The sequence below is a fragment of the Haemaphysalis longicornis genome, unplaced genomic scaffold, assembly GCF_048455015.1.
Source record: "Haemaphysalis longicornis isolate Haplotype H1 unplaced genomic scaffold, Haemaphysalis longicornis Haplotype H1 scaffold_9, whole genome shotgun sequence".
Lineage (NCBI taxonomy): Eukaryota > Metazoa > Arthropoda > Arachnida > Ixodida > Ixodidae > Haemaphysalis > Haemaphysalis longicornis.
In genome coordinates this window covers 83,822,846-83,967,024 of record NW_027526460.1, presented here as the reverse complement: position 1 = coordinate 83,967,024, position 144,179 = coordinate 83,822,846, and the positions used below count along the sequence as shown (strand labels likewise).

The window sequence follows — 144,179 nt, the reverse complement described above, 5'->3', positions numbered from 1 at the left end:
AGTGAGGGTATTCGTTTCAGGTGTCCCCAGGGCCGTTCCTGATAGTTGGTGAGCTCTGAATGAGTGGGGGCCAGGGGCGGGGGATAATGGCGGCGGGAGAGACGGTAGTGCATGACGATGTCGTGGTATGTGATTCGTCGGTCCCTCGCGGATCGGATACAATGGTAGGGGTTAGCCCCGGCCCGTATAGTAAACCCTCGCGCCACATTATGGGCCGCCTCGTTCCCTCCCAGACCAGTATGTGCCGGGGTCCAATTGGGTTCGACCGGTGAGGTCGGGGGCATTTTGAAGAGGATTTTGGATGCCACCAGGGAAACCGACTGACCGGCGGAGTTTTGAATGGCTGTTTTACATGGCCGCTTCCATGATTTAAATGGGAACTTAATTTTTAAATTTCTGAATACCATTTCGGTAGTGTTTTAACAGGTGTAAAAAAGGCAAATGGAGCAACTGGTTCTGGTAAATAGCACTTATAAAAGTTGCGTCACCTTTGTCGCAATTCTAATCTAACGAAACTACTTAGCTTAAATCTGTATTAACGGGAATCTGTAAGCTCATATGCCGGATTGTTTCGGTTTTCGTCGATTGTGCCACGTGGTGGTGTGGAACCTAGCCGCCAACGCGTGGTGGTGTGGAACCTAGCCATCAGGATGGCTAGTTTCCACTGTCTCACCTTTCGAGACATGAACCTTTCCGTTTTCTTTCTTCGGACTCACGGCCGGGCTACAGCAGCGGCGTCCGCCGCTCGAGCCCGGCCGTGGCGGACGCTGCTGCATTCGGGACGGCGTCCTTGCGAATCCTATGTAACGGCTGGCAGTATCTCCCGTTCACTATTTCCAGAACCACGTGTGTGAATTCAAGTGACGTCGCATATTAAATTATTGTGGGGGTGGTTCAAAGCTTTGCTTTCCAACCATCTTTACAGCGTGAATTGGAGCCAATTTTTCAACGTGTCTGGTTAAGTACACAGTTTTCGCCAATGTCTAAGGTTCGCAGGTTCAGGATAGATACTAAAAATCAAGAAATACACATACCTGAACTTTTAACAATTCATTTTTATTTTCACACGCTGATTTTGTAACAACCGGTGGTAAAAGCAGGGATGCTAGTTTTATCTGTGGGATCGGTAACGTCCTATGAAGGCAGCTGGTTCGCACTTATCAAAGGTTAATAAGAAAGGTGAGCGTCCCCCTAAGGGCTTATTTGGGCTCTCTCCCTGCCAGAGCACGTGATAAAAATTTGTTGAGTCGCTTCGGCTGTTGTGGTAATAAGCTCAAAGTGTGCATTCCAATGTAAAACTACATATTCCCACGCATTCTAAACACATGCACAGACATTTAGGTTGTCTTTTCTGAAAGACACATGCGTTAGCTCATGAGCAAATTTGTGAACGGTGCGAGATATGTATTCCCTCACGCCGTTGAACACGTGTCGTTGGCAAGCTTGTTTCCAGTGCTCACTTCTTCTCGCTTCACGCTATATCGCTTCGCTCTCTGTGTTTCTCGTGCTATTGTTGAAAGGGCACTTTTATGCTGAGAGTCGTCAATCAAAACCAGCGGGTTTCCATCACCGACTGAAGCCTCGTATAGGCTCCGTGCGCCGGCGTTTCGAGCGCGACCGCAGCGCCGTCGAACAGCGGCGCCGTCGAAAATCGGATGTTGGTCACCCCGAAAGAGCGGCTTACCGGGCGGAGATTGCGCAGTCGTTGTGAAAAAGTCGAGCTAGTACTGCGTATTTCTGTACGTATTGCTGGGTCTACGGCTCCGCAACATTTTAAAAAGGTCGCGAGGAGGCTGACAAAAAAATAGTTTATCTCGGTTCCCTTGAAATGAAGCGGAAAGGCGACAGCGATGAACCCGCGCAGTGCGACGGGCAATGTAAACAAGGCCGATCGACTTCTGACCATAAGCGTTGCTTTTGCTGTTTTGTGTGAATGTGGTTTATACTCCATGATCTTGTTTCTGTGCACACCCGCTATCAACTTCGCAGGGGACTTGCGACAGCCGGCGCACGGCGAAACTTGCATAGGCAACGCGAACTGCATCGGGAACAAGAACAGCGCGCCAGCATGCACCCCACCAATCTTATCTGGGTGCTATGTAATATGACGCACAGTAACGGTCGACACGAAACTGCAGTTATGCCACAGGCAACCACCGCAGCTAAACGAATGGGCCATTAATATGCGCGTCAATCATCTTGAAGCAGTGACGGTGTCGGTCGTTTTCTTTTTTTTTTTGTCGCTGAGCTTATGCTTCCCCGGCATTTTAACTTTACGTGTTGCTTATGCTTTACCAATCTGTATCGGTTACTCCTCTTCTGTATTATGGTGCTCATCGCTGCTTACCCCCTCCTAGGTGTATGCGCGGAGGTTCTGCTCGTGCGGCCTCGGCGGCTGCTTTGACGCAGACATGGCGGCCAACTCCATACGACTAACATTTCGTTGATTCGGACAGAGCTGGAACACCGGCGTTGATACCGGCACTAAAATTTGGCAATAGCTGGCCGGTGGTCACATTTATGAGTTGACGAACATAGAAACTGCATCGCAATGTTTACGCGAGCCGTGGCACCCGGCCTTGCGCGTGCAGCTTCCCCCGCCTACCTCGCTTAGACTCACTGAACTCATAATAAAGTGCAGAGATGCGCGAGCCGCGTGTTTACAACAGAACTCACAACCATTCACTGTACCCGCCTCAAACTAAAAGTCGGAGCCCAGGGTCACGTCTGTCATGTGCCCAACGCCATTGCTGGATACATCGGACGGCAAAGTTGTGTTCGCTAGCTCCTCCCGGATGCAGTAAACATCTTTTGTGGCGTGTAGCTTGCGACCACGTTTTGAGGTTTTCTTACATGAAAAAGAAAACGAGCCAATATATCCCATCTCTCTAAAACCGTTAAAACGAGCGCGCTGGATTGAGCAGTCATCGCAGCGTAGCACGGGCGGTACGGGGAAGGGCGCAAGCGATGACAACAACATCCAATGAATGCCTCCAGCGGCCGTAGATGGCGCTACTTGTTCAGGCACTGGTGTCGCCACCATACCAGCGCACGGAGCCAATACTATGGTTGTGTCTTTTAGACCAAGCTCGAATACGTCCAAACGTGTATGTTTTGTATTGAAATATTTGTACTTCTGTGTGTGTGCTTGTAATGCGCATAAGTACAACATATTTGTAGCCGCATCTTGTAGCCACATATGTACATTGTATTGGAGCCACATGTTGTAACCACATATTGTAACCACATATTGTTGCCACATATTAGTAGCCACAAAAGTACCACATATTAATAGTAACTTTGTTAACACGTGCTTAAAATTTGGTCTGTCCCAACTTGATTCCTTTCCAACACGATTTACAGAGCGCTCCGCAAACATCATTTAGCTGGTCCTGACGTCCCATCCCGCAAACCTTACATCTTTAATTCTCCTCCCCAAGATCAGCGATCACGCTGTGCTGCATGCCACATTTTCAAACCAACTACAATGGCCAAAGCTATCCAAGAAGCCAATTACGCTTTGAAATAAGGGAAACTACTCTGTTATTAACAATGAACTATCCATATTCAGTGATTGGTATCTAACTAGTCTTTTTGAACGTCCCCCTCAAACTAACTATTCCTTGTTCAACAGTAAAATGCATGGGCTAAATAATAAGTACATTCCCACTACCACAATTACGGAACGGCCATTATCACCTTGGTTCAATACATCCCTCAAACGACTTAACAAAAAAAAAGCGTTTGTACCGTTCCGCAAAACAGTCCAACAGTGCTTGCGCTTGGAATAAATAGTGCTCCACGGCAAAATTATCCAGTTCACTGGCAATGAGTGCTAAGAGTTCCTTTTTTTCAACTTTGCCTAACATGATACGTAGTGATCCGAACCTTTTTTGGGAAGCCATTAATCCTAACCCACCATGCTGCTTATCCTTACTTAACGAAAATGGTACCCCTATTCCCAAACATGCTGCCACCAATGTACTAAATTCCGCCTTTGGCTCTGTCTTTACTTAGGTTTCAAATGATACGCTTCCAGACTGCCCTCCTTTTGATTATCCAGTTATGCCGGACATTCCATTTGTTCCTATCGGTATCATAAAATTAATAGATGCGTAGAAGCTTACTTCCTCAACCGGTACCAATGGTATCAACTTTAAAATTCTAAAAAACACTAAGTTTGTAACCAGCGTTACTCTTTCACACATATTTCAGCAGTCACTTTCATGTGGTGTGGTGCCGGTAGACTGGAAGCTCGGCAAGATCATTCCTGCTCCAAAGAAAGGTCCAGCATCTTCTCCGGGTAATTATCGTTCCATTTCAATCATTAGTGTATGCTCTAAATTAATGGAGCATATCGTATACTCTCATGCCGTACAATTTCTACATTCGGTTAATTTCTTTCACCCTAATCAACAAGGTTTTCAAGAAGGTTTACCTTGTGACACTCAAGTTGCTCTCTTCATTATGGACCTTAGTTCAAAGATCGGCGTTAGTATACTCGTAGATGCCATTTTCCTTGATTTGGAGAATGCTTTTGATAAAGTATCCCATCAAAGGCTATTTCTCAAGCTCCCTTGCCCTAACCTTAATACCCTAGTATTTAATTGGATATATCAGTTCTTAACTAACCGCCAACAGTTAGTTTATGCTAATAACCATTGTTCCTCTATTTCCGCTGTATCGTCAGGCGTACCTCAAGGTACTTTTCTTGGCGCTCTGCTTTTCCTAATCTAAATTAATTACCTCAATAATAACATATCTTCTAACATCCGCATTTTCGCCGACGACTGTGTAATTCACCATCCTATCCGCACTAACGAATTTGTCGCCGTACAAACTGATCTTTCTCTGGTTCAATCATGGTACGAAAAATGGCTAATATCTCTTAATATCCAGAAAACATTGTCCTATTCATTAGCGTCGACCGGCTTACTCACCCGCTAAATACTTATACTCCAGTTTTCATGTTGAAATTACACCAATTATTTCATGTAAATAGCTTGGCATTACCATAACTTCAGATCTCACCTGGTCATACCATGTTACTAATATTAGCAATGACGCTAACCGGGTACATGGCTATCTTCGAAGAAACTTGCGCCTTTCTCCGCGTTTCGTTAAACTTCTTACTAATCGAACACTTGTCCGCCCAATGCTAGAATACGCATGTGCCGTTTGGGGTCCCCATCAAATCACTCTTACTAACACGCTTGAATCGATCGAGAACCATGCTGCCATATTTATTAATTCAGATTACTCCTACCTAACAAGCGTAACAAAACTCAAATGTAGAGCAAACCTTGTTGACCTGGTGTCGCGGCGCGAAATTCGCAGACTATGCCTTTTTCATCGTTTTTATCATTCCATCAGCTAAACCAGTTTTTCATTCCTGCTCACCGCCATTCGTGTCGACTAAGCCATTCCAAAGTGGTTTATCCTGGTCGGAATATATACTTTCTACGCCATTCTTCATTTTTTCCAAGAAAACATCTAGGCACTGGAAAGATCTGCCTTCTGAAGCCGAGCACCACTCCTGCATAACCGGTTTCAAAGAAGCCATATCACCAATCATCCTTCAGTGACATGCTTACCACCTCATTTAACGCCCTTAGCGGGGCCTTTAGGGTATAATAAAAATAAATAAATTAAAAAATATTTCAAATCTGCTTTTTGCGCGCTGATGTGTGTGTGTTGCACTTAAAATAAGTTTCAACTAAGATTTTGCAGTATTTAAGAAAGAATACATGCAAAGAACAGAGCCATACCCATGGCTGTAGATATATGAGGAAGGAACTCTTATATACACCAAATGTTTGCTGAAATATTTCTTTTAAACTACCCGCCGTATATACAAAAAGTAAATTTCGAAAACACGGAGCCTTGTATGTATGATTTGATTGATTGATTGATTGATTGATTGTAGGGTTTAACGCGCCGACGCAACGCAGGCGATGAGGCGCGCCGTAGTGGAAGGCTCCGGATTAATTTTGACCACCTGGGGATCTTTATCGTGCGCCGAAATCTCGTACACACGGGCGTTTTTGCTTTTCGCCTCCATCAGAAAAGCGACCGCCGCGGCCGGGAATCGAACCAGCGACCTCGTGCTCAGCAGCGCAACGCCTTAGCCACTGAGCCACCGCGGCGGGTGCCTTGTATGTATGCCGTCACCGGCCATACGCATTGTTAGTATAGCCATCAATTTACAGATTCGGGTAGCCTACTATACGGTGATTGAAAGTGCTGGGGCAGCACCCGAGCCCTCCATGGTTCGGCGCCATATTTCCATCTCGTAGCTGGCATCACAACTGACTACTTATAAAAGGTAGTTGTACTTGTTCACTTCATGACGTGCAAACTTACGTAGAGTAAAAGAATTCACCCGCATTTCCCCGAAGGGGAGCATGGGGAAGTGCGAATGCACGGGTGATGCGAAGGAACTCTTCTTGGCCAATCGCCCTAAGTGGGTATGTGGTGGGGTCGCTTTCGCACTTAAAAACTCTTCTTGGCCAATCGCCCTAAGTGGGTATGTGGTGCGGACGGACGGACGGATGGCGGTGGACGCGTGATTCAGGGTCGCTGAAGATAATACTGATTGTGTAATTAAAAGCTATTTAATTCCACACTAGCCTGGTCAAAGTTTCAATGACTTGTGGGCTTGGCGCCTCGTGATCCCGATGTATGCTATAGGATTCAACCAGGGCTTCAATCCCATCTCGGTGAGGTATATTTGTGTACGGAGAAGTTACATCTATAGTTACAAGGAAGGCGCCATCAGGGATTTTTATGTTGTTAATTTCCCCGTAGGAAGTGGTTAGTATCACGAAGATATGCCGAATGGGTAGCGAAGGAACTCTTCTTGGCCAATCGCCCTTGTGGTTATGTGGTGGGGTCGCTTTCGCACTTAAAAACTCTTCTTGGCCAATCGCCCTAAGTGGGTATGTGGTGCGGATGAACGGACGGCGGTGGACGCGTGATTCAGGGTCGCTTAAGAAGTGCATTCGCACTTAAAATGTAATTGCTGCACGTTTCTTTACAATTATTCACCTTAATTATTAGCCTTACGACTAACGTTTCTTAGTGCACGTGCTATTGGATTTTTTCACCTGTTATTCAGACTACCTTACAGAGACTAGGGCCATATTTTGAGTCTGCCTTTCGCGCCTTTATGTCTCCTTGACTCGGCTGTGTGGAGGATACCGCAGTACATTTATAAATGCCAAAATCGCTTCCAAGGATCTTTTTGACTGGAGGCTGGAGTATTGGCAGGACTCAGAATACCATAGTATGTCGTCCACATTTCTCAAGTGTCTTCCATATGCCCCCACTTATGCTTAATCTTGACTTCTTAGTCAACCTTCACGAATACCTTTTGCGGCAGGCTGTAAACTGTTTTGGAGAGATTGACTCCTTTCGTATTCGTTTTCTAATCCGAAATATTTCCTTCCGGTTGTAGAGGGTTAACCTTTCCGTCGATTCCTAGTTTGTGTCATAAAATGGTTGTGTGTGAATCCTAGTGGTGGTTTTTAAAGAATCCAGAACGTTTTTTTATTTTAAGAATGTCATGTAAAAACTTGTGTACAAGTTTACAAATGTTGTTACATGATTGATGCTATGTATGTAGTCATGTTGATTTGCCTTACTGCATCCAACCTCTTCCCTCGGTTTCTAGAAATTTAAGCCGTCGGTTATGCAGTTATCTTTGCAAGGACTTTGCATTAAACCAGGAGTAGGGTGACAGGTGGCATTGTAGTTAACCCTAAAGCCCCGTACCATACTACTGGTGTGACATGTCGCTAAGCGTGTATGATTCGACGGTTCCGACGCTAGAATTAACTGTCGTCTTGGGCTGTTGAGTTTTTCAATATAAGGAGTTTGTCTCTGCTATTAAGACCTATTCGTGCGAGTCAGTGGCGTCTCCTGACCACTCCACAATGATCGACTACGTGCGTTAGCAATACGTTGATAATATTGTGTGTGTTCAGCTCTTCCCGTAAATGGGAAACAAACTTGGAGTGAGTTGTGGCCAATTTACCCTGGATGATATTCTTCACTCTGGTTGTGCGGCACTATTTTCCAATACACATCTGTGGGTAAGTACCATATTGTGAGTTCTTGATGTGGCACAGAAGCTACAGATCCTTATCCGCGAGAGTAAGGCGAGGCGTTAGGTTTACCAACTAGAAAACGTAACTAGGGTCACTGCACATACCCGGAGATGTGTGTTGGTCCACAGTTAATGTGTGTGTTAATAGACTTGTGGCTGGAGTTGCCCGTCGCACAATACTACAGATTCCGGGTTAGCATTGGCAAATGAATGCAAGTGCACCTCGTAAACATGCCACACAACTATTTACATCCACTATATAATCAGGGCAGGAAAACGTATTTTCTACTTAAAAGACGTTAAAAATGTGACGTAAAATGTTTTTGAAATGCGAAAACTTAACGTTGTACGCGCTATTGTTCCCTTTATTATCACAAAGCTTTAGAATCCACGTAACTCTACAGGTGTATTTTAGGAAAATAATGATGTTGCAAAGTTATTGCAGATCAAAACACGCGAAACAACCTGACAACCTCACTACAGGCCTATCTAACCGCAACAACCGTGAGAAGGTGTTTATATCAATATAGAAAAGCGGTGTAGAATTTCTTTCAATGTAAAATTGCACTAAGTGTTACTCAATGTGGCTTCAAAAAACGCCAGTCTACAGAGCTTGCGTAGCTGAAGAAATAAAATTATTTTTCAAATCTTTAAAACCATGTTTGCATACGCTCCGTAGACTTATAGGTAACACGTATGGTTTGGATAGGGTGAGTCACCAATTGGAGAAATTATGCCACACGGCGGTATTTCTGGTGTCTCCAAAGACCATATTGAATCACATTTATGTCCCAGATGTCAACTAGACATCTAAAGGGTTGTTCTAAACTCAAGCGGTTCAGTGTTTGCGTCCCCAGTGTACGTTCTTGGGCCCTCTTCATTCGTGATATATGTACACTACAAATAAAGCAATCATTTACGGACCGTAGTGCGCACATTTATTTTAAACGTAAAGAAATCGAGTTATTTTTAATTGTACCATACATAAAAAAAATATTTCAAGCTATAGCAGCCTTACAGGAAAACATTGGGACGTCGCGCACCCAATAGTGCCATACAAATTGTATCTTACAACCTTTAAAAATCGTTAAGGCAATATTCGGTCATTGAAACTGAAACTGATGTAGCATCATGTTGAGATGATAGCCTAATAAAGTACCTAACCTCCAAATAAAACAAGCGTTAGCACTTAGGTGCCATGTGATTGTGCTTACGTATGTAAACAAAGAAAGAAAAGCTCGACATTTCTTGCCAATCTTTGAAGTGAGGATGCCAAATAACGAAAGGAACACAAGCAACGACTAGTTCTTGTTTGACAAAGAGCGCATGCGGAGATAGCGTAGTGTATAAAACATTATAATGCTACTTGGCACACCCGGGTTCAAATACCTTCCGATCACGTGTTTTCTATGTGTATTCTTTTTACAGTGCAGGTCATTTTGTTGTTAGGACAACAACAACGGCGATGTTTTGCGGAATAGGACATTTCAGGCTCTTGACTCCGAATGAATGTGCTCTGGACATTGCCCTCAGGAGGAGAGTGAACATTGTCGTTCTTGTTGTGTGTCCCCTGCAAGAACGTGTAGCGAATGGCTAAAAATATTACAAAAGAAGTAAAGTTAGTGGACAAAAACATTGCCATTGTTATTTACTATCTGCCACATTGCGTGAAAAACATAACTATGCAGTTTGTGCCTGCTTCCGCGGTATCCTGCTCTCGAAATGTCTAATAATTGTTGCAATATTAGAGCGATCCGAATATTCTCGTTGGAAAGTTTCGACAGACATTTTGCCAGGCAAGCAGACAGAAACATTAATCGGAAAACCTATTAGAGCGAGTGTCCAACGACTAGAAGTGGCATTGTAATCTACGTGAAATATTTTGTCAAACGAAGGTCGACGAAATGTACAGTGATCTTTTCAAAAGTTGGACCGAGTAGATTAGAAAGAAACCTTGCATTATTTATAGTGTGGTAGTTCTGTTTCCAGACGCCAACTGCTGGGGGTATTCGCTGCATGATGCTTGTAGGCCAAGTGGAGAGTCTTGTTTCACAGTATCCCTGTCTCGTTTCACGGAAACCGTTTCACAGCTCGCAAAAAGTCTTACGGTTTTAGTATTGCCAGTATAGAAAAAATGCAACTGAGGTTTTATTTTTTACAGAAGGTGTTTTCATACTTCACTTAAAAGCAAAGCACACAATCCGCCCCTAGAAGCTTGTTAGTCCTGCAATGCTCTGGATGGAACACTTGCTCTCCATGTACGGCGGAAACGAATTTTTGCCAGCGATGGCAATTACCCCTTTTCAAGCTGTGCGAGGGATAGGCAAGCCTATTTGGGGATATTTTCGCGTAGTAAATAGGACCAGCAAAACTCAACAAACAGCATGGGCGATAATATTTCTGGTGCTAAGCACAACGTATGGACAATGAACTCCATTCGTACAGACGCTTCATGCATCTGGTTTATTTCATGCGCTGCCCTTTGACTTGATGCAAGGATTAGGAGTCATATCCGAGTTTCGGCATCCCTTCTATTTGGGATACCTGTGGCGCTGCCGAAGTTTGTCTCATCAACTGAATAGGATAATATTTAAGTAAGGCATCTTCCAACATTGTATTGCGAAAAAATAACGATCACAGAGATTTATAATCCTCAGTTTGAAAAATGTTGATATTCGTGCCTGTATTTGTTGGATTCCGTATTCGTATTAAACCCTATTTGTGTATTTGAAATGGGTGATGTTGTTATATTCGTTGTTGTAGATTAATCAGGTAATCTTGGCCTTCTCTTCATATATAGCATTTTCAGAACCGGGTGATATCAATAGATTGTCGACCTTAGTGCGAAAAAGTTGATGTTTTGCGCACCAGTTTATAGGTCAGCTTTCAGCGGTGTAATAAAAGGACATTGAGCTGACAAGAAAACGAAGGCGAATATCTATGAATAGAAACCGCCGGTGTACAACGATGCTAGGAAAGTACTAAGAGTTTGCAAAAATGTGAAAAAGCGTTAAATCTTCTCTTGGCTTGCCCTTAAGAGTGAGCAAAAATTTTACTTTGACTCGATTCTGAGAACCCTCTGAAAGGTCAAAAGAAGTTCGAATGTCAGCTCCGTATCAACTCCTTTTTTTTCTGGGCGGTGTGCATTTCGCATTTAGAGTTAGCTCACGCGTATAGGATTGGGTCACACAAGAAACGCGGTGTCACCCAAACAGCATGGAAGGCTAGCGAAAGTTTCGTCCCCAGTATTGTGTATTCAAAGAGATATCCATAATGATCGAAACTAGGTCATTTGCTGTTTTTTAAATATGTCCTCGATATAAGTATACCAGGATCACCTGAATTTGTCTTGTACGCAGATAATACAAACATTTCTTTCTTTCGTTTATATAGCTGAACATGAATAGGGTGTCAATAAATAGTGAGAGCTTTTGTCCAAACAGTTTTTGCAAGAAAGCTGGAGTTGAACGTAAAAAGACACCTAATATATTGAGACCACGTAACAAGAGCATACAAACGACACTCCTCTTTGATTTTAATGTATGACAGCAGAGCAAACGCAGAAACAAATATTTATGGGCGTATGGCTGGAAGAACACCTAACGTGAACTAAACACACCACCCAGTTAAATAACCAATTATGTCTAGATGTGTCCGTGTAGTATTTACATTAGCAGACTTAGTACTGTTTTAGCTGAACAAAAAGTTGTATAAAACACTTTCATACACATAAAACTGCTATGAAGCACTGGTGCGGGTCACAAGTATGAAAACTAACTACGCCAAACTAACTGTTCTACAAAAACGAATACTTCTCATATATTGCAGTTACCGTGGTCGCTGTGTCGATCTGTGAATGGCTCCCTTATTGGAACGCTTTTCATTGCTTCGAGTTATTAGCGCATATTCAAAGTTGCTGTGCGCAATACCTAAAGGTTACATGCAAAATACAATGCCCAGAAATATTTCCAACTGTTCTCTTAGCCATAACAACCAACACCAGCTAAATACAAGGAAGAGTTAGTGAAAGCAAAGTTTTTAATTTTAGCGGACAGAAATAATAAACAAAATTTGGGAAAGTGTACGTTTCAGCGTTCTGTGTGTATTTTCCCCATAGTATAGAACTCAGCGGGCGGCAAGGGAAGGCAAGTAGCCAAATTTTGTTGCAAGCACAATGGTGATAAGGCCTCGCTTAATGCAGTGGTACCAGAGGGGCCAGTGGACGGCCGTACGCCACTGGTCGTTCTTGCGCACTAGGGGACGGAACTGCGGTTGCAAAGACAGCAAAGGCTGAGGGCAACACGGCTCTTGAGAGTGGAAAGAAACTTTTTGCTGGCGCTAAAGTCAGGCGAGCGCGGCAGCGAGTATGGAAGAGTCGGTGGTTCCGGTCGAGTTGTGGTGGTGGGAGCCTGGGAGGTATGAGCCATGGCCAATGGGCTGCATCGCTAGCACGGAAAAGACAAGGCGGATTCTCTCCCACACCATGTAAACAACGGACGCCTGCGCAGGTTCAGACGTGGTAATACCGCCCTTGACGAGTACGTCTCTCAAAACAGCGCGGAGGGAGATCACGGAGGCGGTTGTCTTGTTCCGTTACCGAGCAACCGTAAGTGCTGGACGATGTCGGGGCGGCCGTGCAGCCGTATTTGTCGGGAACGCTGTTGTAAAGCCCTCTCGATTGCGAAGGCTACTTGCATAAATTCGTGGACCGTGCACGTGGGTTGCGGACGATTCCGGTGAAGAGCTGCTTCTTAACGCCTTGGATGAGATGTCATTTTATGCTCTCTGGTACTTCAGGATTAGCTCACCTAAAGAGACGGGCCATGACCTCTGTACCGATGCTTTCAATGGGTTTCTTGTTGCGCACACCCAGCAGACGGTGCATTTGGCCGCGGCGGACAATATTTTCGAAGGCCTCTCGCACCTGCGGGTAAAAGTCCTCCCATGGGCGCAGGCTGACCTCGGAGTTCTCAAACCAGGTTCTTGCACCTGGCTCGAGCGAAAAATAGACACTCTAGAGCTTTTCAGCGGCACACTACTGGTTAAATGTGGCGACACGCTGGAACTTCTCGAACCCATTTGCATTATCCTCGTAATGCTCGCCGCAAAAGCTGGATTCAGAAGCTTTATTGCACCTTTAGCAGCACAATTGGTAACTTTTCAGTAAAGAATCCGTAACGCTTCGGAAACTCTGCCTACTTCAGCAGGATACTGACGCGATACCAGTGTAGATATTGCCTTCGCCATTACCTCCGGTTAAGTCTTGAAGACATGGTGCAGACTCACAGACAGCCTTATGTTCCGGAGGGGGACCAAAATTGCGATGGCTGGACCGATTGACGAGGGTGCGGATGAGCCGAGGTCTTTCCGGGCTTACGTCCGGGGCGTTTTGGGCATCGGAAGCACCCTCCACAAGTGCAGCGCCTTGCCAAACAGAGATGCAGGTCGGCGTCATGCCGGAACCGGGCTACGTATTAAGTGATGTGCCTAACTGGAGACGATAGGTAGGGCTACGCACGATAACCGTGACTGGAAAAATGGTGTACAACCCAAAGCACAGCCCACAATCCAAGGTGCTTCGTCGTTGCCTACTGCGCCGTATATGGCACGTACCCACCGGGTGGTAGCATGCCCCATATTTTTTGCAAACGTTTGGCCTCGAGGTTCAGCTATACACGTGACAATACGTATATAACACTTAGCCGCTAAGAGCACTAACATTGCGCGAAATGCGAAAGAAACGGAAACGGAAGAAACAGAACCTTCGTAAAGGCAACCCAAAGCTCCGCTCATCTAACAGATTTCTCGCTGGATATAACTGGATTACTTTTAAGTGCGAATGCACTTTATAAGCGACCCCAAACCATCCACCGCCGCCGGCGGCGGCGGCGGCGTCCGCAGTGCTCCTCTATATTTAAAAAAATTCTCCCGCATTTCCCCGAGGGGGAGAATGTGAAAGTGCGAATGCACGGTTGTCGGCCCGCTTGCCGCGCTTGCGCTCGGCCCCCGCAGCCCACCGCCTCGCCGCCTTCTCTTCCATCTCTTCCATCGGGTTTTTAGTATCACGTGTACACCACGCAGTTATCAAGCCGCTATAACGCCGCTGAGTCGCCAACGCACGCCGCTGACGACGTAGTTTGAATGCGTTAAAGATATAAGGCGCGTCACTAACACTGATATCAGCGTCGTGTCCGTGGCTTAGTCGGTAGAGCGTCGCGCTGCGGCCGCAAAGTCCTCGGATCGAAACCTGGCGCCGGATGCTGTTTCTTTTTTAAATATAGAGGAGCACTGCGGACGCCGCCGCCGCCGATGCCGGCGGTGGATGGTGTGGGGTCGCTTATAAGCGACCCCAAACCATCCACCGCCGGCATCCACCGCCGGTCGCTTATAAGCGACCCCAAACCATCCACCGCCGGCATCGGCGGCGGCGGCGTCCGCAGTGCTCCTCTATATTTAAAAAAGAAACAGCATCCGGCGCCAGGTTTCGATCCGAGGACTTTGCGGCCGCAGCGCGACGCTCTACCGAATAAGCCACGGACGCGACGCTGATATCGGTGTCAGTAACGCGCCTTATATCTTTAACGCATTCAAACTACGTCGTCAGCGGCGTGCGTTGGCGACTCAGTGGCGTTATAGCGGCTTGATAACTGCGTGGTGTACACGTGATACTACAAACCCGATGGAAGAGATGGAAGAGAAGGCGGCGAGGCGGTGGGCTGCGGGGGCCGAGCGCAAGCGCCGCAAGCGGGCCGACAACCGTGCATTCGCACTTTCACATTCTCCCCATCGGGGAAATGCGGGGGAATTTTTTTAGGTATTTTCCCGTTTTCAATGAGCGCAACCGTGCTTGTATGTCCGTTATAGTTTCATCTCGGGCAGCAGCGTAGGCCTAGGTTCGTTCATCTTTGGAAGCACTAACGAGTAGCGATCTGGCGATAGGGTTGGGCGAAACTCGCGTTCCTGCGCGTCCAAGAGTATTGGGCGGCGAGAGTAATAGCATCACAAAGCATACAAGGATGGTTCCGGCACCTGTCGATACATATACGAAGGTGGACACCTTTGCAGCCTTGTACTGGATGGGCTGGTTTCGAGGCTTTCAGGAGAGCGGACAAGTTGAGGACAAGGAGCTTCTCGATGCTTCCATTTGTCGCTGCGTCACTTTGGTTGCGTGACCAAGGAAACGGCTGCAGACTTGGGTAGGAACGAGAAACGCAGCCAGTACAAATGCCAGCTACAGTCGTTAGCCACGTGCAAGACGTTGGCATCTCGCTGCACGGCAGGGCTCGCCATGTCCGCGACTTTAGCCCTTGGTAGAGAGGCTTATCAAGGAAACCTGGTGTTGGCTTTTGAAGAGGCTAGCATTTGGCGCTGTTCAAGCCTCTTGCTCCAGGAAATTATCTAGTTGGGGAATTAGAGCTTTGACACAAGTTAAGCACAGTTTGGCTAAGTTGTGTGGCGGGTTTAATAGTACATTTCGTAGTTAACAAGCCTTTGATAGCTTCGTTGGTAGCACCATGAAAATCTACGGAGCCCACGTGAATTCGCAGTTGGCCGCATGTCTCTGCGTGTCGTTTCTTAAAATGTTTTTCTTTAATTCACTGGCATCATCCTTTCGCCGCTACATGACTTAGAAAGAATTCAGTTGGCAGAATAATGCCATAGTTTATTCACATAAAACTCGGATGCAGCAGTATCTCAGGAGACAATATTGAGGGTGTCGAAATGTCGGCCGCGGACATTACTTTGGGCATTACTTTGTTTTGAAGAGATAAAAAAACATCTTTCGTAAGCAATCATATTTACAGTAAATTTTTGTGAAATCTATACAACTCTTACGAGTCTTGAAAAATTGTGAGGTGTTTTGCGTGTCCACGGGGGCGCTCATTCTGTGGTTGTAGGGTCAATTTGCCGGGTTGTGTAAAACTTTATGCCTTACAGTTCGGGTTCATCTCATACAGCGGTGGACTGGATCCCAATGGGATTAAGTGGGTCCAGGAATTACACGTAAGAGGCCGTCAAGGATTAGAAAGGGATTTATTTGCTTCGCGCAAGCACACGTGTGCAAAGTTCTACAGTAAAGTGCACGTCGCCATCAAGTCTGCAAAAACACAAGACATGCTTGGTCTGAAAGCGTGAGATAAAAATCACAGCTAATAAATATTTGGAATATCGTTAAGCTTCGCCTTTAGGCTAGTACGGTGGGATAGGGCTATGGGGACCCCTGCGCATCGCATCGTTTTCTACGACGCTGTACACCCTAGCGTGGACGTCATTGCACCTCCCGCGGACCCGGTAGATTGAGGGAAACGTAGTGATCCTTTAAAGGCCCCTTCCCTGGGCGTAGCGACCATACCGGGGACATTGTTCCGGTGAAGTTCCCAGGCCACCGTTTGGGGCAGCATTGTATGATTTCGGTGGTTTAAGTGGTACCGCAGGTTTAGAATTCCTAGTTTTCTGCTGACGCGGATTTTTTGCTAACAGTGAACCCCGCTGACGGCACTGGATTTTCTACGACACTGGGCCTTTACCGATTCACGATACAAATAATTGGACGCGATTTTGAATGTGTCGGGCCCCAGACAGGGTGATAATATCGCCGATCATTTTTTCAATGCCCAACAGCGCTTTCCGCCCACGTTACCCGAGTATTTCTTGCCGCACAAAAAGCATAATGTTCTCTTTTACTTCCGTAAGGTGGATGACCAGCGAATTTTAGGTGACAGAGAATTTTGAACATAGGCACAAACTCGTTTAAAAGAAAACGATCTTTCATGAAGCTGGCGTTGCAAGCCAAACTGCGTTGTCTGGTTTTTTACTCCAGATGGATACAACGATCATTATATTGATGATAATGTGGAAATAATTCTTCTTTTAGCTATTTGCAGGGTGTCGTCAAGACTTGAGCGCATTAGGTGCACAAATAAGGCTTTTTTTAGCGTGACATGAATGGAACAACTCCAAGACCCTAATACGTCACTCAGTTCTGGTCCTGCGCAGAGCGGCCAGGCCAGAGACACTGCGAGCGACAGTTTTTGAAACGTGTTCATCAATGGCCATCGTGAAGAATGTTCGCAATAACTTTGTCGGGCAGGCCTTGTATGTCTCCTAAAAGGCGAAAAGTAACCCTCGTCAGAGTTTTCATAACTGAGACCACATGCCACAGGGCCTCAGTCGCATGAATTCCAGAGTGGAGGAGCACGGTTGTCACATTCTCAGGTCGGCTGTTAGATTCCTGCGTGTAATCAGTGTTACGCGAGTCTGCCGAATTGTCTGGTTTTATGCATATTCGCATGAACCACCGGCTTTGCTTCGACCAGCAAGACATAACTGGACACGCGCGACGTTCGACCTTCCTGTCACTCGGCGACAACAAGACGAATGCGACATACCCATCACCGCAGGTGAGAGGAAGCAAAACAAGTAGGCACACAAGGGTTGCAAATTCCAACGGGAGGGTGGAGGGAGTGTCTACATACCCAACGCCAGCCGCACAGTTGAAAAAATTTCAGAAACGTAATTAGCTAAAGCAAATGCAGACCCCTGAAAAAGCGACCAAGCAAGCAAGCCAACGTCCGCACACAAACACCACGCGTTAGGTAATGCCTAATTCTTTAGGGACACGTGAAGCCTAGGGAGTTTTGGCTTATGCACAAAAAAATTCACTCGAACCTGGCCATAAACAGCTTCGCTGTAAACCGGCTTTGTCGAAATTGTCTAACGCGTCGATGCCTCGCGGTTAAGTCTACTTGCTCTCTAAGTTGTCCAATATTTTGCGGCTCTTCAATACGCGAAAACCGCCGATTGCTCCCACCTGGATTAATTACACCCAGGCAGGATCATTTCAGAAAAGGCAAAGAAATGGCCGAGTGAACCTTGTCCCAACATTGCCGGCCTCCTGTCGCACGAAGACGCCAATCAATAAAATACCTAAAAAACGACAATGTAGGTGTATTTGTTGAGCAAACTATAAAAGGCATTTACGCCACCCTGCATTTATTGTACGCTTCATACCATGTCCCCGTATCCAAAAATTCTCTTTATTGTTTAAAGCAGGGGAATGACAATGTCAGTCTATTTGGTTACACGTTGATCTTGTATTTTGGCTTGTGCATTTTGAGCAACTTACCTATGCCAATGGAGTCCTTCAGCCTGTAACCTCAGTTTTGCAATACGAGACACTCAAAAGTGGTATAAAGGATTCTTGTGGAAGGAAATTACCCTAAAGACATTTTTATAGTCTAATTCTGGAACTTTACAAAATCACTGTGCCTAGTAGTGCTTATTTGGGAAATCATACACATATATATACAAGAAGATAGTAAAGTCACAAAAAGAGATCCTTAGCTTCGTACCAGGGTATACTTTCTGACCGGGTTCCATACCATGCTAGTTCCCTCCCCTAATGAATTCGGTGACACAGGCAGCACTGTTGTCGACAAGGTCTATTTTCAGGAAATTCACTGTTTTCTTCTGTGGTTTCTTTGCCTACCCGTCAGTTCAGTAACGTGTTTTTGGGCGAACAAATGTGTGCTTTATTTAGAATTATAACATTTCGTGTCGGTAAACAGCGGTGTTTTTAAACTCTGCCAGTTGTTTTTCTGCCTATTTTGTGACATTTCTGCCTAGGGTTTAAAAAGAGTAAAATTTGCTGCAGGCGATACCGACGAACATTTATTTGATTTTCCGCAAAATTACTTTCTGTTTATAGCCTAAAGGCAGCTCTGTTTTTGTGAGCCGCTGTGTAGGACGACATGGCTTAAAACTTGGGAGACAAAAATAACTCTACAGACAGGAATATTTTTCTGGTGAAGGTCACGTCATTTTCCTTTTGAATCTCACTGTCAGGCACAGCGAATTTCCGCGTGAATATGAGACTGCCGATGTTCACTATAAGCTGTAATTCAAAGTGTTTACACACAAAATTAATAACTTGACAACCTTTAAAGCTATATAATTGCAAGAGACAAGCAAAATTTTTTGTTTAGAAATCTATAGCTATAAAAAGAAGTGCCCGACTGGCTGACTGACTGACACATCTACGGCGAGCCAAAACTTTAGTTCTAGAGACTTGAAATTTCGCGAATACATTTGCGTCATAGGGTAGGGACTCACTAAGGCGGGATTTTCGAAAATTACAACTCTAACCGAGAAAAAGTCAAAATTCTCTTTTCGCAAATTCGTGTTTATCTCGCTCACCTGTTCACATATCGAAGTGCTTTGTGCTGATAAGTGTGCCCTTTAGGAATATCTAAACAGTAGTTTTGTGGTTTCGCGCTAACCAACACCATAGAGGTGATTGCGCATTCCTGAAGAAAAAAGGTGTTCCTAAAGAATCTGCAATAAATATTTCACTGATTTCTTTATCCAATATATTTGTGCTAAAATATGTTACTCATAAAAATGCAGAAAGCCGTTTTTAAGGATTTCGCCCGGCGACACAAGTAAAAGGGCGAAATCATTGCTTTACAAATGACACGCCTGACGAGCCAAAAAGGCGTAACACGTCATGTCCACGCCTAGCCAAAGTGCTGGTTCAAAGGGTGTGAAATTTAATGAGCACATTCTGATTACGGTGTTGAAGCTGAATATCACTGAAAGTTTTAAAAATTATACAAGGGAGTGAGTTAAAAGCAGCGAAACAGTTTTTCAGATATTTTTTGTGGCACGCATTTTGAGATATTCAACTGGTTTTTGTTGAGATAGGTGACTTACTCTCCTATCTAAACACTGTTCTACCACATTTTCCTATGACAGCAACCTAATAGAGGCAAGCAGGGTTTTGGGAAAACGGTCTGTTTTTACACATTCCTCAATGCTCACAGAGCCTGTTCATGTATCCAATTCTTCTTTGTTTGGAAATGGTGTCAATACACTCGCCCAAAAATAGAATTGATAATTTTGTCCTACGTACGCATAGAAAGGACAGCGAGATTTTTAAATTTACATCCCGTTCGGCATAAAATACGCTTGAACTTTCGCGCGTTCGCATAGCGCTCGCTATCTGATGGCACTCTCTGCAACCACGCACCTCCGTAGTAGTCTGCGACATATATCATAAAATTGTGACTGATGAGCATCGTCCATACCTCGGTTGATAGCACTTCCCATGGGTAAAATACTTTCCCTCAACCAGTCCGTCTTCATTTTTTGTTTCTAACTCAACCTTATGCCGAATGCAAGCTCTGTTTACAACCCGTCCCTCCTCCTCATACCTTATCTGAGTGCTAGCAAAGCCCAAATCTCCCCTCTGGTTCATCCCCCCTTCTTACCCCTAAGCGGGAGAAAAACCTGGCAACTAGCAGTGGTCTGGATGTCTAGACACTTTTGGCCTCCAGAGCAAAGGCTGCCCGCTCATCATATGGCAGCCTGGAATAGAGAACCACCCCCACTTCACCTGCTTAATAAAGTGTTTTTTACTCACACACTCGGAAGAACTTCTTGCTGGGCTAGTTGGTGAATAGATGACATGATTTGAAATGCAACAAAAATACACGGATGAAGAACAGTCTCGTCTCGTCTACTCTGTTCTTCGTCCCTGTGGTTTTGTTGCGATTCAAATCATGGCACTCACTCACTCGTTTGAGAGCACGATATTGGTGCGATTCGTTTAGCGAGAGTTGCAGTAAAACACGAGCTACACACATTTCCTATTACAAGGACACGCCAGCGTTGGAGCCCACGCATAGACAGCAGGCAGGAGTTCAATATTGTGTGCAACTTGATGATGACCTAGATAATTATGACAACTAACAAATAACCTAACACATGTTACGCCGTTAGTGCCATTAGTATAATGCCCCCTCCCCCCCCCCCAGGCATCACCGGGTACTACCACTAGTAGCTAATAAACGACACTTTTCTATTCCGTCGAACGACATCGCGAGAAACCAAGACAGTCCGCCACTAACCTGCGCGAGCCGAGATTTTCTAGTCTTATGACGCTCTTAGGAAGTAACAGCATAGCAGACCATTGGCCTGTTGGCAACTTGGCTACTGACCTGTTTGCAACTTGGCTTCCATCCTACGCCGCTGACGCATTAAAAGTCCCCGCTCCCGAACGATACTTATGTTTGGCCAACTCTACGTGCCATTCCGTTTCTAACAACTGGACGCCCTATTTCTCTAGAAAGTGCTTGTTTTAGGTCGTAGTTTACAATATATTGATTGCTGGTAAAGGTTTGTCGTAGCGGAATCTGGTGTCGTGGTTGGAGTTGCTAGTACGCAAAGCGGAAAGCGATGCCAGCCGCTGTTGTGCATGATAGAAAGTTGACCTGGGTCTCAGGCAGGCAAGTAGCTCGATCGCATTCACGCCGCTCAGGGTGGTCGGGGACAGGATTGTGGTGTTGTGGTTGGTGTAAGGCCCTAATACTTCTACCGGTGCAACAGGTTGAACGAACGGGACACAGAGAGGAAAGCAACAACACGAGCTGAGGTGGTGTTTGAAGCGCGAATGCACTTTATAAGCGACCCTGAATTCCGGCGACCGCCGTCCGTCTACATAGCAACAGCTGCGGGTGCGCGCGCTCCTCGTCTTCCTTGGCAACGGGGGGCGATGGGCGCGCGCTGCCTGGCCGCTGACATGGCACATACCCACGTGCGGGATTGGCCAGGAATGTCCTCGTCTTCCTTGGCAACGGGGGGAGATGGGCGCGCGCTGCCTGGCCGCTGACATGGCACATACCCACGTGGGGGATTGGCCAGGAATCGGGCGTGAGAAGGGCTAATGCACCCGCTTAAAGGAGTACTGACACGAAATTTCAAAGCTGAGATCCGCTCTAGCAATCAAGTACAACGACAACACAAATAGGTGTCTGTGCTGGCACATACCCACGTGGGGGATTGGCCAGGAATCGGGCGTGAGTAGGGCTAATGCACCCGCTTAAAGGAGTACTGACACGAAATTTCAAAGCTGAGATCCGCTCTAGCAATCAAGTACAACGACAACACAAATAGGTGTCTGTGAATAAATGCATCTTTCTTTCTTTGTAGTTGTGTGTGTGTGTGTGTGTGTGATCTCTCTTTCGCGAACATTACCGAACCGCGCAAATTCAACTCGTGCATTCGCACTTTCACATTCTTCCCTTCGGGGAAATGCGGGGAAATTTTTTTATTCCCAGAAACCTGTGGCGTAGAGTCATTGTTAGCCCGGGGTATACGAAAATATGTGCAAATTACGCTTAGCAAGGGCCGGCCTTAAAAAAATTTACTACTTTGCAGTAAAGGTAGACGCACACTTTAGGCACTAGACACCACTTCTTTGGAGAAGTGGCAGGCCATGGTGCTCACTTCAAAACTGGACACGCTATTTCTGGCAGTTCAGATTACCGAAGGCGCTGGCAGGGCCCTAGGACCATTAGCTCACATTTGAGGGGAGAAATGAGCAGGACTCCCACGTCACCCTCGAAACGGGCAGAATAGGGTTATGCACTCACTCACACACTCACTCACTCATAATGGAAACTGAAAGCGCAAATTAGACACGGACAAAGAAAGGGGACAACAGGACGAGCGCTGGTCCTGTTGTCCCCTTTTTTGTCCGTGTCTAATTTGCGCTTTCAGTTTCCATTATGCATCACCAACAGGCCCAAACCATGACCCTTTTGGACTTCACTCACTCACTCACTCACTCACTCACTCACTCACTCACTCACTCACTCACTCACTCACTCACTCACTCACTCACTCACTCACTCACTCACTCACTCACTCACTCACTCACTCACTCACTCACTCACTCACTCACTCACTCACTCACTCACTCATTCACTCACTCACTCACTCACTCACTCATTGCACACTTTGTATCCTTTCAGTTTCAGCTGTTGCATCACTATGAGTCTTGGCTATCTGACCCGTTCTCGACTATTTTACGTGATTAGTCGATATGTCGTATTATGGGTTTTATAGGCTGCAAATTTTTACGGGCACATGCATGGTTCGTGATATGTTGTATAGAATTATGTTACATGCCTGGGTAACACAATTCTAAACAACATATAACGAAAAAGGTGTGCCGCTGGGGTTGATATACAGAGGGATGATCTGATGGGGACTTGAGGCGATTAAGCAGTTAGCGGTGAAGATGATTGGGATAATGGTGTTTAATGGCGCAAGGGCTGCAAGGGCTTCGAGCCAAAGAGCGCCAAAAAAGGGTGTGTTGTGTCTTAGGTTAGTTATACGCTGCATGCTTTCGTTAAAAAATGGTAATACAGTCGAGCACGGATATATCGAACACGGGTATATCGAATTATTGTCTATATCGAACTCATGAATTATCCCCTTGAAAATTCTGTCTAAAAGTATAGGAATTCGTACGTTTATATCGAACGGTATTTTTCCCGACATTGGGTATATCGAACGCCGCGCGTGCTGGAAGGTGCCCTTTGGCGGTCACTGCACCCCCGATTTCCGCGGTCGCTTAGTGCCTTCGCCGAAACCCGACAGGGACAGAAGCCGGGGCGTCGGAGCGTCACACTTGCCTTTTCATGGATTACTGCTCGGCCAACCAAACCACGTGCGAGCTCGACCACATCGAGATCAAGTTTCTGCCTCCGAACACAACAGCCAGGCTGCAGCCGCTCAACAATTCGACTAAGTCGTTGAAGGTGGGGTACAGGAGGCGACTCCTCGATAGGCTTTTGATGAACCTCCCCGTGGGCACCGAGCTTAAAATTGGCCAGCTGGGGGCCATACACATGATGACGGCTGCCTGGAACAGCGTAAAGCAGAGTGTGGCCAACTGCTTCCGGAAGGCAGGCTTCGTGACGGCTGAACTTTCGGAAGCTTGCGAAGACGGCGACGACGACGAAGAGGGCATGGACGACACGTTTCGCGAGCTGTCGTCCATTTTCCCGGCTGCTGTTCCAGCCGCAGTGTCTGCCGGCGACTTCATCAACGCTGACAGCAATGTTTACGCTGTTGCGAGCGTCGGTGACGAGGATATCTAGGCTGCGGTTGGAGGAACCCAGGATGATAGCTCGAGTGGCGGAGATCGTCCGGACGAGGATGCGGCTACACGATCGTACTCCGCCGGTGAACTGGCGGCTGCGTTCAGGTTATTTCGACGTAGTTGCGGCGACATGGTAGGAACTGGGCTGTCGCACCTGGATAGCCTCGAGAAGATTGAGACCAGCGTCTTTATTTTCATATACAGGACGAAGAAGCAGGCCAACATCAGCGATTTCTTTTCACGCAAATAAAGCATCCTGTTGCGTAGTTAGTGCGGAATCAGTTGTCATTCTTGAATGCACCGATCGGTAAGTGGTCGTCCGCCACAGGTAAGGTCTCAGAGCCCATATTGTTTATATCGAATTTTTCATATATCGAACTATTTCGCGATCCCCTTGGAGTTCGATATATCCGTGTTCGACTGTATAAAATCGGTGTATAGGGCCAATAATTGTCATTAAAAAAGAATAGAACCCGTTGCTAGAGTAGAAAAAAATTTGGACTAAAAACCAGTGTGCCTCGGGGTTTTTCCTATCAAAAAGAGGACCAGGCCCCTGAGTGTCACGGAAAATTACCTCATCAGTGTCCTCATTCTGATGGACAACCTGGGGTCAGGTGGGATAAGAAATTTCTGCTTAAAAAAAATCAACCTCGGCTAAGTAGTCTAAATCTTTTTTGCAACTGACTATTCCTTCAGCAGAAAGTGTGCCGGGTGTAAAGGTATGTGTTGTGTGTGCAGATTAGTGAAGTGTCTCTTTTTTTGTCTCTGAAGTACCCTACATTCAACCATGATATGGATTACAGAAGGAAACCCTCCACATTTATCACATTTGTCCGTGGTGTTTCGTTCAGAAGGTATCCATGTGTGCCATGTGTGTGCCCTATTCTTAAACGACAAAGAGCCACTTCTAGAGATCTGTATAGTGTTTCTGTTACGCGTCTGACTAAGTGGGGTTTAATTGCATGAAGATTGTTTTCTATCTGTGTGTACCAGTGTTTCTGTCAGTTCCGGAGTTTTCTTATAATGAGCAGTTTTAGGTCGCAGGAAGGCACTGACAAACTGTCCACATTTCTACGAAGGGCAGCAGAAGCGACCTCCCTATCAGCAGCTTCATTTCCTGCTATTCCACAATGGCCAGGAACCCAGCAGACTATGCTTTTGAGCCCCATCGAGTATGCTGTCAATGTAGTGTTCATGAGCGAGTTGAACACTGCATTTTAATGGGGCTTCGCTTACCATAGGGCTGTCACTACACTCAGCAAATCAGTGTATATGACTGAGCCAACTATTTAGTTTTCTATTATGTGTTCTACTGCCATCACAATACCTTGGAATTCATCTGTGAAAATGCTGGTGTTAGGTTTAGCGTTTTTGAAACGAAAAGGTTGGGTCCATGCAGAGCACATGATACTGCAGAGTTTGTCCTTGGCGCATCTCTGTAGAACTCTGTACATTGATATTGCCGCGAGCCAGGCATCGGGTTTGTTTATTTATGGTTTGTTTTTACTGCCCGGCCGCGCCCGGCTTTGTTATCTTTATCCCAAGTGAAGCGCATATTCCATTTTTTATTTTTATACCGCATGGGTTATCTCATTCTGATAAGGAGAGCGTTTCGCCCTAACGTCACTACCCTACAATACTCTTCTGTGATCTACAATGTTCTGGACGTAGATAGTCGGTTAGAGAACCACTCACCCCGAAAGACAAAAAGACTACAGAGCAGGCGTGCGGTATTCGACTCGCACACGCTCGCTTGCGCGCATCACTTTGTTGACAGCTGCTTCGCGGCCTGTGTGTTGTTTTAGTTGTTAGGGGAGCACAAGTTCTCTCCAACAAACTTGTTTTCCTTTGGGACAACTACGTCGTTTTGGACTTCCTAAAAATATTGATGTGGAAGGGTTAAGCAATGTTGACGGATCAAGGCAAAAGGTGCATTGTTCTTGTCTATTGTTGCAAAAGATACGTCACATACCACTGGCGCTAGCTTCCAAGGAGCTATAACATCAGAAAAAGTGGTGTCTTTTGAGAGTGTCTTTACAGAGCTAGAGTGTTTACAGTTATCGTGTAAGGCTGTCGAAGCGAAGGCCTTTTATGGAATAAAGATGGAGTGGATGTGTCATGTATTAGGAAGTTGGATTGATTCTTTACGATTGAGGTTGTTTTTACTGCGTATAGCGAGGCTGTGTAGGTACGCCTATTTTCGAGCGATCCCATATGGGATTCCACATATAAACTTTCTATTGGGCTGATACGGACAGCACCACTTGCCAATCGCAGGTATGCATGATAAACAGGATCCACCAGTTTCAGCACAGCCTTTAGGGCGGGATCATACACCCCACTACCATATTCATGTCTCGATGTGATAATGCTGTTGAACATTTTTAATAGGCATGACCTTTCGGTGCCATACAATTGACTAGAGCGAATCTTAAGAATGTTCTGTGTTTTTGTACATATTAATCGTATTTTCTTGATGTGCGGTATGAAAGGTAATTTCTCATCCAGCAGCACATACAAAAATGTATGCTTTTTCTTTACTGAAATGATTCGGACATCAATACTCACAAATGGGTCCAGCCGTACGCCTCGCACTTTAGAAAACAGCACACAGGTACTCTCGTCTCCGTTAAGCTTAAACCTATTCTAATTTGCCCATCTCGAGAGGCTGTTCACTCCTAGCTCAATTTGTCTCCCACAGATTGCCAAACTGCATTATTAAAACTAACCCGAATATCATCCACAGACAGAATAAACGATTGAGCTGGGCAAAACTTTTCCTAAAGAGCTCATTTTGACAATAAATAGTGAGCAACTCAAAACACCTTCTTTGGGGTACACCATTTTCTTGAGTTACACTCTGAATAAAACATTGCTAGGACGCACGCGATATGTCCTGTGCGAAAGATAGTCCTGTATATTTACCTAATTACCACAAATTCCAAACGAGCAGAGGTGTAGTAAGATGCCATGACGCCATGCAGTGTCGTCAGCTTTTTTTTCATGTCGAAGAAGACAGTCATGCAGTTTAACGTATGTAAGAATGCGTCCCTTGCATAAGACTCAAATGCCACGAGTCTGTCAGTTGTGCACCATTCTGACCAAAAATCTGCCTGGACATTGTCTAAACTTCGATGATATTCTAAAAGCTACAATACACGCCAGTTAATCCTTTTTTCAAACAGCTTACACAAAGAGCTCGTCAGCGCAATCGGCCTATAGCTGCTTGGTAAAAAGTTTTCCTTTCCATCTTTTAAGATTGGGATAACAATATCCTCTCTCCATGATTTTGGTAGACGTCCTGTTGGCCATATTTTGTTGAATAAATTAAGAATTTCGGCTTGGATGTCTGCGAATGTATGTTTTATCATTCCGTATGTGATACTGTCCGCTCGTGGGGCTGTTTTCCTACATGCTGAGAGCGCTACACAGAATTCATGCATAGTGAACGGACCATACCGTGCCATTTTTTTTCTGATTTATTCTTTCGAAGAGGTTGTTGTTCCCTTAGATTTCTGTGTCTTAAAAATTGTGTGGCGTAATGGGCAGAGCTGGCAACACCCTCAAAGGGTCCGCCAAGACCATTGATCTGATCATCAAGCTTGATCATCAAGCGTGTCACCAGTCGTGCTAACAAGTGGGAATGCAGTAATCCTTTTCTGAATTTTGTGCAAATCAGTGTAGTAGTTTATAGATGGGATAAATGCTTTCCAGCTCTCAGTTTTGTTGACGCGTCTTATTCGCCTGCCCATTGCTTCTGCGCGCTTAAAACAAATGAAGTTCTCAGTCGTAGGATGCCTTCTAAAGACACCCGAGGATTTGTGTTGCTCCTCTCTAGCTAATATGCACTCCTTGTTCCACCAAGGCCTTGGTTTGTTGCTGTTTCTACCAGAAGTGTCAGGGATAGAGGAATGGGCGGCATTAATGATGTGTGCGGTAATATCTGTAGCGTGGTCAATGTCAATTTTTTTATTTGTGCATAAGACAGTTAGGATAGAGATATGTCGTTGAATGTTTTTCAATCCGCATGCTCCTGACTGTAGCGATGGCTCAGAGGTACAGCACTCGCCTCGTATGCGGAAGGTACCGGGTACGAATCCTGGTACCGCCGTGCACCCACCGGTTTCTTTAATGGATACAGGCGTTCATTGTCGAGTGCGGGCCCTTGAAAGGGGAATTCACATCTGGAAAGCTGCCTTTACCCTTGCGAGGGGCCCCTGACCCTTGTGCATCTGGTGGGTGCCCCGGCCATCATGCCGCATTTCCGCATTGCCGGGGGTGAAACAGTCTGGCGGCATGTCCGGCCAGAAGCGGTTGCGAGTGGAGCGTCCACCGTGGCTGTGAAAGGCACCATGTGCATCCGTGTGCCTTGGTGGCGCCGGGAACCTACCGGTGAAATAGGTACAAGCGACTCCCCGGCCTAGCGCTCAAGCGTTGTGTGGGACTACAACTCTTGGGAAATTCCCCCGGCTTGCACGGGAAATTGCTCCTATGGAAAGGGGCAGCTGCAAAAACGCAGGAACTTTTTTTGAGTGGGCACGGGAGCTACAGTGCGTTTAGAATGGCTGACGTTCTGTAATTTCACGTCTTGCAGGTCATTCCCATTTGCCTGCTTTTTTGTGCCCAACCAGCCCACGCCTGTTCAACTAGCGTCCCCTCCTGTCCGTTGCTGGTTGATATCACAGCATGCCGCCCTGAGGCGCCAACGCACAACATCACTTCCACGCCCTCTTGTACCCCTTGGCTGTTCCCGCCGGCTACTTCATTGACACAGCCATCATCGCAAGCTCCGGACATAAAGCCATGGCCCTGTCAGCCGCACTTCAGTGGGCACGGGAGCTACAGTGCGTGTAGCATGGCTAACGTTTTGTAATTTCACGTCTTGCAGGTCATTTCCACTTGCCTGCTTTTTTGTGCCCAATCAGCCCACCCCTGTTCAACTAGCGACCCCTCCTGTCCGTCGCTGGTTGATATCAGCGCATGCGGCCATGAGCCGCCAACGCACAACGCCATATCCGCGCCCTTCTGGATCCCTTGGCTGTTCCCCCCCGGTTACCTCATCGACACAGCCATCATCGCAAGTTCCGAATATAAAGCTATGGCCCTCTCAGCCGCTCTTCAGTGGGCACGGGAGCTACCGTGCGTTCAGCATGGCTCACGTTCTGCAATTTCACGTCTTGCAGGTTAGTGAAATGCATTCCATGTACGCTAAACGAGCATCAATGTTTGTCTAGTGTTGCTCCCGTGTCCACAAGTGTTTTTTGACTTGGTATGCGAGTATATTGATATGGGTTTTCTTCTGTTACGTTCGGAAGATGTAGAGTCAAATCCCGGCCCTAAAACGCGCGCTACTGCAGTTTCTGGTGCAGTCTCTGGAACAGAGGTAGTCCCGACCAACGACTCCACTAAAGTAACGGAAAATGCTGGAAGTTCCTCGGAATTCCGCGAAATCATACAGCTTCTAAAAGACATTCAAGCCCGTTTGCTTGATCCGGCGGCAAGGCATGACGAACTAGCTCAAAATGTTCGCGACATAAAAGACTGCCAGAATGATATTAAGCTGAAATTAGACAACAGGAGTGAAAGACTCACCAAAGTTATAAAAATTCGCTGGAAATCGACAGCCTTTCCGCTGAAGTGTCTGAGGCATGAACTGAGATTTCAAACCTAGCTACACTGTACGATTCTCTGGCCTACGCCACAAACGACCTTGAAGACCGTTCCCGTAGGAATAATGTGATTTTGTATGATATCTCCGACTGTAAACAAACATGGGCGGAAACCGAAAACAAAGTTGTGGCAATCTTGTCCAGCTGCACAGATGAACGTTTTCACACAGACAGCAGTGAACGTGCGCACCGGCTTGGCTCATACTCTCAATATCGATGCCGTCCCGTGATGATTAAATTTAATCACTACAAGACAAGAGAAAACGTTTTTTCACTGCGCAATCAACGGAAAGGCCATGAAATAACTATATCTGAAGGCTTTTCAGCTGGTACAAGATTGGCCCGTAAAAAGCTTTTAAAATTCGCTAAATCACAGCCTGGTTCTCAAGCTTTCTATACAAACAATACAAACAGTTGCATATGAACAAAAAGCGATATGCTTACGGCACGCTTACTGCCACGATCAAAGAAGTCGATGATAAACCTCAATTTTCTATGACTAACGACCCGGCACAAAACACGTTTCCAAACTTAGGGCTGCCATCTTCAAACCAAACACTGAAGCGTCGTGGTGCGTGCTCGTCAAACTTATCTGTTCTCTACACTAACATACGTAGCGTAACAAACAAGCGTATCGCTCTCAATTCTATCATTGACAGATCCGATCCTGATATCTTAGTTTTAATATAAACCTGGCTAAACCGTAACATTCTTGATACCGAGATCTCGGATAAACCTAGCACTTACAGTTTATGTAGATGTTACCGCACGCAAAGGCATAGAGGGGAACAGTTATAGCCATAAAAAGTAACATTACATCATCGCCGATGCACATTTACTAGGCTCTCGAAACAAATTGGGTACACATTGAAACTGGCCGTAAAAAAATAATATTTGAAGTATGTTATAGGCCCCCCAGTGCACCCACCGCGCTTACTGACGAGCTACATGACTTAATTAATGCGGTCATCTACCGCTTTCTGACTTCTCCTGTTTTTCTTCTCGGAGACTTTAATTTTCGCCAGATTCAATGGGCCAGCAATGTCGCCATTCCCCCATCCTGTCCTTCACAGGCCAAGGACTTCTTTCATATGTGCTCGGTATTCAATTTCTCTCAAATTGTCACTGAGCCTACCAGAACATCCGCGACTGCTTGCAACATTCTGGATGTAGTCTTCACCACTGCACCTGAACTTTCTTGAGACATAACATACATTCCTGGCCTTAGTGACCATTGTTTCTTGAACTTTGCTGTTAGTGCCACTGTTAACCCCCCCCCCCCCCCAAATTCCACTAAGTTTATTAGGGACTACCCCGCAGCTGACTTTGATGCAATTAACGCCAACCTTTATTCATTTCTTGATATCTTTAGTGCTGGCTTTGAAGCTCGTTCAGTTCAAGACAACTGGGAAATGTTAAAAGGATAGGTGCACGAACTAACAAATAAATATATATTCCCCTAATAACAACCTTTTCAAATACCAATGCCCCGTGGTACAACCGGAATATCAAAAGTTTAGCTAACCGATAAAAACGTCTTTACCGTTCCGGAAAAAAAAAAAAATTCCAACCAATGAGCGACGGCTGGCCTATGATGATGCATCTAAGTAATACATTTCTGCTGTTAGGACCACCAAAGTTAACTTCTTACAAAACACATTGCACTCTATGTTGTTAGATAACCCTAGAAAGTTATGGAATTGTATAAATGCTCGTGACAGTAAAGCGATCTCGCTAATAGATGGTAGCGGCAACAAGGTTGCAGACGAGGATTGTCCTGTACTCTTAAATTTACTTTCATAAACACTATCACTCACTCCATTTTTACTCATGCCTATCAACTTCCAGAGATTCCCGTTTACGAACACTGTCCTGCGCTGCCCCTCTTGATAGACCCAGCAGGCATTGTGCACAAATAACTTCTTTGAAAATGTACTCTTCTCCTGGCATTGCTGAAATCAATGTGAAGTTTTTAAAAAAGCACATGCCAGTACTCATCGATATTCTTTGCTGAGCTCTTTCAACAATGTTTAGAATCAGGATTGTTGCCTTTTGAGTGGTTCCAGTGGTTCCAGGCTAAGGTGGGTCCAGTCTTTAAACCCGGTAGCATTGTATCACCTAGCAACTATTGTCCGATATCGCTCACCAGCATCCCCTGTAAAATTTTGGAACTGATCATTTACTCTAACCTTGTCCTATTTCTCGAATCTAATTCTCTCTTTCATCCCGCTCAACATGGCTTCCGTAAACACCATTCCGGCGAAACGCAACTCTTATTCACCCAGAAAATTCATGTTATTCTTGACGCGCGTTCATCCGCAGATTGCATATTTTTGGACTTGTTAAAGGCATTTGACAAGGTATGTCACCGATTACTGATGTTAAAGCTGCGTAGCCTAAACCTCGGCAGTAGTTAACTCAATGGAGAGGGTTTTTGTTTCTCCAGTGTGTTCAGTTCATTTATAATTCCACGTACATGCACTGTACTGATGTGCAACTGTGAAGCTGCGCTGAACCAAATAAATCAGGAGCTGTGGGCTGGTCAAGCTGCGTGTGAGTACCTTTTTTCTCGCCGCCCTCCCATCTACTGTGTGTGATGGCAAATAAATGATTTGATTTGAAAAAAATAGAATGTTTTCTTATTAACCGGCTCCAATTTGTTTCGGCGAACAATTTCAACTTTTCCCGCGCAATAATAACATCTGGAGTCCCACAGGGTTCAGTGTTAGGCCCGTTATTATTTTTGATATATATTAACGACCTTTCTAATCGTGCTTGAACCCCTACTCATTTCTTTGCTGATGACTGTTTTGTATTTCGTGAAATGAAAAATGGCGCCGATGTAACTACCTTGCAGGCAGACCTAAATTATATAGCTACATGGTCTGATGACCCGCCGCGGTGGCTCAGTGGCTAAGGCGTTTCGCTGCTGAGCACGAGGTCACGGGTTCGATTCCCGGCTGCAGCGGTCGCTTTTCTGATGGAGGCGAAAAGCAAAAATGCCCGTGTCTACGAGATTTCGGCGCACGTTAAAGATCCCCACGTGGTCAAAATTAATCCGGAAGTCTCCACTACGGCGCGCCACATCGCCTGAGTTGCGTCGGCGCGTTAAACCTTACAATCAACCAAATCAACATGATGTGATAACTGGCGAATGGAACTCAACATTTCTAAATGCAAGGCAGTGAGAATAACTCGTACTTCAACGCTAACTCTTACGTACTTTGTTAAAGGCACACCATTGGAACCTGACGCGTCATATAAATATCTAGGAGTCCATATCACTAATAATTTGAAGTGGGATATGCACATCGATCACATTATCGCTAATGCTAACCGTACTTTGGGCTTTATGAGACGTAACTGTGCCCAAGTCACATCATCCATAAAACGTCTTTGTACAAGGCGCTTATCAGGTCAAAGCTTGAATGGGCCGCCTCAACTTTGGATACTGACTCCGATTTTTTTATTCATAAACTGGAAATAGTTCAAAACAGTTCTACCCGTTTCATTCTTTGCAACTAGACTAGAGCTGCTACCATAGGTTCTATGAAATCAACGCTTAATTTACTAGCATTAGCGCTCCGCAGAAACTTTTCTCGTCTGTGCCTCTTCCACAAAAGTTACCATCACCCGATCTTGAAAACAGTATTCACTCATGCCCCAGCTTACGTGTCTGAACGACTTGACCATGCGCACAAATTTGCTGTCGCCTCGTGTCACTCTCGCTTTTACGCTGCTTCATTTCTTTCACGGACTTCAACTGACTGGAACAGCCTGCCCTCCACCACAGCTGCTATAGATAACGTTAATAAATTACGGTCTGCTATCACCAGCGAAATCGAAACCCGTAGCCTTGTATAACGTTTTTTTTGCCAATTACCCCTGTCATGTTTTTGTACTAGCACTGTATAAATAATTTCTGATGCTGAATGGTATTGTTTATGAGCCTACTTGAAATGTACATGTATTTTTCACTGCTCACCGTTTTTTATTATTATTCTTTGTACTTACCACTCCCCTCTAAAATGCTTCTGCCTTGAGGGGACTCATAAATAAATAAATAAATAAATAAATAAATAACCCAAGTCAGCACTGCTATACTGGCTCGCCACCGACACCAGACGCTGCTCCGCCCCCCGGCGAGCCGCATTGGAATATCTTGGAGAAAACGTGACATGTTTTATTCGCGCTTCTTGGTAGGTGATGTTTTGCAAGACTTTGAGGTTGATTATTTGTTTTTCTGCTTTGAACTTTTCACATGTTCGGGAATAGGCTGCGTGGGGTTGTTCACTCTTGGCACATTTCAGCTATTGGTTGTACAGTATTCAGACGAGTGATCGTGCGCTGCGCACTTGGTGCACGTCAGACGTCCGCGGCAGGAGGTTGTACGGTGCCTATATCATTGGCACTTGATGCATTGGCGTCGGTTGGGGATGTATAGTCGGACTTCGCAACGCAAGAATCCTGCAGTGACTGATTTGGGAAGTGTGCTCCGGTCAAATGTTAGTATCACATGCTTCGTGGGTATTTCATTTCCATAATGCCTTATCATTATTCTCCTGACAGCAGTAACTCGCTGGTCACGCATGCCATCTAGGTTGTCAGAGTCGGTTTCCTTCTAAAAGTAAAGTTCAGAGATAGCGCCTTGTGAGCTGTTTAGGCTTCGTTGTGAAGCGACAGATACTTTGACATCGTGCATGTGAGTGTGGCTGAATAGTTTAGTCGATTGTTTTTTAGTTTGTACTTCAACGAGAATGACATCTGCTTTTAGCTTTTTTGCCTTATCATTTACACCTATTACACTCTGTAAGAACTTAGGTCGAAAAAGACTGATTTACTGGTGATTGTTGCATCTTTCTCAACGGACTGTATTAGCAGAAAACGAGGGAAGTTGTCAATCTTGCAAACAATTCAGCAGAAAGTGCGTGGTGGAAAAGCAATTGCTTCGGTGCTAGCCCTCTTCAGGGCTAAGTCATTTGGTGGGGGGGGGGTAAATTTTACCATACGCAATAGTATAAAGCAGGAAACGGGCATACTTTCTTCTCGAGCCTTACCCTATTAGCTATAGAGGTCCCGCAGATCCCTATCTGGTAAACAGACAGAGTCCATCCACCGGAGCTTGACTTTGCTTCCGATGGCGAGCGTTTGTGGTTTCTACCCTTCATCTTACAAGACATCGCTACGGTTGGTTTCAGCTTATGTTTTGGGGGCTCGGGCTCCCCGGTGTCACCAATGGCGTCACCATGATTACTCAAGGTGCCGCCTGCGGAGAGTTATCGGTAAAGGGCACTTTTGTAAGGGCTTCAGACTGGGATGAAGGTGAGAGATTACGATTGGTCTTTTGAGCTTTTTATAATGCCCAGGGGGTTACAGCGACAGCAGTGGCGTGGCACAGCCTCATTCTCCCATAAGATAGCTTGACCTAGGTTTACCGAACCAAGCTAGGTGTAGCTTCGCGCCATATACGTCCTCTTTGATAAGTGCGCCACGATTTGTGGGTGTTTGCATGATGATGATGTTGTTGATAGGCTCTGTTGTAGCTGTATTTGCAGAGAGGGCTATGACAGTTTTTCAGCCATCTTTGAAGTACTGTAGGTGAAGGGGACGGAAGTCATGCGGGTACAGTTATTGGAACTTTTCTACACTTTTTGGGACTTTAAGAGGTTGTAACATCCTCTGGCGTCGGTGAACCTGGTGCCGGGGATGTTTCAATAGAGAGTTTGCTTCAATAGAGCAATAGCGGCTAGCGGAGGCTCACGCTGTGGTGGCGGCTTACCGGGACCCGACCGCGCACACACGTGCGGGGAGGGTGAGGAGGTTGCCCCTCAGTGGAGAGAAGGTGCAGGCATGGAGAAGGCTGGCCGGGGGAACTGGAACTAATCCCCCCACCGGAACAAATTTTCACCTTCCCAGTCGGGCCCCGCTACCCGCCGCCGTGGCGTTAGCGGACGGTACCCGGTATGCTTGAACTCTCTAATATTGCTTCTGGAAATAGCAGATGCGCGCAATTCGCCGGCCTTTTTTCTGAACTGGGTGCATAAGGCTGGAAATGGGGCTACTTTATTGGTGGCGCAGATGTTGGGGGAATGTGAGTGGGTGCTTCTGTTTAGCTTATATTCTTTCGAGGAAATATCGAGTATCACGGAAACAGAGCACCCTGTTGGTGTTAGAAACAATGGGCTGAGTTGGATTCCCTTTTGTTTCTTTCGAGTTTGAGTTTTAAATTTCCGACACTATATTTGAAGGCCCAGATTCCGAATCTGTGCTCGGTCGTGGTGGTGGTTGGGTCTAAGGGGCATTTTGTGGGTCTCGCAGATCATAGAGTTTACTCCTGATGTTCTTTGGTTTGAACTGAACACATGGGGTTGCGTTTCCTATGTCACTCGTCGGAACTGGTTGGGCGATGCAGAATATGTCACGTTCCCTCAGGTTGTAACGCTTGGTGCCACTAGACAAAAGGGGTAGGTGAGTCGCACAGTACCCTGGTGGCATTTTTGTTGTGGCGGGGTTCGCGATGCACCGTATATTGTCATATAGGCCGGAAACCCTCGCGATTGTGAAAGTTAAGGATCACGTTTTAATGTTACATGCTGGAGCCTAGAATACTATATTTGGAGTGTTGATATGGCCGCAGCTGAGCCGTCATTGATGTAAGTACTTGAGCGAGTCATTGAAGTCATAATCGAGGTAGACTTGCTGTTGTCCACCGGTAGCCGTCAATATGGTGCCACCGGCATAAGACGCCTAGTGGAGGTAAACAATTTTGCAGTATTTGGTTGGTTATTCGAAGAAAGTGATATTTTGGTGTAGAGCGGAGACAACTTCCCCATGAGGTGTTCCATTTCTGGTAGTTGGAAAGTAGTCAGATTCGATGTGTTTGAGGTGGATCGTGGCTTTCAAGTTTGTTGGCAAAGCACCAATGAATTCGTGCAGTGCCTGTCAGTAGTTTTTGTTGGAACGTCTTGTGGATTCGATGATGTATAACGTTTTCGAAGCCACCTTATAAATTCAGGTCTAATATGCAGCTGTTACGAGGTTTGCTGATTTATGAATTACTGGCTAGTCAATTGGAGCGTGACTTCTCGGCTAGATGGGTGGTTATGGAAAGGACCATTGTGAAGGGATACAAACTGGTCACTGCCTTGAAAAAAAAACGAGTTGTCCAGGTTCGCCTGGGCATGGTTTGATGAATGTATGAGCGATGGGAGATGAAATGTTACGTTATAAGGAGTGAGCCTTTGGACTGTTACTATTGTCTGGGTCGGGAAACAAGTCAATTTCTCTTGCCCCATCATACGAAAGTTCACTTCCGCGACCTACGAAATTGGTCCACTCACAGTCTTCCCGTCACCTTTCATTCAACGTCTCAAGTTGTACACGTCTGCGGTCTGAAGCCATATCATTCCCGCGACTCAAGCTGCCCCTAACCTCAGTTCATCTCTGACACCGGCATGGTGCTTTTACCACCGGAATTTACGCCCCGGTCTTTTGTACATTAGCAAAGGACTTGAAACGATGGAGCCAAGATTAACCAGGCGTTCAGTAACGGCCAACCTCTGCTACAGGGATACGCTCCACGGCACCGATCGGAAGCAAAGCTGATGCATAGTCGTGAAAAATGAATACAACCACGCTGGGTGCTGTGCGGTTGCACGCTGCGCCTTTGAGATCGGACCTGTCCTAGCTACCAGCTTCTATTTTCCCGTTAATACATTCTCTGGCCAAGAATGCTTCCCCTTCCACGGCACAATACTCAGGACCGATGTGTAGTCACTGTAGCTGTTGTTACATTATAGTTCTGGCCTTGTTGCGTCGCGTTTTTTGAAGGCGCTGATATCTTGAAATGAACTGGATATTCGGTGCTTTAGTTAGATTTTTGCATTTAAGGTACCGACGATGCGCTTGATGTTGGTTGTGGACGGGTCAACAGTCATCAATTCGTGTTTTGATGTGGGTCGGTGATTTCTTGTGTTTCACCCGCTCATAGAGGGACTGGAGAAAACTCGCGTGGTTTTTCTGCTCGAGGTTAGTAATGTGGCAGATGAGTGAAGTGTGTATATGAGTCGTAGAAGTGTTTCGGTTGTGTTGTGAATCAAATTGTGGAGCAGTGCTGCGGCGGTCGTAATTTTGATGGTAGTACCAAGTGAGGCATTTGTTCGTTATTCTGTTGTAAATAAGAGATTTATTTTGATCGACTGTTAATTGTTTTGGAGGTTCTGCAGCTGATGAAGACAAAGGGATGGCCTCTCGCAGGGTAAAAAGGAGAAAGGAGAAAATTTCAAGAAATCTAAAAAATTGTCATGTTAGGCTGCAGCATTTTTAGAGGGCTTGACTTCATTGCAAGTATTTTTAATTCAAATTTGGCTAGAAGTAGCCCAATGTGCCATATCATTTTTGTTCTTTATGGTCCTGCTTTGTTTTTCTTTTTAATTACGTATCTTTACACTCATAATGTGTAGAGTACATCAGCTTCGCCCATTGTGTATTTCTCGGCAAACAAAAGAGCTAACTTTATGAGTGTGAGTGATATCGGTGCACCGTTGAGGGCGCGCTTACTTGAGATGTTATTGATCTGTCTGTTAAGAGTGAACGTATACGCAAAACGCTAAGGTTTTACTTGCGTGGAAATTTTTTTCCGCGTACCCCGCAACACCAAGTGTGAAAGGTTCTGTGGTCATACAAGCCCACATATAATCGTTTTCTAGGAAAAATGGAGAATGAAGGACAACAAAAATTTAAAACAATAAATGTGACAAAAAACGATATTGTAAAAAAAATTTGAAACGGCTACTACAGAACGTTCCAGGCAAACAAAAAGTTAAGCAGAAATGGCCCAAATTCGCTGCAAACCAGAAATCTTGTTCTGGCAGTCTTCTGACTTACTTCTAGCAGTTTTGGTGCTATAGGTAGATTAAAAGGGTACAACGCTAGTCGACCGCTCCCGACATGTCGTTGATGCTCGAGTCATGGCCTGGGGGTTAAAAGGAGGTCCCCTTCACCACGAGCGGTTGGAGTGGAGCTGGCCACCACCCCCAAAATCACGAAATATTTACCTTTACATAAATACCAAAGAATGTGAAGGGGATCATAGCCCCGCCTGTAGCTAGTGGTAATCGCTCAAGACGCGTACTCTAGATGTCGTAGGTTCGGATCCCACCCGGCGGGCAAGTTTTCCTCCCCTTTCCTTCTTTTTTTTCAAACTCTCTACTTGTTTCAATGCCAATATATGACATACCACAATTCCTCCTTTGTTTTTCTTGGCTTTCTTGACTGCCTACCTTATTGCTGCATTCATTAGACGAGCCCCTCACTTCCCATTCTCATTCGCTACATGCATAGCGACGGAATATGTTCTGGAAATCTTGGTGCCGTAGGTCTTTTAAGAAGGTTCAGCGCTGGTTGACCGCCCCCGACATGTCGTAGACGCTCGAGTCACGGCCGGAGGGCGTCAAAGAAGGTCTCCTTCACCCCGAGTGGACGGAGTGGCGCTGGCTACCACCCCCAAAAGCACGAAATAGTTACCCTAACAAAATGCACTAGAAAGTGAACGGGCGCACATTCCTGCAGGTAGCATTGTGATTATCCCACCTGACAGGTATTCTGCAGGTCCTGGGTTCGTATTCGACACGGTGGGCATGTTTTTTTCCCCTTTCTTTCTCTCAAAAAACTAAATCTGTAGGAAGAAGAATAAATGACCAACCACATCTGAACCCTTTGCTTTCCTTAGCTTCCTTGACTACGTACTCTTATTTCTGTCTTAATATGACGAACCCCTCATTTCCCACTGTGATTGGCTACATGCCTCGTTACCAACCGTGTCCTTGCACTCTTGGTACCTTAATAGCCTAAGAGGGTTCAACCCTGGTCGACTGCTCCCGACATGTCGTAGACAGTAGAGTCACGGCCCGTTTGGTTAAAAATAAGGTCCCGTTCACTCAAAGTCGTCGCGGTGGCGCTGGCAGGAAATAATTACCTCAACATAAATACCCAAGAAAGTGGATGGGAGCACAGCACCGCTGGTACCATATGGTGATCGCACCAGATACGTATGCTGTAGGTCCTGGGTTCGGATGGAACCAGGCCGGTATGTTCTTCTCCATTGTCTTTCTATCTTTAAAAACTGTATCTGCTTATACAAGAATAAATGACCTACCATATTTTCCCCAATGCTTTCGTTGGCGTTGTTTACTGCCTGCCTTTATTTCTGTCTTCATTCAACCAGGGCCTATAGAGTCAACACACGCTTCGCTTGGGCTCGCAAAAACGTCTATTTGGTGTGGACCAAGTCTTCTCTGGCTGACCTAACCACCATCAACGCCTTCGTAACGTCACGCGCTCCACGTCAAGGCCACCCGCTGCGATACCAGGAGGGCAGTACGTAAATTACAGATACATAAAGCTCACCACGCCGGAACCCACGCTAAGCTTATAGAGTTGCTAGTTCTATCGAAACCAACGCAGTCTAGGCTTCTGCCGGGCTCCAACTCTATCGCCATAGGGTCACCGCCAGAGCCCAACACAACCATGGACTTTGATCCCAACAGCGGCAGAGCCATCCCAGCTCCCGCACCATGGCAGCAAATACTACAAGACCGCCAAACCCGCAGGCAGCCTTACATAGGACACCACCGCGTATTACGCCACGACCACAGCTCCCGGACTCCGACTACAAGATAACCTACAGACCACAAGCCGGTTCCACGTAGCTTAGTGGAGCTATCGCGAAGTTTGCCAGGGCATCCATAAGGCAAGCAACATACACGAAGCTGCATTCCACGCTCATGTCACTATCCAAACCCAAGATGCCCAAAACCTAATCATTGCGAGCACCCCCGATGAAGCCTACGCCCTTGCACTGAACGAGATCCGCTCTATATAACTTGGGGCCACAACACAAGACGTACTGCCCTATCTGAGACCACTAACCGCCATCCGTCTCGAGGGGTAATAACGGGGCTCGATTCCAACATCACCAACGAGCAGCTTCACTACATCCTATCAGCTAATCGCCCACGAATGCTGCACGTCCGAATGCTCAGAACCTCCACATCTGCTCTAATTTCATTTGAGGGCATTCACGTCCCTTTCTACATCAAGACGTTTGGCCTATTACCGCTTGTCAGCCTTACCGCAATACCATACAGTGCTTTACACTCTGCGGTGAACTTGGACACCGCCGAGATGTTTGCCCCAATCCCGACGTCACCATCTTTTAGCGATAACACGCGCCTGACCCCTAACCAGACCATGACTCCAAACCCATGTGTCAGCTCCGCAGACTAGATCACCTCATGGCCAGCAGAGAGTGCAAAAAGAACCTACGACTGCCGCCACCCACCTCCCAACTTCGGCACAGTCTCCAACCAGAACAGCCATCGACCTGCACCTAATTACAACGCCGGCCAGTAGCAAAGGAAGACTGCCAACCAAACGAACACCACTCACCAAGTTAGCTGGCCAGCCATTGTTGCACCACCACTCACTCCTCATACATCTTTTCACCCCCTACCCCCACCCGCTTCGCCTGCCGCACCCACTATCACACCATCACCGATACACTTATCCAGACGCTTCAAGAATAAAATGCCGAAACAATAGCTCGAACAGACAGCACAACGCACAACAACATTTGAAAATCGCATCGAGCAGCTCCTGGTTCAAATGGAGCAAATAAGTCGGCAGCAATCACTAAGTACCCCAACCCCACCAACCGACGAAAACCCAGAAACAGGATCCTTGACCTCAGCCGCCTAAGACTCCAGCAGAGACGTAGAGCCATTGTGCGCGCTCCCACACGCTGCTGCACCCGAAACAGTCGATCTCAGCCATTTGGAGTGCCTCATACGCGGTATTGGAGAACGCCTCAGCGAACGCCTTGTTAACCTGGATCAAAGGCTACGCTTGGTGGAGGAAACTAAGAAAGCCAAAAACACGCAAGGAGACCATGAGGCGGCATTTACCCCCCCCCCCCCAACCCCCGTACTGGGCGAAACATCATCGACCCTCAAACCTGACCATGAAATGTCACAGAAAAGGCAATCCCTATCCACGCTCACCCTGTGGCAATGGAACTGTCGGTCCTACCTTAACGAGCAGCCTACATGTACCCATTACACGCAATAGCAAAAACCTGACGCCATCACATTGCAAGAAAGAGACTCTGACACTGTTGCTCTGGGAAGCCACAACACAAACGTCGCCGGCCTTGGCTCCCGCACAGCTATCCGGGTACAGTCAACCCAAACGCCCCAATCACGCACTTTGCAAACAGATGTTGACTATGCATTTGTAGAAATCATTTCCCGCAAAAAAAATCAAGCCAGTTTATTTTTACTTAACATATGCAGCCCCTGAAACAAACTCCTTAGAGGCATCGACATACTCCTTAAAACCATGCGGCAGCGCACGCGCGGACAAAAATTAATTGTTCTTGGCGACTTTAATGCCCAACATACGGCGCCGGGATACGTAAAAGACACCACGAAAGGCCAAACACTATAGCATGCAATACTTCATAATCCTCTGCATATGAGCAACATTCGAGATCTCCCTACAGGAATTGAAATAGCTAAAAGTAGATTCAGGGACTCCGTTTTTATTTCGACTGTAAAGCGTGTGTTAGAAGCATGTACAATGAACAGAACAAGCAATGAGCCTGTTCGATTTTCCACTTCTGGCTGCCCGGGGCTGCCCGTGGGCTGCTAGAAGCGAGAGCCGGTCATTCGTTTTTCTCGGGCAGCCCAAACCGTCACTTCCGGCGGCGCCAGAACGTCTTCCATTTTCTGGGTCGGCTACTTCTGGCTCCCCGTAAGCTTCCACAGCGGCCCTGGCGTTCGTGGTCTGTCGGCGAGCGGGCACCGATCTGGCAGATAGCAGACGACGCTGCTAGCAGACGAGAAAAGGAGAGCGGCATGGCTAGTTTCAAAATAAAATCGCAAATATTTTTCGTTCTTTCTGATTTGATAGTTTGAAGTTTATTTGTTTGATATTAAAAATCACTTTTGCGCACATTTCAGTTTATGTTTCTCATTCCAACACCCGTTTTTGTGAACTAGAAGTGAGATGACATATGATTCGCCCCTAGACGGTCATTTGCGTTTCGTCTTCTGGCAGACATGGACTGCCTATTTCAGCTCATGGGCGAGGACGGCATCGCAATTCCAGATGAAGACATGGCTGTGTTGATTACTTCATGTAAGGGTTTCTAAGCGAGTACATTGGTTGTCCGCGTGTCATGAATGAAAGTTTTCGTGTATTCCCCCGGAAAGAAAAAAAGCTATCCCACAGAACTCTGGCGTCGTGCGCGCTGCCAGGAAAGTCGGCAAACACGTCGATGAACAAGTTTAGCTGACGGTCGGTGCACGGGTTCACCACGAAGACGACGTTTACATAGGCACGATCAAAAAGCTTTCCAAACATTTTAAATAACTTATTATCTGAAATATTGCTAAAGTTAGTAAAATAAGAGCCTCTAATAGGTTCCTGCAAAATATTACCATCTTTGTTAACTACCAGCTTGGCGTGCAGAATAGGAGGCACAGACGCTCCTAAAAATACAAGCTTTACTTCCTTTTTCCTTAGCTTGAAACCAGCCTGTTTTATTTTGCACTTGTATAAGAATACACCATTCTTTGCGTTTTTTGTGGCACTGTGTTCAAATATACGGGCAATAAAGCATTTCAATCCTATTCAATGATGGAACTAAGGCAGCCGCATGATGTAATGGCGGCCCATAACTACACAGACGGCCCTGACATGAGCCGCACTGCCACTAGCGCCAGATTCCTCTCCAGTGTATATTGTAAGAAACTCTATGCAGAGCACTGGCGCCGGCTGCGGAAGCGAAATAAGCTATCACGGCTGCTACGTTGTTTTTCTTTTTCGCTGTTTAGCATCCCTAAGAAATTTGGTTTGGTTTAGATTTCCAGCACATTGTAATAACTATGGACCTACAGTGAAACCTCGATATATCGAACAGCGTGGTGCCCGCGAAATAGTTCGATATAACCAGAATTCGATATATAAAATCACGTAAAAAACGCGTCATAAACTGGTACAAATCAATAAATTAACGAATTGTGCAGTAAATACTCACTTGGTGCTTCAAAGTATTTATTCTTTTGGCTTAAAGTACTGCAGCAAGGTAGCCTGGCGTGTTATACACGACTTCCTCAACGTAGTACAAACGTTCCACTAGCGACAGGCCGGTGCCTTCTATAGCGCTGCAGTAGCAGCGCGGTAGGGCCAAAACCGCTGAAGCCTCGGTCGAAGTCGGGAGCGGGGCACTATCAGCGCTTGCGGGTACAACCTCGGCAGCGTCTTCGTTTGTGCGCTCAGTAGTAACCCCCCCTAGGATCTCCACATCCGTCAGCTCCGCCGTCGTTCCGGTGCTGTCGTCACCGCCAACAAAGTCATCAATACACATGCTTCATGGCTCAGCACCAACAAAGCGCTCCAGCTGGCCCCAGGTTTCTTCAAGCTCGCATTCTTCTTTTGCACCGTCTAATTCTGCTTCGGTGCAACCGATGCGCAGCAGTCGGAAACGCCCATCGCGCCACCGCTATTCTCGAGGGTACTGCGGGATAGCTAGCCGCCTGTCAACAGAGCGCGAGCGGTCTGGGCAGTCTGGGGTGGCGGAGTTCGATATACCCATTTCATGTCCGTCCCAGTTCGAAATAAAAAATTAAGAATGCATGTGATTTTCCGCATGATATAGAAAGTGTTCGATATAGGCAATAATTCGATATACCCGTGTTCGATATATCGAGGTTTGACTGTACTTCTTCTGCGAGAAGCGTTGCACACTAGGGATACCAGTTCAAATTAACCGTCCTGGATACCGACGCGTTCGAATTATATGGAGTGTTCCCCCATTGAAATATACAGAGCTATGCCGGGACCAGGGCGTCAATTCGAACTAACTGTAAGTTAAAAATAACCGTGCTAGAATTAACGAGCTTTTAATGTATTTAAACACACGTTTTACGTCTTAGTCAAAACGTATTAGCTTTTTCACCTATATTGGGGGTAAAAACAATTACCAAAATTTACTGTTGTTACCGTCAAAATCTTCTGACAGAAGGCAACGTAGATAAATTTAATCAGCGAGTAATGATAAACGTGCTATTAATAGGATTTTACCCTGCGTTTTGACAACAACTCCGGCTGTTCATTTTCTCGGAGGCACATGGAATGTCGAAATGCTTTGTGCGCTTTCTTCGGCCAAGATATCCATCTAGACTCGAGACCTAGGGCATTGCGGTCAGAAAAGGTCTTTGCCCTCTCAGAACTGAACGCAGCGGAGAAAATAAAGCAAAATAAAAATAACGCGGGCTTCGAGGCATATATATTAGGCCAAAAGATTGAAGAAAAGGGTACGACTATCTCCTGAAGTGCTATCATCGCCACTTTGTCAACAAGATGAGGGCCACCCTTTCAACCTTCACTTTGGCCTTACTTGTAGCACTGGCTTCGGGCAGATACGGCACCGGCAGGCGCCCGTATTTGTGGGATCTGTTTGACGTAAGAAAGCTTGCTTTATTCCGTGAACGTTTGCGCATGGTATTTGTTGTAAGGCGAGACAAGTCCAAAATTTGTAACATCTAAAAACAATTTTTGCTTAAATTTCGTGCTTTGACATTGGTAATGAGTTCTTTATGTTGCACCACCTTAAAAATTCACGTACCCAATTCTCGAACTGTAGGCGCACGCACACACGCGCACACATACAACACACGCACACGCCCACGCGCCCGCACACAGACACGGACACACGCAAACACATACACACACGCGCACACACACGCACTCACATACAGACACCACACACACGCGCGCGCGCGCGCACACACACACACACGCACGCACACACGCACGCACACTCACGCACGCACACGCACACGCACATACACGCACACGCACACGCGCACACACAGACACACACACACACACACGCACGCCCGCACGCACGCACGCACGCACGCCCGCACGCATGCACGCGCGCGCGGGCGTGCGCAGGGAGAATTTTGATTTTCCGAAGACAGAAGTCCTAATTGTAACGAGACCAGTAGCAAAGAAGGTTGCACATACATTATAGCTCAGTGAGTAAGAACTGCCGGGGATGCCTAAATAGTTTTGGAGCGGAATGCCGAATAAGTATTTTTCAATGGATTCCTGTAGAGTGATAGTATCAGTTTTGCGCTAGAAATAATTGTGTGTGCAGCGTCGCTGTGGGAAGCTTTTGAAGTAGTTCGCACAGCTCCATTAAAATAGGGAGAGAAAGAGGGCCCAAACATGTTAATTGAGTTCAATAAGGATGTTCTTGTCGCAGTGGCTCTGTCTTTACAAGAACCTAGAGCCGTTTTAACATCGACCTCTTTCCTTGTGAGCAAAAGCCTATTCTAGAGAAAGGGTGTGCGCATCAATGTTTCCCAAAGCTCTGCGTGGTTGATGTGCAAGGAACGGGTGGTATGTGCAAGTCATATCTGCCCCCTAAAAGAATAAGTCTCGTCGTATGTGGCTCTTGACAGCGCTGAGAATCTGCTGAAAATAGGCGGGGGGATTCCCGGTATATAATCGTTAGATACCTAAGTTGTCGGTTTGTAGCAGTCGGAGAATTATTCGAACTTATTGAGGTTTTGGTGAGGTCGCGTAAAGGTGAAAAAACTAGTTATGTAATTCTAGGACATCCCTCGCAATGCTACTGTCGGTGCAGGCTTCTCCACGCAGTCCATGGCCTGCTATTCAAGTTCTCATTCTTTATCGCGGTACACTTCGATGCTCTATATTGGGGCATGCACTCACCTGACCACTTACCTTGAACCATCTTAAAGCACCTTAATCCGCTGGCTCTGACAGCATTACTGCCAAACGTCTTAAAAACATTCGAACATTCTAGCCTTATACGCCCTTTTATTCCCAAAATTCATTCAAACAGGTACAGTTTTTCACACTTAGAAGAAAGGCCAGATATCAACAGTTATCAAGACAGGCGACAGGTCACTTCGTGCTAATACCATCCACACTCTTTGACGTGCATTTGTTTCATACTTACTATACATATTAAAGCATCTACTATCAAGAATTACGTTAAATCAATTCATTTCTTCTTTCCGTACCATCATAATTTCCGCAAGCATCTCCGCAAACAAACCGAATTTACGCCCGATTTGCTTCGTTTTATCGATAACAACCTCCATGCAGATGAACCTTAGAACCACCAGACGCTCCAGATTCTGAAATTCTGCACCTCAGAATCACCTGTTCTGTAAGATAAGCTCGCTTGGTCTACCTTCTAAGTTATCCATTTGGATTCAGCACTCTCTTACAGGATGCATGCAGTTTACCGCCAACGACAGCTATCAACAGTCCTCTCCAAAGTAACTTCCGGCGTCCCGCAAAGCCCCGGTTTATCGCCCCTTTTTCTTCTCGTCTACATTAATGGCTTGACTGTAACTATAAAATCCCATCTTCGTCTTTTTGCTGATGATTCAGCCATCAAAACCGCCATAAAGAACACCGGTTGTGTTTCGAAGCTTCATTGTGTGATTAATGGTTCATGGTGTGATGATTAATGGCTCATGCCGGTCAGCATTGGGAAGTGTGCAAATCATTATCATTTGCTCGTAAACAGGCAGCAGTCCCCAACTTTTATGTCATTGATGCCGCTCCCATCGCCTCGTTATTATAAATATCTCGGGGTTCACTTGACGTGATCGCTATCCTTCTCTACAGCATCGAGAACTGTTGCTACCTCAGACGTAACCTTAAGTGCGCATACATTGAAGTAAAAAAGCTAGCTTTTATCACTTTTGTAGGCCAGAAATTTTATTATGCAGCATCAATTTGGCATCCATCACGAGCCTACCTAACAACCAAATAAGAGTCCGTTCAATACCGCACTGCTCGCTTAATATATTCACAATGCTTCCTTAGGACCATCGTCCCTGCAATAAAAGACCCTGTTTTCCTCCCAACGCTTGAATCCCACCGAATTGTCTATGCCTTATTTACGGCTACTACATCCATTTTCACTCACGTCACTGATTCCTTCAACCATTGCACAAAACTTCAGCCTGCCTATACTACAGCAGAAGCAGACCCATTGCTCGTATCACCAGCAGGACATCAGCCTTACCCACCTCATGTTTTCCGCCCGCGGAACACTTAACATCATGCCTCAACCGCGAAACGTTCGGCCGTAAGTTTACCGACCATTTGTCTGCGCAATGGGCGTGTTCTTGATAATTTGACTTGTTCTATATATTTCTAACACATGTATTTTCTTCATTTTCCGACGGCATTCATGTTCTTCCTTGTTTTAACTGCATATTTGAATTCTATCGCGGTTTCTCTGTGCTTCTTTTGCTTATTTGTGTGTAATTTCGAGCGTTGAAGTCTAAGTCGCCACTTGAGCTTCCTCGTGTAACCGTAGGTCCTCAAAGATGGAATAAATGAAATAAAATGCGCAGGCATACACACCAGCATTACGGTTGTATTGGGGAGTTTTGTTGATGACCTATGTAATTGTCTGCCACCAGACAACAAAATATGAAGCTTTTGCATGCTTCCAAGGTTTCAGTTGGGATTGCCGTGATTTTCGTCTTCGCGAGCCTCAGCCCCCGAGCCATCTCCTCCCCTTGTTTGGTCACGCTGTGACAATGGTTCCACTGACAGGAGTACTTTATTTGGGATTACCAGTGTATTCCCCTTTGACCTTGGATTGCCACTTGAGGGAGTCAGGTGGTTGGTTTGAAGCCGGGCAGCTACATTTTATAAGAAAGTCGAGGATATCATTCACTTTTGGTTTAGAAGACAAACTGATAAGTAGTCGATTATTCGGCCCCTAAAAATTACTCTGTTGCACCTGACTTTGACAATGAAACTGCCTAGGTTCGAGTAATTTCCTCGCTCTCTGCAAAGAAGTGAAATTAATATCGAGGAGCCACAGGGAATGCCATTTGAATTTTAACAGGACAGTTGTTTAGGCTATTAGTTCCCCCGTGGAGCGTTACCAGAAAACTCTGCCGAGCCAAGTCCACGCGACCGCTGGTCTCGTGAGGAGCGCCCGGAGTCCGCTAGCTCGACCTTCGAGCCCACTCTGCCCAGTTTTCGCTGTGCGATCTCTCGCCTTCACTTTTCTTGCCAGTTCACGTGCGTTCATGCCTGAAGTGTGGAGTACAGATGCCGAGTTTGCGCTAGAGACGCCGAATACTCGAAACTGGTTGCCGCGTGATCGAGCGTGGGCTAACAGGGTCCACTTTAGGAGAGATGTGAAGACTTGCAGGCACAATAATCCGGGCCGGCCAGTCATCAAGATTTCTCAATGGCAAGTTCAGAAATCCAAGTGAGGGCAACAGCCAGGTCTCCGACAAAGAGAGAGAAGCCGCAGATCTGCTATTTCTCCAACCTTGCACTGCTACTGCAAGATGCGCGAATTTTTTCCAGAGCTTGACCCCAATGTTTTTCCAAAACGTCTTGAACATACAAACCCGAAACAAAGAAGCGCCTTCGCCCTACTTTTAATAGCCACTTCAAGTTAGTAAAAAGAGAGGTTGCAACCTATTGTCTTCAAGATGTCATCATTAGGTCGTGTCCCCATAAAGTAGAGGCTAGCTTTCAAAACAAGGTTAGACGCCGAATGCTGGGTATTGTGCTGGCTTTATCGCAATTGTTGAGAAACAGCGTTTTCAAAAGGCTAAGCTAAAGACAAATATTACCGCCAGCTTAATCTTCACATATAAAACGCAAGTAACATCCCACTTTCACGGATATTCCTACAAGGCTAACATGTAAGCTATTCAGCGAGTGCACAAATAACATTGTCTGCCTTAGTAACGACGGTCGCAACGCCTTTGGTTGTCGCCGTGAGATACACCGATTGGCATAGTGAAAACTCGTACACACTTTTAGGTTATGTCAAATCGATGCAGGTGCGCCACTTGGTGGTTCGGTGGGCGAGAGCTGCATGGCATTGCTAGCCGAATACCCGAAGAGGAGATGCATTTTTTGCTCTGGTGTCACCCGTTGAAGTAAATCAGTTTGTTCCTGTTTACCTTTACGTCACGATGTGCTGCTGCAGTACCGCTTCACTTCGCCCCAAGGGCTTCTCTTAGTGATCCCTTGGTCCTGTGTTCGTGGTGGCGTCATCGCTTCAATATTTTTTCTGCACTGATGCTTAGAAAGGGGTTCAGCGGACAGCGGCCACATTCGTCGGAAATTTATGAACTAATTGTTACATAAAAATTATTTTCAGAGCTTCGGGTCAACTTCTCGTTGCTAAGTAATTGTAAACTCTCGTCCTCAGAGCTCTTTTTTTCAACTACATATTGGGTGTACTTCCTTAAGAAAAATATTTTTGAAACACTATCAAGAAACATCCTCACCGTTCAATGCTGTGCACAAAGCAGTGGGCAACAACAAGCCGTTACCCAGCAAACAAAGATAAACTTCGTCTTTTTTGTCTTTTCGAGGTTGTTTGCACAGAATAGGAGTAAATTGTATGACCGATGCTGTGCCAAGTGTTTTCGGTATTTTACTGAAGTTGTAAATGTTTAGGGATGTTTTCAAGGGTCACACAAAGTTCGTGCAGAGATTTATGATGGCCAAGCACTAACTGCTCGATAAACGGGTGTTCGTTATATCTGCGGGTAACGAGGATACAAATTCGGCATGGTCGTTTCTTAAGTAAGTAATTTCAGAAGATATGTGCTTTGTCGCACCAAACTGCGAAGGATACTGTGCATTGTACAATGTACATTGTATCACATTGTAAAAGGCACTATGAGGCGGCTTTCTGACTTAGATTTTTTATCGTATACTTGGGCGCCATCAGGGGCTGCCACTTCAAAATCCAGTTTATCACACGATCAAGGTGCTGAGCGCTTGATACTCTGGCGGCTTAAATATTATAGCTCACGGTTCATGAGCAAGAAATATTCAAACGTATATATCAACGTAAGCAAGCTATTCCGCCTTCTAGATGCGACGCATCTCTTTCACTCGCCTTGTCCCTCCGGCGTCGTCCGGCCTAGTCCGGCCTAGCGTCGTCCGGCCCATTCTCCTCGCTGTGCCAGCTGCGCGCTAGCGCCGCTCTCACGCAGCGCCAACTGCGTGTTAGCGCTCGCCGGTGCTTCTCCGTCGCCGTGCCAGCTGTGCGTGAGTGCGGGTTAGCGCGCAGCTTGCGCGCAACTTGCGCTCGGTTAACACATGAGCATGCGCTGCTATGCGCTGCTCTCTCTCATTCCGCTGCATATAAACGCGGTAACTCCGCCGCTCCGCTCAGTCGCTCCATTACCGCTCCGCCGATGACATCCTCCGATGACCACGGATGATTTGAATGGAGACTAACAGGCCTGCTATCGCGGTGGTTGGCGCAACCGTAACAAGCACCGCCCACCCCGATAAAAATTTACACCATCTTCCCGCGAGGGGAACCATGGGGTAGATGCGACGCATCCGGGGTGAACATGCTGCGCAAAATATGGACACACAACAACAATGGACACGCTAACATAACGGAAACGCAACGGAAACCCCCGATGCGTCGCATCTACCCCATGGTTCCCCTTGCGGGAAGATGGTGTAAATTTTTTTTTTGTTTTAAACTTTGCGCCCATAAATTATTGATACACTGAGGAGCAGAAGGGTTCAGTCAAAGCAAATTATACTTTCTCTCTTCATTGCAATTTTAGCTTATCGACTACATGACTATTTGGCTAAAATAAAAGTGTTCTGTGACACCTGTGCCGCACAATTACATACATATATATATATATATATATAATTCCCTTTCTTCAGGACTCCCTTTCTTCAGACTAAAGGGTACTCAGAAGAAAGGGAGTCCTCTCCCTGGAACGTCAGTAAACTTTTATTTTTTTTTAATGTCCTTCTTGTGTGTCTCTGTCTCTACAAACCTTATTTATATATATTTATATATATATATATATATATATATATATATATATATATATATATATATATATATATATATATATATATATATATATATATATATATATATATATATATATATATACGGTCGAACAAAAGAAGTTTCCAATGGTCCAGAAAAAATATCAAAAAGTAGAGTCCGACGCAAGTCTCAAAAAACAAAAACAAACATGTTTACTAACGTTTCGACTGTGGGTCCAGTCTTCATCGGAGTAACATTTACAGTACACTGCAGAACGCTTTTATAGGTGCGTGTGGAGAGAGGAGGAAGTTGCGCTACAGTGCGCCCTCTTTGAAAGAAATCATACGTCATCATTCAGCAAAACAAGAAAAAACGCAAGACATACACATGAGAGGGAATGCACTGCCCTCCCTCTTTTTTGGGAGAAAAGGTGCGCTACAATGCGCCCTGTTTAGAAGTAGTTATTGGCAAGTGGTACAACAAAGAGAAAAGAAAAATGCAAAGGGGCGTCTAGGAAGGAGGTAAATTGGCGCCTCTCCTCATAGGAATTAACAGAAGAAGCGGGGGCGGGGAAGAGATAGGAGTAAAGGCGGCAGAACGAGATAAGGAAGTGGGGAACGCGCGTCAGCACGTCATCGCTTTTCGTCTTAGGAATGTGTCAACAGAAGAAGCGGGGTGAAAGCGGCAGAACGAGATAAGGAACTGGGGAGCACGCGTCAGCGCGCCTTCGCTTTTCGTCTTAGGAATGTGTCAAGTGAAGCCGGCGCTATGTGGCTAAGCCGGCGCTAAGAGGCTAATTGAGTGAACCTGGAGGGATAAAGCCGGCGCTGGTATGCCTAAAAAGAGGATTGGTCACGCAAGAAGCGAACAAAAGAAAGGCGAGTAATTATTGTGGCAAACATGTCAACGCGCCCACGCCTTCGTTCAGCCCAGAAGATGCGGTTTTGAATTTAAATATGAGATATGATTCGCGAACTTCGCGTGCGTGGTTGCTGTTGAAATTGGATTCAATTATTGTTACCTTCAAATTATTAAATTAATGACCCGGGATATATATTATATATATATATATATAAATATATATTATAAGTAAAGAGTCGGATACACAGCAAGAACAATAACAAACAATGTTTGCTTACGTAGGGGCAACGGGACTTGCCTTCATCAGAGTAAAGTTACATGACATCAAAATCATTGAACTTTACTCTGATGAAGGCAAGTCCCGTTGCCGCTACGTAAGTAAACATTGTGTGTTATTGTTCTTGCTGTGTATCCGACTCTTTACTTATACAATTTCTGCGCGCTTTGTGAGTTTATCTTTCTCTAGATTATATATATATATATATATATATATATATATATGTATATATATATATATATATATATATATATATATATATATATATATACATATATATATATATATATATATATATATATATATATATATATATATATATATATATATATATATATATATATATATATGTATATATATATATATATATATATATAAATGTAGAGGGGAGAATCGCCCGGCCGGTAGCGTAGTGGTTATCGCGCCAGACCGTTTTTTTTTTCGGGAGGTGAAATGAGGTGCTCGTTGAAAATAAGACAGAAACAAGAGTTGGCAGTCAAGAAAACCTCGCAAAGCAAAGGGGAGGATGTGGTAGGTCATTGAAACAGATAAAGAATTTAAAAAAAATCGCGCCAATTCACCCTGTGAATGTGGTTGGAAAGCAAAGCTGTAAATGGCACCCATAACGATTACCCATGCGAGGTCACTTAAATTCACTCACATCGCTGTACAAATAGCAAAACCAGAGAGAAGTGAAATGCACTTAACCACACCATTTATTACTTCAAAGATATATTCTTGTTAAGGTTAAATCAATGCATGAAGCATGAGCGGTGTTTGGTTGAGCTGCATTGGTGTAGCACAAGAGTGGAAACTTTTTTATAAAATTTAAGTAAGCTCCAACCCGGTGTTAGACGATCGCTCTTCGTCTCTGCGCCGCGGACGGAGGCGACGAGATTTGCGGCAGAGAAGGAGGAGCAGGGAGAAATACTTCTGTTCAGATTTCTGAACGGCCGAGAGTGCAGCCCTTTGGAGTGATTCCTTTTTCTGTGGGGCCCATATGCAGTCCGCGCGGCCTGTGTTCTGTCCACCCGCTGAAGCTGGGTAGATAGAGAGGGCCTGGACCGCAGCATCTTCTACTGCTCTCGTTGTGTAGTTGACGAAAAGAGAGGAGGGCGCTCATGGCTAAAGTCGCACACCCCGATTAAGGGGCGGAGTGTTCCTACTTCTGAGCAAAATTTACATTCAGCGTCGGCGATTGGGATACATTAAGTGAAGACGCGTAGGCTGGGGGAAGGAGCCCGGATTGTATGAGCCGTAGGGTAGTTTGTTGTTCTCTGGAAAGGTCAGGGTAGGGCGAAGGTGCGGTCTGTCTCAGAAGGCGATAATGCTGGGTTATCTCCCTGAACGTGACAAGCGCGTGACTGTCCTCGTGCAGCTCCATAGCTCAGGTGGTAAAAGCGCAGGCTTGTTGGGTGGGCGTATTTGTTGCCCAAAATTGAAGCGTGAGGGGGTGTCCAGATGAGCTGAATGGAACCGTTTGGGGAGTTGTTCTTTAGCACGCGCATTGTAGGTCAGGACACTCAACCGTACTAGTAATTCCAGTAGGCTTGCTGGGAATCGATCACTACCCTCCGAACCCCTGGTTGAGCGAGAGCCAAGGTGATGGCCGCCTCTTCTGCTGCCGTCATTTCTTGGGTCCTAAGCGAGGTACACGCAAGGAGGTTGGTTCTGGGGGTAGCCATGATGATGGCGTATTGCTGCCATCGATGTTTGGAGGCGTCTGTGTGATAACTCCATGATCCCCACCGAGGGTGGTGTTTAGCGCTTGAGCACGTGTTTTTCGGTGACCCTCGTCATGTGAGGGGTTCATATTTCTAAGCAAAGGGAGCATATTTACTTTTAGTCGCCAAGAGTCTGGGAGTACACCAAGCGGAGTGACATTCTGGGCTGCCCAGCCAATCTGGTGAAGCATGCGGTTACCCATCGCAGATCTCAGTCGCACCTTCTGTTTAGAAAGATGGCCTTCTATTAGCTCTTTCACCGTGTTGTGGAGCCCTGTGCTAAGCAGCCTCTGTGTGGATGCACTCATGAGAAGACCAATGGCCTGCTCGACCGCCTTTCTAATCATTATATAAAGCATCTCTATGTCTTCCTTTTCGAGAAGAATACAGGGGGTTGACGAAAGTAACTCTCGAGAGGACAAAAGCTTCAATTAAGCGAAAGGTACTGGATTCCCTTAGGCCTCGCTTCTTGGTGGCAACTCGCCTGATCATGTGTATGGTTTGATTATTGCTGTTTTCGAGGCGCTTCAAGGAGACGTCACTCTTGGGGTTAGCCTCGAGATGTAGGCCCAGGATCTTGATAATGGGGTTTGGAGTGATGGCCTGGCCATCAAGGAGTATTTGAATGTATTCCTTGGTTTGGCGTGAGGGCGGACGACAAGGAGCTGTGATTGTTTACGTGAACACTGGAGGCCACAGGCGTTAGCACATTGGCGTACTAGAAGAGAGATGCCATGCATTGGTCTGAGCTTCCTTTAATCTTTGTAACTCTTAGCAAATGGCGCAAGCTGGGCACAAGGGCACTAGACGGGCGTGAGTGGTCGCGTGACGCTTTCACGTGGCATTCAGCGAGAACGCAGGGGGTAGACCCGTAGAGATGATAGGTGAGTACACCACCTGTCTTCCCAGTCTTCGCGTGGGCTCGTAGCTAAATCGGTAAGACAGCGGGCTCTCGCTTTGTTAGTCTATTAGTTCCAGGTTCGATTCCCGGCGGTGCCAGTAAATTCTTTTATTTGTTCGCTAGAGTTTTCTGGTGACACCAACGGTCGCGAAAGAACCCTTGGGGGGTAGAGGTAAAAAGCTTTGCTTTAAAAGAAAGAAAGTGGAGAGAAAATGCCTGCCAGGTGGGATCCGAACCCACGACCTCCAGAATACCGGTCTGGTGCGATAACCACTACGCTACCGGGGGGGCGATTTTCCCCTCCACTTTGTGGGGCATTTATGTTTAGGTATTTATTTTTCCGGTGCTTTGTTTCCTGTGCTCGGACGTTTCAGTCCGAGTCGCGCTGGCTACCACCCCCAAGCACAGGAAACAAAAATACCTAAACATATATATATATATATATATATATATATATATATATATATATATATATATATATATATATATAGACCGCCCTCCTGAATAAAAAATACCCGGAAAAAGTTATCGACGACGCTATTGTGCGAGCCAACCAATTAGACCGTAACAAAATCTAAGAAAAAAGCCCCCAACGGGAACCCGCAAACTAACGTAGTTTTAACCCACTCATCCTCCGCTCCAAGAGTGTCAACCGTGCTCAAAAAACATCACAATATCCTAATGCAAAGTGACCGCTTAAAAAGCATATTCCCCGAACCACCACGCGTTGTCTACCGGCGTAATAAGAATTTAGGTGACTTTCTTACTAACTCTCGTATCAACCGACCGGCAACTACTGGCTGCATGCCCTGCAATAAACCCCGATGTAAAGTATGCCCACACATGACCACTACACAGCGCGCCACCAGCACGGCTTCAGACTACTACGTAAATATAAAAGGTAACTTTAACTGTGACTCCGCTAATGTCGTGAAACGCCCTTCCGAATACGGTTCAATAATCACCGCTCTCATGCAAAAAGCTGCCCTTATTTGCCCCTGTCAAGACATGTGAACAGTCCCGGACATGCATTTGAACATCTTAAAGCAACGATTTTAGAATCCGCCTTCAAAACGCACCACGACCACGAGGTTCGGGAATCTTATCTCATTTATAAGTTTGGGTCAGCCACGCTTGGAATTAATGAAAGTTACGGAAAACTAACGTGCCTATCCCTCGATTAAAATTAGCGGCTTCATAATTTTTATAACTATGTTCATTATTCCTACCCTCGAGTTTGCCATCAGAATTCGCAGAAACTCTCCTAATACAGCAGCTTTATTAGCCTAATGCGGCTCAACAATGCCATTTGTCCTGGGGAGGGAGGCCTCGTTCCCACCATCACTTAATAATGTTTAACTCTTTGTGATCTATTCATGTTTAACCTTTTGTGACCCTACCTATTTCCTGTTCAATTGCTAGCTTCTGTGAAATGCTCTTTTGTGCCCCCTATCTATTCTCTTGACCCGCGGGGGCACACCCATCTTCGCTTCCCCCCGAACCAGTCTCAGCAGTCACTGAATACCTCAGTGTATACTCTTCCCTTTCTTTTCAAACCGCGGTTGTCCAGTTTCCCCCATTGTCTGAACTTGCAGCCCGCGCGGCATACGTTGACCCGTCATGGTGCAACCTTGAACGCTGCATTGTTAACACGGCCCCTTTTTCTCTCTCTCGCTCCCCCCCCCTTTTTATTTTTCTTGTTTGTTTGTTGATGTTGTAACATAGGCGTAGCCTGACTGTATGCACACTCCCCATTTCGGAAACATTTTCAGCTCTTTCTCACAGTTTTATGCAAACCTATATAAGAAATGTGTTCAAAATGTTTGCGACAGCAAAATCATGTAACTTTACTTTGATGAAGGCAAGTCCCGTTGCCGCTACGTAAGTAAACATAATATATATATATATATATATATATATATATATATATATATATATATATATATATATATATATATATATATATATATATACTTGAGAAAATGGTAGACGCACGATTAAAACAAAAACAGTGGTTTACCGACGTTTCGACTGCGGGACCAGTCTTCATCTTGAGTAACATACAACGTTGGAGCACACACGCTTATATAGGTGCAAAGGGTGTGCTGCAGTGTACCCTTAGGGGGGATTAGAGATCATTGTAGCGTAAGCTACAGTGGGTGGCCGAGGTTGAGCACTTTCGCGTGGACCCTGAAGGGCCGGGCTGCGCAAGCGCGAGGAGCATTAAATTGGATTGAATTGGATATGGATTTAGATTTGAATTTAGACTCGATTGGATTGCCAATCCAATTGGTGTACGGGTGTGCAGAGAATTGGGTCTGCACAGTCGCCAGTCTGCGCGTTGCAAAGGAATAACATCATAGCACGGCAGACGCACTGGCGCCGGCGCGTGCCCAGCTGTGCGCCTTCGTTGCGCAGTAGCCAAGCGTGCTGCTGCGCCGGAGCCACCTGATAGCCGTTTCGCGCGGCTCCTGGACAGCCGTGCTGCGCATGCGCGAGGAACAGTGACTGGACTGGACTCTACTAGACTGGACTGGACTGGACTGGACTGGACTGAATTGGACTGGAATGGAGTGGACTGGATTGGATTAGATTGGATTGGCTTGGATTAGATTGGATTGGATTGCTGAAACTTAGCTCGCGCTACATATATCCTGGCATATCTGAGCTAAGCCACTGCTAACTGTTTTGAGATTTGACGAAATATTTAGGGCAAAGGACTCAAACTGTTTACGTATGGCCACAAGCACGCCCCCGCCTTGCCTTGCTTCTCTTTCGCAGCAATAAATTTACGCGATTGGGTATTTTGAAGATTTCACAGTGGCGTATATTCCGGTGAATCCACGTTTTCGTAAAAACTACGATGTTAGCGGAACATGAACTCATGGCTCTCGACATTTATATGCATTTTTTACGCTTATAACTTTCGTAAAACGGACGAAAACATGCCCAAATGAAAGCCGTATAGCCCAACCCATCGGCAACCATTATTGCGATGTGGTTTGGTTGTTTTAAGTTTTGGCTTCTAGGGTGTAAGACATTTGGGGTGCTCCGGCTGTGTTGATACAGGGGAATAACAATCTGAAGCACAAGAGCACGTCCGGCTGTCTGTTACTTTGGCCTTGGCTATATGAGTAATAATTTTCGTTCAATAGTTATTTTCTGTATTTCAATTTAAAGGAATGCGTACCAGGCAGGGACTCCCGAAAGTTGATTAGCTTTTTATGAGCTATCCACGTTTCTTCCGAAAAGTTTACCCTAACACGCACGTCCAGGTATTTCATCTTCGGTCATCATAAAAAATTTGATCTATTTTTAAAACTTTGTAATTTCTTGATTAGAGAATGGCGTTTTGCATCATAAAACCGTCCCAGTAGATGGGCCCGTTTATCTGGGCTACCATAGATCTTAGCAGCAGGAGGCGGTGATAACAGTATCTTCGCACGGCAAAGTGACGTACACTGAACAGTCATCTTGCAGCTCAACGGAACAACCAGAATATTGCCTTTACGATCAAAAACACGTACCTTATTATTCTGACACTTTGAACATACTGTTTGCACACATACCGCTATTAAGAGATGGCTTAGCTGGGCGAAGGCTTCCATAGCGCCATTTGTAGAAACAAATTGGATATTAGGCGGGTAAGACACCCTTGTTATGCACATATCAGGGGCCGAATGCTTTCCGTCACATTTTACTATTTCGCTTATGTGCCCTGTTGTGCCGAAAGGATCTATTACGGTATATATAGAAATGTGCTCCTTGAAATCGAAAAAGAAACAACTTCGGTTTAATGGCTGTCAAACCCGTGTCTGCAAATACGTTTACTGGCCGCATTACTCAAATACTACTGACAGCCCCCTTTCTTTGGAGTTCTTTGTCTTCCACATAAAGCCTTACCAATAGGCTTTTATTCTGAACAGATTATCAAAGCGATGAGAAGGACCACTTAATAATTTTGCTTTTTTTCAGTCACTGAACACGACGGACCCAATATGGAAAAAGATTCAGAGCTACCCTCCGTCCTACAATTGCACCAGAGCTACCAAAGTATACTTGAATAGCACAATGTATGAATTCAACCAGACCTACCTGGATAATGGAACAACGTAAGTACTTGTATTGACATCTTTATAATAGAATACAATGGTGAGAAGAGCCAGTTATTTCTAAACGATTGCAAAAAAGTAGAGTGGGACGCAAAAATAGGGGGGCGAAATCATAAAACACCACCCTAAAATAAAATGTGGCGTCCTGCGACAGCGTTACAGAAAGACCGTCCTAAAACTGTCAGACATCGCTAGCAGATCCAGGAAAATAAAATCCATTAAGAGAAAGTTAGGCGGTACTGCGATTCGAAGGAGACTTCTATGAAACATGAGTCGGGCAAGCATTTTCTGTACGAGTATCCAGCTTTAAAAAGTAAATTTGTCAGCATCTCACTGATTTCATCGGTAGTTAACCCAGAACGCACTACAGGAAAGCCAACTTTCTGTGACGATGAAGATGGAGATGATCGAGGGTGAAGAATTAAACCACTACCCGTGGTCAGAATTAAAGCTGCGCCTCTGGCGTTATGGAGACAACGTCTATTGAACTGCGCATTCCGGGAATTCTTTCTCGTTATTGCCATACTTTGACAAAACACTTGCACGGTCAAGACAAAACATAATGACGATAAAATTGCTAGCATAAGGCGGCTAATGTTGCTTGAGATTTGTTAGCGTCACTATCATGGACAGCCACTCTGGACGGTCAGGTTGAGCCCTCTAAATTTGAATAATCCTTCTCTTGAAATCAAGAAAAAAATATTTATAACGCTTTCAATCAATATCAAGATGGCGTATGGCCATCATTGAATTAAAAATCCCGTGCAGAGCCTGAATCATCACGATGTATCATATGCCACTCCATCATCCCTCTCGATGGGCGTGAACCCAAACCTATGGGCATCCGGAGGAAAATCTTTTTTAAGGCCCGCAGCAGCACGTGCCAGTAAAAAACACGTCCCAAATGTCGGGAAATGTATCTTCGAACATCTCGGGGTTTTTGCACGGGTAGCAGTCAACACCCCATGGGAGGTAGATATCTTTCTTTTTTTGCCAAGTTTGCAATAGTACTACGGTCGTGTGATTTTTGAAAGAGAACATCGTAACAGATGGCGGCAGTGGCGTAGCCAGAAATATTTTTCGGGTGTTGTTATACGCCGGCCAAAAAAAAGAGCCTCCCGAAATGAGAAGCTGCCACCCACCGCGTGTAGGGGGAATGCAGCGCTCAGAAAATTTTGTGGGTGTCCTGACACAGAAATACCACCTCCGCCGTAGTTGCACCCATGCATGGTGGCGCAGCCATTCTTACACTTTTTCGTACGTCTTGTCCTGGCCCTGCATGGCACCCTGACCTTTACTACAGAATAGGCAATACACCATCCACAAGGTCATTATACAATCGTTTCCCCGTCGCGCTAGGCAAGTACTCGAGTGTGAGGCATGCACGTAAGACTTGGTGGCCTGTACCACTTCGCTGAAATAACATGTGGGTGCTCCAAAAGAGAAAAGCGCAGGTGTAACTAAAAATCAGGGAGAGCATCCTAGACGACTGTATTCAACGGACAACGCGCAGAAAGGGACATTGCACGTCTCAAGAAGCCAAAAGCTATTTACCACTCCTCGAAAAAACCGAAGGGATAAAAAGAGGCCCTCCAGGCGCAGTAGCCGAAACAGGTTCACGCGGCTCGTTCTATACATTTTTACGCGAACGGTGCGGTACCTGGAGCTGGGACCATAGTTTACTCATAAACAACAAGTTGCACACTGAAGCCCTAGGAAACATTAAAAAGCCAGTGCCTTTCTTTGTTTTGGTCCTTCTGTGCAGTCGGAGAGCCTGCTTTGCCCACAGGTATTACAGCCCGCATAGCATTGTAATGCCACTCCCAAGTACTTCGCTGGCAGTACTGCCAGATTATGCTCTCGATCTTACTCGCGGTACTGTCGCAATGACCATGCCAAAAACCCACACATTTTTGCCAGTTTACACCACTTGCACGGTATTTACAGGAAGAGATTGGGATATTTACACCAACGCTAATGCTTTACCTATCTACAAAAAAGAGCTAAATGTCAGCATCAGCTAAAACCCACACTTGGTGTTACTCTAGTCTAAACCCATTTATTCCTTGACTCCTAATAATAACCAAACAAAAGCTATCAATGTAGACACAAAAAAGTTAAGGGGACAAGGGCCAACTTTGAAGAACTAAGTGTTGAACAGGGATGCGATTACAAGTGTTTTGTTGACACGAAGCTCAGTTGTACCAGCGGTATACGCAACACGCACACCGACCAAAATAATGCGCCATTGCGACAGGGTTGAAGCAGTTTGGATTTGAAGAGGGGGGCCAAGGACGTGCAAAATTAAACAGAAAATGCATTCTTCCGTACAACAACGACGATAGTTGAACGCGCGAGAGAGCCTTGGAATGCCCGTATCAGTAAAGCTCTAGAGAGCACAGTCGCACTGAAGTAAATGCTCAAGATTACAAATGCCGCGTGTATATGGTAAGGTGGAGTGCGCCGGTTCCTTGTGGTTTGGTACATGTTGTGTTGGGCTTGATTTTGGAAAGCATGGCCTTCAGAAATCGTCGTCGTCTCGACACAGGTATTTGCTATTTTTGGCATGAAAGCAAATGGCTGTCAATAACCACAGAAAAGGGAAGGAAAACAATAGTCGCATGTCAAAAGCGAAAAGCAACAAAGCAGGCATATTAAAACCAAAGCCACGCTACAACAAATTATAACCCAATAAATGCAAGTCACTGAAAAATAGCATATCAACCATTAAAACCAGTCAGGAGCATCGCACAAATATTGACAGGCACTGTGCACTTGGGCAATGTCCTCGTGAACAAGGCTTTTTGTTGTCAGAACAGGCCCAGCAAGATAATTTATCTTGCTCATCTTACATTAATAAGTCCAAGTAAAAAGACATCACGGAGAACTCTGCTCTCACTTGTTACGGTGAGCGAGCATTCGAATTGTAGCAAACGAGATGTCAAATTTGTTTCTTAACGCTCACTGAAACATACCTAAGGGAAGCCGCCTACCTGCAATCGATAAACCAATGCTCAATTTTTGTTTATGTCGTGTATGTCCTACAGCTGGTGTCACAAGATACAATGTAGCATTTGTTGTCGTGTTTGCACTGGAAGCAATGAAGTATGCAGCAAAAATAACCGTTTTTGCCACATGAAACAGACGCATAGAATTGATGACCAGAAAAGATGAGAAGGCTGTCCTTTGTTCTATACGAGGGATAAATTAGGAGAGGGGAGGAGCCGCCTAATATATCTTTTGTTAGGCTATCTTATTACACGGTTGAGCAATATCCCATCAGTATAGGAAACGGGTGACCAGTAGCGAAATAGACAATATAATGTGTAACTTAACAAGATATGAGGTGGCCAATTGTAATATGTCCGCAACAAGTCGTAGAAAATTAACCTATCTTTCTGATCAACCCTACACGAGCACCCCCGCCCCCCCCCCCCCCCCCCCCCCATCTGACAGCATGACACACAGCGGTGCGGGAAGGATTTAGGTAGGACCGCAAAACATCGGCACTATCTCCATCAGACGAAATATTTGTTTTCTGAATTACAGTTGTGCGACATTGCTCTCCCTGAAACAACCACACGAAATCCTCACTGACGTCAACAGGAATGAAGAACCCTTAAATTTAATAATAAGGCAAGCACTTTTGAGAACGCAGTATTTGGCACGCGGGGAAAGTTTGCGCCCCGAATGTCTTCCAGTGGTTTGTGCGTACGTTTGCTTTTCTCATACGCCCTCACCCGAGAACCTATAATCTACTTCTCGCAGAACCTTAGCAAAGAATCGCCTTATACAGCAGTGGTTGCAGAAGCCGGATCACAATGAAATGGCTCCGTAGCCAAGTTCCCGTTGCTTTAATAACCGTTGCTTTAAAAAAGGACGATTATCATTTGGGAACCCTCAGTGAAGTCTTTGCACTCGGAGTCATAGGCAAGCTACACAGTCTCTGTGTGCGGGGGAGCTTCAACAGAGTAGACGAAGTCCTGACGTGGAGGCATGGCTTTCGCCGGCGGAGGGTACTTTCAACGGGAGCAGATGTGTCCGACATCAGCACAGCTTCCATCACTCTATTTGCAGGCGTGCAGTGCGAAACACTGTCATCCTTAACTGATGTGGAAGGTGTAGCATCCACCTGAAACGACTATGAGTCACTCCTGTTGCGTCGCCCGCCTCTTATCATCCATAAAATTTCATGGTGACGGCCATCTACTTTAGAATTCGCAAGATTGCGTGCCTAAGTGGTGACCCCCGCTTCACCGTAATGGCCGTAGCCGCCATACTTCTTAAAGCGAGAGATCCTGCAGCGGCGACGTACAGTCCTTTGCAAAATTTTGTAGTCCATGGCGATCGTGGTAGGAGCATGCGTGCGGCCAAGCGGGGCTCTGAAGTTGCCGCATAGGCCCGTAGTACGCCTAAGGAGAGCAAGCGCAACTTTCATTTTTGCCTTCGTAGTGTGGCGGGCGCGACAACAGCGGCGCCTAGCTGGTTTCTCAGAGCAGGAATTCAGCGCAACACTTATAGCCTCGGAGGAAACACTACGAAGGCACGAACGAATATTCCCCTCGGTTACTTTAGCCGTACTAGGAGCCTATAGTGGCAGCCTCAGCGCTCCTGCTTGGGCGCGCACCTGGTGCGGCAAAGTTCGCTGGGGCCTACAGAATTTCGACGAAGACTGTACGTCAGCGGCACTGTAGCAATATGAACCCTTACTCAAGTGCTGTATTCCGACGAGGCGCCAGTTTTCTTCGTATGAAGATTGCGTCGTGGTGGAACTTAAAGAGCCTAAAAAATGAGTCTTGTAGAAGCCCAGGCAGTAACAGTAACATCATCTAGGCATCCCTTGAGGAAACATTGACAAGAAGACACTTGAGACTTTTCTCCGCCGTGTAGCCACGTACTTTTTGCGATTTCAGTTGCATACCTCAACATCTAAACGCGACGCATTTGGAATCATGCTACAACAGAAAAGTTTCTGAGGCTTAGCGCATGTCTCAATGCATCGTGAAAATAGATGGCCGAGAACATTCGGTCCCAAACGTCAGCAAAAGAACAATAATGCTGTGATCTATGTCGTCGGTGGGAAGGCGGGGCAGAGTGATGCGGCAGTCACCGGCAGTGCCGTGATAACGTCCAGTTGCACCTCAGCTTGAAGCCGATGCGGTGTTTCCGCCAATGAGAATAATGTACATGGCCTTCGAGCTGAACTTCTTCTATGACCGACCGGCGAGCCTTGGAGCTGGCAATCAAAAAGTCGACCCAGTGAAAGTGATGTGTCCTTTGGCTTAGAAACATGTGTTAGAGACATCTATTGAGTCCTACAGCATTATTGTCAGTGTGGTCGTGACAAAAGTAGCAAAGCACGTTTACTCTAATATCGTATATACAGAGCACACAGGCGTGAAGAAAAAAATCCCCGCATTTCCCCGAGGAAATGCGGGGATTTCCCATTACTGCTTGCCGACTGGTGCCTTGATAGCGATGGAAGTCGGTGAAGTCGAATCCTTCGCAGCAACGATACCACCAGTGGTCCCCGTGCGCGTTCGCCCGGCCGAAAGAACCCGAAGCGCGTTCAAACGACTAGACTCCTTCTTGATGTTCCCGAGCGCGTAACGCGTTCTGCATTACGCGCTCTTCGCTTCGAAGACTTGTCTTCTTCTTCTTCTCCAACCGATGATGATGACGTGGGAGCAACTGCAGTGACGTCACCGCCAGGGAGAGGCGTAATGCTCACGTTGCAGTGTGTGAACCCCCGACTAAGAAATGCATTCGCATTTACGACGACGACGACGACGAAGGCAGAACTACGAGGCGCGCGCTCACGTGCGCTCGCGCTGGACGAATGCAGGCGCACGCCGGACAACGGAGCAAGACAACCCCCGGCTAATAAATGCATTCGCATTTAAAATGATTATGCTGGGGCTGACGAGCCACCTATGAGTGATGGCCACGCGCCGCTAGAGCTGGGTCAGCCACGAGCGGTAAATAAACGGGGACCCCAGTTTGGGTTCACGGTGCACTATGCATTTCAGACGTGTCCCATTTCATCTCTCCTAAGATATCGCAACAGTAGCAACAAAAGTGGATACAATCGCCGCCGACCTACCATTAAACATGTAGGATTGTTCAGAAGAATGTAAGGTTCTCGAAATGCCACATCTGGGCCTTTTTCAGTGCTTTCTTGATTTTTGTTTTATTGAGTATGCGTTTTTAGTGCAGAAAGGGACATTTGCAACTGCAGGAAGAAAAAAATGTGCATGATGGTCTCTATTTAAAGAAGCGTAGTACCTTGGAGCGATATGTATTACTTTCTCCATGAGGAAACCTATTGCTGGAAGGGAAATGAGGCAGCGCAGAAATATTGAAAGAGATAATAGAGGTTTTCTTTACGATGTGAAAAAACCTATAAACACCCGCCGCGGGGGCTTAGTAGCTGAGGCGTTGCTCTCCAGAGCCCAAAGACGCCAGTTCCATTTCCGGCCGTGCCGGCCACTTCTCTCATCGGGGCGAAAAGCGTTCTACAAGCCCGCTAGTGTTGGAGATTTCTGCGGACGCTAAGGTCCCCAGGTGGTCAAAATGAATCCGTAGCCCTCCACTACGGCGCGACTCCTCGCCTGTGGGGGGTTGGAGCTTTAAATCTCATAATCTATGTTTAAACAAAAACGTGTAAATTGCCATAAAGTGATTTCTGCTAGCAGCCGAGTGGCATAAATACTTTTTATGGGAGGATCACCTTTTAATTCAAGTGTGTCTAACAGTATTTGAGAAAACCGTAGTTTTCAAATCTAGTATACGTATTTCTTCAACAAAGCGTCCTATTTTAAAAAACCAGCTTCTGTGATTTCACAAAAAGAGTCCTTAATCACGTTTGAAGCAGTGCCCGCCATTCACTAACGTTCGTACATTTTTTGATAGGATAAGCAAACAACTATATGCTAAACTCCAATATCGTGCTCGGAATCCCGTGATGGAGGTCAGCAAGAGCCCAGGTGAGATTAGCCACTTTCTTGTTCAGCACCATTTACGCACTCTCGGGGAAGCTTCCAACATAGAGTTTTATAAAACTGTTGTATAAGCCTGATCTTAGCGGTTGGTATTCTGGAAAACCTCTGGCAAAACTTATATCGCCTAATTTGATCGCAATAATTTGTGGTAAAGCAAAATGAAAAGTAGATAAAGGTAAACCTGTAGCGGTAGCGGATACTGGGCACTGCGCTGCCCAAAATTGTGAAACAACCACTGTATTAACGCTTTACTGCTCTGAGGTTCGTATTTGTCCAATTGATTTCGGGTCTTTGTCGTGCCGCCGTAACGGAGCTTGGTAAAGAACTGCTTTTTTAAATTCATTTGAATGGAACGACGCAAACTTAACGGGACAAGAAAGGGACACAACACGACCGATTACTAAGAGCTGAAGAGTTATTGAAAACCGGAAAAACTTAAAAACTTGTAAAGAAGCTCCTGCGCCATAACCACAGCCGTGACGTAGACAACGCGCCCTACACAGTTAGCCCCACAAAGAATACAGCTCAAGTGATAAGCAATTTCTCAATACTAGTTATGACACAGAGGGGAAACTAATGATCGTATCAGAATGTTTTTATGAGGAGGAATACTGAAATTTCTAGCGTGCGCGCGTCTTTTTGTGCAAACAGAATACTTGTACTCGTACACTTGGGGTGACAACCATGTTTAGAGCTGTGCAGTGGGAGGAGGGACGTGGGCATTTCTTCTAATGTGTTGCGATATTCAAGCAGTCGCTCGTTGATGAACTGCCTCGTCAGTCCAAAGTATACCTCATCACACGACAAGGGGATTCAGTACATAGTGTTGCTTTTGCAGTAAATTGTGACTGGTGTTCTGCATCACGTTCCTTGTTTTGCAAACCTGTTTTTTGTCTGAATTCCTGTCGATCATGGGACAAAACGTTTCGAAATTATTCTTTGCCGGAAAAAATAACGTCTATGTTAAAGCTGAAGCTATCTTTTTACATATGCGAAAGTGCGTGAAGATAGGGGATAACAGAAACGTGCTGGCCTTCTGCCCTGCCTGCCTTGACCTTCCTAGTGCTTCAGTTTTGAAAAACCTTCTTAGCCGCAGAAGCAAGGGCAGTATCAGGGAAACCTGATTGTTTTTCTCTGATAATTTGACACGCGAAAGTGCTACCCATTCTATTAACACACCACTTCGGCACAGACGAATTGCTGCAGTTAACAGCTTGAATTCGCCTGTAACGAAGTCGTGCGCACTAACCTCGTCACGGCTGTGATTAGTGCTATTGGGGTTTTAATGTTTTCACGATTTTTAATAAAACGTCAATTGTTGGTGAGAGCTTGTATTCTGTGCTGCCGTTAAGTTTGCGCTGGTCCGTCATAATGAATACATACCAACTAGCTTAGTTCTCGACAATGTTGCGTTTTCTGAAACTTTATTTATAATGGTTAATGCGTAAGTTACATTGCCAGTATATCCAAGACGCACTCAACCCTGCAATTGTACTCGGATATAAGATGAAAAAAATTAAAATATTCTAAAGGTCGTGACTGTTTATTTATCGAAACAGAAGGGTAAACCTGGAGTTATAGCAAGTTTTAAAGGGGAGCTTCGTTAGCGCAGTATAAACGCCTGAGTTCGCTGGTAATGCTCGCAAACGATATATTGTAATAACACTGTAAGCGTTCGGAGACCGGCTGCCTTATGTTATCGCTGGCTTGTTCCACTGCAATATTCGTTACATAGGCCACTGATTCGGCACCCTGTGCCTAACCTGAGAGTTGTGTAAAATACAACGTTTCCAATGAAAAGAGGCTAGTTAACGGGTACATGATGCTAACTGGAAGGAAAATTGGCCGCGCATTTGCTTTATTTGTTCCCAGTGTCGTATAAAGACGATTGGCCTTCTGTGCCCCACTTCCACGTAAATCCTTTCCACGTGAACTCATTCTTTCTTCGTGTTCCACTACTCCACACTAAGGCCATTCTTCACACGTGTTCCATGCAACACTAGCGCGCAATGTATGCAGTTATGCACGACTCGGTACAATTTCAGTATAATACTGACCGACAAACCGACAAAGACCCACGACTGTCGGGTGGGACCGCTTGGACCTTTCCGTTGGGACTACCCAATCATGCGTACCCAGGGCCACTGCCAAATGGCGCTGGTGGTACTCCAGCGGTGCGGTCGGTGTTGCGTGTTTTTCCACAAGCAATTCAATGGGAAATTCTTTTATGCAGTGGTTTCTAATTTTTCTCCAGAAGCAAAACTACATATTTTTTTAAAGCAAAGCTTTCTAGCTCCACCAGCCAACGGTTCTTTGTTGTATGAGCGACAACAAACTCCCAACGCGGCGAATTCGGCGACGGAGCACACTGTAGATGGTGCTGCGAATGTAATTTACCCAGCGTTCCCTGCTCGCCGGCGCGCTCACTTTGGCAGTCGCGTGAGCGGGACCATTCAGCCGGCTGTGTTGTCTGCTTTAGCGACGGTTGTTTTGGGCCTGTTTTAGAGCAGCTTCGCGTCCATCGCGCATTTCCTTCGCAAGGCCTGATTAACTTGTTCAGTGGCACCTCCTGGGAAACCCGAACCTGACGGAATTATATTGTTGTACGGCAAATATAGCGTAAGGATTTGTTTCTACGCCGCGAAAACATATTATAGAGACCACACACATACATCTGGCTGCTGGAGAAACGCTGGAGAAACGCACAGGTTGCCACGAAGGGGATTCATTTTTTTAAATTGGTGAATACTAATTCGGTTGTGTTTTAGCAGCTATTACAAAGGCGAAAGGAGCAACTGGTTCAGATAAATAGCGATTATAAGCGTTCCCTCAGCTTTCTCGCAATTCTCAAACTTACTAAACTAACTTGTTCAAATCAGTATAAATGAAAATCACTAAGCTACCATGCAGAATTCTTTCGGTTGCCGCGCTTGTGTCGCGCGGAGATGTATCACCGAGCTAGCACATCGGGATGGCTAGGTTCCGCTTTATCACCCTTCGAATTAAGCTCCTCGCCGCTTTCTTTCTGCCGACGCACGTCCATGCTACAGCGGTCCGTGCTACAGCGGCGGCGTCCACCACTCTAACCCGGCCGTTTCCGACGGTTCTGCGTTCGGGACGCCGCCCCTGCGAATTCTAGGTAACGGCAGGCAAAATATCTGGTTTCACTCTGGTTTCGGCGTAAACTTCGCATAACACTGCGCTAACTGTGCCTTTGAAGGCTTTGTATAAACACGCGCCTAGACAATCTGGGCCTGGCGTTTTACCGGGGGTAAATGATCAATGGCACTTATAATTTTATTTACGGTGATTGGCATAGCAAGGACAGCCTTCATGTCTTTTTCTATTCTAGGCATTAAGTTGAATAATTCGTCCCTGAACCTATTGGCGTCGACCTTATGGACAGAGAAAAGTGCTTCTTAAAAATAAATAAAAACACCCTCTATCTGGGCCTGGTCACTCGAGAGCACTCCGCGATTTTAGATTTCGTCTATGCGATTTCTACAATTTCTGATTGAAGCGCTCTCTTGGTGGGCGCTTCACCCATTAGAAACTTTTCAGGAATTGCTCTCACCAGAGCGCCTTGGTATTTATCCCGGTCTGTATCTTCCAGCTCCGACCTAACTTTTTTAATCTCTTCCTTATTCAACCCTGGCGACTGGCATTCTTCATTATTAAGCGACGCGAGGTTTTTACATAGAAGGTGTTCTCTCTGTCTCTCGAGATACATCCGTGCGCTTGAATTTTTTATCGCACTCAACTTTGCTCCTTCTGTCAAAATTTATTTTTTCGGATGTACGCGCGCTATAAAACTCGTGGAACGCCATTAAACGCGTTAGCAAACGGTTAGCAGGTGTGTACAGTTTTTCGCGGATAATATCCCGGAGGGGTGCGCGTGTGCTTTCAGCATCATAGGTAAGTGAAAATTTCGCGTAAAACACTCTTAATTAAGCACACCGTCGAGCCCAGAGAAGTCGTGCACTTCCTTTATTATGAATCGGCAATGATAGACCACAACGCACCGAGAAAAAGAAAAATAACGATGGCAGGCCGAGAAAATGCGCATAGAAGGGAGACATGAGGATTAAATGCAGTGCCAGCGGGTGCAGTAGCTCCGCCAAGAACAAAAAAATCGCGCCAATTCACCCTGTGAATGTGGTTGGAAAGCAAAGCTGTAAATGGCACCCATAACGATTACCCATGCGAGGTCACTTAAATTCACTCACATCGCTGTACAAATAGCAAAACCAGAGAGAAGTGAAATGCACTTAACCACACCATTTATTACTTCAAAGATATATTCTTGTTAAGGTTAAATCAATGCATGAAGCATGAGCGGTGTTTGGTTGAGCTGCATTGGTGTAGCACAAGAGTGGAAACTTTTTTATAAAATTTAAGTAAGCTCCAACCCGGTGTTAGACGATCGCTCTTCGTCTCTGCGCCGCGGACGGAGGCGACGAGATTTGCGGCAGAGAAGGAGGAGCAGGGAGAAATACTTCTGTTCAGATTTCTGAACGGCCGAGAGTGCAGCCCTTTGGAGTGATTCCTTTTTCTGTGGGGCCCATATGCAGTCCGCGCGGCCTGTGTTCTGTCCACCCGCTGAAGCTGGGTAGATAGAGAGGGCCTGGACCGCAGCATCTTCTACTGCTCTCGTTGTGTAGTTGACGAAAAGAGAGGAGGGCGCTCATGGCTAAAGTCGCACACCCCGATTAAGGGGCGGAGTGTTCCTACTTCTGAGCAAAATTTACATTCAGCGTCGGCGATTGGGATACATTAAGTGAAGACGCGTAGGCTGGGGGAAGGAGCCCGGATTGTATGAGCCGTAGGGTAGTTTGTTGTTCTCTGGAAAGGTCAGGGTAGGGCGAAGGTGCGGTCTGTCTCAGAAGGCGATAATGCTGGGTTATCTCCCTGAACGTGACAAGCGCGTGACTGTCCTCGTGCAGCTCCATAGCTCAGGTGGTAAAAGCGCAGGCTTGTTGGGTGGGCGTATTTGTTGCCCAAAATTGAAGCGTGAGGGGGTGTCCAGATGAGCTGAATGGAACCGTTTGGGGAGTTGTTCTTTAGCACGCGCATTGTAGGTCAGGACACTCAACCGTACTAGTAATTCCAGTAGGCTTGCTGGGAATCGATCACTACCCTCCGAACCCCTGGTTGAGCGAGAGCCAAGGTGATGGCCGCCTCTTCTGCTGCCGTCATTTCTTGGGTCCTAAGCGAGGTACACGCAAGGAGGTTGGTTCTGGGGGTAGCCATGATGATGGCGTATTGCTGCCATCGATGTTTGGAGGCGTCTGTGTGATAACTCCATGATCCCCACCGAGGGTGGTGTTTAGCGCTTGAGCACGTGTTTTTCGGTGACCCTCGTCATGTGAGGGGTTCATATTTCTAAGCAAAGGGAGCATATTTACTTTTAGTCGCCAAGAGTCTGGGAGTACACCAAGCGGAGTGACATTCTGGGCTGCCCAGCCAATCTGGTGAAGCATGCGGTTACCCATCGCAGATCTCAGTCGCACCTTCTGTTTAGAAAGATGGCCTTCTATTAGCTCTTTCACCGTGTTGTGGAGCCCTGTGCTAAGCAGCCTCTGTGTGGATGCACTCATGAGAAGACCAATGGCCTGCTCGACCGCCTTTCTAATCATTATATAAAGCATCTCTATGTCTTCCTTTTCGAGAAGAATACAGGGGGTTGACGAAAGTAACTCTCGAGAGGACAAAAGCTTCAATTAAGCGAAAGGTACTGGATTCCCTTAGGCCTCGCTTCTTGGTGGCAACTCGCCTGATCATGTGTATGGTTTGATTATTGCTGTTTTCGAGGCGCTTCAAGGAGACGTCACTCTTGGGGTTAGCCTCGAGATGTAGGCCCAGGATCTTGATAATGGGGTTTGGAGTGATGGCCTGGCCATCAAGGAGTATTTGAATGTATTCCTTGGTTTGGCGTGAGGGCGGACGACAAGGAGCTGTGATTGTTTACGTGAACACTGGAGGCCACAGGCGTTAGCACATTGGCGTACTAGAAGAGAGATGCCATGCATTGGTCTGAGCTTCCTTTAATCTTTGTAACTCTTAGCAAATGGCGCAAGCTGGGCACAAGGGCACTAGACGGGCGTGAGTGGTCGCGTGACGCTTTCACGTGGCATTCAGCGAGAACGCAGGGGGTAGACCCGTAGAGATGATAGGTGAGTACACCACCTGTCTTCCCAGTCTTCGCGTGGGCTCGTAGCTAAATCGGTAAGACAGCGGGCTCTCGCTTTGTTAGTCTATTAGTTCCAGGTTCGATTCCCGGCGGTGCCAGTAAATTCTTTTATTTGTTCGCTAGAGTTTTCTGGTGACACCAACGGTCGCGAAAGAACCCTTGGGGGGTAGAGGTAAAAAGCTTTGCTTTAAAAAAGAAATAACAAATTCAGAACGCGGAATCAGCACGAATGGGCAGGTCGCTATCTATAAATCCGGTCGTGGTGAATTCTAGCAATGCTATTAGGGGCAGCTAAAGGTGGTCGCGCGTCATACTTAGCCAATGACTCAGGATATTCGGCGGCGGCTAGTTACGCATTAGTAATGAGACATAAATACGGGCTAAGATGTGTATGTCTTATGGCTGAACTCATGACAGCCAAATCGTCAGAAGTAAAGGAGACTCCTTGGCCCTCCCAAACGAGCTTAGTTTGGAACGCTTGGTATCTGGAGCTAAGTCCGCTACGAAAGGGCACCTCGACGTCTTCTCAGCAAAAACCATAAACGAGACCTTCCCTTCAGGGCCATTGTTTTTGAACGAGGTTCCTGGCAGCGGGTAGTGTCGGAGTTTCTACAGGGGGACCTGTCTAGCCTAATCAATATTGACACCTTTCGGGTTCCTGATTCAGCCGAATTGTGGACTTCTCGAAGCTAGGCCATCTAAGGGACTGCCGAGCGCTCAGTGTTGACCTTGAAGTCCTTTTTTGTTCCCTGCCACATGTTGAGCTGACGAAAAGCTTGAAGATGTGCATTGTCGAAGACAATGATGAACAGATCTTTATGAGGCGCTGTGGCATTTCTGTAGAGTCGTGTTTGGAACTTCTAAATTTTTACCTGCAGTCTACCTTTGTAGACTGGGAAGGGTCGTTGTTTCTGCAAAGATCCGGTGTTTGTATTGTAACGTGCGTTCCGCCAGTTCTCAGCGATATTTTTCTTAGCAGACTCGACCATGCCATTGAGCGAAACCTGTATGGTATGGAAAGCAACATTATTAGATTTGTGTATGATTACCTTGCCTTTGTGAACTCTGCTGAAACACCAAGAGCTGAAGTTCCTGGTACTCCGTTTAAGATTTCAGGTAGGCTATGTCTGTTGGATGGAGTTCCCTCGCTCTGAGAAATCCCTCCTAAGTAATGGCTCAGGACATTTTAAATGAGTAAAAAATGGAGTGTGTTTCTCTGTGTTAAGCTCTGCCTTAGCCCCCTCCTGCCGCCATACTGTGAACGAGAGCTTCGAAGGTCAGTTAGAGAGGCTAGAGGCGGCAGGTTACCCTAGGGCAGTGCTATGAAGTTTGCGTAACAAGTTGATCAGGCATGTCAAGTCTCCTGGAGACCCGGATAAAGAACAAAAAACCGGATAGAAGTCAACTGGCCGTGATTCCCTATGTGCTCCGTACGTCGCATGGTTTGCAGAATGTTGCCAGTCGGTATGGTGTCATGGTGGTTTTTACCACCCCAAGTAAATTAGGGGGAATGTGTGCTGCCATACAAAGAAAGGATTCGTTGGCAAGAAGGGCAGCGAAATCAGGGTGTGGCAGAAACCATGGGAACAGGTGTGTAGACTGCCAAAGGGGCGTCGTGTACCAAGTCCCTCTTTGGTGTGGCCCGTCATACATAGGCCAGACTGGTAGGTGTGCTAATGTTAGATTGCGAGAGCATGCGCTCTCCTTTGACAAATGTCAGCGACCACCTGTGCCATCACACTGCCACACGTGCAGCTGCCACCGGATGTTTCGGGAAACTGTTATTGTTACCAAGCACCCGAAGCAGTTACACCGAAAGATAGTCGAAGCCTATCACATTAGCAAGAGAGGCGAAAAGTGCGTGAGCCACCCTTGAGTGGTGCTTGCTGATAACAAGGTCCAGTTCATGGATAAGGGTAAATAAGTCATGTTCCTTTTCTTCTTTTATCTGGTTTTCTTTGTTTTTCTATGCTACTTTAAAATGTGCGGCGTTGTTTGCTTTCGGTATAAATGTTTGTGGCGGGTTTTCAATAAATTCAGTTGAGAGTCAGCGCCTGTCCCGTGGTTATTCTTCTGTCTGTCACGTCTTTCGCGCTGTGATTAAGAATGAATAACTGCACCATCACAGCGGGCATCTGGGAGATGACATGACGGAAGAGCTGCATCAAAATGACTCCAGCTGTTTATTCTCCGTAAGTTTACTACAGAGCCGGGCGTAGGAGGCAGTCTTATAACGTGACGCGCATCTCTTTTCTGCTCGGAACATTGCTGGCGCTAGGCGGGACAAGAACGACGAATTACACACAAATGAAGCGCACACTACCAACTGATGTATTAATCACAACAAACACAACTTATAAAGGAAAAATTCAGATGACATGAAAGGTGGAGTTAATCAATCTCGCTGAAAATGTGTACAATATTTGTCATGCGCATGCGCTTGCCTCCGAACTGTCAAGTAGTGCCATCTCAGTTTTCGATAGTGCAATTGATGGCGAACTGATAGTCTTTTTCTTTTCGGATGGCGTAGACTTCCCCTATCTCGCGGGTGATCGTTTCTGAAGATTTAAAGAGGATCGTGGTGCTTTCGAATTTCGCAGAGCACTCATGTCTGGCGCATTGGGCAGTCAAGTGCCCTGGGGCTGAGACTTGCTTGCACGTATTTTTGTGTTCTCTGAGTCGTTCTTTAACGCAGCATCCAGTTTGGCCTATATAAGCCTTCCTGCATGACAAAGGTATCTTATAGACAAACCCAGAGCAGCACGCGACGAACTTACTCGTGTGGTTAATGCCACATTATGTTTGTTTAGTATCTCTGGTTTTGTTAGGCATCTTGCGCAGCATTTTTAGTTTTTTGGGAGCAGAAAGAACAACCGCAACATCATGCCTCGTGCCAACCCTCTTTAATGTGTGGGAAAAGTTGTGGATGTACTGTAGAACGAACGGCCGCTTCTTTGGTTTTTTGCTGTCTTTGTCAATCTCCTTTACCACTGTTCTTAACACTTTTTCTGCAACAGAGACAAGTACTTGATTAGTGAACCCGATTTTTGTTACACGGTCAATTTGAAAAGACAGATTTTCAGTGACCCTCTGTTCGCAGGATTTTGTGATGGCTTGCGACATGCAAGAAGTGGCTATGACTCTCTTAATCAACTTTGAGTGTGCCGAGTCGTATGGCAGCAGCGCCTGCTCTCCTCTCGTGCGATAGCACCAACACGTGTGTGACAGTCCCGTCTTCAGGTTACTGTCAAGGAAATGAATGGCATCATTAACAGGTTTTTCATTGGTGAAATCAAGGCCCTGGTGCGCAGACGATGCAATGATTGGAGGGATGCTACTTTCAATGTCAGTGCCTGGCTTTAGGCAAACCAAAAAGTCATCCACATACCGGAAGCATTTCTGCACATGCAAATCTGGTAATGACAAATATGACAAATATTGTACACATTTTCAGCGAGATTGATTAACTCCACCTTTCACGTCATCTGAATTTTTCCTTTATAAGTTGTTTTTGTTGTGACTAATAAATCCGTTGGTAGTGTGCGCTTCATTTGTGTGTAATTTATCGTTCTTGTCCCGCCTAGCGCCAGCAATGTTCCGAGTAAAAACCAACTAGCCCCATTTCAAGCTCTGGTTAACTCTTTTCTGCTCTCCTGAGAAGAGCATATTTCTAACCTAGGGTGTGTTCTGTGCTGACATGCGGCTCGCCAGCGAACCTACCCTGCGACAGGTTTGAAGCACAAGCATTACACACCGTTGATATACCTAAGTGAGAGAAACACATGGCATTCCCAGGGAAACGTGTCCAGCACCAGTCATAAAAATTTCTGTTCCCATCGAAGCCTGTCACAAAAGCTTCTTTTGGCTTCGGCGGCCTCACATAACAACTCAAATAGATTGGCCAGTGATGATAACAGCCACTTTAATAAGCGCCGGGTAGTGTAAGAAGTCTCTTTATGGCCGCGAGCGGAGGTAGGAAGTGGCACATCGTCCCCAAAGGGACGACGTGCCTTACCGGCGGCTAGCCTGAACTCAAAAGTCTGCTAATATTAAGGACAAATATAGCATTAACAACACACCCAGTAGGGTTTGTTATTAGGGGAAGCTGACAGCAGCCCTAAACAAACTTATGGCCTGTTCCACGCGGAATAAAGTGAATCCGCAAATGACAATGTCAGCAGCCATGACAGGCTAATAGTCGGTTGTCGAATACCCATCGGTAGCGATGCCAACGTACCCACCGCAAAGCTTTCATAGCTCAACAATAAGGAATGCCCACCTATTCCCATATTAATGATGCCTAGGTGCCCGAAATTTTTTTTCTGGCCAAGAATGACCGTCAAGATCTGCCGAACAATGGTTTTGTACTCGATAAAAATAAGAACCTGTTTATCGTTCCAGTTATACTACCATACTTAAAAACAATAATTTTTCGAAACGACCCCGATTACTAATATGAAAAGCGAACGATAACTGTTCATGCTCGAACCCTACAGTCGTAATTTCTATTCTTTCCTTACCAAACGGCGGGAGCAGTTTTCGATTGACAATGCAGGGAACGGAGTGTTTGGATTTCAGATCTGTCTGGAAATATCCCGGCCCCATTGAAGCCCAGTCTTATACCCATTTCAAACTAAAATGCTTAGTGGCATACCAACCACACAAAAATAGACAGGAAAACCTTTCTAGCACACCGTAATAAAATAAAATAAATAACAACCACCGAAAAACGACAAGAGAAATACGGAACTTGAAAAGTATAACTAATCTAGCTTGAAGCGATTACCTAAGCAAAAGTATAAATGCAAACAAACGGAATATATAATAAAAAAACAATAAAGTCCCCATCGAAAGAACAAATGTTCTTGAATTCGGTTTATTCCCGAAATTACTTAAAAAGAAACACTGGATGTGTTTGTTCATTCCCACCGCCGCACCGGTAAGGTTGGTCAAAACGACAAGCTGCGGAATTTGTTCGACAATTTTGATATTTTTATCAGGCTTTATCGTAGCCAAACGTAGAATTAAGTATAATATGCAGCCAACAGAGCCCGTTGCGGGGGTTCTTGCGGGTCTGCAGTGAACGCTCGTACGCTTGCACCCAGGCTGCAGATTACCAAGCAGATACCACACTCTCGGGCGTCCGCTAATAACAAACTCATAAAAATGTAGGCCGCGTACAAATGCCCCTGCATTGCCCTTCGGCCTAATGCTAGTCGCCGTGACTACGCCGAGTACAAAAAATGTAGTAGACATTTTATTAAAAAATGCACATATCCAATCCAGTTGGAGAATGTATGCGTATCTATATTATTATCATTTTGGTTATGGTAGCGAGTTTGGATTTGTGGTGAATTAATCAAAGACGGAAGGACTGGAATTTTATTTTAACACACAAATTTGATGCTGTCTGTTTCGCTCCGCAAAAGCCAATGTATTCACAGCAGACGCGAATTACACAATCATTATGTAACCTAAACTCGCCTGAAGTTTACAGCCATCTGCACGTTCAACTGTCGCATATATTTTGACGGGATGTTTTTAATAAACCATGCCTTAGAGCGGCTTTCTGACAATTATTATGTAGTAGAACGTCTCACAAAATGTTTACACTAAATGAAACTCCGCCTAATGTTGCAGTCGCCTGAGTGTCCAATTGTCATGTGATTGTTCATATGGGAAACGCTTGAGGAAATAAGAGTTATCGCTATTCTTCCTAACCATGCACTCTTTTCGAGGAAGCCCATGTATTTGCAGAAGAACGAAGTTCTGTAACACTTAGAACTTTACTTTCAACTATTTATTACAAGTAAATGAAACTCCGAGTACAATAAATTCAGCTGCGCGGCCAATTTTCTCATAATTTCAGGGGGGCGAAAGTTTGATAAACGACAGCTCCACACGTTGTCTCCTGAGCATATCGGATAAAATTTACTTACACAGAAAAAAAAGTGCACGCAACCGTGGTCAATTATACCTTCCCAGTAAAACTCAACTGTTCAACACGCCCGTGCTATTGGCGACGGCATCGCCCGCCTTCGGCGACTGAATTTTGTAGTGTTCCGGTTTGTGGCGTTCCGATTTAATTTAGATGAGGCAATTTTGCATGCGTTTTGTGTCCGATTTTCACCTTGGCCGTTCCCGGGCGGTGGTCGCTGATCTGTCTTCTGTTCCCCATTACCCCTTCCTTTTCCTGCCCCAACCACCTCTGTACCACTACCTCAACCCACATTTCTACCCCCGCCCGTTCCCTTTCTCTCCCTGCGATACATATGTGGTGCAGGCTGGGAACCTCTTTCCCTCTCACAGTCACCTCACCTCACCACTGGTTTGCTGTATGTGAAGGCTTTCTGGCATTTCAGAAAGTAAAAATATTTGCTAGTTACACAGCAAGTGCAGGTATGCCACAGGAAATTTATTTACAAGGATACCCAACGGGGCTGGTGCGCTTAGAAACGCTTCTTACTTGGTTATAGAGTATTTGCTCCACAGTTTTTATTTGTCTGGCCGTTTTCGTCTGAGTCGTTTTATGCTCTTCCCATAATTACGACCGAAGAATAAGGCTCCGCGTTTCTCTAGTACAAAGAAATGGAAACGGCAACAGGAACGAAACTCAAATATTCTTCTACGCAACACAAAAGTTTTAACGCGGCCTTTATGCGAAAACGCCTAGCTCTGGGTTGTCTAAGCCTAGCGTGGAGCGCTTGTTTTCTCAGAGCCGACAACGATAGCTAAACTATCCTGTGCTTCGAATGCAAAATGGCATTTTGATGTCGTTCAAGACGTAATACTTAAAGTGTCATTCTGAAATTTGTAACCTTGTTACGTCGAGTTAGTAGAAACAAGCTCATTTGTTTTCCGTTGTAAACAAAAATAAAACTTCGGGAAAACTTTCTCACACCAAAACTGGGTCAAACCTGCGTCAGAACGTTTTCTGAAGCTGCGTCTAACCTTCGCTCAAAGTTCGTCCAATCAAACGTCAAATCTTTAAATACTCAAATTGCAAACGAACAATGAATGGATGCTAGGATTTTTCGCACGTTAAGTAAACGTACCTAGGAACGATCTAAATGTAGCTGATACGTGGTTCAGAAGATGAAAGTGCGCTATTGTACTCTTTCTTCGTTACGAATAGGGCAATTGTATTATCTAGAACTGTTCCTTTTTCCCGATTGATTTTCAAGTACAGGCTTTTACCCAATGGAAGCCCCGTTTCGCGCTAGCCCCGTATGTCCTGAGATCTTGTCAGCGCTTTTCGGCGGACCAATGGTCCATGCAGAAATGAACTGGTTTTTTACTGGACGCCATCGGTCGCTCGAAGCAAGTTTCCGCATTAATAAGGGCAGAGGCAAACACTTAGGTAACCTTACGAGGATCCCATAAAAATTCCCAGGGAATACTTTTAAAAATAACAAGCAACTTCAGAGCACACGGCAAATAAGTCACTAGTAAAGTGCACATGAAGAGCTACAGAATGTAGTTACTGCCTGGAGAAACATAGTCTGTTCTTTGAAGTAAATTTTGAATAAAGTAACACTTGTTTCGCACATTTTACACTGTTTTCTGCAGCACCAATAATATGAAATTCGAAATAAATGCTTCCACCAGTGCCAATAGGATTGCATCAAAATCAATGCTTATATAAACCCCATTATTTAAAAGATTGCCGATAGAACGTTTATGCTTTATATTTAGTTTGATTTGCTTTTATTAAAAGCTACCAACCCATAAGCTAAGATTCAGGAATTACGACAGGCTAACGTGCTGACAATAATTAATTACAGCTCCATTCGTGGTGCGGGTTCTGGGGCTGAGAGCCCATAGAAAAGGTACAAGGTGTCATGTGACTTAGTTCGCGTAGCACCGTACTGCAATGCTGTTTATCTTTACCACCTGCATACATGGCACCCATCAGTTTGAAAGAAATGCAAGCACTGAAAGCACCCAGTGAGGATCATGTAACAGCAGACCTCTTGAATGATTGCGGGAAATTTGTACTAGAAAAATTGGCAAAAATGTATACGCAATGCCTGATGACCGCCAGTGCACCTGAATCTTGGGAGAACACGAGCATCATCCTAATTTATAAGAAAGGTTATATAAAGTACTTGAAAAATTACTGGCCGATCAGCTTACGGTGAGTCGCCTAAAGGGTACTTCCCTAGGTAATTGCTAACACAATTTCTGCCACCGTAAATTTCAGTCAACCTAATGAACAAGCAGGGTTTCGTAAAGGCTATTCAACAATGGACCATATACACAATATCAATCAGGTGATAGAGAAGTGCGCGGTGTATGCTCAACCCCTATATTTGGCCTTCATAGAATATGAGAAAGCATTTGACGCGGTCGAAACCTCAGGAGTCATGCAGGCATTTCGGATTCAGGATGCAGACTTGCATTACGTTAGAATACTAGAGGTTATGTACAATGGGTCCACAGCAACCATCGTCCGCCTTAAGAAGTTGTAGTGTTGCTTTATTGAAAGAGAAAGTTGATATGGGTGCAGTGAGTGTGATGCCGAACTGGGAGAAGGGGAGAGGAATGGGAAAGCAGCAATAGAAATGCGACGGAGGAGCAGAGAGGTCTACATGAACACGAGATAGCTACTCCGGCGGCTGTCACGTAGACAATGTAAGCAGAAAAAACCGGAACGGTTGCTTTACTCCTTTCAAGGGCGCCCTGTTGAATCATGTTTGGTTGACTGAATGTATGCAACCAAATGAGAAGGAAACAGCGTCACTGGGTGATCCACTAACCAATGCTGTGGTCCATTAAATTTTGTGACAAGAAAAAGGGCAGCCTTGTTATTTGATTTACCGGCATGCAAACACGCCTCTAAAAACCCGCCGGATTCCCGTAACCCGAGATCAATTATCGATAAGTGTCACAGCAATTATCAGGCATGCAACTATTCAAAGGTGGGGAAGGAGGAGCCGGATGGCAAAAAATGGAACGAGAGCTCGAGAAAGAGTACTTTGTGTTATTTTTGATACGTCGAAACGACTGGCTTTTCTTTCCAACTAATAGATGTGTTACTGAGACGTAAGGGACCAACCAATTTGAGTTTGACTGACCGTTCGTTACTCGGTACCACACCTCTGGAGGGATGCTTGACCCGAAAAGACGGATCGGCCATTTTGTCCCGGTTTACTCAAACCTAACCCCAATTTATCGCTTTAGATTGTTCTAAGTATAGTTTGACGCCTTTAAAAGTCAGGCGTCTGAGCGCGTATTCGGAGGGAACAAAATTAGTACTCGGATATAGAACTTCGGTGTCTGAACTATTTCTATGTCAGCCAGAGTAATTTAAATTTGAAAGAGACCGGCATACGCGAACGCCATTTATGTGATCTACTGCAGATACAAATTCACTGAGCGTTCATATTTGGCACTCAATATGCCATCGGTGGCACGAATACCGGCGACAATTAAAGCAGCCGCAGTCAACAGCCCACAATTACGTGATTTGGTTACTACGTGCACACGATTTAGATAATAATATTCTTTTTACACTCTTCGACTGCACGCGATCTACCTCCGGCGTTGAATATCTTGGTACTAGTAAAGCAGCAAATCCGGACAAAGTTAGAGTGCAAGTAAAAAATGGTGACCCTTTCTGGATTGCTTGATGTCAGTGATGAAGGTAAAAATCACTGGCGGCTCGTGCTGCACGGCACGGAGTGAAGGACGGTGTAACTCAAACAAATGTACAGTATGCACACTTTATTTACAGTAAGTATTTACAACTCGTGCTCATGATCACAAAAACAATTCACACTTTCCCACCTCCTAGCGAGGCATCACGGTCGAAGAGTAAGGGAGGCCGACATTATAGCAGCTGAGTGGCCACAATTAAGACCGAATCACTCACAGTCGTCGGCACAAACGAGAAGGCGACACAACTGTCTTACGCTCATAAAGAAACTCCGAGGTGTGCGTCGTACAAGGCGTGCGTAGTATGTCCATACGACGAACCCAACGCCAACAAAATTCTTTTATTTTTCAACACGCCGCACGGATTACAAGAGGAGCTGGCACTCCAGGGGCACATGTTACCACTGTCGTAGCGACACTCTAGACAAATGATGGATTTGAACTTTTATGCGTACTTTGTGCCGGAAACCTCTTCCAGGCTCCGCAGGGTTGCCTCTCAATAGAAAACTCTGACCGCTCGAGTGACCTAAACCTGCCGTCGGATAAGGATTTCTTTAGATACCGAAATTTATTCACATTTCATTTTTTTCTTGCCGTCCCATCGGGCCGCTTTGATATACGGGCATGAATGATATATGAATATGACCTTTAATGACGCTTCTATAGTGCCAATAAATGCGAATTTCAACGTTTGTGCTTACGTTCTTGTTAATCCCTATTAATGCCTGTTTTTGAAATCGGAGCCAGTATGAAGACTTTTAGTCTTACGTTTCGTGGTAGAGTGCAATTTGAGATTGTGTTTCACGTTACCAAGAGACACTAACTGTCTGAAGTCCACGAGTTTCAACTTACTTCTACAGTTTAACGAACTTCCGGAAAACTACTAACAGCACTGAAATGGGACGCGCGGGCCTGCGTATGTCGCCGTGCCAAGTGCCGCAAGCCATTGACAATCGTGAACCGGAGAGGTGTCATTGGCAGTGTTGGAACGTCTTGCCTCTACAATCCGAATCATTGTATATAGGAAAAACTGGCAGTGTTATCACTAACAGTACTCAAGGTAATGAAGGAGAGACGTGACACACACACCGGCGGCATCTGGCATATCCCACATAATATACAAACACAATGGCACATCGTTGTCAACCTAAACACTGAAACCTAGACTCCATGTCACTATGTACAAGGTACAACATATTTTCCTACCTCAAATTTTTAGCAAATGTGTCAGTACGTTAGTATCAGCAAATTGCGCTTCGTTTACACATGGCAAGAGAATACAATATAAACACCGAAACACCATACATGCTCCGCAATAAATATACGCATAAAAGTACGACATCAGAAAATATACCAGGAAATGGACACACCCAAACTGAGGAAATCTGTAAACACATGCACAGTTCAATATCTCACCGGTGGCCGTCTCACTAGTCGCGGTCGAATACGACGGCCGGTTGGGCACGACACAACTGCTTTTTTTGAAGTGCTCATGGGAGAGCATTGCGGAGTCTCTGATGCAGAAAAATGTTCTACGGCTGACTTCGCTGGCAAAGCGGGATTGCATACTGCACGAGGCGCAGGTTGCGCTACGAGAACACTCGCCTCGGCAGACGCTGGCTGCCATGTTGCAGCGAGAAGTGTCAAATCGCCGGGGTAGTTTTGAAGTGCTCAGTGACGCCATACGGAATGTTGCTGAAGGCCATTGTGACCCGTGCACCGAGCAGGCACCTGGCACGGCTTTGCCGCATTCCATGTTCTGCCGTTATCGAGAAGGAAGGATGCAGGAGTACGTTGCACGATGGCTTGTCTTGGCTTAAATATATAATGGTTTCTTCACCCGCACCATGTGTCCAACCACCACCACTGGCGGCGTTGCTGCTCGCCTCTTGCAGGAATAGGCGTTGCTGCGCTGTTGCCTGCGCTTGAGACACCGCCGTATCCTGGCCAGTTTCTGTTAGGGTGGCTTTGCGAACGACTCGGGATATATGGTGAGGATATCAAGCTTTGTTCCCGGCAGCCTTCTATAAAGATGTAGCGCAGGGGCCACTCCTGTTGTGGTTCGGGGTGTACATCGGTAAGCGGCGAGATAATCGCGAACAGCAGTTCGCAGCGAAAGCTATCCCAGACGGGCCGGTTGGAGATTGATCTTGAGCGTATGATTGAACCGCTAGATCTGTACACTCGCCTGCGAGTAATAAAAGAAGTGAACGCAATAATGGCTCCCGCGTTCTTGTAGAAAGTCGGTGAATTCTTTTGACATAAAGGTAGGCCATTATCGCTGACTATACCTTCAGGGTATTCTTCCCTTGCAAATATGTTCAGCTTGAACGTATTCACACTTCTTGTAAAAACATCCCTGCACAAGTGGACTTCTGGCCATTTTGAGTAGTATTCTACGAATGTCAGTGCAAACCTGCAGTCTCGAGGCGCCCTCTCCAAGGGACCAACGCTGCCAATCGCAAGTTTCTGCCATTGTCGCTCGCTGCGTTTGCTCGACAGGTTTCGGAGGTGCTGCGACGTCTTTGCCGATTGATCCGCTTCTTGACAAATTCTACACTCGTGGACTGCTTGTTCCCCGTGACCTTTCATGCACGGATGCAAAAAGTGCACCCCAAGTCTGACTTTCGTGCCTCCGATACTCTGGTGGGTTTTATGCACTGTTGCTGCAATTAGAGCCACGCGAGATGAAGGATGTACGAGCCTCTATGCATGCAAAAACAATTATTCCAGGACTGACAATCTTCCAAATTCTGAAATACGGTTTCAGACCTTCAGGTAAGTTCATATGCGAGGCTAAGACCGCTCTTTGGCGACACTTTCTGATACTCCACAGCCAAATTATAACGGGCACCCTTGCGCACCAACGTGGGATTGTGGGTGGTCGGTGGCCTGAGCCCCGCGAGGACTGAAGTGAAACGAGTGCCTTGTTATCTACTCTGAGAATGAAGATCCGCGCGCACAGGTAAACATGCAAACGTTCGCATGCCCAAAGGAATGCAAGTACTTCCCTTTCCCCAATTGCGTACTTCATTCCCCTTGAAGGCAATCTGCGTTATGCAAAAGCGACAGTACGAAGCGTATGGCCGGCATGCTGCTGCCCGGCTGCTCCGAGTCCACATTCAGGTGCGTCAGTGGAAATAATAATTGGAAGTGGAGGATAAAACATTTCAAAGACAAGATCTGAGGATAATAAAGAATTTACCGCGCCGGAACTATTATCCACCTCACCAGAGCAGCTGAATCCTTGATCTTCCCTAGGAGGGCCCTTCATTGGCTTTACCATATCGGGTAAATATACAAAAAAGCTTGGCGAAGTATTCCACTAAACCAAGAAAGAAACGGACTTCATGCAGCGCCATTGTTTGTAACTGGATTTTCCGCCATCGCGTCTACTTTCCCTTATGTTTGGGAAATACCACAAGATGTCACGTTGTGGCCCAAGAATTCAGGCTCCAGAGCTCGAAACACCTTCACTGTTCTGCTTCTCACCTACATCTTTCATACGCTGTATCACTGCGTCCTTGTTCTTTAGGTGCTTCTCAGCAGATATACCTCAAAATGACGGCGTCAATGTAAAAGAGAACACTAGCGCACTTGGGAAGAATGAGAGAGAGAGAATAAACACTAAGGAAATGCTTCAGAGAGGCGTCCTCATTTCATGATGCCTTGAGCTTAGGCCGCGCCTACCGCCCTTTCGGTCAAGCGAATCTTCGGTGCTGGAGCAGGCGAATTCTCTCTCCCAAAGCTCCTTGAAAAAGTGGATATTGAAGTGGTCTCGGGTAGCTTTGTTGCAGCCGCCCACTACGTGTCTGAGAGTCCGGTCAAGGAGGTGATGTCTGGTAGTTGCGGGAAGGTGTCAACATGCAGGGACAGCAAAAATCTTTCCAAATCCTTCGCTAGTGAATTGCGCGGGGAATATTAGGTCTTACAGGACAGCCTATAGTGCTGCGTAATTTTCTGTACGTGACAACAGTTCGCATACCCTCGGGCTCGGCTTCGTCAGCGCTTGCTGGGCGGGTCCAATCTCGATCGACGAGGTTGGCGATATCGTCGCTGTGAGCTGGTGCCCATAAAATCCTGACTGGCCTCGTTAGTGGTTTCTGATTGATTAGTCGTAGTATTTTGACGTGCAATCGACTGTTGCAAAGTTGCGACACGCTTGCGGAGAGTCTGTGATTATACCTTTCGGGTCGCTTTGGCTAAGCGCAAGTGCTGTCACCACTTCCTCGGCTTCCAAAGGAATGTGTCCGTGGATTGAGACGCTGCACTCGTGTTGCTTGTTTGTTTAAAACGACGGTGACTGCCATGGCACCTCTTCCGAGGTAACAGTGCCTCGTCCGTTTATGCTGTAGATGATGCATCTCCATACAATCTAAATATTGTACGGGCTCGGGCTTCTCGGTGATCTTCGTGATGCACAGGGTGCATACATGGGAAAATAAATGTTTTTTAGTGTAGTGGGGTACGTTTCCAGTAAGGTTAGCTGGGTGGCTGAGCGGGCCCACAGCACCAGTCGCGAGAAGGTTAAGCTCCTCGTCTCGGTTGCTCCTAACGGTAATATTTGGCTAGACAGATGCGCCTCTTTTAACTGCTGGGCCGAGATTTCGATGCGAAGTCGGAGTAGCCGTTCGTAGAGGTCCTGCAGGGAGACCCTTGGCTTGGTTCTAGGCCTTCCTGATCAGGATGTTTTTCTCGAGTAGTCGAGCTCTAGGCAGGATGTAAGGTATAGCGTACGTAATCGTATAAACGACGGAGGCCCGGACAAGTCAAAGCGTGTCCACACCATGCCCCTTGTTTTGGTACCGACTCGTCGGATCGTATGAGCAACCTGTTCTGTTTGGGTTTTAAGTTTGTTGATAAAAAGCGTGTTCCAGTGGTCCGCCCAGAATATCATGCCCAAAACGTTCACGCTTAGAGATGGCGCAATGATATAGCCCTCTAGGCGTAGGGTGGTTGCGGGGAAACCTGAAGGGTTTGTTTTGAGCGGTGAGACCAGTAGTAGCTCAGTCTTCTGGGGGGGGGGGGGGGGGGGCGCAGCTGTGACCGCATGACTCGGCATTGGCAGATGCCTCATCCGCTACTTCTTGTAGGCGGCTCTCTCACTCTTTGATTGGCCCTGTGGACAACCAAATGGTTATGTCGTCCGCGCATAGGCCGCGGCGGATCTCCGGTATGTTGTCGAGGAGAGGCGGCAAGACTGGCATGACAATACTTTAAAAAATCGGAGACAGAACAGCCCCTTGTGGTGCTTCGCGCCCACCCAAAAAGGGGTCCATAGCCTTTTCTCGGAATTTTAAGACAGCTTTTTTAAAGGCAGAAAATCTCTGATGTAATTGTATACCTTGTCTCCCATCCTAGTGTGCTAAACCTGTGCAAAATTGCTGCGTGCTTGACGTTATCAAACGCCTCCGTGAGGTCCAATGCGAGGATGGAAGTGAGGGAGGAACGAGTGTTAGGGGCCAGCACTTCCTCTTTGTGTTGGAGTAAGATATTCTGCGTTGATAGTTGTGGACGGAATCCCACCAATGAGGGACATGATAGTCCGGAAGTCTGCAGGTGCTGATGCTAGCCAAAACAACGCGTTTGGACAGGTACAGCTCTTTATCTGTAATAAAATCTATCAGGTTCCTACTCTTAGCCTCTTGAAGAAACTTGGTGATAGGCCGAATCTAGGTTGAGCTTTGAGAGGTGCGTTGCCTCCGCCAAAGCATGGACCTAGTCATTCACATTCGGCAGCGGGAAGCTGTCCAGAAAGATCGCCTTGTTAGTTTCGCGTAATTTTTCAAAAAGCCTAATACTTTCACTTCTGTTCTCAATGAGTACAATAGCTGACACAAATTGTGACGCATTGATCCGCTCAATGATTTCTAAACTTTCCGAGCGCTTCCGTTCAGAAGAAACGCATGGTGGTAATCAGAGGTGGGCGGCGAAATTTTGATACTACCGGTTAAACACCCGCACGTGTCTTAATCCTGTAAATCAAACATTTTGTATCACCCAGCTCATTTGTGAAGAAGGAGTTAAGCTTTTGCTGGTGCCAACTGCGTGCACAGCTGGATCGACATGTCAAAGCTACTCGCCAATGAAATCGCGCTGGTTTGAAAGCACTGCAATTGAGATCCTTAAATACGAAGCATCAATGGCTAATACCATCCAAGGCAATAAGAAATAAGTTATGCGCCCTGTTTTACGACAATAAACATCAGCTGTACACTGTGATTAGCGGAGGAAACTTCAGAAAAGAAGCATCCTCGAAGCAAACTTTGTCATTTGGCCTAGATGTTGAAAACTGCGCTTGAGGTTACTAAGGACACACTTTTCAGGAATACGAACAAACGACATGGACCGCACAAGCGCGAACTAACCTTACTGTCATTTGGCCTAATTCATAAGTGTTACGCGAGGAAAGGGAGTAAGAGGCACACCAGGTAAATGTGGGTGAAACACATTCTCGGACATAAGGCAAAAAAAGAGACAGAATCGACAAACAGTTTCAAAGTGACCTGAATGACTTGAACGGTAATGGGAATAGCAGATACAGGGGCTCCTCAACTACAAGAACATGTAAGAGTTCTTCCTGCTGCGGACTGTCAACTGATACATTCTTACAACTGTTTGCTACCGTTTCTGGTTGCAAATATTTTGAAAATGCCCGATACGGCCACAAAAGAAGCATTTTTTCCCTCTAGAAGGGCAGCGTTGCCCTTAGGAGCGATGCTGGCTCGAACCACATCTGAATCATTGGAAAGAATTTGTGTGTTGCAGCGAATTCGACGGACAGCGCTCTCGAGATAGGGCGTGGTTCCCATGCGTAACTGCCATTTCACGTTGACCGAAAGTGCGAGCGCGCCGCCATGAATGCGCTGACGACAACGACGAACTGTCTTTAGTGCAAGAATGCGCATATACTGTTTGCACAGAAGCAAAACATTCCTTCGTTTCCGCGGTTGCTTGCTCGATGTGACTTGCGAGCGCAACTGCCTTGTTGAAGGGCAGCAAAGACCCTTCTAACAGAGGACGTTTCCGATTATCATACGAGAACGCACTGCCAACAAACTGGTCACGTAATGACTCTTTCGATTTAAACGAGCACATCGCGGAGAGCTCTGAATGGACGGTCACGTATTCCTGAGAAGACTCGCCTGGGGACTGAATCTGGCAGTGAAAGTGCTTGCGCTCGATGATTAGGTCTCAGGGGATATCGAAGTGCATGGCCAGTGTCGCTACCGCAAAGTGATACACGTCTGACGTAGCTTCGGTCCCTTTCTTCTCTGTCTTCTCGGCCGCCTCCGAAACAGGCAGCGTGTTGAAAATACGTTAATCTTCACGTCCCAGACAATGCAATACAAGAGCTTTGCGACGCTCTGGGGAGGACTCTGGGAAGCGCAAGATTCAAGCCGGTAGACCTTTAACTTGTAGTGCCATCGGTATAATGGCTGCACGGGGCAACTTGCGGACGGCAGGAATAGATCGGGTGGAGGGATGTCGATGAAAGTCATCGGCGAGGTGTGGGTGGTTACCCCGGGAGTTACATGAATTGGCGGTTCTAAAAACTCACCACCATTGTATCGTAAGAGTGGCGTGACTGGAACACACCGGCTGCGTTGGGCATCTACCCTGTGATAGAGGTTGCACAATTATATATAAACACAAGGACACAGCGTTACCAAATTATACGCTGAAACCGAAACTGCAGGTAACTGTGTACAGGTAACAACAATAACGTTAGAACATGCTCATTTCTCAATGAGTACAGTCATCTCTTCTGTGTTGATTAATTGTGTCTCCAATTGTGTTGCCGTAGTATAATTGCGCCAGGCCGACACTGCTTTAAAAATATGCATGCTTTTGTACTGCGTTCTTTCAGACTGCACGCTTCGGTACACAGTTGTCGCACTGCAATCGACCTCCAGAATCGTTTGCCAAAGAACCGCGGCTCAGACGTCGAGGCCATTGGCCTTAATTGGCGAGAAACTGCTGACCTCTGAACGATGCCCAGTGAACTGGCAGAACACGCAGCATTTATAATAATTCACTGAATTTCGCACAGCCGACACGGTGTGTGCGTTCCGAGGTCGTTGTTTTCTAGTTCGCTCTTCAAGAGTCACAGTGATGTCAGGTGTCTTCACTACAATTCGTTGCTGTGCTATTTGTCTACAATGTATCTGACTGGAGAACCCGAGAAGCTGTTAAGATGTCGTTCGAGCTGCGCCGCCAAATTCTGTGGGTCACCTAGGACCAGAGGCGCGCTCAATATCATTGCTGAAGGCGTCGATCGGTGGGACCATTCGCGAATCTTAAACCCCATGTCAGCTGACCGCAATCTGAAAAGAATCTTCCGCAGCGTGGAGTAGTAACTCGTGCGGCAAGTGCCTTCAGACTTCGTCATGTACACGGAGCTGGTTGTAAAGATGTCGCAGTTGGTGTACGCTTGAAGATGACTAAACTGGTTTAAGAACACAAAGCTGCTGAGGTGATCTTGAATGATTATTTCTTCGTCGCCGAAGTGTCTTCTTAAAATATCAATGGTGTCCTCGTAGCCCCCCTCGATGTCCTGGAGTCCTGAGATAGCCGACATGGCTGCTGCAGTCATGATGGTGTTCGGATAGTTAAGATTGTCCTACAGCGCTCAAAATGTTGTCGTTGTGCGCAGCCTTTCAAAACTGCATCCGTACACGCCGCCACTTTTTACAACGAAAGTGTTGTATGCAGCGGTCCACCAAGATCGCACTGACGTCATGTCCGTCGCAGAAATGATATCGTCAGAAGAACTTCCATTGATCAGGCTGCGCCGGGATTTGAGCCAGGAACTCTTCCTCCGCGGCGGGAGGCACGAAACGCGCTCCCACCTCGCTATCAGACCACGCATAAATAGGACAAAGAACGCACCTGATATCCATCTCTTCATATGGGCAGCCGCCTAGGAGAGTCGAAGCGAAGTAGTGCAACATGCCGCTATTGAGCACCGAGACTTGGCGCCTCGATGCAAGAGCCTCCGGGTACGAGGGGCCCGCAGCGGAAGCTGTGGGGAAGCCCTTAAGGCAACAATGCCGACTTAGCAATGTCGCGCTGGTGGGACGGTCCGCTACTCCTTTCGCTGTAGCGGACCGTGCGTTCACAAAACGAGTCGCTGACAATCTGTTTGGTTTCGTTCGCACGGATGGTATGCTAGCAACTGTGGTTTCAGTCGGGTTTTTGCAATGCTCCGGCGCGTGCAATCCAGTGTCTAACGTTGACGCGGATAACGGTGGCATACCCAGGAAATATGAATAGCAATGTGCAAGATTACATCGATGCATAATAAACATTGAACTGCTCTTGTGAAGGCACGTAATATTATGAGCAATATGAAAGTGAACACAGGAACCCATAGAAAACACCCTCAGACCCATCTATGCGTGATACGCAGCGGCCACATTCGGAAACAAAGTGGAAAGGGGGACGCTCTTCTCACAACTGTTACCATTCCTGCCGTGGGTCTTATCGCCTGTCGGACAATACGATATTATCCTCGAAATGACGTAAGCTGCTGCTTTGTAGAACTCCCAGCGTGGTGGGAGCGCCAACAGCTAGTAGATGAACGCCCTCCATCCCCTTTGATTTTCACAGCGCCATCCGCGTATCGATCCGAGTTGGTTTCGAGGCTGTTTGCCGCGCGTTCTTGTGTTTCCTATCACATTGCTCATAATAGTACATTTAACTTTCGTGTTTTACCGGTTTCTATGGAAGAGCGATCAACCACATTTTTTTCGGTTTCTGGCCAACTTCATGTGCTCAAGCTTAAAGGAGCCATGAAGAGAAAACACAAGTTTGGTTCATTCAAAAGATTGCCTCGTTAGAATCATACTGACACCACTTTTAACGTAAACTTCGCTCAAATAAGCTACATAATTAGGAAAAACGGGAATGGTCATGCGACCCACCAGCTCATTTCCCGCAACAGAACCTATGTCGTCACATGAGCTAAGCTCTGCGATTGGCGGAGGCTGGCAGAAGCAGACGCAAATTAGGTAGAACTTACAAACTAGACGAACGAGCGATTTGCGCTTAAATTTAGGGCGCATTCTTTACAAAGCAATAAGAATGATGGGACAAACAGTGTAAGTTACGAAAGCACATGTAAACATAGAAGTACTGATGCGTTCTGCTGTTCGTACTGCGCACAGCATGACTGGTTTCGCTGCACAGCACTACGGGGCTTGGGGTTGTCTCAGACGACACTGGCCGATTGACGCAAGCAACGGTGTCTTACGTGACCCCATTTTTCGAGCGAGCACTGTTTCAGGGAACGAATATTTTCTCCCAGAACAAAAACAAGCCAGGTTTAAATGCGGGCAAAAACAAACCAAACGCTTGCCACGGTATGGTGGTGCCATCTAGGTTACGAACGTAAAGAAACGCGGGAACAAACCAACACCGCTGTACAGGGTGGAGACCACCTTTGAACGGTCCCGTACCGCCGCTATTGGGCCAAAGGGCTCAACGCGTTATTCTTTCCGTTTCCCACGAGACCTAGCAACGCGAAACAGACAATATGATTCAAACTTCTTCAGTAAACCGCGTTGCGGCGATAATTTTAGCGCGGTTTTGACACAATGACTTGCTTCGGCTGCGAGCGAGCAACCGAAAATGGCGGCACCAGCGTATACGTGTCTCTACCCTGTACGGCGAATGCGTGAATGAAGGTACTCTAGGCTGCAGAGCGGTCGGTTCCAGTGATGTCACTTGGGACCGCGAAAACGCACGATTGAGCGGGAAAATCAAAATTTTAACCTGAATTGTTTAATTTCTCAGTGAATAAAGCGCCGTTTGTATCCGGACAAGCGCTGGGGGCACTATAAAACACGAAATCTTTCGAATAAAACCAACTTGCATTTTCTCTTCATGGCTCCTTTAAGCAGCTAAAACATATTGGTTGTCAGTTTGGGAGATCATCGGTCGTAACTACGGTCTAGATGATAGAACGTCTTGCAACGTGACGTGAAGGCTCATGACATTGCCTCCGTATATTCAAACATCCCGACCCGTGGTCGTTGATTACTTTGATCAGCTCGAACGACCCCTCGGTCGGTGCTGATAACAGTAATCACTATGCCACGTCGTCTGCTTCTCAACGAATGGTGAATAAGTTGCAACGAATACAATATGAAATGAACGGGAGTGTTTCCTTAACTACGTGAGGTGCCGGGTTTTCACACTAAGTTTTAATATTGATATTTTTCATAACGATTGTCTATCGTCTACAAAAGCAAACCTTGTGTCGTGTCCGGTCCTTCGGGAGCGTTGACGTCAGCGCCAGGGCTTTATTTTCTGTTTGTGCGTGCCGTTACTTCGGCGGTGTTATCGATTGAGAGTGATTCACAAACGGCGGCCTTTGCCCGTCCGACTGCACTTGTATCAGGACACAGCCGAGAGCGACTGCCGATGCGGTGGCAGACAGATTGGTGCGCAGCTTGGGGTCTAATTTTGCGACGCATTGCACCGAGGTGATCATTTCTTTTAAAAAAAACCCTGCAACACTTTCGATAAACACTTTCAGTCTTTCCTTCTCGTCTGGACCCACTGCGAAAGCTATAGTTTTCGCCAAAGCGGAGCGACGCTGCGTGATTTGCTCATAGCAAGAGATGGGCGTTCCGTTTCTGCTTCGTTTTTCTGGCTCTTTTTAAGTTGCTGTAAAAAAGCGTTCATTGCTGTAACAATAAACACCGGCCAACAGCCGCTACATGGCCTTAGTGAAGTAATTCGAGGAGCCGAAGAACGTCAAGACCGGGAGAGAAAGAAATTTTTTTAGCGAGTTTAATAGTTATCTCATGCCGTAGATCAGTAATATTTTGTTGAGGTGCTTTGCGACCCCCTAATCTAAGTACTGGGTATGTTGGGGGACAACGCTCTGCAGGCATTTAGGATTTCATAAAAGGTGGTAAAGTGCTGCAGAGAGAGAGATAGAAAACTTTATTAAAGTGAACTTGTCTTTAGCATGAGAAGTTGGTGGTCGTTGTAATGAGCCCAACGACGACCGAGGCGGCCATTGCGATCAGGGAGGTCTCTACCTCCCTGTAGTGGGATGCCAGTGCTTCTCTCCACTGCTCAGCTGTGGTGAATCGGGGATAGAGGTTTTGGGGGGCAGGTCCACAGAATGTGGGTTTGCAGCGCCCCTTTAAAGGCGATAACGAGCTTTGCTGGGTTGGGCCTGGACTACGTGGCGCTGCATATCACGTTGTAGGCATCTCGTTTCTGGCGCGAACTTTCTTGGAGTGAGGCCTGATTCCAGACGATTCCCTTACGTACCGTACAAACGATACCATACTGACACAAAAGGAACACTTTCCCCGATTGAGTGTCATGACGGCTTTAGCGAGGCTTTGGAGCACTCTGTGCAGCGAATCGTCTTTTTAACACGAAAGTATTTTATGCGGGGATCCACCAAGTTGGGACTGACATCGTATCCAAACGGAAATGACATCGCCAGAAAAACATGGCAGCGATAGGATTTGAGCCGGGTGGTTTGTCACCGCAACGGGAGGTTCCAGGTGCTTTACCGAGTCCGCTACTCAGCTAAAGCGCATACAGCCGTATGAACGCGCCGTATATCTTTCATATAACATCTTCTATTTAGATGGTGCTGCCGTCTGAGAGAGGGGAAGTGAAATAGTGCATCACGATGCTAATGAGCGCCGACAGTTGTCGTCACCTGAGCTCGTCGCAACGCAACCGTCTGCCGTGCACTCCACGGAGCAGGGACGCAACGGTCGCACATTTGCGAGAGCGACACGCCACTAGGTCGTCGCTCGGAAAGCGCACCCACCCGTAAGCCCTGCAAATCACGCTCTTTCATTGCAGCGGACCGTGAGTTTACCAAACGATTCGCTGGCAACCCGTTCGGTTTCGTGCGCCTGGTTTGCGAGCGTGTGTGGTTTTATTCGGGTTTCGGCAGTGTTCCGGCGTTTGCAGTCCAGTGCCTAATGTTGATAAGTCTGATGGTGCCATACCGACGAAACATAAATAGCGATGTGCATTTAATATCGATGCAGAATAACCATTTAACTGATCCTGTGAAAGCCCACCTCCCTTTCGTGCTCTACCGATTCCCGATTTACCGATTTTGAAAACTATGTGGTCATAGCCAGTGCTCAAGGCCATCGTCTACAGTTGGTAACGCAAACTGTTCACGTAGAAGGCTCTCGTTTAGCTGGGTTGGGTCTACGCATATTCGATCTTCCCCTGATTCTTTTACCACTGTCACCATTTCCGCTCACCGTCTGTGGTCTGTCGTTGGGCTCATTACAATACGGGCCGTCTGTCTCCAATGACTTCGCTTTTGACCCTATCAAATTCTTGTTCGATAGGGTTCTTTAGCGGGTTCGTAGTCCGTTCAGGTGTAAAAATTCATCATAGTTCATGCGATAGTGTATTCAACAGACATCGTGCGTAATCCAAAAGAGGTTGGGTATAGGTGTAGTCGTGCTGTTTACCGTCAATCACATCAACAAATTGCACCACACCGAGAGCTTCAATGTCTGGAAACCCTAGCAAAACAAACTGCAGGGACTCTACAACGTGCAATATTTGGTGCGTTGTTTTGCCTTTCTAAACAATATAACCAAAAAAGCATCCCTGAACTTCGAGGCACTGATTTGCAATGCTTGGCAGCACCGCTTGAGCTTTGTGGCGTACAAGAGAATTGGGCTCAACAGTGACTTAGTGTACGCGATCAAGTTTCGCCCATACGCGTGCATTGTAAAAACGTACTTGCGGATATTCGGGAATTTGAGCAGTGGACTGCCCCGAGAGAAAAAAATTGCCGTGCTCCTCTTCGCACAGACATGCCACCAGTTTGTTTCTCCTTGTCTTGTGCCAGCCAACGACGAAATGCACGCGGACTCTAAGTGACTACAGCATGCTGACCATGCCGGGCAACTGGATCCTGCGTGACTCTCACGTTCACAGAATCGGCGCCCTTGCAGTCGCCCTTGTTTCAGTGAAAATTGCTGGAGGGACTACCGTTGCTGTTCTGTGGCCACTCCTCCCGGTTGATCAACGGCTTTTTTGGTGTTCGTTGGACCGTGCCTACGACGCGAGTTGTTGCCTCACGGCCAGGAGTACCAATTGCTGTCAGTGAATTGTTTCCTTGAGCCTGGCCAACACTGACAGCAGTAGCTAGCGTACGAGTGGCATCAATGTGAAGAGCTTCCGTTAGTTGTGGGTCCTGGAGGCCGACGACAAATGTGCCTGTGATCATTCGCTTTCAAAACTATGGAAATTCGCAGCGGTCAGCTAGCTCGCGCAAAGTGGTGATAAACCCGTCCACGCTTTCTTGAGCTCCTTGTTTCTGGTGATACCAAATGGTGCTTTCATAGACTATGTACTTTTTTTAAATTTCGGACGGTTGCACAAGCCACAAGTGGTTGGAAAAAAAATGCAGAGAAAATGCGGAGCGCTCGTGGGCGCCTGCCTGGAGGTGACAACGGAGAGTTCCCGCACGCGCAGCAGCTTAAGCAAAAAAAAAAAAAAACAACTAGCAAACAGTGCGAACAGCAAGAAAATGCCTAGCGCTCGCAAGCGCGTGTTTCGCGGTGACTACCTAGTCCGCGGCTCACGCTGTAGTTTCAGCAAAAAAAAAAAAAAAAAAAAAAACAGCGCTGTCGTAAAGCGCTACACGCATGTAATGCTTGGCGTTATTAGCACGGCGATATCGATGCATATCACGATTACTACTACTACCACAGTGCGAAGCAATGACATAACATGTAAATAAAGAATGTCAAACTGGTACAAATGAATGGTTATGTGCCTTTCAGTTCTCCGCTTCGTTGCGGTTCAAGCCTTGCACGATTTATTGTAACTTTCGTTAGCTGAGCTGGTGGAAGTCTGCCATGCTGAGGGGTACTTTCCATCCACTGCTCGCTGCAAAAAAAGACGACGACCTCTTCGATGCATATCACGACGATTACTAGCACCGCAACAATGCAAATAACCGATGGTACTGAAAGCTAACTGTCTGTGCGGCAATACTCACCCTACAACAACTTTGCCATTCAAGTCTTACGCGGGAGTGCGAGGTTCCATGAACTTTTCTTTTTCTACTTGTATTCGGTCTTGCTTCTGATTTTGATCGGTGTGAGCAGCGATTTTTGGACCTTGACGCATGCCACTTGTCGTCGATATAAAAAATTCGCAATGCGTCGAGCGTTGCGCGGCAAATGATTTTCCTTTACTACAGCGTAACTTCCTAAAACTGGCATGGTAAGATCGAACGTCTGCAAAATTTTTCCGCCTTCCTGACCACGGTGTGCAAAAGCGTCCTCACCTGGGCTACCTTCGTTTTGCTGTGGAGCCCTGATGCTTAGCAGTAGTCATAGCAGGACGCGATCCACAGTTGCTACTCGGAAGTCTAGCCAAAGGTAAATGGCGCAGACGGTGGCAGGGCCGCCGCTACTGAGCGTGCAGATCAGGGCCGTCACCGTGCTGGCGGACTGCTGGGTGAGAGCCACAAACCCGAATAGGAAGGGGAGGTCCATTCTACTTGTGGCGCCATGTCGCGTCCAGCGATCGGGGAACGCTGATTCGATCAAAAGATTCAAGTTGCTCAGATGTATCCCCTGCTCTCACAACATACTTGGTTTTATTTGACAGTCGTGTTTTATACAGTTCCCACAGTGACGTTACATTCACTCCTGAATCCCTGCGCTCGGTAGGAGGAGGAATAAATGTTTATTCCACGAGCGCTGGTGCTGCTGTTAGGGCACCCGCCCGGTGGGGGGCGTCCCTAGTCCGGGATGCCCTGGGCTTGGCTGGCAGTCCAGGCCCTCTTCACCAGTATACGCTGAGTCCCAGGGTCTGGACTTTTCAGGCAGGCCACCCACTGCTCGTAAGAGGGGGAAGGGTTGGGGGGTAGGCCTGGGGTTTGTCCACGCTCCCATACTTGGTGGTATAGCGTGCCCGGCAAGGGACATGAATTGCAGGTGGCCGGGTATATGGTGGGGTAGATCGCGTGAAGGAGGGTGCGATGGAGATAGGAGTTTGTTTGTATCCTTCTCAGGCTGGTGGCTTCTTGTCTTGATAACTGGGGATGTGGAGCCGGGAATAATCTTCTGCCTTGGCGATAGGGGGCCAGAATGTCTCCATATTTGACAAGAGGTTCTGTTTTGGGAGCAGCAGGCGAGGCTTGTCCCTCGTAGATAATGGCCCGGTGTACGTGCGCGCGGGCAGCGGCATGGGCCGCCTCATTACCGGCGAGGGATGTCTGTCCGGCTACCCAGACGATTTCTATTTCAGGTAGCTGACCCTTGGTTTCGAGGATGCGGAGGGCTGTTATGGAGATGCGTCCCCGTAGATAGCTGCGGCACGCTGCTTGCGAATCCGTAAGCACTGTGATTGCGTCCTCGCTAGTCGTTGCGGCTAGAGCAATAGCCACTTCCTCTGCGCTTTCCGTCTGCGTTGTACGGACGGTGAGGCAGGTCACTTCTTGCCCTGTTGATCTGGTGACGCATACCGCGTGCGCTTGTCGCTGCAGATAAGGGGACGCGTCAGTGTACCTTGTGGTCGGGTTTCGCCCATACTTTATGTCCATGGCCCTAGCTCGTGTGATTCTGCGAGATTGATTGTAAATTGGGTGCATGTGGCGTGGTAGTGGCCTTACCCTGATGTTCTGTCGAATAAGTAGGGGAATCCTAACCTTGTGGTCTTGTATTGGCGGCGTTTTATAGTGCAATCTTCTTAGGGTCGCACGTCCTGTTGGCGTTAATTTGAGGCGTTCTATTTGAGAGGTATGATGGCCTTCCTCTATCTCTTCCCAGGTATTGTGTAATCCAAGTTGAAGCAATTTTTTTGTCGATGTCTTGCAGGGCAATCCTATGGCGGTCTTATATGCTTGGCGGATAAAGATATTCAATCTTGCCTTCTCACTCTTTTTGAGAGCCAAGTACGGCGCACCGTACGCCGTCCGGCTGACTAGTATTGCCTGCACCATGCGCAAGGTGTCAGACTCTTGCAATCCAAATCGGCGATTTGATACGCGGTGTATTAAGTGAGCCAATTGACTGAGCGTCCTTTTTAGTATGGCTATGGCGTGGAGGCCTGATCCATTTTGGGGGATTGTAAGTCAAAATGCGCAGATGGGATACCTTTGGGACTGGTTTTCCTGCTATGTGTATTTCCGGATCCGGAATGCACCGCTTCTTTCGTTGAGCCGTCCCACTACTTAGAGCAAGGAGTGCCGACTTTTCTGGTGCGCATTCGAGACCTCTAGCCCGCAGATAAAGATGCGCCTCTTCTATGGCTGTTTGCAGAGCATCTTAATGCTCACCTATATATCCTGTGGAGGTCCAGCGGGTGAGGTCATCTGCGTACAGTGCGTGCCGGAGATGCGGGATGTCTAAGAGGGGGAAGGTCCTTCATCGCTATGTTGAAAAGAAGCGGCGATATCACAGATCCTTCAGGGGTGCCCCTGGGTATTGTGCTGAATGTCGTCGATCGAAGGTGACCGATTCCTATTGTTGCTGTGCGCCCGGTCAGGAAGTCTGCGACGTAGTCGTACATTCGTTGCCCACAGTTGATAGAAGTTAGTTTTTAAAGGATGGCTTGGTGGCTGATATTATCAAAGGCGCCCTTAATGTCCATGGTCAGGATGCACCTCTTGTGTGTATTAGAAAGCCGGCCAATGATCTCTTCCTTCAACTGCAAAAGGATGTCTTGTGTGGAAAAGGGGGGGCGGAACCCATTCATGGTGTTGGGGAAGTGCCCATTATCTTCAGTGTAGGGGGAGAGGCCATTTTGAACCATATGTTCTAGTACCTTTCCAACACAAGAAGTGAGGGAAATAGGTCGCAGGTTAGCAGGGGTTAGCGGTTTTCTAGGTTTCGGTATCAAGGTAATATCTGCAATCCTCCACTGAGGAGGGATATTGCCGGTTGTCCAATGTTCATTAATGTAGTCTAGAAGGGTCTCTAACGCTGCGGCGTCCAGATTTCGAAGCAACTTGTTTGGAATCTTGTCTTTCCCGGGCGTAGTATTTCTCGTTAAACCTCGTACCGCTGCTTCAACTTCCACTAGGGTGAAAGGGCTGTTCATTTCAGGGTTTGGAGCACCGTTGTATGGCTGAAGAGGGGAAGGGGTCGGATTAGTTACGTCTTGCCATGGTTTCATGATTTCCTCAAGGAGATCTTCTTCCATGCCGTCGTAGTTGTGGATAAGACGTTTTAGTTGGTGGGCTGTGACTGATTTACTTTCCTTAGTTCCCATTAGGGATCTAAGGAGATGACACGTGCGTCGGGTGCCGAGTGTGCCCTGCAGTTTCGTGCAGAAATCAGACCAATTTTCTTGGCTAAGTTTACATGCATAGTCTGCAGCTTCTTGCGTTAGTCGGGCTATTCTGAGCCGTAATTTTCGATTAGTTCGTCGAGTTTTCCACCGTTTTGTTAGCCCTCGTCGGGCCTCCCAAAGGTGCAGTAGGTGGGCATCTACGGCGGGACAATCCTGGGTGAGCGGCAGTTATTTAGTTTGCTTTTTCGCAGCTTCCAACATTTCTTCAGTCCACTTTTCAATGTCATCAATGGGGTTCGTTGGAGCTCTTTCTCGGAACTTTCGCCAATCGGTGACGCGGGCAGTTCCTATTCTCTGTGGTGGGGTTTCGTGATGCGGAAGTTGCAGTTGAATGACATAATGGTCACTTCCGAGTGTTTCTTCTAGGCATTCCCAGATGACATCTTTAATGCCGTATGTTACAGCAAGGTCAGGGGAAGTGTCTCTGGAGACACTATTCTGTATTCTCGTAGGAGTGTCGCTTGCATTGCATAAATGCAGATTATTGTTCCGGATGGCATCATGGAGTTGCTGGCCCTTTTTGTTATCACGCTGATAGCCCCAGGTGGTGTGATGGGCATTTAAATCACCGACAATAATCAAAGCGTGTCCTTTCGTGCGTTGCTTCGCGATTTTAAAGACGCGATTGATGTCTCCGACCGATGATGATGGCTTACTGTAACATCACAGATATTAGTCGCGAAAACTTGCATTTTAGAAAAGCAATGCTAAACGTCTCCTGTTTCTCTTGTGGGAAAGTCACTACGGAAGCAGATATTAAATATTCACAATTTAAAATGAGAAAGGCTCATTCTGTCTAAATAGAACCGAAAAGGGATAGAAATAATTCGGTGGCTTTGATAAGGCAGAAAAAAGATTATATCTGCACTTTTAACCGCAGAGCTGTCCCACACAAATCGGTCCAGCCTACCCATTAGCACTGGTCTGAAGGAACAAAATGTGGTTATGGAGGTGCCGCGAATCAAACCCTCGACATTTACGTCGTGAAACCAGCAACCTAACCTCTCGGCCACACATAAATCCCGATGTGTATAAATTTAGTAGCGTTGGGGAATAACATGTGCAGCCAATTGAAAAAAAAAACGCTCCCTTGGTCGGAAGTAGACCAGGGTCCCACGAGTTAGGAAACCATGCGTCTATCCGAATGAACTATTTTTTCTTTAATAGGTGGGAAATCTATTCATACGAGCGGTCACGCATAACGACTAAGCGACAACACAAAAGCTAATGGGCTTCGATGGAGAAGCACACAATTTCAACTGCGGTTTGCGACCTTCAAAAGTCAGGCAAGGCGACACACGCATCCAAAAGATTCAACCAGTCCGGTGGATTATTCCGCGCTCCATACACAGTCGTTGCCAATGCAGGCAGCTCACGAAAACTGGACTTAGTTGGCCTTGGAGGTTCCGCATTCCGATCAGTCATGAGGCACTGCCACAAGTTGTACAAACCCAGCCAAACAAATCTGTCATGGGGCACCAAATTAACATCAATAAAAGGTGGGAATGCTGTAATTGGAAAATGCTTCTCTAACGTCCGCTGCAAAACATCCCAGAAGGACACTCCGTCATGGCGCTACAGAAGAAATGATCAGTTGTCTCTGGTTGAGATAATTTGCGATATTGGGCGACCAAAAAATAGACATTTCCTTTATGTGCAGCCATGTTTAAACTGGGAGTGCGGAAGAATGAAGCTCGAAGAAAAACGCTTTCGCCTTTGGTTGCACTAAGGCTGGCGATAAACATGCACTGGGAATAGACCGTCAATTACAGTGCTCGTTATAGGTTTTCCTGACATACTGATAAGATATTGAAAGGTATAAAGCATGGAACAAAAGTGAAAATTTGCCTCAACCTCCTTAAGGAATTCTGTTTCCTGGTTTCGTATTAATCTCGTTCGCACATACAAGAAAAAAAGTAAATAGAAACCTATGCGCTGCTGAGCTACCGTTAGTGAAATTGGGAGCCCAATAAATTTGTATCAGAAAAAACGCGACACAAGTTCGCGTACAAACAAATGTCTGAGCCCAACACCCCTAGCCTTTAAACGAAGAAGTAACTGGTATAGTTTGCCCTTGAGAACCCCAAACAAATATAGCAAATACTTCAAGTTGTGCCCGAACGCCTCAATTTATACAGTGAAGCATTTGAAGCACATATAGGAGCTTTGTAGCAAGAAAGCCATTGTACAATTGCGCATGTGTAAACACTGCGAGGTCTCGCCCTGTTCATGTTAGCGAGGCACACTTAACTTACATTAGTGCTCACGACCAATGGGGTCCAATGTTCCGCCCAGCATTACCTTTGTGTTTGTACAGCGGGCGTCGGCTTTTGACCTACCGCGGTTTCTAGCACGTGCTCAGGCGGTCACTTCGGGCGAGATGTGAAAAGCGGCAGACCAAATGATCTGCGCCTACCAATCATATAAAACTTTCAGAGGCAAGTTCACAAATAAATATGAGATAATAAAATATGGATTGCCTTACTAAACCACGTAAAGCAAACTTATGTCGGCTCAACGGACCATGGAACATATATTGTTCTGAGTAAATATAAGAGAGAGAAAACGAGCTTCCTGGATCAGGAGACAAACACCAGTAGAAAATATCATTGGAGAAATGGCAATCCACAGTGCCACAGTGGCCGCCGAAAGCCGGGTCTAAAACGGGGGGGACGCCAATCACTCAACGGAGGGGCAAGTAAGGCCATTCCTAAGCAAACAACTGAATCGGGCGGTGCAGGACAAATGCGGTTGCAGGTCGATGGAGAGGCTTTTGTCTTGCAGTGGACCCAGTGGGCTGCTGATGCTCGTGATAATGAAAAAGCAGAGCCTCAGACAAATAGAGGGGCCGTCAGCTCTGCTGTCTCCAGCATTGCACCACTAGTGCTAGCTGCGCCAATGTTCTGCGGTTAATTTTTTGGCATAACAAGATATCTGCTGAAATACCATGATGAGACTGGTTTTCACTATTCAATGACAAAATAGTAGCGTCTATGATTCCTACAAGAATTTGCTTGCGCGAAGACGCGCAGCATGCACGTTACATTTCGAAATAAGTCGTGGAAGATGGACTGTAAGTTCACAAACCATGCGATATTCTGCGGAGGTTTTTCCTTCACACTCTGAGGTTCGTCGATGGTTCAACGTACCATAACCTGTCTTTATTACTGGCCTTCAAAATGTTACTGTCTGTGTAGAAACTTTATAATCATCGTTGCTGACGCACTGATGAAACCCTCCACATCGTTGCTCGACATCGCGTGAGCAGAACTATCTCAAGCAGTTCGTCTTTCACGCATCACCATATTCTAAATAAAGCACCACCATGTCACCGGGACGCGGCGGCCCGTAGTCTCTTCTGCTATTGTATGCTGTTATCATAGTTTTCTTGCATGTGCCGTGCTTTTATGCTGCGACTTGATTGGGGATAATTCGAGTGCAGAGAAACACTAATTATTGCACCAAATAAAGGCGTATTGGTTGCCTTTGAGGCGTTGCAATGTGTTGCCCGAGATGTTCCGTGGAACTTGAGAATTTTAAGCCTTAAATACATGTGTACTCATGCTGACCTTGTATAATAAATTTATTTTCACAGGAGGCCGAGGTATCAATTACACTTTGCAGTACTGGAACGGGAATGAAAAGTGTGGCGTTTTAACATTCAAACTGGCTCAAAACGGTGAGTTTTTTCTTTGTAACTCTTTACAGCTGAAATACTGTATACACCACTTAGAAATGCAGGAAAACGATCGATCACTATTTAGAATCGCTTGTGTGTATGGGTTTCACTGAGTAGGGGTTTATTCCTTTTAGCTGTATTTTAAATAAATGACCTTTAGTTCGTTTCGCTGAAACACGCGGGTTTGGAACTGTCTGGTGGTAGACCGGTTGAGAGAATAAACAATGAACGATTTCTCTCATAAAAACCATTTCTTATAATATACAAGTGTTTTTTACAGTATAAGAACCTGATATAAGTTTAGCTGAGGACTGTATTTAACGATGCTAGAACAGGCTGCAAACTCTTTCCAGTTACTTACGCAGAATGCAGTAAAAGAAGGAGAAGATGCAGGCATCAAGTTAGTATTTATAATGAAGGTCGGTATTATGCTTAGAGAAACAGCGTCAGCGCCATACACAATTGTACTCAAGCTCTGATCAGTTCTCGCACTCAAAACAACATTTTTAGAGCCGCGAACTGCTTTCGCCGTACCCTACAGTTTTTTCAATACTCAACCACAAAATGCCATTTCGCACATTATTGCACAGAAAACATTTAGAAGAATTAATAATTAAGTATCCATTGGTGAATCTTTAGGATAGCCTTAGACTTCTGCATATAATATCGCGAAACGGAGGCTTCCCTCGATGAGCAAACATTCTTCCGCAAAACGGCGGTTCTGCTAAACCCATTGTATACCGTGCAGCCGTGCAGTGGTCACGTAGCCTCGGTTTTCAGCGATACTCGCTGCCTGCTGCTTTTTTGTTGTGTACCAGTTTTTGGACTTCTTCACCATCAACTCCATTCTTTAGTATTTTGCCACCCGTTACCGTCTGCAGAGTTCATTCTAGAAAACGTACAAGCTGTCGTGGGGGTCATGCCATCAGTCGAGACAGATGCACCTGGTGAAACGCGCTTCGATTTATCTCACTGGCAAAGGCACCCTCGTTAGAGATGTCAGCTCTAGCATCATGCTCTCTTTAAAAGCTTTCTAGCTCTAGAAGACAACAGTTCTTTCGTGGCGTGCGGTACAAAAACACTTCCAACGCGGCGGAGGCGGCGGCGAGGGGAGGAGGCGGGCGGAGGGTTTCACTCGCGGAGCACGCTAGAGATCGCGCAACCACTTTACCCAGCGTTCCCCGAGCGGGAGTGCCTGCTCGCCGGCGGCGGCGTCGGCACTACGCTTTGTCATCTGCATTAGCGACGGTTGTCCATTGCGCGGTGCCTTCGCACGGCTTCATTAACTTGTTCGACAGCACCTCCAGCCTAACCCATACCCAACGGAATGAAGTGGTCGTACAGCAAACTTACCTTACGGATTGGTTTGCAGGCGGGAAAACAAAATGTACAAACCACATACAGACATTGGCCGCCAGAGGAACCCTACCCTTTACGCACTGCTCGCCACCCGATGGGACTCAGGTTTTTAAATAGGTGAATGCCAATTCGGTTGTGCTTTAACCCTTACAACGTTATGTGCACAACGGTGTACGTTTCAATCCTGCGGTTTTATTACAAAAAGCAACACCAAATCCAACGTTTTCGTTTGTTTATCATAGTGTCGCGAACCATGTATGGGTTTGTTTATTGTTTGTTTGTTTTTACTGCCGGGCCACGCCAGGCTGTGTTATCTGTGTTCCAAACAAAGCGCGTCTTACATTCTTTACTTTTATGCCACACCGGCTATCACATTCAGATAAGCAGACTGTTTCGCCCTAACGTCACTAGCCCAGAATAATCTTCTGTGATCTACAATGTTCTGGATGTGAATCGACGTTTCCAGAAACAGTTGCGCCAAAAGATAAAAGCCTACAGAGCAGACGCCACGGCATTCCTTCGACGACACTCGCCTGTGCTAGTCGCTTTGTTGACCGCTGCTTCGCCGCCTCTGTATTCTTTTGAGTTGTTAGGGGAGCACAATTTCGCTCCAATAAACGTGTTTCTCCTTCAAGACAACTGCGATGATGATGATGATTTCTATTGGTTTCCCCTTTGTATCGGGGTGATGACATGTCATCTTACCAAAAAGGACTAATATACCTATGTTTTACACTTTTGGTTCAATACTAGCGCTGCTTAGGGCAGACACAAAAAGCTTATTAGGCACAAAATACTTTTTTTTCCTGTTACAGGTGGTAACTGTCCTAGGCAATATTCCCCTCTCTGCTTTTCGTCCACCAGCATTCTAATCTTGTTTTCGTCCCCTCGACAGCCTTGAAGTTAACTTCCTCTGTGATACCCTTAAATCCTACGGCTTCTGAAAGCCCAATATTCCCTTCATGTAGATTTGGATGGATACCCTCACATTCTAACACGATGTGCCGAATAGTTTCTATTTCTTTTCCGCATAACACGCATACCCCATCATTTTGTGAATACTTCCCCACAAAACTCTTAGTTCGCAGGCAACCTGCTCTAGCCTCAAAAAGCAAAGCACTGCCCTGGGAATTATCGTAGAAATTTTCCTTTCTGATGTTCATCTTCTCAGCCCTGTACATCTCTAACGACGTTTTAGCTTCCATTTTTTCCCTCCATTTATTCGTTTCAATCTGCCTTGCCTCTTTTTTGGTTACCTTGGCTGTTTTGGATTGCCCACTGTTCTTTCCGTATTTCATCGTTAGCCTTCTAGTCTTTCTTAACCACTGCGTGTCCACGCTTTTCCAGTATAGGTACCTAAAAACCTTAGCTGCCCACCTTCGTTGATCCATTGCCCTCAACCTCATCTCAAAGCATATTTTACTCTGAGCTTCTCTAACTTCAAACGATGCCCAGCCCATATCTCCCTGAACTGCTTCGTTAGTGTTTTTCCATGCGTGCCTAAGGCCAAACGTCCTACCGTTCTCTGGTTTACTTCAAGGCCTGATAGAACGTCTGATTTTAAGCAGAGTACAGCATTCGCAAACGTGAGACCCGGAACCATTACTCCTTTCCACATTCCTCTTACTACTTCATATTTGTTATACCCCCACAGAGCTCTATGCTTCATTATAGCTGCGTTTCGCTTTCCCTTAACCTTAAGTTGCTCCTCGTGAGTACTTAAGTACTTATCCCCTTCGTTTATCCACACTCCCAAATATTTATATTCCTTCACTCTAGGTAATTCGCCTTGCTGGATAGACACTACGTCGGACCCGCCGCGGTGGCTCAGTGGCTAAGGTGTTGCGCTGCTGAGCACGAGGTCGCGGGTTCGATTCCCGGCCGCGGCGGCCGCTTTTCTGATGGAGGCGAAAAGCAAAAACGCCCGTGTGTACGAGATTTCGGCGCACGATAAAGATCCCCAGGTGGTCAAAATTAATCCGGAGCCCTCCACTACGGCGCGCCTCATCGCCTGCGTTGCGTCGGAGCGTTAAACCCTATAATCAATCAATCAGACACTACGTCGGTGGTAGCGTCATTGAAAACCATTATTCCTGATTTTTCTGCACTGAAATTTAATCCGAGGTCAGTGGCTTCCTGGCCGCAAATATTTATTAGCCGCTGCATATCGGTTTGGTTATCAGCTAAAAGAACAATGTCGTCTGCGTATAACATTCCCGGAATATGTTGTTGTACCACTTCGCCTTGCAGCATATGGGTTAGGCTAAACCCTACTTGACTTTCTTCCAGTTTCTTTTCTAACCCTGCGTCATCCTTGGCTTCGTGACATCTGGTGAAGGTGCTGGGTACTACGCCTTTATGCTCTCTACGACATCTGGAAGCCGTCAAGTCAGTCCAACCAGAGAAAGTCGCCGACTGCAAGGATTGCTACCCGAGTTCGGTCTTCTGCCAGAAGGGCCCAAGAGAAGGAACGCTGCAACCAACACCATGGTGCAAGAAACAACGTCACCAATCATCCTGCAGCAGCACCGAGAACCGCCATTGTTCCGGGGAGCCCCCGCTGAAGACCCCGAAGAATGGTTGAAGAAGCTGGAGCGCGTCCGCATCTTCAACAGGTGGGACGACGAAGAAACTTTCCGGCATGTCTTCTTTTACTTAGAAGATGCTGCTAGAACTTGGTTCGAGAACCATGAGAGCTCTTTGACCGACTGGACCCAATTCAAAAGGGAGTTCCTTGAGACCTTCACTACCGTGGTGAGAAAAGAGCGAGCTGCACTTTTGCTTGAAACTCGAAAACGCAGCCCCCCAACGAAGGAGTCGTGATTTTCGTTGAGGAGAGGAAGCGGCTTTTTCGTCAGGCGGACCCTGAAATGACCGAGGGAAAGAAGCTCAGGTTTATAATGCGAGGAGTGAAGCAAGAGCTTCTTGCTTGTCTAGTCCGTAACCCTTCGAAGACAGCGGCGGAATTCGAGTCTGATGCGGCCGCGATGGACAAGAAGCTAGAAATTCGAATGAGGCAGTACGACCGCCCTGTCAACGCGCTGTTCTCGGAGACCATCGATGTCGCAAATGGAAGCTCCGATACATTGCGAGAGACCATCCGAGCAGTGGTCAGGGAGGAGCTTCGGAAGCTTTTTCCGACGACGCCGCAACATCAAGTGGCTTCCCTGACCGACGTAATCAGAGAAGTTCAAAACGCACTGGGAACTTCTACGCCATCGGAAGCACCCCGCGAACCACAAGCCACGACGTACTCCTCGGCTGTTCGTCAACCCCGCCCTGTTACAATCCGTCGTCAAGAGCCCGAGCCATATCACCATCCAATGCCGCCCGTCCGACGCCCTGTAGACCAATACCAGACGCCAAGGAAGACCGACGTGTGGCGAACGCCCGATAATCGCCCGCTGTGCTACCACTGCGGAGAGGCCGACCACATCTACCGTCGCTGTCCCTACAAGAGGCTCTGTTTGCGAGGATTCTCCGTCGACGCCCCACGCCCCCGATACGGCCAGCGCTCTGCTGAGATCGAAGAATACCTCTCCAACACCAACCGAGGACCAGCCCACTTCAACCGTTCAGCGTCGCCCTACCCGTACCAGTCACCGAACCGCCGCAGCACTGCTGACTTCTCACGTGGAAGGTCCCCCAGCCCACGCGGGGGAAACTAAAAAGCAGCAACTTCGGGAGGTAAAGTTTCACGACGACGGAAAAATGAAAACCCTCCAACGACGCAGCGATTCGCTGATGACCATGATTCAAGACACGCCCCGACACCGACGATCCAATCTAACCCTGACGTGACTCCCGACCACGACTACAGCAAAACGGCGCGACATGTACCCGACATGACCGAACCTGCCGATGAGAATACAACGAAGACCATGACGCACAGTGCCCGACCGTCAACACGCAGAAACGAAGATACGACGCCACGACGCACCCGGACCTCGAAGAAGGCAGCGTCCGACGTTAGCTGCCCATCGACGGCTTTGAAGTAGTCGCCCGCCTAGACACGGGCGCCGACTACTCGGTCATGAGCGGACCTTTTGCGTCTAAGCTGAAGAACGTTATGACCAGATGGGACGGTCCGCACATTCGCACAGGAGGAGGCTACCTCGTGACGCCAAGTGGAACGTGCACATCGCGCGTCACCTTAGACGGCACCGCGTACCCTGCGACGTTTGCCATTTTGCCTAACGGCTCCCGCGACGTAATTCTTGGAATGGACTTTTTGACGGACAACGGTGCAATACTTGATCTACAGACCAAGTCCATAACTTTTGCCTCCGATCACTCCATGACGCCAGAACCGAACCCCGAACACCATTCTTAAGGATCGCCGATGTTCATGTCACCCTGCCACCCCGCGCAAGCTTGATGATCACCGTCTGCTGTGAAAATGCTGTTCCTGAAGTCGACGCTATCGTGGAGACTGACGAAAGGTTGCTCCTCGACCGCAGTGACTCCGTTGCAAGAGGCATTGCGCGCTTTACGCAACGCCAATCCCAAGTTTTGGTCACTAATTTCAGCGAGGAATACCAACATTTAAACAGGGGCGCTGCAATTGCGTACCTCAAATAAACGCAAGAAGCAGGTGACGTGATCGCGGTTGCCGACTTTGAACGCGCACCCGAAGAGACCTTCAATCTTCCGAATCCCGTCGACGTGAATCCTGCGTTACCGCAAGAAGAACGGAAGAAATTATTGGATTTGCTGCAACGCTACAGAGAGTGTTTTTTGTCGAACTCAAAACTACGTCAGACACCTCTGGCGAAGCACCTAATAATAACCGAAGATGGAGCCCGACCTACCCGACAGTCACCGTACCGCGTCTCTTCACACGAGCGGGAAGCCATCCGGACTCAAATCGACGACATGCTCAGCGACGACATGATACAGCCGTCGAAAAGCCCCTGGGCTGCCCCGGTCGTACTCGTGACGAAAAAAGACGGCACATTAAGGTTTTGCGTTGACTACCGGCGACTGAACAAAATCGCCAAAAAGGACGTCTACCCCCTACCCCGAATTGACGACGCCCTCGACCACCTGTGCAACGCGAAGTACTTCTCATCGATGGATCTGAAGACCGGCTACTGGCAAATTCAAGTGGACGAGAGAGACCGAGAGAAGACTGCATTTATAACCCCGGACGGCCTATACGAGTTCAAGGTGATGCCGTTTGGACTGTGCACGGCGCCAGCAACGTTTTAACGAGTCATGGACACGGTTCTAGCTGGCCTAAAGTGGCACAACTGGCCTAAAGTGGCACAACTGCCTCGTATACCTCGACGATGTTGTGGTATTCTCCCGGACTTTCGACGAACCCCTTGCAAGGTTGCAGTCTGTACTCGAGGCGATCCGTACGTAGTGGTTAACGCTGAAGCCTGAAAAGTGCCGCTTCGCGTACGAGGAACTCACGTTTTTGGGCCATGTCGTTAACGCCGCGGGAGTCCGGCCTGATCCGGCGAAAACTTCCGCCATAGCGAACTTCCCAAGACCGAAAGATAAGAAGGGTGTGCGGAGATTTCTCGGATTATGCGCATACTACATGCGCTTCGTCGCAAACGTCGCCCGCATTGCGGAGCCACTCATCCGCTTGACGAAAGATAGCATCCCTTTCAGCTGGGAAAATGCCCAAGAAACAGCCTTCTGCGAGCTGCAACAATACCTGCAAAGCCTGCCTGTGCTAGCGCATTTCGCTGAAAATGCCGAAACGGAAATGCACACGGACGCCAGTGATATAGGCTTGGGTGCCGTCCTCGTACAAAAGCAAAGCGGGTGCGAGAAAGTAATCGCCTATGCCAGCCGTGGTCTGTCCAAGAAAGAAAGAAACTACTCAGCCTCTTAGAAAGATTGCCTTGCGATTATCTGGGCCATTTCAAAATTTCGCCCATACGTGTATGGAAGACCATTTAAGGTTGTGACAGACCACCATGCGCTGTGTTGGCTCGCCAATTTGAAGGACCCCTGTCGCCGTCTTGGTAGGTGGAGCTTGCGCCTGCAAGAATTCGACGTTACAGTAGTCTATAAATCCGGGAGGAAACACTCCGATGCCGACTGCCTGTCCCGTGCCCCCGTCTACCCACCACCACAGGACTCCGATGAAGACAGTGCGTTGAAGACAGAGAGACCTGGCCACCCAGCAGCGTCTCGACCCCGATCTACGCGTCATGATTGACTACCTCCAAGGATGCAACGTCGCCGTGCCCAGGGCCTTCAAACGCAACTTACCTGCATTCAGCCTGAAAAACTCCGTCCTCGCGAAGAAGAATTTCAGCCCCGGAACGAGAGCAAATTTTCTTCTTGTGATCCCGGCAGATCTTCGTGACGAAATTTTTGAAGCGTGCCACGACGACCCGTCTTCCGGACATCTCCGCATAGCTCGCACAATTGGGAAAATCAAGGCGAAGTACTATTGGCCCCGCCTTGCATCCGACGTCACCCACTACGTCCGGAGCTGCCGTGACTGCCAGCGGCGAAAAACGCCACCGACGAGACCCGCCGGACTTCTGCAACCGATCGGCGTCCCATCTAGGCCCTTCCAACAGATTGGAATGGACCTTCTGGGCCCCTTCCCTACATCCCGATCCGAGAACAAATGGATTGTTGTAGCGACAGACTACATGACGCGCTACGCAGAGACCGCCAAATTTCGAGGGGTACTGCACAAGAAGTCGTAAAGTTCTTCATAAGGCAAGTTGTGCTGCGACATGGAGCCCCGCAAGTCCTAATCACGAACCGCGGAACGGCCTTTACTGCGGAGCTGATGCAAGAGATATTACGCTACAGCAACAGGGATCACTGTAGAACGACCGCGTACCACCCCCAAACGAACGGACTAACGGAACGCCTGAACAAGACAATCGCGGATATGCTGGCAATGTACGTCGACGTTGAACATAAGACTTGGGACGAAGTGCTACCGTACGTCACCTTTGCGGACAACACGGCTATCCAGGAAACTACGCAGATGACGTCGTTCGAGCTTGTCTACGGAAGACGGCCGACTATGATGCTCGACGCCATGCTTCTACACGTAGAAGACGACGACATCAACGCCGACGTCCAAGGATACCTTCAGCGTGCGGAGGAGGCCCGCCAGCTGGCTCGAATTCGTACAACGGACCAGCAGCTGGTGGATGCCGGGCGGTACAACCTACGACGCCGAGTACCATTCTGGGGATTGCGTGTGGGTTTGGACTCTCATCCGTCGACGCGGACTAAGTGAGAAACTTCTGCGACGGTATTTCGCACCCTACCAGATTCTACGACGTGTCGGCCAACTTACTTACGAGGTGATCCACGATGGTGATTCCGGAACATCACGGCGACGCACGCGGCCCGAAGTCGTCCACGTAGTTCGCTTGAAGCCTTACTCTGCAAGATGACGGACTTTTTTTGTTGTTCGTTCGGACTGTGTTTTATTTTAGCATCGGGTCGATGCACTCTTAGAGGGGGGTAATACTGCGAACCATGTATGGGTTTGGTTATTTATTGTTTGTTTTTCCTGCCGGGCCACACCCGGCTGTGTTATCTGCGTTCCAAACGGAGCGTGTCTTACATTCTTTACTTTTATGCTGCACGGGCTATCACATTCAGATAAGCAGACTGTTTCGCCCTAACGTCACTAGCCCCGAATAACCTTCTGTGATATACAATGTTCTGTCTGTGAATCGACGTTTCCAGAAACACTTGCGGTGAAAGATATAGGCAGAGTAGACGCCGCGGCATTCATTCGACGGCACTCGCCTGTGCTGGTCACTTTGGTGACCGCTGCTTCGCCGCCTCTGTATTATTTCGAGCTGTTAGGGGAGCACAAGTTCGCTCCAATAAACGCGTTTCTCCTTCAAGACAACTGCGTCGTCCTTGACTTCATGACAATAGTTTTATACCCTTCTTTTAACACTGAAGATTTTAGGTTGTAGGTAATCCTGCCTACCGAGGGGGGTTCAGGCAACAGCCTCGTCAAAACATTACAGCACAGAACATTGCGAAAGGAACAAGGGGCTTTACTGAAGCAGTGGAAACGAAATATAAATGGCGCAGAAGATACAATCAACAACGCACATTACCAAAGCACTTCAATGTCCGGAGGCTTACGGCCCGACAGGACGGAGACTGGCTGCTTGCTGCCGTGCGGGCTCCTGGAAGGTGGCTGGCGGTGGTGGCTTGTCTCTTCCGGCTCGTGGCACTACCGGCCGGCGACTCCCCCTCTCGCCCGCGCACGGGCGAGGGGGTGTCGTTGATAACAGTCCGGTCACTGTGCGCGCGCACATTGCTTCTGTACGCCCACAAGGGCGAGCTAGTGGGTAATAAAACTAATACAACCGTAAACAAACAAATGGGCGACCCACGCGACGGCTTCAGCAGGTTAGCTTTTTTCAACTCTTTCGCCGCGTCTTCTTAAAACAATTGTGGTCCCAAATATATAGAAACAACGCATATCACGCTAATATATACGTACGTGGAAATATTCAGCGCTACTTGACGCTCCTGACCCCTGTGACGATATGTACACAATGCTGTACATGACAGAAAAAAACTAACCTTGACTTTGGGTCAGTAACCTCCCATTTCATCTTATTTGGTGAGATACCGAATATAGAAGCAATTAGAAAATTTTATAGGACGATAGAGGGAGCAGTCTCTGAAATGGTAAAGAGGTATTACAAAAGGCGAAAGTAGCAACTGGTTCTGCTTAATAGCGATTATAAAAGTTCCCTGAGGTTTGTCAAGCATCTCAACTTACTAAACTAACTAGTTGAATTAGGTATAAATGGGAATCACTAAGCTCACATGCCCAATTGTTTTGGTGTTTGCGCTTGTGTCGAGGCGTTGTGTAGCCTCAAGCTAGCATATCAGGATGGCTAGGTTCCGCTGTCTCACCCATAGAAAGACGCTCCTCCGTTTTCTTTCTCCCGACTCACGGCCAAGCTACAGCGGCGGCATCCGCCGCTCTAGCCTGCCCGTGGCCGACGCTGCGGCCGCGTTCGGGACGCTGCACCTGCGAAATCCAGGTAATGGCTGGCATAATCTCTGGTTTTTCTCTTTTTGGAGCCACGTGTGTGAATTCAGGTGACGTCGCTAGGGAAATTCTTTTTCGGGTCGTTTAAAGCTTTACTTTCCAGCCACCTGCACAGCGTAGATTGGAGCCAAATTTTTTGCTTTGTTAGAGAGCGGCACGGATAGGCGCGGACATTTTGCCGACATCCTTTACCGATTGCCTGCGCAATTCGTAAGTAGGCTTGCAGATTTTGATATTCCTGTGAAGGTTTCACCCGCATCCCCTCATCACGGGTGCCCCTGAACCCGTCGACGCACCATGCGATTGCTGCATGGGCAGAGAAAGCTGCCGACCCAGGCTTTGAATTGACGTCTCCCTCAAAATATCGGGAGACATAAAAAGGCGTCAAATTTGCTTAGGTTTCCTCTGAGCTTTTTAAGGTATACGGTACAGGACAAAAATTGGTGACCATTGTTGCGGCTCAACTGACCAAAACCTTATTTGCTTTTCAGTGACAAACAGTTCACTTCCTACAGTGCAAAGTAATACCACTGAACAAACTGGGTTTAAAAAGCCTCACACAGTTTTAAGCTGCGAAATAGGGGCATACGTACGTTTTTTTAGTCGCGCCGGCGTTTGACAAACAGCTAGAGAACCAAACGGCAATGCTTGTTGCCACTTTATTTTTAAAGGCTAAACGGAGCTTTCTTTGTTGGTTTTGTGTCTTTGAAGCCTCCCTTCTGGCGAGCGTTTTTGCGAGATCAGCTCTCCGATTAATAACGTCTCGACATGCTGTTCACATCATGGTATCTATGGACGCTCCAAGGGCGGCCATGAAAGCTCAGCTAGCAATTAAAGATGACTCAGGTGTTCCAAGGTCTCGCAAACAACCTGGCACATGCGAGCCATCTGTTGCGATAGCATAGCGTTTGGCACCACCATTGATGATATTGACCTGTCTTGTTTTGTGTTTGCTATAGTGAGGTATTCGTGAGTTTAAAGCACAGAACTTAAATTGGGACTTCTTGGCTTCTGCCATGGGGCAGCATACGTTGCATTATGGGTGAGCATCGCCCATGAATTCCGTGACCCAGGTGGACAAGAAGTAGTATCACTGAGCCCCTTGACCAGTACATGTTATCAGAGTTCGCTTTGGCTGTACGTAGCATCAAAAATTCATTAATATTCTCAGCCGATTGGGAGCCTAAAATGGTATATCCAGGCGTAACGTCCGAAGTGGCTGCGAATAAGGGTATTCGGAGGCCTGACATTATCACTGGCGATGCCGTGTCAGAGAGCTGCGCGCGGGTAAAATGGCTGCAGACGAAGGTATTTGGTGGAATTCGGTTGACACGTGCCAACGTTATCCTTAATGTGGCGATTTCTGGTCTTACTTCGTCGACACATACCTGCAGCTTGGCATAGAAATATTTCGATCTTGTCTGCCACTCCTGGTACTCAATTTTCAGGTCACCTACACTGATGCGATATATAGCCCGAGCATCATAACTAACCGCAGGTTTTGGTCAGTGGTGATAACAGGACCCGTGGGAAGCCCCATTTCCATACAAATTTGCCATTTGGCAATGACGTAAACACAGCCACCCGAACATTTGTGTCCACATTTTAGCAATAAGAAAAGCTCATGCATTCTAACATCACAGAAAACGTTATGTTCCCCCGTAAATTTTTTTCTGTCCTCTGTTATTGTAAACGAATATTATTGTGTAATAAGAGTCAACCAAGATGAAACTTGGGATTACATTTTTCGCTAAAACGTAATAGCAAGCGTCACTCTGCTTAAGCACTTGCCGCGCTCACTGCGTCAGCGGGAGGTTCTATGGTAGGTGGGATTGCAGGAAACAGCGTGTGCAAAGAAGTCGCTGCTTCCTTGTTTCAGAAACCATTCAGGTAGACGTAGCAGTAGAAGCATGAATGCTTCACTCAGGCCCCATAAGCGTCCTTTAACTCAACTCAAACGTCCCACATAGTTTCTAACGTTTTGCAAACTTTCATAAGGTCCAAGTTCGGAGCGGGTCACTAACTATTCTCGCCCTATCACACGTTGGAAAACGCTTAGCTAACCTTGTTTGTGATCTCCCATGACATATGTCTTTACATTGACCACGGCACGACATAAGGCTAAATAAGCATGCTGGTTTTTAACAAATTATTTCCGCAACATTCTGCATAACAAGTGTTATAAATATAATAAACTAGTGGAATATACCACACAATTAGATGTAAATATGCAAGCATAGAATATTATAAAAAAATGCACGACACACCTTTCTGACGTTGGTGCGTAGTTCTCGAACAGGCAAAACAGATCCTATCACAGATTCTCTGTGAAGCTAGAGAAAAAAACTAGTGTGAGAGTTTGACCTGTGTGCAAAAGGAGCATTACAAATGTTTGTATGCATACTGCATCCCCTAAAAAACAGACACATTTTTCAAATCACTTTTACCAAACGAAAGGCATCAATAAAGATAAAAATAAATTTCCTTTCCAATCTAATGAATATTGTGTGGTGTAATGACATGTTTGAAAGATAACAGACGTTGTAATAGTATGATTGTAGGGTTTAGCGCGCCGACGCAACGCAGGCGATGAGGCGCGCCGTTGGGGAGGGCTCCGGGTTAATTTTGACCACCTGGGGATTTTTAACGTGCACCGAAATCTTGTACACATCGGTGTTTTTGCTTTTTGCCTCCATCACAAAAGAGGCCGCCGTGGCCGGGAATAGAACCCGCGACCTGGTGCTTAGCAACGCAACGCCTTAGGCACGGAGCCGCCGCGGCGGGTTGTACCTTGTGGCAAAACACTGGATTGCAGTGAGGTTTTGGCAGCGAATGATGTTTCTGACCGAACATATGTATTGCGAATAAAAGGTCATGTCTATAGGGGACGAATACAACCATGTGTATTTTATTGAGCATTTTCTGAACGGCTAGTCTTAGTTTTTACATGCACCAAATCAAGTGTGCACCAAAGATTGGGACTGTTTTGTCGAAATATCCATTCTGTTTAATGTCAACACTTTGTCCATGGAAAACTAAATGTGATTAGCGCTCGTTTTTTAATGTTTCATTTCATTTTAAACTACATAAAATATCTGCGGTGCTCACAGCATCATTGGCTTGAAACGACATGGAGTTGTAAGCTCCTGCAATAATTGGGGACTTACAATTTGAGGTTCAAGACAACAATACAAACTTTAAATATACTTCACCCCATCTAACATTCAATAGTAACTGTATTTCTACTCCGCTTTTCAGAACATTGCGAACTCCATGCCTGGCATAGCACCATTAACAAAAACATATCAAATTGCGAAAAAGAATACAACACAACTTGTCGGGGCAAGAACTACTCGGTTTATTCAAGCAGCTGCAACGATTTAATAAACTACGATGTATAAATGTGACTGGCGGTTTTCGTGCAAGTAACGGTTTTTGAAGCAGTTCTGGCTTCTGCGCGGGCAAAATAAAATGTTTACTCCTACAATGCTGGCCTTGTAATTTTTTGTTTATTTGCTGTAGACGCAAAAAGTATTTTACATGGCAATCATACAAATTTGTTGCAAATATCACATTATACAGACAAAGCTGTTTTTTGTGGCCTGGGATCATCGCACTTAGGTTGTAAATTAATGAGGGGACAAATTACTCGAAGCGAGCGCGCTGCCACTGAAAGGCACAAAGGTTGCTCTCACTATTCGTTCTTCAAAAATCACCTGTATACTGTGCCACCAGTAATATTGAAGCAGCAGAATGTTTCACCATAGGAGGCACTACCTTACAGAGACAGCAAGATTGTGGCCACCGCCGTTGGCGTCGGCTATATTGACGGAAAATGAAGATATCCCCAACCATGCTGCGGAACACAAGGTACTTTTTTGTCAGCGTATTTTCGCTCCCAGCTGCATGACAAGTTCAATGTGATCATCTGCACTTGGCAAAACTTCATTTTCTTCGTCGGTGTGGTCAGCTTTTGTGTTGCAGCAACTAGTTCACTCAAATATTTGTAAGGCTGCAATTATGTACGTATCAACACTGTTCCCTCATGTGTAGTTATCTCTATACCCGAACGGCAAGGGTTGAAGGAAGTTTGGACAAAGTTAGTCTGGAACTGGATGGTCCTCCATGTTATTTTAGGACTTCTGCGCTCAGTGCGCAAAGGTGATTTTTGGGTAGTGCTTACTCACTATACATTTTACAGCCTTATTGGCCGAAAACGGCGTAAACTTTTGTCCTATGCCACACACTTTCAACAGGTGTTTCGAGGAAAGACGGTTGTAAGGATAGAAAAGGTGGTCTTGTGGAGACACTAAAAGTTGGGTGTCAGCAGCGCAGCTGCGCGAGGTGTTGTGGATTGGCTGAGCCCGCCGCGTGAGATACAGGTACATTTACGCGCACAAGTCACACTTGGACCGCAATGAACTGCGCAAGGATACCCCCCAGGAGGCACCGGAAGTCCACCCCGTTCGGTATCTTTGTGTATCCTCTATTTTTAAACAAAAGGGGAGTATGAATAAAAATGCCATATACAGAGACAGGGCACATGCTTTAAATTCGGATACATTCTCTTACAAATAAGCAGGTTCGCATGGGGATACCACTTCCTCCAACTTACGGTTCTATATATAAACTATTACTTCCAATTTAGACGTGCTGTTTTTATTTGCCTCCTAAGAAAGACAGAGTGGAAGAAAAGAAACCTCTATGCAGAAGGAACCAGTGGAGGGACACAATAGCACACAGATAAAGAAGAAGAAGAACTTACGAAGCTTGCAACACATTGTGGACTGGTGTATTTTCCAGGTTAGAGGTAATCACACTGAGGCAATATTTAGGGCAGTCTTATAAGGAAACGCTAAGGGGGTTGAAATCCGTCACAGCATGCCTGGTTGACCTGTAAGTGGGGGACAAAACGACACGCCTGTAATAATTGTAGAATCATATATTGATATGTCCCGCTGAAAGCTTCTCGCCCAGACGAATGCGAAATGCCCGAAACCATAACCTGGTTACTGCCCTCACAGGCGCCGAAAGCGCGTTCATCTTCGTAGGTTTGAAGCCAAACGTGCAATGACAGCAACGCGCAAGGACCTGGCACAGCTTTGTCACCGATTCGAGTTCTAGCGCGCTCACAGTCCATTCCGTCTTCTAGACGAAATGGCGCCACGCTGGCTTGGAGTAGGAGCACATTTTACTGCATCGACTCGCAATCAGCATAGGGAGTGTACACCTGGAGTGAGTGCCCATTCGTAGTCCACCAAGTATTCTGTTGACAGCTGTAGGTAGCAGGGACCCGACCGATTAATATCCCAGCGGACACAGCGAAAACACTGCGCCTCGTCTCATTAGTAACGTGCACTATTGCATTGCTGGAGAACAGGCATTGCCGCCTCCAGCCTACTACACAAAAAGCAGCCTGCACCGTGCGGTAAAAAAAAGCTCTTTCCTACTTCGGTGTTCCCACCGGTAGCACCTCAGTGTGGAAGCGCAAGAAAATGTTTTGGGAATAGTCGGAATTGTTAAATACGGAACAAATATTTGTTCGCCCCGGTTAGCCACGTCTACTAGTAGTTATAGATAAATTGGGGAAGGAGCCTTCGGTGCAGGTCGCCGTAAAGCCGACGTGGCTTTCCTGTAAAAAGGAAGTTCTAGACGAACGGCAGTTCTAGCAGTGTGATGGCCCAAGCAATTTACTTATAAAGGGGGGCGATTCGAGCACGCTGTTGCAGTTTGACTGCTGTGAAACGACTCGCTATCTAGGCTGAGCGGTTGAAACAAAGTGCTACATGAAGAAAAAAGTCACGTTGGTATTGGAAATATATAAAACGCTGTACTTTAATCCCAATCTCCACGTTGACAAGACCTAGCGGTCATCTAGGAAAGGGGTTCGTGCGCCTCTGAAGCTCGTACGATGAACACCAAATGAAAACCACCCACTGCCGATGTCACCTGTACAAGGAATTTGTGACGGCGGAGGTACCTCGCTCCGAATATAGGGTTGCAGGAAGACGAAAACGTTGTATACGCGATGTCTGGAGACCAAAGCGATGTGACGTACTCTCCGGACGTGCAACCTGGACTCCGCAGGTTGGCATACGGCTGCACTGGTTCTCCCAGGGCGATGTTAGAACCCAAGTAGCAGTCAACTGAGTCTGTGCAGCGTGCACCACAATCGTTTAAGGGCTTGGAGTCCCACTCACGTGCACCACACCCCTCCGACTTGTTAAGGCTAGAGCGGCAAAAGAGATGTGCCACATTTACGATCTCGCTCACCTGGGAACGCGATGTGCAGACGAAGTCGATGTCACCCGCATACGCTACTAGAACGCGGAGTTCTTTCCTCCCAAGCACAAATTTCCGCATTGAGATTGGAAATGGCGATTATCCGACAAAGCGGCTGCAGGCAGAATGTGAACACGGCCGGAAATATGGGACATCTCTGGTAGAGCGACCAGCTAATCTCTATGGTGCTAAATTTTTATTTGTCTATTGTGCTAAACATTTCGTAAGGACATTGTGACTACTGTGTTGGAGCTCAATTTACTGAAAATTTTAAAAATTACACCGCGAAGAGCGCGAAAAGCGGCGCAAAATGTTTCAGTTATTAATTTTTCTATCACTCACCATTTCACATATTGAACTAGTTTTTGTACATATAGCTAGCCTAATAAGGTATCTGGACACTGTTATACAACATTTTTCCATGACACCCACCTAGTAGAGGCAATTAAAGGGACACTGAAGTGATTTTGTCAAGCTCCCGGTTTTGCTTGCACTGCGTATACTGGCTCAAATTACCACACTTTCCATCATTTATCCGTTTGATAAGTCGTTGATTATTTTATAAAGCGGGACAGAAGAAAAACTACCATGTGCGGTCTGTGGCGGCCGCACCAACTAAAGCTGTGACGTCGCGAGGAGATGGCACCGTGATTGGACGATGTCCGAGGTTAGCATTCAAACAAGTTTCGGTTTCAGTTCTGTAAAACAACATGTTTGACATCCGACGGCATCGTTGGATGGGCCTTCTCGATATCTCAGTAATCGCCGTACCGCCCTTCTCGCATATTGTCGGCTGTAAAATGCCCGAGATAAGCCTCCCAGGACGGCTCGGAATCGTAGAAATCACTAGCCGAGGCCTACGCAGTGGATGACGCCCTCCACGTCACCGCTGACGTTAAAATGCCATGCGCTTTTCCCTCATATCCGGAGCTTGCCTCACTCATGCCTGTATCGTAAAAAGCGTGTTCGCACCAGGCCAAGGATGTCGTGATTAAGGCCTGTGCCCACTGCCCGCAAGCAGCAGCACGCTAACGAGAACTCGCTAGAGCGTCAGTGGCCGTCTGCGCGCGTTCTGCAAACTCGCTAGTGGAACAGTGAACGTTAGGGCCCAAAAATGGTGAACTCAGTTTAGAAAACATCGGCCGAAAACGAAAAAATCAACTGGCAAAAAAAAAAAACCGATGCACCCTCGGGGATTCGAACTTGCGAATTGCAAAACGGTAACCTAGCGCCTTAGACCACTCGGGCAGAGTTTTTTTTTTCTCTAATACATGGAAATTTTCGAGAAAAGTCAGCCAAGACAATTGACACACCTCTGTCGAGGGCGGATATATAAGGTATATAATGTATAACTAGTTTAGTTTACACTTTTATTTAGCCTTATCATTTCAAGTACTTTAGACGACTATTTGTCGTATACCGCCCGTGCAGTAAGCGTCCCCCAAACGTCTACAATATCTCACGTCTAGCAATATCATTTCTTGGACGGAAAAACGTTCGCTGATATGCGGTCGTGCTGCTGATGGCTGTGCTTGTTCACCCAGCGCAAAAAAGTGCTTCCTGCTCCCTAGTTTTGCGCTGTACAGTAAAAGTTTCAGTTTATTTTATTTTCTTAGTACCAATATTGACTTCGTTGACTCTTCTCCCGCCTTCAAGTGGCCTTAGATTTTCCTACTAGCGTAAACTCAGCGAAGCGTCGCATGTGCCGTTGTGCAGCGCTTGTGTGAGGCGACCTTGACTCGACTTGGAGCTAGATACAGTGTACAAACTAACAAAGTAAAGAAAGGCACATTCTTTCATTCACAAACATGTGGCGGCTTAGTTTCAATTGAACGAGCCAATTGCGACGACCCGTCGGCAGCCGGCGGTCTAAACGCTGTGCCGTCGATCGGAAGGTCAGTGAACCGTGCACTAGCTCAGCCAATTGCCAGCTCGTCTTCTCGTGATGTCACACAAAAACGCCACAAAAAATGGGCGAGGGTGCAGAGAGGAGGACAGCATTTTCGAAGTGCTTTTTCTACTGAATAAATTCGCGTAAACGCGCTCAGAGTGGTCGAAACATGGCCTATGGACTCCGGACTACAATTTGCGCTAGTAATCCCACACTGTTTACAAATGACTTCTGTGTCCCTTTAAGATTTCGGGAAAACGGCTTGTTTTTACACATTTTTCAATAACAAGTCAGCCTATTGATATATCCAATTCGTTTTTTCTTGCAAACGGTGCAAATCCAGTTGCCTAAAAATTAATTTGAGAATTTTGTCTTAACAGTTGGATAAAGATGACACCGAGATTTTCAAATTTACATCCGGTTGGACGTGAAATTCAGTTGAATTATCCTGCGTTCGCATAGCGCTCGAAATCTGTTCGGACTTTCCGCTACCACGTGCCTCTGTAGGAGCCCGTGTCATTTATCATAAAACTGTCACCGATGAGCATCGTTCTTACCTGCGTAGATAACAATTCCCATTCGCAAGAATACTTTTACTCACCCACTCCGCCTCCATCGTTTTTAGATGCAACGCATCTCATGCTCGCCCCTCTGTCCTTCCTGCGTCTGTCCGGCGTTGTTCGGAAAGCTGCGCCTCTTCTCCACTCCTCTCTCCGATAGTGAACACTCTCTCCCAAACAGCTGCGGGTTGGCGCAGAGCGCTCTCACTCCGTTGCTAGGCGCCGGTGGGCGGCGCTGCACTCGGCGCTGCGCGCGCTGCGCATGTGCAGTACTCTCTCTCTCTCTCCGCGCTCTCCTTTCCTTCGGGTGCTGTGAATATAAACCGGTATGCCGCGCTCCGACGGTCTCAGTCGATGGTCGTCCGCGTTACGCTTGCACTCTCTCGCAGTACTGTCGAGCCCCTAACTGTGCACTTTACGGACCACAAGGCACTCATTCTCGTCTGCAATAAAGACCGTATCTGAGCATACGAGTACTGCATGTGCATTGCATGGTGAAAATGGAAAATTACGCCCACCTCCCCTTCGCGTGAGAATCCCTGCTATAAGCGTAATCAATACGATGGAAAACGCATATGGGACACCCCATGAGATGCGTTGCATCACACCAGGGTTCCCGCGAGGGGAGGTGGGCGTAATTTTTCCCAACGCAACCTCCTGCCGATTGCAAGTTCTCTTTAAAACTCGGCACTCCTCCTGATAACATTTTACATGGTAAGCAAAGCCCCTATCTCCCCTCTCTTCAATCCGCTTTTCCACCCCTGAGCTGGGGGAAAACCAGGGGACTAGCAGCGGTCTGGATATCCAGACACTTTATGCCGCCAGAGCGAAGGCTTCCTGCTCATCACAAGGCTGCCTGGAATACGAAACCACCCCAAATTCACCGCCCAAATAAAACGATTTTCACTCACTCACTCACTCACTCACTTGAGCGCGCCATCTTGGTGCAATTTCTTCACGTGTTGTACCCATTAGTTTCATAACTATAACTGCCCACGTGGGCATTGCCGAGTACGGCAGCTAGTAACCACATAAGCACAAACATCAGGTACACTAAAAAGACTAAAAATGAACGCAAACTGCACGTACAACACAATCAAGTCAGGGTTGAACTCTCATGCAATACGACTCACACTAGACATTCAAACCTGACTTCGCATTGTAGTTTTCAGCCTGTGTGTATCGGCTGTTTTCGTAATTGTGCCTGTGGTACTCTTCCTTTTAGGGTAGTTTTTTTTTTGGAATCTCATGAGAAGCGACAAACCTATGAACATTGGAAATTATGATGGACAAAACTTCTCTTCCAAAATTACTTATTCCGTAATCGTAACAATTAAATGTTCAGCCCTAATATCGCCTAGCGTCATTCTTGGGACCGTTTGTCGTCGACTGTTAAAAATTGCTGATTCCCATTTGCTGGACCTCTGTTTTCATTAAAATGCCGGTACAGATGATTCCTTTTACGCTTAATTTTAACCCGGCGAAAGATTTCTACGGGCTCATTTTTCCCCTCCCCTTCGGTGCAGCGTTTATGTCGAGGCGACTCTGTCGTATCGGCTGCAGTTATTAGGCGCGGGAAACTTGCCGGCTTTGTTTTTGCCGGTGCTATGTTATGACGGGCAGAGATTCGTCTCTATCTGAGCATTCGGGTCGTGGTCTCCGATAACCAGACGAACGGTGGTTTCCCTTCCACCGCTGAGGTCACTGAACCATCACTGACTATGAAGCGCAGCGAGCTCTCCATGCGGAGTGTGGTTCCACTTCGTACGGGGGTCATGACCTTCATATGAGACTCCGGCAACTTCAGAATTGGGCTATCAGCTAGGTAGGTACACCAGGCTAGTGTTCCCGGCCAAGCTCGTTTTCTTGGTTTCAGCGTATCCGCACGGATACGCTGAGATGATTCGAGGATACAAAGAGGGAAGTGTACGCATTCAAGGCATAAATCTCTTTAAAGTATTGATAGAAGGAAACCATGTATACAATATAAAAAAATTGTGTTTTCATCGTGCTTGACGCACGAGACAATCTTTTGGTTTTGTGAATACTAACAAGAATAAAAATTTAAGGAGATGCCCCTGATTTGTGATCTGTATGAACAGCTTGAAAAAATCGGGAAGAGCCACGAAAGTTTCTAGTCAGAAGTCTGTAGCGGTTGCTGCACTTCGCTCATTAATTCAGTGAGGGTGGCGACTTGAAATTGAGGCGTTGTGGAAAACATTTAGGTAGCTCCTCACGCACAACGGCGCGGATGGTCTGTTGTCTATTGTGACAACAACTGCGTCGGCTGGGTTCGCAGCAATAGGGCCAATTTCCCGTTCGTACTTCGTTAACCGCATGTCAAGCGTCTTCTCAGTCATGGAGGCCTCTGAGAGAAGTTAATCGATGGTTTTTGGTAGGCTTCGAACGCTCTAGCAAAGAGCTCCAGCATAACTCCGCACATCAAAATTTCAATTTTTTTTTCATTTCGCTCATCTCCGGGTCACCATGGCAGAATAGTCTTTTCGTATCCTTATCAAAAATTACCACCCCTTTGTTGGGGTGTTGTGTATGCCCTTTCAGGAAACGTTAGGCTCGTTGTTTTTATAAGAAGGTCGTCGAAATCTTCAATAATCTGTTCTTAAATAAAATGAAGGTAGTAAGGGCACTATCGTGGTTCTCAAACTAAATTTGAGCAGTGTCTTCGAGGTATAAAATTACATATAGGAGTGTTTCTTCATGGTCTCACCCGCTAAAACTGATGACGTGGTCCACCTGCTCCAAATAGTCTCCTCGCTATTCAACAGGAGATCCCGGAATAATGGTGTCTTCCGAGACTGCTGCAGAAAGTCGGGGGAAGCGCCTCCGTTGACCATGGCGCCTGTCGGGACATTTCCTTTTGTTACTTTGTCGGGAAGTAGCCCGAACTCGAGTTGGAGACCCGGCTTTCTGCGACTGATATGACCTGAGCTTGGTTGGCGACTGGAACATGGTTTCAGGTGCATGTACCCTGATATGCGACACGTCAAAATACAGACAACTCAAAACACAGACGATAACTAAGAATTTCCCACGATATAACTTCGAGTGCAACCTTCATGCGCTGCTTCAAGAAGGGACTCATTTTTTTCGTGTATCCTACTGCTCCCCTGTAGAATATCAGCCCGATTACAAGGAAATCGGCGGGAACAGAAAATTACTGTGCTATAGCCGCTTTTTTATATATCTCGACTTTAAAATAATTCAAGCATGAAGTAGAACAAGCAGAAAATGTTTTTTACACTTTCTCAAAAAAGTGGCCTCGTGGCCCCGCACGTGTCTCCATAGGGCACGTTTCAAACCAGCGGCCTCAATAACGTCGAAGTGTTAGCCGAGGCCCGCTTCTGAACTTAGGTATATACGAAACGTGTCAACGGCTGCAATTTTTAGTTTTTTATTGCATTCATTTTTCGGTAGGGTACATCTTTCTATCAGCATTGGCCTGTTTAATTTATGCAATTTCGCTGATGCAGATGTCTGCAGAAATGAGTCCACCCCATGGGGCAAGAAATATTTGGGTAGAAAACCCCCCACATATTTTACTGAGCACACTTCAATTCTTCAATAATTTCGGGTGGCCTGCAATGTTGACTATGTGAGGACGCAGTGCCATAACTTTTAGAGGTCCTCTTATTGGAAGCACAGTTGCGCGTGTGTATACGCCCACCTTTGTATGCACACAAGCAGGTACATAAGGAGACAGAGAACCAAAATAAAATGAAATATTACAATACCAAAACTTCATAGCTGTATGCCATTGGCAGAATCGTACTGGTCGCACATAGATAAAAAACGATAAAAATTGAAAACAGTACAACCAAACTATGGTTGTAAATATTAAGAAACGAATAAAACCTCATGTCCACGTCTTGTTCCCTACACGTGCAGCATCTGGTGCACCTCCAAACTGTCTTCACCTTGACGCAACTATGTAAGTCTGATTGCAGTGCCTTATCCTATCCGAGGAAGATATAAACTGTGCCGCAAACGTCAAGAGATCAGTCCACCTGGAGATGTAACGTGCAGAAGGCAATCAGTTTTTGGTGCCGCTCTTTTATAACTGTTTTACACTTGCAACAGTAATAATTCTTTTTATCTCATGAAGTTTCTCGTAGTGCTATAATGCATTTCCTCTAAGGGCAAGATTGTGAGAGTGCAAAAATCACCAGTTACTACTTGTTTTAGAACTAGGAATGCACACAAGATATTTCTACATTTGAAGCGCTAAACTAATGGTGAATAATAGCATTCAGCAAATCGTGCCAACGTGGCACATGGTTTCACGTTAATACAATAAAAAGTGTGCTCACACACCACTCCCACACAGCTCTTCACGACGGCCTTAAAGAGTGAGTGAAGCATGGATCAGGGAAGTTGAAAGCCACGAGAAAACAATTACGCTGATGGAGGAGAAAAAAGGCAGCACTACGAAAAATACTTTGAAAAGCTGTCATTGCCCACATAAGGGAGCAGCATTGCCCATCAGAAGAAGCAGAGGCCAAATAACAACTCGGAAAATACGCACGGGAAATTCAGCAAAGCTGGAGCCAGAACGCCAGAAAATATTTACAATGGAGAAGGTACAGTAAGGAGGTGGAGATGTTTGCCTCCACTGTCCCTTAATATTCTTTTCCTGCGAATGAATACCTATGCACACTATTTCCCAAGCTGAGCGTAAAAACCATGAGTAAGCTAATCCAGATTGTCAGTGGCTGGCCAGTCTTCAGCGCTGAAATGCTGCAAAACTTGAAAATGGCATACAAAAACGACTCCCCCACGAGCACATTTTCAAAGTCCTGCTCAAGGGTATAGTAAACAGGAAACTCTGTGAACTGGGTGCATAGATTGGACGGCTCATCGACTATGTCGACCTTGGCAAATAGCGATGCGCCGGGTCAGACAGATGATATACCACTCGCGACACACTTTTATTCACAATTTTGAACACTTGCGGCACCGTGGAAAATGCCATTTGAATAGTTCTCTGGCGAGTTCTCAAACACCTCTGCATGAAGGGATTCACTACGTCCAGAAGGGCTGGTTCACCTGCCAGATTGGCCTTAAGGCTGTCTTGAGCGAGTGTTTCGGAGCTAACGTGGTGATGATCACGATCCCCCACTGTTACACCGATTGGTGTGTGCATGAGCGTGTTTTAATGACCTCAAGACACTTATCGGGGGGATCACGAGCAGGACATTTTCATGTTTTTTTCGGCCCGTCATAGAATCAAAATGTTCAGGAATCTCCATTGCGACACGGTTACCCTCCGTTTAAGCGTGACTTTTGCCTAATTAAACAGGTCAACTTATACTTTACACGTGTAGTAAATGCACGCAAGTGTATGCTACTTTCTTGATGCCATTCACCGCCACCATATCCACTACTGTACTGAGGGCACGCTGCTTTGCGACCCGATTTCATAACCTCTAAGCCATCATAATTTTCACTTTTTCCTATTTCAAGGTGTTATCAAATTCTATAGTTTCCGCACGAGTAATATGGTTGAAATGTGGTAGCAATTCGAATTCATTACTGTTGCCTTACTCTGTAGGGCTATGGCACAGGTCTGACTAATAAACAAGTACGTCTACCGCCCCTTGTGCTATACAACTCAACTGGTGATCTGCACTCGAAGGGTGGAATGGCCATGCGTTTTCAAAGCTACAAATAATCTCACAAAAAAGTACGGTGACGATTGGCTCAGCAGCTGTTGATTTGCTCAATTTGTCAGTTCGAAATTGTTCTTTGTAGTAGGGGTTGCAAGGAGCACCTTCACTGTAAACGACATAGATTGCTGCTTTCAGGGAATTGTGGGGATGTCCAAGTAAGACGAGATGGAAGGTACATTAAGTGCAGGCACTGCATTGACAGCGCATTCAGCTGCAGTGTGTGCATACCTTTGAAAATCCATAACTGTAACGTGTGGGTAACAATGTCAGCGTTTGATGAACATCGAGCGCAGCTGCTCGCATATATACTTGCTTTTCGACAGCCGCATCTATTGGGCGTCAAAGATTTCCAGTCCCAGACCATCCGTAGAGTTCCCGCGGCGTGATACCGCGCTCGGTTTTCTGTGTATTTCTTTCGGACATCCGGTTGCAAGGTTGACTTCCGACTTCTCGCTGTCGACACTGCTAAAACGAGGTTGCCCACTGTTAGCGCAATGCGAAAGGAATGCAGACAGTGGGTCATTTTCATTTGTATCGAAGCCAAACAGACTTCTTCAATTTTGGACCAATCAAAGTACTCTTTTCAGCTCAATTTTCAACTAACAATAAAGAAGACACCCAGCACTACAAACTGATCGTCTTATACAAGCCGTGGTACTGTATACAGCTATGGAAATATGCGGCGAATCATTATTATGAGGACATTAAAAGGTGTAGGCAAAAATTGCCATAGCTTATATCAACACAACGGTGATCAATTAAGATATTGCACCCCAAATAAATGCGCACTAACCGTTACGGACAGCTACAGTCCGAGACACATAAATGTTTGAACTTATTTGACCTCTACTGGAAGGGATACCTGAACGGCTGTGAACATATGCATCAGCTGTAGCTTATTGTGGAAAACGTGAACGATAAGACATAGTTAACCACGTATGGCTTAGTCGCGTCCAATGGAGTCGTTCATGACTTCGACTCCGCCATGGCCAACGTTGGGTGCGATCTCCCGCTGTCACACCGAACACGCCGCGCCTCCGCTACCATACTTCTGGCAAGACCCAAGGCTACTGTGGCCTCGCGGCTAAGAAAACACAGGGACTATTTTGGCGCTTCCGCCATTACGGCAACCTCATAGACGTTAAAGCGCATGGTGAAGAAACGAAACCCAAGAAGACGCTTAAGAATCCGCTAGACATGCCAAGCCAGTAGCAGTCCTCTTCCCATAACCCCTCAGGTCGACATGGATCCCAAGGCGCAGTTTCCTCTCTAGTATACTTTCTAAGAAACTCGAGGAGTTGTAGGGCACCGTGGAAGTTCCAATCATCTTACTTCGCGCTGGATGAAGAACATACTTGTTAAAAGGCATGCCGGCAACGGGATCGCCTGCTAACGCACACTAATTTGGTAATGCAGGGCTTGCCTGTTAAAGGAAGTAAATAGGGCAGGAAAACTGCAATCAGAAACGGCCTGTGTTCATTTGAGGGTGGCCAAAAAGAGAGAATCAAATTTAAAGTCAATCAAAGTACTCTTGTGACCGCAATTTTCAACTAATAAATAAGAAGACACCCCCACCTAGCCACACTGACAACGCTGGTACACTACAAACTGATCGTCTAAGACATGCCGTCGTACCGTACACAGCTATGGAAATATACGGCAATCATTATTATACAGGCATAAAAAGGAGAAGGCAAAAATTGCCAGAGCTTATATCAACACAACGCTTATCAATTGAGAAATTGAACCCCGAATAAATGCGCACAAACCGTTACGGACACCGAGAGTCCATGAAAACATAAATGTTTCAACTTATTTTACCTCTACTGGAAGCGGTACCTGAACGGCTCTGAACATATGCGTCGGCCGAAGCGTATTGGAAAAAACGTGAACGATAAGACATAGTTAACCGCACATGGCTTAGTCGCGTCCAGTGCAGTCGTTCATGACTTCGCTTCCGGCATCGCCAACTTTGGGCACGACCTCCCGCTGTCACAACAAACACGCCGCGCCTCCGCTACTATATACCTCTGGGGCATGGCCCATGGCTACTGTGGCCTTGCGGCTAACAAAACACACACACACAGAGAGAGAGAGAACAACTTTATTAAGATTCCTGCAGTAACCCTTACCACACCCTCTTCGGATGGAGTCTTGGGTCGACGAGGCCGGACGTCTTCTTAGCGGCGAGAGTCGCTTTCTGCCTCCGGCCGGTCCGGTCGCTGCCTCTCGACCGCCGCTAGAATCTGCTGGACGGCTTGCGTTGCACGTCGTAGTCGTTGGATCTCTTCGCCTCCTCTATGCGGGGCGGGAGAACGTCGGCATTGTTGGCATTGTTCGCGCTTATGCAGTCTTTTAGGATGTGGGCCAGCGTGGCCAGCTCGTTCCCGCACAGTCTGCACACATCAGTTACGTAAACCTCCGGCCACAGGTGCTTGGCTAGCACTGGGGTAATCACTGAGTTTGTCTGTAGTTGACGGAGCACAACCGCCTCTTCCCTAGGCAGGTCGGGGTGAGGCAGGGCCATCGTTTGTCGTCCTAGTCTGTACCATGAGATCACCTCGCTGTAACTGTTCATGGTGTCCTTGTCGGGGCGATCCACTTCGTCGGCGACCGTCGTTCCCGTGGCACGGCCGGCTAATCCTCGCGCCACGACGTTGGCCGTCTCGTTGTGGTTGGCGAGCCCCAGCGAGCTCGCCACCCCTTCGCCCGCATGCGCGGGCAACCACTTAATTACCACACCGTCGTTGTCGCTGTTGGTTTCGGCCTTGCGTAGAATACACCCGGCCGCACAGCTCACCCGGTTCTTCGCAAAATTGCGCACTGCCGTTCGCGAATCACACAGCACCGTCTTTGTTCTTGGGTCCGCGATGGCGAGTGCACCCGACACTTCCTCGGCTTGGATGGGCGACTTGGTCTTCACACGTGCCGCCAGCCTGGTCTCGCCGGTCTTGGCTTCGACCACGCTGACGCTGAAGACGCCGTTGATGTTTTTGTAGCTGGCCGCGTCCACGAATACCGCCCCTTCGTCGTTCGAGTGAAGTGCTATCAGCGCATTAGCCCGTGCTTGTCTTCTTTCCTTGTTGTACGTTGTGTTCATATTCCGCGTGATCGGGCTTACGACGATGCGTTTGCTAGTCTCCTGCGGTATCTGCGCCCCCGTCTGCAGATCTTCTCTGACGCTGACGCTTAGTTGTCGTAGTATTTCTCTGCCAGTCCTGGTTTCCGATAGTCTTGTGGACTGCGTCGTCTGCTGGGCTTCCGCTATTTCGTCCAGGCTGTTGTGGAGTCCGAGGGCTTCGAGCTTCTGCATGCTCGTGCCTCCTAGGAGCCCCAACGCCGACTTGTACGCCTTGCGCAGCATCGCGTCGACTTTCTTCCGCTCGCACTGCCGCCAATTGTGAAAGGCAGTGACGTATGCGACGTGGCTGTCCACGAAGGATTGAACGAGTCTTACGAGTCGTTCCTCCTTCATCCCACCTCTTCTGCTCGACACTCTTCTTACGAGTCGCATCGCGGCGCCGTTCTTGGCGTCGAGTTTGGAGACCATATCTCCGTTGACCCTGCTGCGTTCGTTGAGCATTCCTAGGACTCTTATCTTGCTTACTTGGGGAATGGTGTGTCCCTCCTGTGTTCTTGCTGTTATATTGTCGCCGTCTCTGGTGGCTGCTTGTTGCGCCTCGCTCCCTTGGGCGCGATCACTAGGAGCTCCGACTTTGCGAGGGAGCATACCATTCCCGAGCCCCTCAGTTGGTCTTTTACTGATTCCGGGGCTTCTTGCAGTTTGCTCTCGATGTGGCCGTCGCTGCCGCCAGTAACCCATAGCGTTACGTCGTCGGCGTACACTGAATGTCGTACCACTTCGACGCTCTGCAGTCGGTTGGCGACCTCGATCATTACTATGTTAAAGAGCAGCGGAGAGATTACCGCCCCCTGCGGCGTTCCCTCGCTGCCTGGTGTCTTCTCTGGTAGTTGTAGGTCTCCCGCGCAGATTCGGGTTGTGCGGTCGGTCAGGAAGTCTCTGATGTAGTTCTACAATCTTTTCCCAAATTCAGGCGCGATACCTGGGCAAGGATAGCCGACTACCGAACTTTATCGAAGGCACTCTGCAGGTCCAAGCCCAGTATTGCTCTGTTATCGTTGGTGTTTGTGTCGTAGTCTACGATCTCTCTCTTGAGCTGTAGCATAGCGTCTTGGGTACCTAGCTTACTCCGAAACCCGGTGAGCGAGTCCGGGTATAGTTCTGCTTCTTCGAGGTAGTGTTGCCACCTGTTCATGAGTACGTGTTCGAGCAGTTTGCCTACGCACGACGTCAGTGGTATCAGTCTTAGGTTCTCGACTCCGGGTGGTTCGCCCGGCTTCGGTATTAGAATTGTTTTGGCTTCCTTCCATCGGCGCGGTAGCTTTCCGGCCCTCCAACATTTGTTGAAGTATTCCGTCAGTGCCGCGACCGTTGCGTCGTTCAGGTTTCGTAGTGCCTTGTTGCTTACTCGGTCGGGTCCCGCCGCCGATCTTCTATTGCGGTCTTGCATGTTCTTTCGTACCTTCCATTCTTCTGTGTCCCGGTCTATTTCGGCGTTTTCCGTTCCCTGATATTCTGGGTGTTTTTCTTTCGGGGAAATCTGGAGGTATTTGGCGCCGAGTTTTCTCTTCACCTCGTCCTCCCCGTCCTTCGAGGTCGCTTTGTGGATGATTTTGCCGAGTTTATGCTGCTCTTCGCCCTTGGTTTGAACGTGGAGACTGCTCCGGCACCTCCTGGACGAAACAAAACACATGGACTATTTTGACGCTAGCACCGTACGGCAACCTCAAAGACGTTAAAGCGCATAGTGAAGAAACGAAACCCAAGAAGACGCCTAAAAATCCGCTAGACATGCCAAGCCAGTAGCAGTGCTCTTCCCATAACCCCTCAGGTCGACATGGATTCCAAGGCGCAGTTTTCTCTCTAGTACACTTTCTAAGAAACTCTAGGAGTTGTAGGGCACCGTGGAAGCTCCAACCATCTCCAACCATGGATGAAGAATGTACTTGTTAAAAGGCACGCCGGCAACGGAATCGCCTGCTAACGCACACTAATTTGGAAATGAAGCGCTTGCCTCCTTGGGAAGTAAATAAGGAAGAAAAACTGCAATAGGAAACGGTCTGTGTTCATTTGAGTGTGGCCGAGAGAGAACGCCCGTGTCTAGAGAATTTGGTGCACGTTACAGACCTCAGGCTGGGATAATTATTCTAGAGCTCTCTGTTACTGTGCGCCACATAGCACAGTAGTACCTTCGGCGCGTTAAACACCATAACGAAAAATTATTTGTGTGGCTTTGGCTCTAAAGTCAGTACTGGCCAATTACTGTCAGGTTCGGGGAACAGTAATTATTACAAAAAGAAATTGTAAACTACACTATACTCGGGGACAACTTTCTGTGGCAATGGAGACAAAGCTACGCGGGGGGGGGGCAGGGGAGGAACTGCTTTGGGTTACTGCGCCAAAGTAGTTCTCAATAAACTAGTTTCGATTTCGGTTTCGGCGTGACGCATACGCATTTGCTACAGTTCGTTTCTTCGCATGAGCTCTTTGGTTGAGTGCGCTGAACCGCATTCACCAATCATGCAGGCATATTGGCGTATCCTTGTCTACGTTTCATTTGATTCTAAGCGAAAGCCAACGCATTCACTGGAGAACTCGGACCGACTTAATATATTATAGCGTGGACGGTACCGTCGAACTCTGAGCCGCCCAGAAACGCCGTTAATTTTGTCAGCGCTGCAGTTTTGAGGGCAGGCACTGATATTTAAACTCTTCTTTAGCCGAAAACAGGGCAGCACAATGCGAACGTGTAGCGTGTTTACATAGCGCAGGCTCGCTATGCCGTTAGGGCAGCACACGGCACTACGGCGCGAAGTGAAATCCCATTTGGATCGCGCTGAGTTAGGCAGGCCCCAAGAAGTTTCGGTGACCCGCAACTGGGAAAGCGTGTAGGGGAAGCTCGCGCTGCAGACCCATGAATCTTGCGCTCAATCGCCACGCCTTCCTATTCCAATATCTTTGATGAACAGCGGGCTTTCGGGCGTGTCTCGTTATACTACGTGGCGCAGGTTTCATACCTTAGGATAGCAGTCGTACTTCACTGGCTGAGTCGCCTATTTACAGCGTAAAGGCGTGTCAGCACTTGGAAGGATGAAAAACGTAACGCTGTCTAAACATCTGCACAGTTAGCGCGGGTCGTAAAGTTTAAAAACAATTGGTCACTGAACATTTTGCAAGTAATGTGGTCACTGACATCGTAAAGTACATTGCATCAGCTAACTTTGCCAAACGCCAATATATCCAGCCGTTCTCAGATTGATGGTTAAGCCACCCCTTTCCATTTTTTAACGTGTGGTCACTCGCATACTTCTTGGGTCACTTGCCGAAAAAATCACCGTATCCAGAACACCGCAAGTGGGCCTGTCAGCAGAATTTCAATTGGCTTCCAAACCAGGCAACAGAATTCGCGTTGGCTGAGTGTAGCTGCTAACTCTTCATCAACATTCCAATTGGCTGCAACAGCCTCCTTTCTTTGTCACTTACATCAATGTTGTGGGAGCATGGCTGGCTCTAGATTAAAAAATAGCTGACTGGTATTCATGGCTGTAAATTTGATGTTGGCCTCACCGTGCTCTTACTTGTTCCCGAGCCCAACACGTGGGTTCACCAGTGATGGCCCTGCCCGTCCAATTCACCAATTTTCATTTGGCGGCGACGTGACACCCCACCATCGCTAAAGTGCTCCAAAATTTCGAAAAAATGTACGATTTTGTGGCTGTGGCCAGGATTTGCCCACACAATTCCAGAACCAGCAGAAACACTCCGACACTCAGGGCTGCCACCGCCAATTGCAAACCGTTTGACATCGGTACACCGTGAGCATTAGTCAGCAGGAATAATATGTGCTACGTGAAAAATTGAAGTAGAACAGAGAATGTGTTTTGTTTCATTTATTTATTTCCTGCATAATCAGCTGAACAAAATCTGGAAGCCACTCCAAGTAGTCACACAACCACCAACATGCACAAGAACGCCAGTCACAGGAGTAAACCTTTAAAACCATGGCCCCATCTTTCAAGCCCACTTGAGCACCCAAAGGCACGCAGCCACGTATTTCGAAACAAACATTTCTGGCTCTGTTAGCAGTTATTCGCAGTCACCGAGTACGGTGTGCAGTAATTTTTTCATGATAAACGTGAAAACAACATAGATGTACCAGACATTGCACCACAAACATGACAAAGGGACACTGCCCATCCCCATGGCAGTGAACATTTCTGTAAATTATGTTTCATGAGAGCGTGCCGTTACCTTTCGGGTGTTCGACCTCATATCCCAGGGCCTCGGGAAGGTAGTATTTTTACAAAAGCTAAGGCTGGTAGCAAGGAAACCCACAGCGTTTCGACATTTGGAAGTGAGGCATTGACGATTCGTATTACTCCTCGCCATTTTACCCTGTAAATATGCATTTAAAAGAAATTATTTGAGCCGGACATGGTCTTTTACTTCAGCAATCTACCCTCTGTAGTCGAAAAGACCAACAAAACATGAGCAAGTGAGTACAAATGATTACCTCACTTACTATGTGCAACTGATGGTAGTATATTTTTTTCAGATGACTGAAATAATTACAAATGATAGACAACTCAACAATGCATTTCTGGATATCACTTCAATCTCGCAGTTCTTGTAAAATAATTCTTCCGGTCTTCTCATGTCATGCACAGGTAATCAAATTTTCCCATTGCATTTCTTCTGGGTGAAACAGGATATGTGACATGCCACTCCTCACTGCTTGCTACCAGCGTTCGTCGTCAGGTTTTATTTTATGCATGACAAAGGTACAGCAAGTGCATCTTAGCTGCCACCCACAACCGACAACCTGAAGCCTAATTCGCACATTGACAACAAGCAACAACCACTCCAAATGATTGCCTGGTGCTGCACAAATCCACCACTGTATGAGCAGCTACCTCCTAAGTTGCGGGGCATCAGAAAAGTAAACAAGGTGTCCTGTAAGTTGTTGCACACAAGAAGCACCACATAAACCAACAGAGCGTACTTCCAAGTTTCTGGCCAACAGAAAGGAAAACAAAGTACCTCGTCACATGCCACACAAGGCCAGCACCACATAACCTACAAAGCGTACTTCCAAGCTACTGGGCATCGGAAAGTTAAACAGGGGGCTCTGTAAGCTGCCACGAAAAAGCAGCACCAACCGAGCGTACTTTCAAGCTTCCGGTCACCACAACCGTAAACAAAGCACTTTGTCACTCGCCACACACGACCAGCACCACATAAGTCAGCGCACACCGGTTTCATCACAGTTCCTCTACGCCGCTCATTTCGCTGTCACTGCAGTCACTAGAGCTGCTGGAGTCGGAACCTAGCGGAATCACGACGTTGTCGATTCTGGTGCCGATTGCACCATCCCTCTCCCAGGCCTCTTTCTCAAGACGCTCCACAAGAGCGCAGTCCCGGACCCAGTTTTCGCGAGTCACGAGGGCGATGGCTTCGTTGAGTAGTTGTTCAACGTCAGCGAGAGTGAATGAAGTGTTGTTGGCAGCAATATACCCCTTAACCTGGCTCCACACCATTTCAATAGGGTTGAATTCACAGTGGTAAGGAGGAAGCCGAACAATGTCATGACCAGCAACTCTGGCCAGGGCTTCAATCCGGTATCCAAAAAACTTGTGTTTCTTCTCATTAACCAGCCGAAGGAGCTCGGGTTTCAACTGGTCATCACCCCACGGGATGATTTTTGCAGTCAACAAGACTGAATGTTGGCCTTGCGCCACGATGTCGAGGGCAGCTTTTCGGTCCGAACAATGTGGTACGGAGCATTGTCCATGACAATAACACTGCGTGGCTCAATGTTGGGTAGAAGTTGTTCTGCGAACCACTTCTCAAAGCGTGGGCCATCCATTTCACTGCGGTAGTCAGTGGAAGCACTCTTTGACGCACGGAAAATGAGACTTGCCCCGTTCACAAAGCCCTTCTCACTTCCAGCATGAAGGACGATGAGCCGACCACCTTTGCCTGTTGGTGCACGAAGCCCAGTAGTTAGACCCTTGCGAAAGGCATCTTCACGGGATGACACAGTGGTGTCCTCCCACACCGTGCCCTTGGTGTGCCCAGCATTGACCCAATTCTCGTCGAGGTAGTATAGAGTCCTGCGAAACTGAATGGAATTCGTGTCACTTTTTCTTTGGGGAGAAGGGTTAGTAAAGACAGAGAAGGGACTTATTGCTTGCACCTAACATCATTCTACTACGCAGGCAGGTATGTTTAGTTTTTGGTGGCACCGCAAAACACCAAAATAAAAAATGTTCGCAGAACGTACACCACCCACATCGCTAACAAAATCCACTCACTGAGTGCTATCCATACATTATTATACCATGTCGATGCATACTTGTCACTTCACTTGCTGAACCAGAATAGCATGCAAAATACGAACAAGAGGCCGGGATACAGAAAAACGCCATGAAAAATATAAAGTGAACGCCAGTATGCATGTGAAGCGGTGTTGATAAGTACTTCTCAGCAATAAAATATTTGGCTGTACGAGAACTTTCATCGTTATTTTTTCTTGTTACATCTCAACTGTCAAATAATGTTACATACGAAATTTTTATTTTATTCGCAGGAATTGACGTTTACCTATCCGTCCGCCAAATCGAAAACACGTACCGTTTCTGCTTTCGCATTTCTCGAAGAGTCCGCAGATATTTCCGCCACCACACGACGATGTCATCCCTTTCCAGAAGCGCAGAGTTACGTTTTCGCTTCCGAAAAGCAAATCCCATGTTGGTGTTGATTTGCAGATTGTCAATTTGGTTGTATTCGCCCCGCTGGTCTGTGAGGGTTTAATATGTCTGATGATGATTTGCTGTGTCTTGCGTGCCATAAGCAAATTGCTGTTGGCTCGGCCTACTTGCACTGTTCGCAGTGTAAGAACGCCTATCATTGCGGTAAATGTTCCGGAATCACAAAAGCTGTGTTTAAGGCAATGCATACCTATGAATGTAACGCATGGACATGTAGTACCTGCGAGATTCATGCTAAGCGACAGTCCGAAGCCAAGGGCTCCCCCCAAACAGACCAGTCTACCCAGACAGTCGCGGACGCATTGGCCTTGCTTACTAAACAGGGAGCCGAATCTCTCGAAAAGCTTGCTCAGTTGATAGTAAGAATCGAGGGAATTGAAAAACAACTCTGCACTCAAAATGCCCGACAAGAAGAAATCCAAAAAACTCTGGACGATCAAACAAAAACTATTGAAGGTATTGAGAAGTCAGTCGAGTTCCTTGGGGAAAAGTATGACAAAAATTTAAGCCGCCTAGAACAGGCGGAAAAGGCAGCCTCAGACGTAACTGGGCTAGTTCAAGAACTTCAAGCGTACGTTCGAAACAAAGATCGTGAAATCAAACAAATCAGGATAGCTTTGAATGACGCAGAACAGTATTCACGGCGAAAAAACATCGAAGTGCACGGTGTCCCGATAAAAGATGACGAAAACCTCATGGACGTCCTGACAGAAATTGCGAGCAAACTTCAACTGTCCACGCCCACTGTTGAGACAGTATCAACTGCGCATAGGCTCAAAGCTAAAGAAGGAAAAATCCCGCCCATTATCGTGCGCTTTCGAAAACGAGATCACCGCGATAAATGGTGCGCGAAAAGAACCACGCTCAGAGAAGAAGGAATTTTCATCAATGAAAATTTGACGCAATATACCAAGCAGTTGCTTTGGGCTACAAAGACGAAAGCTCGTGAAAAGAATTATAAGTTTGCCTGGACACGCAACGGAAAAGTTCTTGTTAAAGAAAAAGAAGGTGCGCCTAAGATCTGGATTAAATCGGAAGATGACTTACACCAACTGAAATGAGCACAAAAACATTCTCTAATTTTGAACAATGGCATCGTTACAGTGAGGAATAAATCCAAAAAGAAAATCTTCTGAATTACCTGGAGATAACCCATGTAAATATCCGTAGCATTAAGAAACACTGGAATGAATTGGTAATGCACCTTACGGAGGTAAATACTCAAGTGGATGTGCTAATTTTGACCGACATTGGTGTGAACCACGATATGTGTAATACTTACAGTCTTCCAGGTTATACTTCTTTTTCCGTGTGCCGTGAGAATAGAAGAGGCGGTGGGGTCCTTGTTTTTGTGAAATATAATTGGAAATCGGAGCAAATTGTACTCTCATTTCAGACGGCAGAAAGTATAGCAGTGAGCATTTCCAGCAACCACAATACATTTGTTCTTTGGGCAATTTACCGCCCGCCGAATGGCATTATTCATGACTTTTTGACGAAGTTTGAATTTATGTTAAAGAAGTTTGATTACGCAGGCAACCTTATTATTGCTGGAGATTTAAACATAGATACTCTTAACCTTTCCAAACCTGGTGTCAATGATTATTTAGATATTGTCTCACAGTTTTGCTTGGAAAGCACAATAAATGCAATAACCCGAGAAGAGCGTTTAAAAGATAAAAGTACAAAATCTTGCATAGACCACATTCTTAGCCGCACAAATAACTTTACTTTGATGCCAGCTATTATCTCTAAAAAACTAGCCGATCATTTTTATGTTACACTAAAGTTACTTGGAGAATACGTTAGTGTAAATAACAAGAATCCAGTAAAATACATAGAAATCGTTGACAATAAAGCATTCGATCAGAAGGTGCGCCAGTTCAACTGGAATGATCTGGTGTCAACTGATCACTTAGAAATATACGACCTCATAGTTCAAAAACTACAGACATTTTATGAAACTTCAAAAAAACAAGTGAAAGTTAAACAAAGAAAACCGGAAAATAAGTGGATCGACGATGACATCCTAGCACTGTGCCAACTTAAAGAACAAGCCTGGAAAAAGTTAAAACAGCAGCCAGGGGACAGGGCGCTAAAAGAGGAATTTCGCGTGCTCAGAAATAAAGTTACAGCGAAGCTCCGACTAGCAAAGAGACGTTATTACTCTAACGAGTTAAATAAGGCCAAGGGAAACATGAAAAAAACATGGCTGCGGTTAAACGAGCTCATGGGCAGGAACACTACTCGGCAAGCGGACTCGGCAATTCGCAAAGGCTTCGGAGATTCCTGCCAGACTACCTCATTGTGTCACACATTTAATTCATTGTTTATTGGTAGCGCCGTACTTCTTAATGAAAATATAAGGGTCCCTGCATCAAAAATTACCAATGTGCCCAGCATTGTTGAGTCAGCCTTTCTCCCAGACATGACCCTGGGGGACCTCCACAGTATTGTGGATACGATTTCAATTACGAAACCAGCGGGATACGATAAGATCCGACCGCGAGATATAAAAGTTCACATAGACAGATTAGGCTTGGTGATTTTGTCGATACTTAATGGCATATTAACGACCGGTAGTATTCCAGAAAAAATGAAGATTTCTGTAGTACGCCCTATACATAAGAACGGTGCTAAAGACGATCCTGCGAACTACAGGCCAGTAGCCATCTTGTCTGTTATGTCCCATATTCTTGAAAAGTATATTTCGACAGTCATGATAAATTTTTGCTGCAAACATTCCCTTTTATCTGAAACGCAATATGGTTTTCGACAGGGCAAGAGCACAACATTACTTTTAGAAGACTTTAATGATTCTATCACTGAAGCGTTAGATAGCAATAAAATAGTGTTAGCTCTGTTTCTGGATACGTCAAAGGCTTTTGATACTGTTGATCATGAAATATTGTTACAGAAATTAGCACACATGGGATTCAGAGGAAAATATAGCCAATTATTCAAGAACTACTTTACGGGAAGGTACCAATCTGTTCGAATAGGAAATGCCATGAGCGGAAAATTACTAATTAAAAATGGGGTTCCACAGGGCTCTACAATTGGCCCTTTACTTTTTAATATTTATACGAACGACATTAACAATTTATCTCTTTCGTCCAGGCTGTATCAGTATGCTGATGATACAGCATTAGTTTTTGAACATTCGTTGTACGAACATGCCGTTGAAGCTCTTCAAAAGGATATAAGCAAAGTACTTCATTGGATGCTTGAGAACTACATACACGTTAACAAAGCCAAAACAAAACTTTTTTGCATTAGAAGCCCCTATAAGCAAATTCAATTGAACAGAAAGGTATTTCTACACTTAGAAAACTGTAATGATTGTTCATGCTCGACTTTAGAGTACAGTCAAAGTGTAAAATATCTAGGTTTGTGCATAGACGAGTTTTTTTAACTGGGATGAACACATAAATCACGTTTGTAAAAAACTGAGGACAATATCTGCCTACATGTATAAATTGCGAGACGGCACTAATATAGAAACACGATATCGTGTTTACCAGTCACTTGCGGAAAGCACTCTTCGCTACGGCATAACTCTGTACGGAAGCTGCCCAATAACTAAACAGGAAAAGATAAATAAGCTTGTTCGCCGAATCGTCAGGAACATTGTATATGCTACAAGCCTGCATGAAAAGAAAACAACAGATATAATGAATGAAATGGGAATATTAAATCTTGGTCAGTTGTTTCGTTATACCGTCTTTATTACGCGCTACTATCTCGTGGAATTCAAAATGCCTGTAGCTAAAGCTAGAACGTTAAGGCAGACAGAACAATTCCACATACCTAGAATTTTTACGAATTATGGGAAAAGGAATAGACAATATTATGTTCCATCCATGTTTAACTCGGTCCCAGCAGAACTTCTTAATTTAACCAGTCTTAAGCAAGTAAAAAAGCAATTGAAAAACTGGTGTCTAGATTTTTAAGTAGACCTATAGTGGAAAAAAGAACTTCGCGGCCCATTTCAATGCATCGTGGTTGTCGCGGTTGGGTTGCACAAATTGTGATCTACATTTTCATCAGTGTGGCATTATTGTGCATCATGGCAATTACCTGTATACAAGTCAGTATATCTCTTTTGTAATCTTTTGTAATTTTTTTTCTTCTCTCCCTCCCTCGCATTTTTTTGCGAATCGTTGCCTACCTTTTCTTTCTTTACCGTCCTGGTTCATTCTTTATGCAAAAATTGTCTTCTTTGTTGCTTGCAGCTATGACGTTATGTTTTCTGCTCTTAGTGCAGCATACATTGATATGCGTCAATTGTGTCGTACGCCGCTGTATATTTGTGATATCGGTATTGTGTAATCTTTTTCGGCATTACTGTTCTTGTTGCTGATTTTGTTTCACTAGCAGTGTTTTCTAAGGGATGAAATGCTGTTTGAGGGCATACATGGATGTATTTTCATTCTTTATTTTTTTTTCCCTTGTTTTCTTTTATTTCAATTTTTTTTGCGTTATCGCACGGTCGCTGCGCCTCTGATCTGCCTGCCCACTCACAAGCACTGCGTGCTTAGGTGTGGCAGTAAATATATCATGTATATAAAACATTGAATAAAGCTTATATTATTATTATTATTATTATTATTCAGAAGCCGACGCATCGTTCTGACACTCAGCTTCGGCAGCCCCATGTCGGGGTCGCTGGTCACATCGCTGAGGATCTTTTCTGCAGCTGGCGCCTCGTTGCGAATGAAGTACTGATGCACTTTCCGTCGGAGAGCAGCAAGGGTGAAGCTGTCGTACCGCTGTACTCTTGTCTGTCCTGTAACTGCAGGCGGTTTCCCAGTCGACAAACGAAGCCTTTTGCGCTTTGGGGACTTCAGTGTGCCACGCAAAACCTCATTCTTGAGCCGTGCGACCGTACGCTCGCTTACGCCGGTAAGCTGGCTAACCGAACGAAATGCGGAAACGACGGAGAGTCCTGGTTGCTTCAGTATCACTTGGGCGTACACGTTGCAGACAACTTGCTTGGTCTGGTTTGACAGCTTTTGGTTGTGAAGCCTTTTTGAAAATCCTTTGAGGCGAATTAACTGGCGGGCTATCGGTCGGAAAAGTACCTGCTGTCGATGAAGACGCCATTTTTTTTAAGGGAACCGTCGTGCCACCAGTGGTAATTTCCGCAACCAACA

General features: G+C 46.5%; 1 long non-coding RNA gene across 1 annotated transcript; it reads left to right on the top strand.

The window, feature by feature from the left end:
• The first annotated feature begins 45,114 nt into the window (after positions 1 to 45,114).
• On the top strand, positions 45,115 to 118,158 carry LOC144152258 (uncharacterized). Its single transcript, XR_013319120.1, has 5 exons — positions 45,115 to 45,250; positions 59,380 to 59,516; positions 66,429 to 66,502; positions 104,284 to 104,367; positions 118,010 to 118,158. It is a non-coding gene; the product is annotated as an uncharacterized LOC144152258 (long non-coding RNA).
• Positions 118,159 to 144,179: the final 26,021 nt, after the last annotated feature.